The 144,179-nt window shown below is 45.0% G+C and overlaps 1 gene segment (V, D, J or C); it reads right to left on the reverse strand.

Moving 5' to 3' along the window:
* Positions 1-32,685: 32,685 nt before the first annotated feature.
* Positions 32,686-87,522, reverse strand: LOC138657283 (Ig kappa chain V-III region VH-like). The segment is given in 4 exon segments: positions 32,686-32,990; positions 42,762-43,097; positions 67,651-67,737; positions 87,327-87,522. Coding segments are annotated over 4 exon segments (636 nt in total).
* Positions 87,523-144,179: the final 56,657 nt, after the last annotated feature.

Genomic DNA, 144,179 nt, shown 5'->3' on the forward strand with positions numbered 1-144,179 from the left:
TGCTCTAGTAGTCAGTATGTAGAGCGAGGGTGGGGTGATGCAGAGTAGGCAGAGATGACGCCTCAAGCAGGGGACAGCATTTCTTGGCCAACTGGCATTCTGCAGCACATGGTTGATTTCATGCTGCAGTGCCTGACCGCGCATCGCCCACATTCTCAACATGGCTGATTATTGGGTGTACACCCTCCTTGATCCTCACTACCGGGACAACTTACAAAGCCTCATAACACTGTTGAACCGGGAGCATAAAATGCGGGAGTACCAAGACACAGTGGTGCATTCCATCATGTTCTCCATTCCAACCGAGAGCAGTGCTGCTAGTGCTTTACAAAGCAGCTCAGTGCGTCGAGGCAGTGGAGGAAGCTCTGCACAAAGAGGGAGCAGAAGCAGCACCTCAGCACAAGGCAAGACCAGTATGGCCCAAATGTGGCAAAGTTTTGTGTCGCCGCCACAAATGTCTAAACCATCACATACAGCTCCAATCAGCAGGAGGCAACGTTTCCGTCAGATGGTGACAGACTACATGTCTTGCCCTCTCAGTGTTCTCCCACATAACTCTTCCCCCTTCAAGTTTTGGGTCTCTAAGCTGGATACATGGCCAGAGCTTAGCAAGTATGCATTGGAGGTGCTGGCTTGCCCTGCTGCTAGTGTATTATCGGAACGCGTCTTTAGTGCCGCAGGTGGTGTACTAACAGACCGTCGCATGCGACTATCCTCTGATAACTTTGACCGGCTTACTTTTCTGAAAATGAACAAGGCCTGAATCTCACAGGAATTTGCCACTCCTCTTACTGATTAAGTTATTGGTTGGCAACAGTATCCAGGTCTCCTGTTGTGTTCATGTTTCAACCACCTAAACTTAAATCCCTGGGCTCCAAAATCGCCAGTTGCTGCTCAGAAGTGCCGGCTGCACAGTCAACACACATGACCCAGTGTTCTTGGGTTTCAGTAAAGTCAGCTGATTCCCAGCTGTTTATCCGGCAACGTGTCATGCGACCGCCACTCTGGCACAACAACAGCAATTAAAGGGAACCTTTCCCCCCCTCTCAGGCTTTTGTAACTCAAAGAGCCACCTTGTGCAGCACTAATGCTGCACAAGGAACAGGTGGCTCTTTTAGTTATGCTCCTTGCAGAAGCTGCACTTAACACTTATAAAATATGTGTTCTCTCATACCATGAAATGGTCCCGGAGGTGGGACTTTCCTTTGTTATGAGACACAGCACAGCCGGTATTCATACCCCCATGGCGCAGAGCGCCGTCTCCTCAGCGTTGTTTGAATCTGTCCCGGAGACTGCGCTGTTATGTTTAACCTTAGGCATGCACAGTTAGCGCTGCCCATCTTCTGACATCATTTGTTGTCAAGCTGACAGCGCCTGTGTGGCCGCACTGCCCGAGATCCCGCCCCGCAGTGTCTTCTAATTTAGTCACACTGTGGGGCTGGGATTCATGGGCATGCACAATGCATATCTTTGCCTGTCACTCTTCTCCCTCCACCTTGTACAGACTGTGTGGCGTCAGCTGATCCCAAATCACATGCCACGGCTGTGACGCCGCACACTCTGAAGAAGGCGGATGGAGAGGAGTGAGAGGCGAAGATATACACTGCGCATGCCCATGAATCCCAGCCTCGCAGTGCGACTAAATCAGAAGACACTGCGAGGCTGGTTCTCGAGCGGCGCGGCCGCACAGGCGCAGTCAGACTGTCACCAAATGATGTTAGAAGATGGGCAGCGCTAACTGCGCATGGCCAAGGTTTAACATAACAGCGTGGGCTCCGTGACAGATTCAAACAACGCTGAGGAGGCGGCGCCCGGCGCCAAGGGGGTATGAATGCCGGCTGTGCTGCGTTTCATGATGATGGAAAGTCCCACCTTTGGGACAGGTTGCCGGATTCAGGGGACACATTTTATAAGTGTTTAGTTCAGAGTGTGCAAGGAGCATAATTAAAAGAGCTACCTTTTCCTTGTGCAGCATTAGTGCTGCCCAAGATGGCTCTTTCAGTTGCTAATGCCTGGAGGAGTGAAAGGTTCTCTTTCAACTTGCTCCAATTAGGACTCAGCCTACACTCTGCTTCTCCTTTATTGCCTGGGCTCTAACACCGCCAGTTGGTGCCCGGAAGTGCTTTCTGCACAGTCAACAGTCGCTCCTCTGTTATTGGGGTTCAGTAACGTCAGCTGTTCCCCAGCTGCGTGTGCAGCAATAACAAAAGTCTGCTGCTCCTGCTGTCCCTGGGCTCTAACACTGCCAGGTGGTGGCCTGAAGTGCTGTCTGCACAGTTAACAGTCGCTCCCCTGTTATTGGGGTTCAGTAACGTCAGCTGTTCCCCAGCTGTGTGTGCGGTAATAACAAAAGTCTGCTCCTCCTGCTGTCCCTGGGCTCTAACACTGCCAGTTGGTGCCCGGAAGTGCTGTCTGCACAGTCAACAGTCGCTCCTCTGTTATTGGGGTTCAGTAACTTCAGCTGTTCCCCAGCTGTGTGTGTGGCAATAACAAAAGTCTGCTCCACCTGCTGTCCCTGGGCTCTCACACTGCCAGTTGGTGCCCGGAAGTGCTGTCTGCACAGTCAACAGTCGCTCCTCACTTATTGGGGTTCAGTAACGTCAGCTGTTCCCCAGCTGTGTGTGCAGCAATAACAAAAGTCTGCTCCTCCTGCTGTCCTTGGGCTCTAACATCACCAGTTGGTGCCTGGAAGTGCTGTCTGCACAGTCAACAGCGCTCCTCTGTTATTGGGGTGCAGTAACGTCAGCTGTTCCCCAGCTGTATGTGCGGCAATAACAAAAGTCTGCTCCTCCTGCTGTCCCTGGGCTCTAACACCGCCAGTTGGTGGCTGGAAGTGCTGTCTGCACAGTCAACAGTCCCTCCTCTGTTATTGGGATTCAGTAACGTCAGCTGTTCCCCAGCTGTGTGTGCGGCAATAACAAAAGTCTGCTCCTCCTGCAGTCCCTGGGCTCTAACACCACCAGTTGGTGCCCGGAAGTGCTGTCTGCACAGTTAACATTCGCTCCTCTGTTATTGGGGTTCAGTAACGTCAGCTGTTCCCCAGCTGTGTGTGCAGCAATAAAAAAAGTCTGCTCCTCCTGCTGTCCCTGGGCTCTAACACCGCCAGTTGGTGCCTGGAAGTGCTGTCTGCACAGTCAACAGTCGCTCCTCTGTTATTGGGGTTCAGTAACGTTAGCTATTCCCCTGCTGTGTAGCCGGCAAAGTGTCCTGCAAAAGCCACGCAGACACAACAGACATTAAACTGCCTTCAGTGCTGGCCTCGGCCTACACTCTGCTCCTCCTTGATTCCCTGGGCTCCAATACCGCCAGTTGGTGCTCGGAAGTGCTAACTGCACAGAGAAAAACACTCGCCACTGTGTCAGTGGGGTTCAGTAACACCAGCTGTTCCCCTGCTGTGTAGCCGTCAACGTGTCCTGCAAAAGCCACGCAGACACAACAGACATTAAACTGCCTCCAGTGCTGGCCTCGACCTACACTGTGCTCCTCCTTGATTCCCTGGGCTTCAATACCGTCAGTTGGTGTTTGGAAATGCTGGATGCACAGTCAACACTTGCTGTCGTGTTCTTGGGTTTCAGTAACATCTGCTGATTCTCAGCTGTGTATCTGGAACGTGTCATGCGACCACCACGCTGGCACAAAAAAAATATTAAACTGCCTCCAGTGCAGGCTTCGGCCTACACACTGCTCCTCCTGCTGTCCCTGGGCTCCAATACCACCAGTTGGTGCCCGGAAGTGCTGGCTGCACAGTCAACACTTGCTGCCATGTTCTTGGGTTTCAGTAACGTCTGCTGATTCTCTGCTGCGTAACTGGCAATGTGTCATGCGACCGCCACGCTGGCACAAAAAAAATATTAAACTGCCTCGAGTGCAGGTTTCGGCCTACACTCTGCTCCTCCTACTGAACCTGGGCTCCAACTCTGCTGGTTGCTGCCCAGAAGTGCTGTTTGCACATAGCAAAACACCTCGCCACTGTGTTAGTGGGGTTCAGTAATGCCAGCTGCTCCCCTGCTGCGTATCCGGCAATGTGTCCTGCGACCGCCACGCTGACACTCCAACACATGTTAAACTACCTTGAGTGCAGGCTTCAGCCTACACTCTGCTCCTCCTGCTGACCCTGGGCTCCAACACCACTGGTTGCTGCCCGGAAGTGCTGTTTGCACAGAGCAAAACACCTCGCCACTGTGTTAGTGGGGTTCAGTAACTCCAGCTGCTCCCCTCCTGTGTATTTGGCAATTTGTCCTGCGACCATCACACTGAAACTCCATTACATGTTTAACTGCCTCGAGTGCAGGCTTCGGCCTAGACTCTGCTCCTTCTGCTGACCCTGGGCTCCAACACTGCTGGTTGCTGCCCGGAAGTGCTGTTTGCACAGAGAAAAACACCTCACCACTGTGTTAGTGGGTTTCAGTAACACCAGCTGCTCCCCTGCTGTGTATCCGGCAACGTGTCATGCGACCGCCACACTGGTGCAAAAAAAATTATTAAACTGCCTCCAGTGCAGGCTTTGGCCTACACACTGCTCCTCCTGCTTTCCCTGGGCTCCAATACCGCCAGTTGGTGCCCGGAAGTGCTGGCTGCACAGTCAACACTTGCTGCCGTGTTCTTGGGTTTCAGTAATGTCTGCTGATTCTCTGCTGTGTATCCGGCAACATGTCATGCGACCGCCACGCTGGCACAAAAAAAATATTAAACTGCCTCCAGTGCAGGCTTCGGCCTACACACTGCTCCACCTGCTGTCCCTGGGCTCCAACACTGCTGGTTGCTGCCCGGAAGTGCTGTTTGCACAGAGCAAAACACCTCGCCACTGTGTTAGTGGGGTTCAGTAATGGCAGCTGCTCCCCTGCTGTGTAACCGGCAATATGTCCTGCGACCGCCACGCTGACACTCCAACACACGTTAAATTGCCTCGAGTGCAGGCTTTGGCCTACACTCTGCTCCTCCTGCTGACCCTGGGCTCCAACACTGCTGGTTGCTGCCCGGAAGTGCTGTTTGCACAGAGCAAAACACCTGGCCACTGTGTTAGTGGGGTTCAGTAATGGCAGCTGCTCCCCTGCTGTGTAACCGGCAATATGTCCTGCGACCGCCACGCTGACACTCCAACACACGTTAAATTGCCTCGAGTGCAGGCTTTGGCCTACACTCTGCTCCTCCTGCTGACCCTGGGCTCCAACACTGCTGGTTGCTGCCCGGAAGTGCTGTTTGCACAGAGAAAAACACCTCGCCACTGTGTTAGTGGGGTTCAGTAATGCCAGCTGCTCCCCTGCTGTGTATTCAGCAACGTGTCATGCGACAGCCATGCTGGCACAATAACAGACATTTTCCTGCCTCCAGTGCAGGCTTCGGCCTACACTCTGCTCCTTTTTAAACTGCCTCCAGTGAAACCATCCCAGAGGTGGGACTTTCCTTCGGAATGAGATGCAGCCCAGCCGGCATTCGTGCCCTTATGGCGCCGAGCTCCGCCTCCTCAGCATTGTTTGAATCTGTCCCGGATACAGCGCTGTTATGTTTAACCTTGGGCAAGCGCAGTTAGCAGTGCCCATCTTCTGACATCATTTGATGTCAGGCTGACTGCGCCTCTGCGGCCGTGTTGCCTGAGATCCCGCCCTGCAGTGTCTTCTGATTTATTCACACTGCGGTGCTGGGATTAATGGGCATGTGCAGTGCATATCTTCGCCTCTCACTCATCTCCTTCTGCCTTCCTCAGACTATGCGGCGGTACGGCCGTGGCATGTGATTAGGGATCAGCTGACGCTGCACACTCTGAAGAAGGCGGATGGAGAGGATTGAGAGGCGAAGATATGCACTGCGCATGGCCATGAATCCCAGCCCCACAGTGTGACTAAATCAGAAGACACTGCGGGCCGGGATCTCAGGCAGCACGGCCGCACAGGCGCAGTCAGCCTGACACCAAATGATGTCAGAAGATGGGCAGCGCTAACTGCACATCGTCAAGGTTTAACATAACAGCGTGTGCTCCGTGACAGATTCACACAACGCTGAGGAGGCGGCGCCGGGCGCCAAGGGGGTATGAATGCCGGCAGTGCTGCGTCTCATGACGATGAAAAGTCCCACCTCTGGGATGGTTTCATGGTATCAGAGGACACATTTTATAAGTGTTTAGTTCAGCATGTGCAAGGAGCCTAATTAAAAGAGCCCCCTTTTCCTTGTGCAGCATTAGTGCTGCACAAGTTGGCTCTTTCAGTTGCTAACGCCTGGGGGGTTAAAGGTTCCCTTTAAACTTGCTCCAATTAGGCCTCAGCCTACACTCTGTTTGCCATGTAATTCCTGGTCTCCACCACAGACAATTGCTGCTCAGAAGTGTCTTTGGCACGGGTACTCCCTCCTGCCCAGCCTGGTTCCAGCACGCCAGCTGTTTCTGGGTAGTGCCATTGTCACTTACACTCCCAAACGTAGTCCTGTAGTGTTGAGGTCGGGTTAGCCGACTCCATGGTGCCTGCAGTTTAGGAGCTTCCTATGTGGGCTGCGGGAAGTTTCAATCACGGCTGGTTCAGTAGTGCCAATAGGACAAGCTCCCCCTGTAGGACTGTTGGTTTTTAGTAACTGCGGCCGCCTCGCAGCCTAGCTATTTTTTCTATTCCTGTGGACCTTCTGCTCCATATCCTGGTTCCAGCACCGCCAGCTGGTTCCATGCAGAGCCTTTGGCTTAGATGCCTCCTTCTGGGTATCTGAGTTCCGCCAACATCAGGTGGTCCTTGGTAGTGCTTTGTGGCACGGGTACCTCCTGCTTAGTAACTGGGTTCCCATACCGTCAGCTGGTCCTTGGTCCTGCCATTGGCTCTTCTACCTTTGGGTAGCCATCCAGGTTCCAGTACCGTCAGCTGGTTCTCGGCAGTGTCTTTTGCTCTTTTACCTTCTGCTCTCCATCCTGGTTCCAGCAACATCAGCTGTTTCCGGGCAGAGCCTTTGGCTTAGGTGCCTCCTTCTGGGTATCCGAGTTCAGCCAATGTCAGGTGGTCCTTGGTAGTGCTTTGTGGCACGGGTACCTCCTGCTTAGTAACCAGGTTCCAGTACCGTCAGCTGGTCCTCGGTCCAGCCATTGGCTCTTCTACCTTCGGGTAGCCATCCAGGTTCCAGTACCGTCAACTGGTTCTCTGCAGTGTCTTTTGCTCTTGTACCTTCGGCTCCCCATCCTGGTTCCAGCAACGTCAGCTGGTTCCGGGCAGAGACTTTGGCTTAGGTGCCTCCTTCTGGGTATCCGAGTTCCGCCAACGTCCGGTGGTCCTTGGTAGTGCTTTGTGGCATGGGTACCTCCTGCTTAGTAACCGGGTTCCAGTACCGTCAGCTGGTCCTCGGTCCTGCCATTGGCTCTTCTACCTTCGGGTAGCCATCCGGGTTCCAATACCATCAGCTGGTTCTCGGCAGTGTCTTTTGCTCTTGTACTTTCTGCTCCCCATCCTGGTTCCAGCAACGTCAGCTGGTTCTGGGCAGAGCCTTTGGCTTAGGTGCCTCCTTCTGGGTATCTGAGTTCCGCCAACGTCAGGTGGTCCTTGGTAGTGCTTTGTGGCACGGGAACCTCCTGCTTAGTAACCGGGTTCCAGTACCGTCAGCTGGTCCTCGGTCCTGCCATTGGCTCTTCTACCTTGGGGTAGCCTTCCAGTTTCCAGTATCGTCAGCTGTTTCTTGGCAGTTCCTCAGCCTTCTTGTACTCCTGCTGCAGTTCCAAGTTCAAGACCCTAAAGATGACGACCCTGAAGACCGAGAAGCAAAAGAACAAGAAGCTGCAGAACAAAAAGCATAAGAACATTAAGCATAAGACTAAAAATCAGAGCAAAATATATTATCTAAATTATAAGCAGAACAAGACTAAGCAGTGCGTTCCTCCTCGTGGTGCCCCTGGAAAATACCTGCTGCTGCAGGCAAAACTGAATGTGGACAAATACTGTTGTAAATCTTTTGTGACAGGCAGAACGGAAGGTGTAATCTTCAAACTTTTATAGATAACAACTACAGGAATGCCTGTCACAAATAAGATTATGATGAAGAAGAGGAATATGAAGAAGATGAAGAAATTGAATATGAAGAATAATAACAGTTGAATAAGAAGACTATGAAGAATATTTAAAAAAAGAATAATAGGAATTAGGTGTAGAAGAAGATGAATATAAGGTGAAGAAGAAGTTGATGAAAAAGATGCTGCTGCTGAGGATGATGAAGTAGAAAGTGTGGGAGAAGTAAAAAAAAAGGTGAAGAGCATGGAAGTAGAGAAATATAAATATCTGACAAAATATAAAAAATCTAAACATAGTCAATATCTTTGTAACTCCGAACGTCTTAAAAAAAGTTTAATTCCTGCTATTCCATTTGATTGGGCTAAACCTCTATGCCTTTAATGTCTCCTCCACCTCCTCTGATACATCCTACATTATTCTTAGTTGTTTTCCTTCATGTAGAATGAACCTACAAAGAAAGAAAGGGTTTATTTGAATTCCGATATTTTTGTCCCATTGACTTGCATTGGTATCGGGTATCGGTATCGGCGATATCCGATATTTTTTCGATAACAGCCGATCCAATCCGATACCGATATTTCCGAATATCGGAAGGTATCGCTCAACACTACTGGTGGTCCTTGGTAACGCTTTCTGGCACGGGTACCTCCTGCTTAGTAACCGGTTTCCAGTACCATCAGCTGGTCCTCGGTAGTTCCATTGACTCTTGTACCTTCTGCTACCCATCCTGGTTCCATTACCGTCAGCTGATTCCAGGCAGATATATATACAGAGAGAATAGCGGGCACCGGAAAAATAAGTCAAGGATCAACCATATGCATATAAAAAGACAATTAAAATCAAACAAGAGAATGATATGCATACCAATGGGATCCACCTTCAAAAAATAACTTTATTTATACAAAGAACACAGCAAGGCAAGACACACATTTAAAAACATTTAAAAAGCCCCAAACAGGCACATGGCTGATAAGCTACATGCATCCCCCCAGACAGATGGAAAGAATACCAACAAACACCCAATGATATGTAGTTTATCCAAACAAAACATACATGCATATACAGCAATAAATATCTATCTGCTACCAGCTCGATGAAGCCATTCAAAATATTGTCCATCAATGAAAAACTCCATTAATTAATTATTTGCATTTTTTTTGTAACTGGTCTTTGATGGGATTCAAGCTTAAGACGTGTAGCGTGAAAGGCAGAACCTCTAACAGTGAGCTGCACAAAGATTTAAAAAATCTGTACTTAAAATTTCAGAATGGTTCTTTCTGAGCCCTGTGTCCCTCTCCTGACAATAATAAGGTCATGCGCTAATCATTCGCAGTTTTCGCTATTTCATCTAAGCAGCAGAAACTTTGTTCTTGAGTTCATATGGAATAGTGAACACGGCGGCCGTTGATTGGCTGCAGCAGTAACCTGACATTGTTTATGTTGGGGACAAAGATTGGCAATGATGAGCCGGCTGTCAGTCAGCATGATGTTGGCACTAACTTCCTGTCGACACAACAGAGAGGAAGAGAAGAAACTGCTTTGTTGACATGATGCTACCAGAAGCTGGGAAATTGCCGGCAGTAGTGGTCCATGACCGCTCTGAGCGGGCAAAAAGTATCGCCAGGACAGAACAGGTAGGTAGTTTGCAACTACCTGACTAAGTTTTTAGCCCCATAAGAAAACATAACCAAAGTCCCAGATAACCCTTTAAACAAAATGGTTGTTCACGGTGAGAAGATCTTGACTACTTTCTTTTCACAAACAGCACTACACTTGCCTACAGGTTGTATAGTATTGCTTAAAGTCACCTTAACGGAGCTAAATTACATTGACTAACTCATGGCTATGGACAGAAGTGCTGATCTTGGAGGAGCAGCCCTGTTTTTCAATCTTGAAGAATCCCGGTAAAAGTGTTGTCCTCTACTGGGTAACCCATTGCTCACAGATCTAGGTTGGCGTAAAAGAAATAAAAATACCTACCTCCGATCCAGAGATCTCACCGTTGCATCACATCACTGCTGCATCCAATCAGTGGCCAATGATTGCCTGCAGCATTTCAGTATTCCATCAGAATGGATGTTCTAGGTTCAATTTTCAGTAAAGATTAGATCCAGTAAGAATGTGAGGCTGATGAAATTGTTTATTGTAAGCACTTTTCTCAGAAGTAATAGACAGGGCTTATAAGAAAATTTCAGGAAAGCCGAGACACCAAAACAGCAATTTTTGTTATAAAAAAAAACTTGTTCTTTATTCCATGTCAATTAAAAACATCACAGGAAGACACAGCTGGCAACATTTTGGCCTAAATAGCGTTTTTCAAGTCCCCATAAATTTTTTGGAGGGGCTTGAAAAATGCCGATTCTGTCCGAAACATCTGCTGTGTCTTCCTGTGATATATTTTTATTGACATGGAATAAAGAACAAGTTTTTTATCAAGAATTTGTTGTTTTGGTGCTTCGACTTTCCTGAAATTTCTTTATTGCTTTTGCACTTGGTGGGAGGCCCTGCAGAGTTCGGTACAAATTGGTCAATGGTGCAGATGAATTTACCGTTGGCGTGAGACTGTAGGGCATACTGTATGTTTGTCTTCTTTTTACTTGTGGAATAATCGTTAACAGGGCACTTTTAGCAATTATCCAAATGTACTAAAAAATACCAAGCAAAAATAAACCTTTTAAATGATGCTTTAATGTCTCACCCTATTTTATTATTAAGGTTGTATATGAGATTATATTCAGAGTGATACTTGAGACACCTGTGTTTGGTCAATGTCGGATCATCAGTTTTTATAAACGCTAAATTAATAGTCACAAAAATAATAAAAAAGGTCAAAAATAAAACATTAAAATATATTAAAGATGTTCAGAAAGAAAACATGTTATATTAAGAATACTTTGCATAGCAATCTGTAGGACTGGGCATGCTAGCACAGGAAATAATATAAAAATGCAATAATCGGAACATGTAGAAGAATGCATAAAAAAATGCTAAAAGTAAAATTGCATATAATGATAAATGTATATTATTGTTGCAAAACTGAGAATAAAGAACTTAAATTAGCTAAAGGTTTTCTATTTAGAACTTATCTATGAAGACGCCATCACGCAATGTTAATTCCTATTAGAGACCAAGAGAAAGACACCACAGTAATGGTCTCAGCCACAAACTCTAATTAATCTTAGTGTTGTTAAGGAAATATATCACAATAGCTGAAACTTGTGAATAGAATTGAGCAAAACATTTGAAATTTGAATTTACCATTTTTGCAGAATTTTTCCCCAAAATTTGATTTGTGGCAAATTGATTGTTCTAGAATCAAAAGTAACGTCTCCTCTTGACCTTAAAGACAAATATGGCACTCGGAGGTCTCATAGTCTTCAACTTTACATCAGAAAAGAAAATCAGTTGAGTAGAAATGATGTCCAGAGCCAGAATTGCAGCACGGAAATACGGGGAAAGATTAACAGTAGTGATGAGTGAGCAATAAAATGCTGGGGGAATTCATTACTCGAGTCGAGCAAATCGTAATGCTCGGGTGCTCAACCTGAAGAATGAGTATAAGGGAAGTCAATGGGAAACTCGAGCATTTTTCTGCTTCCTACCCTCTAGATGTCTGGAGGGGGTCTAGAAATTGCTGAAAATGATGGAAACAGTGCTGAAATGGCATGGGAACAGGGGAAGACCCCTGGAAACATCTCTGAATCCCAGCTCGTTGCTGGAAACAATGTTGTCAGAGTTATACGCCACTTTTACTGACTGACAATAAAACATACAAGTGGATTTTACTAGAAAAAATGTTAAGAAACACTCTTTCCAAGATATTGAGTTGTATATAAGGCAAAATAAATAAGAGAAAAAATGCTCCTCCCCACCTTAGGCTACGTTCACACTCAGTGTTTTTGCTCGTTTGCATTGCTTTCAATGGTGAAAAAAACATTCCACAGGAAATGTAAATTTATCATTTTAATATGTTATCTGGCCATGTGATGTGATGTGTGAGACATGATCAGACACAATTAAATTCTTTTTTTTTTTTTTTGCATGGCCATCAGCCGCCCGTCACTATTTGTAGAGGACCATCAGGCGGCCCATTGTATTGTTAGAGGACCAGCAGTTGTCTTGTAGACATAGACCAAGATAGAGTTTTTGGTAAAGCACATAATTCTACTGTTTACAGTAAATGGAATGAGGCCTACAAATAAAAGAACATAGTCAAATATGGAAGCGGTTCAAATAAATTTTGGGGTTGTTTTGCTGCCAGTGGCCCTGGGTGCCTTGAAATGTGAAGATTTCAAAAGGATTTTGAGTCACAATGTAGTGCCCAGGGTCAGAAAGCTGGGTTTGCATCGTAGTAGGTCATGTGTCTTGCAGCAGGTCAATGACTCAAACATACTTCAAGAACCACCCAGAAATGGATGGAAACAAAGCACTGGAGAGTTTAGAAGTGGTAATTCCAGCTCCAGTAGTGTAAAGTCTCCCACCACTGCTAAAGAGAACTGCGAATGGATACATTAAATCATTTAATTTTGCCAGCTTTGATGAATTTCTGAATACTGAACAAACAGTGTAACATAAATCGGTCAATGAGTGCATGGAAAAAAACCAGCAACAGGTTTCAAATTTATAAGTTAATAATCCCTAAGAGTTGTATTATTGTAAAATATAGAAGGGATTTGAATCGTCCCCGGAAATTTTTATCTTCTTGTACATGGCAGCAAGAAACTGTGAAGTAATGCAAGTTACACTGCCAGCCTTACATAGTAACATAACATAGTAACATAGTTAGTAAGGCCGAAAAAAGACATTTGTCCATCCAGTTCAGCCTATATTCCATCATAATAAATCCCCAGATCTACGTCCTTCTACAGAACCTAATAATTGTATGATACAATATTGTTCTGCTCCAGGAAGACATCCAGGCCTCTCTTGAACCCCTCGACTGAGTTCGCCATCACCACCTCCTCAGGCAAGCAATTCCAGATTCTCACTGCCCTAACAGTAAAGAATCCTCTTCTATGTTGGTGGAAAAACCTTCTCTCCTCCAGACGCAAAGAATGCCCCCTTGTGCCCGTCACCTTCCTTGGTATAAACAGATCCTCAGCGAGATATTTGTATTGTCCCCTTATATACTTATACATGGTTATTAGATCGCCCCTCAGTCGTCTTTTTTCTAGACTAAATAATCCTAATTTCGCTAATCTATCTGGGTATTGTAGTTCTCCCATCCCCTTTATTAATTTTGTTGCCCTCCTTTGTACTCTCTCTAGTTCCATTATATCCTTCCTGAGCACCGGTGCCCAAAACTGGACACAGTACTCCATGTGCGGTCTAACTAGGGATTTGTACAGAGGCAGTATAATGCTCTCATCATGTGTATCCAGACCTCTTTTAATGCACCCCATGATCCTGTTTGCCTTGGCAGCTGCTGCCTGGCACTGGCTGCTCCAGGTAAGTTTATCATTAACTAGGATCCCCAAGTCCTTCTCCCTGTCAGATTTACCCAGTGGTTTCCCGTTCAGTGTGTAATGGTGATATTGATTCCCTCTTCCCATGTGTATAACCTTACATTTATCATTGTTAAACCTCATCTGCCACCTTTCAGCCCAAGTTTCCAACTTATCCAGATCCATCTGTAGCAGAATACTATCTTCTCTTGTATTAACTGCTTTACATAGTTTTGTATCATCTGCAAATATCGATATTTTACTGTGTAAACCTTCTACCAGATCATTAATGAATATGTTGAAGAGAACAGGTCCCAATACTGACCCCTGCGGTACCCCACTGGTCACAGCGACCCAGTTAGAGACTATACCATTTATAACCACCCTCTGCTTTCTATCACTAAGCCAGTTACTAACCCATTTACACACATTTTCCCCCAGACCAAGCATTCTCATTTTGTGTACCAACCTCTTGTGCGGCACGGTATCAAACGCTTTGGAAAAATCGAGATATACCACGTCCAATGACTCACCGTGGTCCAGTCTATAGCTTACCTCTTCATAAAAACTGATTAGATTGGTTTGACAGGAGCGATTTCTCATAAACCCATGCTGATATGGAGTTAAACAGTTATTCTCATTGAGATAATCCAGAATAACATCCCTCAGAAACCCTTCAAATATTTTACCAACAATAGAGGTTAGACTTACTGGCCTATAATTTCCAGGTTCACTTTTAGAGCCCTTTTTGAATATTGGCACCACATTTGCTATGCGCCAGTCCTGCGGAACAGACCCTGTCGCTATAGAGTCACTAAAAATAAGAAATAATGGTTTATCTATTACATTACTTAGTTCTCTTAGTACTCGTGGGTGTATGCCATCCGGACCTGGAGATTTATCTATTTTAATCTTATTTAGCCGGTTTCGCACCTCTTCTTGGGTTAGATTGGTGACTCTTAATATAGGGTTTTCATTGTTTCTTGGGATTTCACCTAGCATTTCATTTTCCACCGTGAATACCGTGGAGAAGAAGGTGTTTAATATGTTAGCTTTTTCCTCGTCATCTACAACCATTCTTTCCTCACTATTTTTTAAGGGGCCTACATTTTCAGTTTTTATTCTTTTACTATTGATATAGTTGAAGAACAGTTTGGGATTAGTTTTACTCTCCTTAGCAATGTGCTTCTCTGTTTCCTTTTTGGCAGCTTTAATTAGTTTTTTAGATAAAGTATTTTTCTCCCTATAGTTTTTTAGAGCTTCAGTGGTGCCATCCTGCTTTAGTAGTGCAAATGCTTTCTTTTTACTGTTAATTGCCTGCCTTACTTCTTTGTTTAGCCACATTGGGTTTTTCCTATTTCTAGTCCTTTTATTCCCACAAGGTATAAACCGCTTACACTGCCTATTTAGGATGTTCTTAAACATTTCCCATTTATTATCTGTATTCTCATTTCTGAGGATATTGTCCCAGTCTACCAGATTAAGGGCATCTCTAAGCTGTTCAAACTTTGCCTTCCTAAAGTTCAATGTTTTTGTGACTCCCTGACAAGCCCCCCTAGTGAAAGACAGGTGAAACTGCACAATATTGTGGTCGCTATTTCCTAAATGCCCAACCACCTGCAGATTTGTTATTCTGTCAGGTCTATTAGATAGTATTAGGTCTAAAAGTGCTGCTCCTCTGGTTGGATTCTGCACCAATTGTGAAAGATAATTTTTCTTGGTTATTAGCAGAAACCTGTTGCCTTTATGGGTTTCACAGGTTTCTGTTTCCCAGTTAATATCCGGGTAGTTAAAGTCCCCCATAACCAGGACCTCATTATGGGTTGCAGCTTCATCTATCTGCTTTAGAAGTAGACTTTCCATGGTTTCTGTTATATTTGGGGGTTTGTAACAGACCCCAATGAGAATTTTGTTACCATTTTTCCCTCCATGAATTTCAACCCATATGGACTCGACATCCTCATTCCCTTCGCTAATATCCTCCCTTAAAGTGGACTTTAGACAAGACTTTACATAGAGACAAACCCCTCCTCCTCTCCGATTTTTACGATCCTTTCTAAACAGACTGTAACCCTGTAAGTTAACTGCCCAGTCATAGCTTTCATCTAACCATGTCTCGGTTATTCCCACTATGTCAAAGTTACCTGTAGATATTTCTGCTTCTAGTTCTTCCATCTTGTTTGTCAGGCTTCTGGCGTTTGCGAGCATGCAGTTTAGAGGATTTTGTTTTGTTCCAATCTCCTCACTGTGGATTGTTTTAGAAATGTTCTTACCTCCCTTCTGAGTATGTTTTCCTGGGTCGTCTTTGTTCGAGTCTAATGTTTTTCTTCCCGTCCCCTCTTCTTCTAGTTTAACGCCCTCCTGATGAGTGTAGCGAGTCTTCTGGCGAATGTGTGTTTCCCAGGTTTGTTGAGGTGTAGTCCGTCTCTGGCGAGGAGTCCATCGTACAAGTAATTCACACCGTGGTCCAGGAATCCGAATCCTTGTTGTCTGCACCATCGTCTTAGCCAGTTGTTTGCATCAAGGATCCTGTTCCATCTCCTGGTGCCATGCCCATCTACTGGAAGGATAGAAGAAAAAACTACCTGTGCATCCAGTTCCTTTACTTTCTTCCCCAACTCTTCAAAGTCCTTGCAGATTGTCGGTAGGTCCTTCCTTGCCGTGTCATTGGTGCCAACATGTATCAGAAGAAATGGGTGGACGTCCTTGGAGCTGAAGAGCTTTGGTATCCTATCGGTCACATCCTTGATCATCGCACCTGGAAGGCAGCATACTTCTCTTGCAGTTATGTCCGGTCTGCAGATGGCTGCTTCTGTGCCTCTCAGTAGTGAGTCTCCCACCACCACCACTCTTCGTTGCTTCTTGGCTGTACTTTTTGCTGTCACTTGTTGCTGTGTGCCCTTTTCTTTTTTGCTTGCTGGTATTGCTTCATTCTTAGGTGTGCCATCTTCATCCTCTACAAAGATTTGATATCGGTTCTTCAGTTGTGTGGTTGGTGATTTCTCCATGGTCTTCTTGCTTCTTTTGGTCACATGCTTCCACTCATCTGCTTTTGGAGGTTCTCTGACACTTTTTGCACCTTCTGTGACCAGTAGAGATGCTTCTGTTCTGTCTAGAAAGTCTTCATTCTCTTTGATGAGTTTCAAAGTTGCTATTCTTTCTTCCAGACCCAGCACCTTTTCTTCTAAAAGGGCCACTAGTCTACACTTCTGACAGGTGAAATTGGATTCTTCTTCTGGTCGATCTGTGAACATGTAGCACATGCTGCAGCTCACCATGTAGGTTGTCACATCTGCCATGTTGCTCCTAGATCCTGCTGACTTGCTGTGTGTTTTCCTTCTTGTGTAATCTACTCAGCCAAGCTCTCTTGCAATAATGTCCTACAGGCAAAAATTCGCGCGCCGTGAGGCGCGCGGTTTGGTGATGCTTTCGAAGCAGCTGGTCCCGGCTGTACCCAACGATCTTCTAGCTTAGGGAGACTTCGCTTCTCCCAGAAGGCACCTGGAATATGCAAATTAGCCTCCTGAAGCTTGAATCCCTGGTTTGGTGATGCTTTCGAAGCAGCTGGTCCCGGCTGTACCCAACGATCTTCTAGCTTAGGGAGACTTCGCTTCTCCCAGAAGGCACCTGGAATATGCAAATTAGCCTCCTGAAGCTTGAATCCCTGGTTTGGTGATGCTTTCGAAGCAGCTGGTCCCGGCTGTACCCAACGATCTTCTAGCTTAGGGAGACTTCGCTTCTCCCAGAAGGCACCTGGAATATGCAAATTAGCCTCCTGAAGCTTGAATCCCTGGTTTTAGCCTTGATGAATTTCTAAGTGTAGACCTTGTCAGAGGGGGTTTTTAGTGTTCCAGGGGGTATTCTAACTGAAAGGCGCAATAGTTAGAATACGAACTACCAGCATCCTCCATGATTCGCATGTGCCTTTCAACCATTGGGTATCCAAGATAGACACATATTAACTGTCTCTCTACACCTTGGAGATCCTGGCAGTTCATGTCATGTGTCTAGTTTGGATATCCAATAGTTGTAAAGGCACATACGAATCACGGTGGATGCTGGTACGGATGGCCAGAAATGTACTCCTTCAGCATCTTCCAAAACTTTTCCCTCCTTGTCAGAGTACTCCGTGCATCAGGACCTGGTTGCTGGGGGGATCTGAGAAAACTGTCCCTGACCTTTGAGAGTACTCCCTGCATCTGCTGCATCTGATGTGTGTCTTTCTAGCCTCCACTCCCTGTTTGTCCAAGAAACTGTGACCTCAGCCACCAGCATTGTCAGATGGTACATTTTTTAATAATTTTTTAACTAGAGTTTTCTAGTACTGCAACATTTTATTAGACCTTTACATCATGGGAAGAAGAGATGTAAAGTGTTTCTTCTAGCGTGGGTCTAGAAGGGTGACCAACCAGTAGTTAGAGTTGTCCATAATGTGTACAATGCGAGGGTCACGGGAAAGGCAGCGAAATGTAAACTTAGCAATTTGAGCCACACTGTCAACAGCCAAGACTTGCCAAGATTGTCCCCACCAAGCGAGTGACTGTCCATGTTGTCCTCTTCATCCTACTTCTTCTCATCCTTCCTCTCCTCCTCATCTTTAGGCCATCCACGCTGAATAGATGGGATGAAGGTGGTGTGGCTACTGCCATCTATAGCACAGGCAACCAGCTCCTGTTCTTCACCCTCATTATCACCCAATCCACGTTGAGAAGATGAGATTCAGCTGGGATGTGTAACATCACTCAGCATAGTTTTTTGCTCCATGTCAACTTCCTCCACCTGCAAAGTCTCCTCTTTAATTGTGAGCAGCGAGCGTTTCAGTAGACAGATAAGTTGGATGGTGATGCTGATTATGGAGTCAGCGCGGCGCACTATCTTGGTCAAGTCCTCAAAGTTTTGGAGTACAGATGTCAGACATCCATGCCCATTCATCAGTTCTTCTGTGCAGAAGCTGGTATTCAACTACTGCCCTCTGCTGCTCACAAAGTCTTGCCAACATGTGTAACATTGCGCTCCAATGCATGGTGGCATCGCACACCAGTCGGTAAGCTGAAAGTTGCAAATGCTGCTGCAACAATGCCAGGCTGACTGTAGCTGTAGCTAACTTGTGGAAATGGACACACACGCTACGTACTTTCACAAGTAGCTCAGGCAGATCTGGGTAGGTTTTAAAAAACCGCTGAACCACTAAGTTGAGCATGTGGGCCAGGCATGGCGCATGTGTGAGGTTGCCAAGCTTCAGAGCTGTCACCTGGTTATGGCCATTGTAAAACACGAAAATGCCTGGTTGTGGGTTCAGGGGCTATAGCCACAGATCAGTCTTGTGTGTTAAACCTTTCAACAACTCTTCAGCGATGTGTGGTTTTTCACCTAAGCAGAATCGCTTCAGCACAGCTTGCTGTTGCTTGGCTGAGACAGTGCTTCCAGCTTGCAACTGTTGTTAATATTTGTGACATGGAGGGTGAGCAGGAGGAGGAGGTGCAGGAACTGCTGTAGAAGGTGGAAGCAACTCTGATTGTACCAGGGCCCGCATTCTTCGGTGTCAATAGCAATTGTTCCTTCCCAGGGTTTAACTGGGTCCTGGCTTCTACAATGTTCACCCAGTGTGCTGTCAGGTAAATGTAGCATCTCTGGCCATAAGCACTTGTTCAGGTGTCCGTGGTTAAGTGGACCTTTCCAGTCACAGCATTGGTCAGGGCATGGCTGATGTTATGTGACACGTGCTTGCGTAAGACGGGTATGGCACGCTGGGAGAAATATTGGTGGTTGGGGACTGAGTACCCTGGGATGGTTGCTGACATGAGGTTGAGGGTGGGTGGCTGTGTATTTATGCCTGTGTTCCAAGGACTGAGGTAGGGACAATTGAACATTGCGCAGGGACAAGGTCTTGCGCTGTGGCAAGGTGGTTGCTGATGGTGGTTGTCATGATCCAAATGGCAGGGGATCACAAAAGAACAAGCACAAAAACAAAACAAGCTCTAGGGTGATGGAACCTGAGCTGATCGCGATCCTGAACCTAAACACACAACTAGCAATAGCCGGGGAACGTGCCTACGATGATTCCTAGACGTCTCGCGCCAGCCGAAGGACTAACTTCCCCTATTAGAAGAAACACAGACCTCTCTTGCCTCCAGAGAAACACCCCACAGAAATAGCAGCCCCCCACATGTAATAACGGTGAAATGAGAGGAAAGCACATACGTAGTTATGAAAACAGATTCAGCAAAATGAGGCCCGCTAAAGCTAGATAGCAGAGGATACAAAAGTGAACTGCGCGGTCAGCGAAAAACCCTTCAAAAAACCATCCTGAAATTACTTGAACTCATGTGCCAACTCATGGAACATGAGGAGTAATTTCAGCCCACTAGAGCAACCAGCAGCAAGGAATCACATATCTGCAAGCTGGACTAAGACAAAATTTAAGCAAAACGTGGAACAGGAAAATCAAAACTTAGCTAGTCCTGAAGAAAACAGAAGCGGGTAGCAGAGGTAAAAAGACACACTGATTACATTGATAGCCGGCGAGGAAATGACAAGAAAGCCAGGTTAAATAGGAAACTCCCATAGCCTGATGGAACAGGTGGACACCAGAGACCGCAGAAAACACAAGTCACCCAGTACCACCAGTAACCACCAGAGGGAGCCCAAAAACAGAACTCACAACAGTACCCTCCCCTTGAGGAGGGGTCACCGAACCCTCACGAGAACCCCCAGGGCGACCAGGATGAGCCCTATGAAATGCACGGACCAAATCGGCAGCATGAACATCAGAGGCAACCACCCAAGAATTATCCGTCTGGAAACACGAGAATCCAAGATCTTCTCCACAACATACTCCAATTCTCCCTCCACCAGCACCGGAGCAGGAGGCTCAAGCGAAGGAACAACAGGTACCTCATACTTCCGCAACAACGACCGATGGAACACATTATGAATAGCAAACGATGCCGGGAGATCCAAACGAAACGACACAGGGTTAAGAATTTCCAAGATCCTATAGGGACCGATGAACCGAGGCTTGAACTTAGGAGAAGAGACCTTCATAGGAACAAAACGAGAAGACAACCACACCAAGTCCCCAACACGAAGACGAGGACCCACGCGGCGACGGCGATTAACAAACTGCTGAGCCCTCTCCTGGGACAACTTCAAATTGTCCATCACATGACTCCAAATCTGATGCAACCTATCCACCACCATGTCCACTCCAGGACAATCAGAAGGCTCCACCTGACCAGAGGAAAAACGAGGATGAAACCCCGAATTACAAAAGAAAGGAGAAACCAAGGTAGCAGAACTAGCCCGATTATTAAGGGCAAATTCGGCAAGCGGCAAAAAGGTAACCCAGTCATCTTGATCAGCAGAAACAAAACACCTTAAATAAGTTTCTAAGGTCTGATTAGTTCGTTCCGTCTGGCCATTCGTCTGGGGATGGAATGCAGACGAAAAGGACAAATCAATGCCCATCTTAGCACAGAACGTCCACCAAAATCTAGACACAAACTGGGATCCCCTGTCAGAAACGATGTTCTCCGGAATCCCATGCAAACGAACCACGTTCTGAAAAAACAGAGGGACCAACACAGAGGAGGAAGGTAACTTAGGCAAGGGTACCAGATGAACCATCTTAGAAAAGCGGTCACACACAACCCAGATGACGAACATTTTTTGAGAGACAGGGAGATCCGAAATAAAGTCCATGGAAATGTGCGTCCAAGGCCTCTTTGGGATAGGCAAAGGTGACAACAATCCACTGGCCCGAGAACAGCAAGGCTTAGCCCAAGCGCAAACTTCACAAGACTGCACAAAAGAACGCACATCCCTCGACAAGGAAGGCCACCAAAAAGACCTGGCCACCAAGTCTCTAGTACCAAATATTCCAGGATGACCTGCCAACGCAGAAGAGTGGACCTCGGAGATGACTCTACTGGTCCAATTATCTGGAACAAACAGTCTTTCAGGCGGACAACGATCAGGTTTATCCGCCTGAAACTCCTGCAAAGCACATCGCAAGTCTGGGGAGACAGCCGACAAAATCACCCCATCCCTAAGGATACCAGTAGGCTCAGAATTTCCAGGGGAGTCAGGCACAAAACTCCTAGAAAGAGCATGCTGTTATGCAGGCAATCCAGTGACACAGTGTGCCAGCAATCAGAGCACATACAGTGATCTGACAATAACCCAAAAACAATAGAACGAGCTCTGAGACGTGGAATCTCTGTAGACTGCAAACCTGAACCTATCCTAAACACAACTAAAGGTGGCTGTGGATTGCGCCTGACACTACCTAGGCAACTCGGCACAACCTGAGAAACTGACTAGCCTGAAGATAGAAAATAAAGCCTGGCTTGCCTCAGAGAAATACCCCAAAGGAAAAGGCAGCCCCCCACATATAATGACTGTTAGCAAGATGAAAAGACAAACGTAGAGATGAAATAGATTCAGCAAAGTGAGGCCCGATATTCTAGATAGAGCGAGGATAGCATAGAGAACTTTGCAGTCTACAAAAAACCCTAAAGCAAAAAACCACGCAAAGGGGGCAAAAAGACCCACCGTGCCGAACTAACGGCACGGCAGTACACCCTTTGCGTCTCAGAGCTACCAGCAAAACGAATGGACAAGCTGGACAGAAAAAGTAGCAACAAAAACAAAGCAGCACTTATCTAAGCAGAGCAGCAGGCCACAGGAAAGATCCAGAAGCTCAGATCCAACACTGGAACATTGACAAGGAGCCAGGAAGACAGAATCAGGCGGAGTTAAATAACAAAGAAGCCAACGAGCTCACCAGAACACCTGAGGGAGGAAGCTCAGAAGCTGCAGTACCACTTGTGACCACAGGAGTGAATTCAGCCACAGAATTCACAACAGTACCCCCCCCCCCCCCCTTGAGGAGGGGTCACCGAACCCTCACCAGAGCCCCCAGGCCGACCAGGATGAGCCACATGAAAGGCACGAACAAGATCTGGAGCATGGACATCAGAGGCAAAAACCCAGGAATTATCTTCCTGAGCATAACCCTTCCATTTAACCAGATACTGGAGTTTCCGTCTAGAAACACGAGAATCCAAAATTTTCTCCACAATATACTCCAATTCCCCCTCCACCAAAACCGGAGCAGGAGGCTCAACAGAAGGAACCATGGGTGCCACGTATCTCCGCAAGAACGACCTATGGAATACATTATGTATGGAAAAGGAGTCTGGGAGGGTCAGACGAAAAGACACAGGATTGAGAATCTCAGAAATCCTATACGGACCAATAAAACGAGGTTTAAATTTAGGAGAGGAAACCTTCATAGGAATATGACGAGAAGATAACCAAACCAGATCCCCAACACGAAGTCGGGGACCCACACGGCGCCTGCGATTAGCGAAAAGTTGAGCCTTCTCCTGGGACAAGGTCAAATTGTCCACTACCTGAGTCCAGATCTGCTGCAACCTGTCCACCACAGAATCCACACCAGGACAGTCCGTAGACTCAACCTGTCCTGAAGAGAAACGAGGATGGAACCCAGAATTGCAGAAAAATGGAGAGACCAAGGTAGCCGAGCTGGCCCGATTATTAAGGGCGAACTCAGCCAACGGCAAAAAGGACACCCAATCATCCTGGTCTGCAGAAACAAAACATCTCAGATATGTTTCCAAGGTCTGATTGGTTCGTTCGGTCTGGCCATTAGTCTGAGGATGGAAAGCCGAGGAAAAAGACAGGTCAATGCCCATCCTACCACAAAAGGCTCGCCAAAACCTTGAAACAAACTGGGAACCTCTGTCAGAAACAATATTCTCAGGAATGCCATGCAAACGAACCACATGCTGGAAGAACAAAGGCACCAAATCAGAGGAGGAAGGCAATTTAACCAAGGGCACCAGATGGACCATTTTAGAAAAGCGATCACAGACCACCCAAATGACTGACATCTTTTGAGAAACGGGAAGGTCAGAAATGAAATCCATCGAAATATGTGTCCAAGGCCTCTTTGGGACCGGCAAGGGCAAAAGCAACCCACTGGCACATGAACAGCAGGGCTTAGCCCTAGCACAAATCCCACAGGACTGCACAAAAGTACGTACATCCCGTGACAGAGATGGCCACCAGAAGGATCTAGCCACTAACTCTCTGGTACCAAAGATTCCAGGATGACCAGCCAACACCGAACAATGAAGTTCAGAGATAACTTTACTAGTCCACCTATCAGGGACGAACAGTTTCTCCGCCGGACAACGATCAGGTTTATTCGCCTGAAATTTTTGCAACACTCGCCACAAATCAGGGGAGATGGCAGACACAATGACTCCTTCCTTGAGGATACTCGCCGGCTCAGATGAACCCGGAGAGTCGGGCACAAAACTCCTAGACAGAGCATCCGCCTTCACATTTTTAGAGCCCGGAAGGTACGAAATCACAAAATCGAAGCGGACAAAAAATAACGATCAACGGGCCTGTCTAGGATTCAAGCGCTTGGCAGACTCGAGATAAGTAAGGTTCTTATGATCAGTCAATACCACCACGCGATGCTTAGCTCCTTCAAGCCAATGACGCCACTCCTCGAATACCCACTTCATGGCCAGCAACTCTCGGTTGCCCACATCATAATTACGCTCAGCAGCCGAAAACTTCCTGGAAAAGAAAGCACATGGTTTCAACACTGAGGAACCAGAACCTCTCTGTGACAAAACCGCCCCTGCTCCAATCTCAGAAGCATCAACCTCGACCTGGAACGGAAGAGAAACATCAGGTTGACACAACACAGGGGCAGAACAAAAAAGACGCTTCAACTCCTGAAAAGCTTCCACAGCAGCAGAAGACCAATTAACCAAATCAGCACCCTTCTTGGTCAAATCGGTCAATGGTTTGGCAATGCTAGAAAAATTACAGATGAAGCGACGATAAAAATTAGCAAAGCCCAGGAATTTTTGCAGACTTTTCAGAGATGTCGGCTGAGTCCAATCCTGGATGGCTTGGACCTTAACCGGATCCATCTCGATAGTAGAAGGGGAAAAGATGAACCCCAAAAATGAAACTTTCTGCACACCGATGAGACACTTTGATCCCTTCACAAACAAAGAATTAGCACGCAGGACCTGGAAAACCATTCTGACATGCTTCACATGAGAGTCCCAATCATCCGAGAAGATCAAAATGTCATCCAAGTAAACAATCAGGAATTTATCCAGATACTCACGGAAGATGTCATGCATAAAAGACTGAAACACAGATGGAGCATTGGCAAGTCCGAACGGCATCACTAGATACTCAAAATGACCCTCGGGCGTATTAAATGCAGTTTTCCATTCATCTCCTTGCCTGATTCTCACCAGATTATACGCACCACGAAGATCTATCTTAGTGAACCAACAAGCCCCCTTAATCCGAGCAAACAAGTCAGAAAACAATGGCAAGGGATACTGAAATTTTACAGTGATCTTATTAAGAAGGCGGTAATCAATACACGGTCTCAGCGAACCATCCTTCTTGGCTACAAAAAAGAACCCTGCTCCCAGTGGTGATGACGATGGGCGAATATGTCCCTTCTCCAGGGATTCCTTCACATAACTGTGCATAGCGGCGTGTTCAGGCACGGATAAATTAAATAATCAACATTTAGGGAATTTACTACCAGGAATCAAATTGATAGCACAATCACAATCCCTATGCGGAGGTAGGGCATCGGACTTGGGCTCTTCAAATACATCCTGATAATCAGACAAGAACTCTGGGACCTCAGAAGGAGTGGATGACGAAATAGACAAAAATGGAACATCACCATGTACCCCCTGACAACCCCAGCTGGATACCGACATGGAATTCCAATCCAATACTGGATTATGGGTTTGTAGCCATGGCAACCCCAACACGACCACATCATGCAGATTATGTAGCACCAGAAAGCGAATAACTTCCTGATGTGCAGGAGCCATGCACATGGTCAGCTGGGTCCAGTACTGAGGTTTATTCTTGGCCAAAGGTGTAGCATCAATTCCTCTCAACGGAATAGGACACCGCAAAGGCTCCAAGAAAAACCCACAACGTTTAGCATAATCCAAATCCATCAGATTCAGGGCAGCGCCTGAATCCACAAACGCCATGACAGAATACGATGACAAAGAGCATATCAAGGTAATGGACAGAAGGAATTTGGATTGTACAGTACCAATGACGGCAGACCTATCGAACCGCTTAGTGCGCTTAGGACAATCAGAAATAGCATGAGTGGAATCACCACAGTAGAAACACAGCCCATTCAGACGTCTGTGTTCTTGCCGTTCAACTCTGGTCAAAGTCCTATCGCACTGCATAGGTTCAGGTTCAATCTCAGGCAATACCGCCAAATGGTGCACAGATTTACGCTCACGCAAGCATCGACCGATCTGAATGGCCAAAGACATAGACTCATTCAAACCAGCGGGCATAGGAAAACCCACCATGACATCCTTAAGAGCCTCAGAGAGACCCTTTCTGAACAAAGCTGCCAGCGCAGACTCATTCCACAGAGTGAGTACTGACCACTTCCTAAATTTCTGACAATATACTTCTATATCATCCTGACCCTGGCACAAAGCCAGCAAATTTTTCTCAGCCTGATCCACTGAATTAGGCTCATCATAAAGTAATCCAAACGCCAGGAAAAACGCATTGACATTACTCAATGCAGGGTCTCCTGGCGCAAGAGAAAATGCCCAGTCCTGAGGGTCGCCGCGCAAAAAAGAAATAATAATCAAAACCTGTTGAATAGGATTACCAGAAGAATGAGGTTTCAAGGCCAGAAATAGCTTACAATTATTTTTGAAATTAAGAAACTTAGTTCTATCACCAAAAAACAAATCAGGAATAGGAATTCTTGGTTCTAACATAGATTTCTGATCAATAGTATCTTGAATCCTTTGTACATTTATAACGAGATTATCCATTGAAGAGCACAGACCCTGAATATCCATGTCCACACCTGTGTCCTGAAACACCCAAATGTCTAGGGGAAAAAAAAAACTGAACACAGAGCTGAGAGAGAAAAAAAAAAATGATGTCAGAACTTCTTTTTTCCCTCTATTGAGAATCATTAGTAGGGCTCCTTGTACTGCTATGCAGGCAATCCAGTGACACAGTGTGCCAGCAATCAGAGCACATACAGTGATCTGACAATAACCCAAAAACAATAGAACGAGCTCTGAGACGTGGAATCTCTGTAGACTGCAAACATGAACCTATCCTAAATACAACTAAAGGTGGCTGTGGATTGCGCCTGACACTACCTAGGCAACTCGGCACAACCTGAGAAACTGACTAGCCTGAAGATAGAAAATAAAGCCTGGCTTGCCTCAGAGAAATACCCCAAAGGAAAAGGCAGCTCCCCACATATAATGACTGTTAGCAAGATGAAAAGACAAACGTAGGGATGAAATAGATTCAGCAAAGTGAGGCCCGATATTCTAGATAGAGCGAGGATAGCAAAGAGAACTTTGCAGTCTACAAAAAACCCTAAAGCAAAAAACCACGCAAAGGGGGCAAAAAGACCCACCGTGCCGAACTAACGGCACGGCGGTACACCCTTTGCGTCTCAGAGCTACCAGCAAAACGAATGGACAAGCTGGACAGAAAAAGTAGCAACAAAAACAAAGCAGCACTTATCTAAGCAGAGCAGCAGGCCACAGGAAAGATCCAGAAGCTCAGATCCAACACTGGAACATTGACAAGGAGCCAGGAAGACAGAATCAGGCGGAGTTAAATAACAAAGAAGCCCACGAGCTCACCAGAACACCTGAGGGAGGAAGCTCAGAAGCTGCAGTACCACTTGTGACCACAGGAGTGAATTCAGCCACAGAATTCACAACAGCATCCGCCTTCACATTCTTTGAACCTGGCAGGTATGAAACCACAAAATTGAAATGGGAGAAAAACAGTGACCAACAAGCCTGTCTAGGATTCAGACGCTTGGCAGACTCAAGGTACATCAGATTTTTGTGATCAGTCAAGACCACCACACGATGTCTAGCACCCTCAAGCCAATGACGCCACTCCTCAAATGCCCACTTCATGGCCAAAAGCTCCCGATTACCAACATCATAATTCCGTTCAGCGGGCGAAAATTTTCTAGAAAAGAACGCACATGGCTTCATCACTGAGCCATCGGAACTTCTCTGCGACAAAACCGCCCCCGCTCCAATCTCGGAAGCATCAACCTCAACCTGAAAAGGAAGCGACGCATCTGGCTGACGCAACACAGGAGCAGAAGAAAACCGGCGCTTAAGTTCTTGAAAGGCCTCCACAGCCGCAGGAGACCAATCAGCAACATCAGCACCCTTCTTAGTCAAATCCGTCAAAGGCTTAACAACACTAGAAAAATTAGTTATGAAACGACGATAAAAATTAGCAAAGCCCAAGAACTTCTGCAGACTCTTAAGAGATGTAGGCTGTGTCCAGTCACAAATAGCCTGAACCTTGACGGGATCCATCTCAATAGTAGAAGGGGAAAAAATATACCCCAAAAAAGAAATCTTCTGGACTCCAAAGAGACACTTTGAACCTTTTACAAACAAAGAATTGGCCCGCAGGACCTGAAACACCTTCCTGACCTGCTGAACATGGGACTCCCAGTCATCAGAAAAAAACAAAACATCATCCAAATACACGATCATAAATTTATCCAGATATTCACGGAAAATATCGTGCATAAAGGACTGGAAGACAGAAGGAGCATTAGAAAGTCCAAAAGGCATCACCAAATACTCGAAATGGCCCTCAGGCGTATTAAATGCGGTTTTCCACTCATCACCCTGCTTTATCCGCACAAGATTATACGCACCCCGAAGATCAATCTTAGTGGACCATTTAGCCCCCTTAATGCGAGCGAACAAATCTGTCAACAATGGCAAAGGATACTGATATTTGACTGTAATCTTATTCAAAAGATGATAATCTATACAAGGCCTCAAGGAACCATCTTTTTTGGCCACGAAAAAAAAACCTGCTCCCAAAGGGGACGAAGATGGACGGATATGTCCCTTTTCTAAGGACTCCTTAACATAATTCCGCATAGCAGTATGCTCTGGCACCGACAGATTGAACAAACGACCTTTAGGAAATTTACTGCCAGGAATCAAATCTATAGCACAATCGCAATCCCTGTGAGGAGGAAGCGAACTGAGCTTAGGCTCCTCAAAAACATCCCGATAATCAGACAAAAATACAGGAACCTCAGAAGGAGTAGGTGAAGCGATAGAAATCGGAGGTGCATCATCATGAACCCCCTGACATCCCCAGCTTAACACAGACATTGTTTTCCAGTCCAGGACGGGGTTATGAGTTTGTAACCATGGCAGACCAAGCACTAAGACATCATGTAAATTATACAGTACCAGAAAGCGAATCACCTCCTGATGAACGGGAGTCATACGCATGGTCACTTGTGTCCAGTACTGAGGTTTATTCATAGCCAAAGGTGTAGAGTCAATTCCTTTCAAAGGAATAGGGACTTCCAGAGGCTCCAGACTAAACCCACAGCGATTGGCAAATGACCAATCCATAAGACTCAGGGCAGCGCCTGAATCCACATAGGCATCGACGGAAATGGATGATAATGAACAAATCAGAGTCACAGACAGAATGAACTTAGACTGTAAAGTACCAATGGCAACAGACTTATCAACCTTTTTTGTGCGTTTAGAGCATGCTGATATAACATGAGCTGAATCACCACAATAAAAACACAACCCATTTTTCCGTCTATAGTTTTGCCGTTCACTTCTGGACTGAATTCTATCACATTGCATTGTCTCAGGTGCCTGTTCAGAAGACACCGCCAAATGGTGCACAGGTTTGCGCTCCCGTAAACGCCGATCAATCTGAATAGCCATAGTCATGGACTCATTCAGACCTGTAGGCGCCGGGAACCCCACCATAACATCTTTAATGGCCTCAGAAAGGCCATCTCTGAATTTTGCAGCCAGAGCGCACTCATTCCACTGAGTAAGCACCGACCATTTCTGAAATTTCTGACAATATATTTCTGCTTCATCTTGCCCCTGAGAGAGAGCCAATAAAGCTTTTTCAACCTGAATCTCTAGGTTAGGTTCCTCATAGAGCAAACCCAATGCCAGAAAAAACGCATCCACATTAAGCAACGCAGGATCCCCTGGTGCCAATGCAAATGCCCAATTCTGAGGGTCACCCCGCAGGAAAGATATAACAATCTTGACCTGCTGAGCAGGGTCTCCAGAGGAGCGAGATTTCAAGGAAAGAAACAACTTGCAATTGTTCCTAAAATTCAGAAAACTAGATCTATCTCCAGAAAAAAACTCTGGGATAGGAATTCTAGGTTCAGACATAGGAGCATGTACAACAAAATCTTGTATATTTTGAACCTTAGCAGCAAGATTATTCAGGCTAGAAGCCAAACTCTGGACGTCCATGATAAACAGCTGAGGTCAGAGCCATTCAAGGATTAAGAGGAGGAAAGAAGCAGCCAGGCTGCAATTAAGGCTAGGCAGCAACCTCTGAGGGGAAAAAAAAAAAAACTTCCTCAGACTACTTTTCCTCCTACTTCAGCCAATACGATTACCACTTTTGGGCCGGCTATACTGTCATGATCCCAATGGCAGGGGATCACAAAAGGACAAGCACAAAAACAAAACAAGCTCTAGGGTGATGGAACCTGAGCTGACCGCGATCCTGAACCTAAACACACAACTAGCAATAGCCGGGGAACGTGCCTACGATGATTCCTAGACGTCTCGCGCCAGCCGAAGGACTAACTTCCCCTATTAGAAGAAACACAGACCTCTCTTGCCTCCAGAGAAACACCCCACAGAAATAGCAGCCCCCCACATGTAATAACGGTGAAATGAGAGGAAAGCACATACGTAGTTATGAAAACAGATTCAGCAAAATGAGGCCCGCTAAAGCTAGATAGCAGAGGATACAAAAGTGAACTGCGCGATCAGCGAAAAACCCTTCAAAAAACCATCCTGAAATTACTTGAACTCATGTGCCAACTCATGGAACATGAGGAGTAATTTCAGCCCACTAGAGCAACCAGCCAGGTTAAATAGGAAACTCCCATAGCCTGATGGAACAGGTGGACACCAGAGACCGCAGAAAACACAAGTCACCCAGTACCACCAGTAACCACCAGAGGGAGCCCAAAAACAGAACTCACAACAGGTGGTTGCAAGTGTACAATGGCAGGTGCAGGGTGGGTGACATCTTCACCTTCCTTATGGACAGGGGATTGGTGTGCCTGTAGAACAGGGTCTTCCATGGTGGCAGTGGTCTTACCCACAGACACTGTTCCTGGACCCTGGCATTCAGCCCAAGTAGTCGGGTGCTTTGCTTGCATGTGCCTGAGCGTGCTGGTGGTGGTGAGGCTGGCAGTTGTGCTGCCTTTGCTGACGCTGGCATGGCAGATGTTGCAAATGGCCTATTTTGGGTTAACTTGACTGTGTTTAAAAAAGCGTCACACTCGGGAATAGCTAATCCTTGGCTTGGCAACTTCTCCTGTGTTGGTGCTCTGTAGATCAGTTGCCCAAATTGTGTCTCTGGCCACCCCACTGCCTCTACCTGCCTGCATTAATGCTGCATATCCCTCTTCTTGTATGCTGCTGTCCTCGTTCTGCATGTCACCTTCTCAGGAAGGGTTAGTGACTTCATTGTTCACCATCTCCTCTTCCACTTACGCACCCTGGTCTTCCTCCTAGCTTGCTGATGTAACAACACCACTTGCTGGCAATTGTGTCTCATCATCATCCAGCTCTTTTGACAGTAATTGCATTTTCCCACCATCGCCTTCTTGTGAGCGTGGCTGCTCAAACATTTGAGCATAGTTACATGCGATCTCCTCATGTCCTGGTTGGAACATGCAAGGCAAGAGGCCATAATCTATAAATGGAAGTGTGAACAGCTCTTCGGAGTGTCCAAGTGTGGGATCAGTTGTCTCCAGGCATTCGGCATGGTGGGAGGAAGGAGGATCAGGGTGGGGATTATGTGTTCCAGAAACAATGCTACTGAGACTGAACCATGTGACAGACAGGGTGGTGCTGGCAAAGTGACTGGACGCATTATCTGCTATCCATCCAGCATCCTTCAATTTGTTTTAAGCCAGATAGATTTTTGTTTCCTCTGAAATAGAGAACAGAAAATACTTTAGAAACCTCTGTATCTGAAAGACACATATATTATGGACTCCTTTAAAATACTGAAACCGAATCTTAGCGCAACGGTGTTCAAAATAAAATGAGAGTACACTGTTATGTAATATATGTACGTTTTATGTAACGAGTCAGTAAGAAATGGTATGGGTTTATATGTAGTGTAAAAAGAAAGATTGATGGATAATAGATAGAAAGATATATACTGTAGATAAAAAACCTCTACAAAGGACCTCCTGTATTGATACAATACATTGACCCTCTTCTTTGAATGGACCATTCCACTAGAAGATGAACATCTTCAGGTGATCATCTCAAAGAACTTGGACCTTTCTAATACTCTATTATATGACCACTGAAATAAATATCTGGATCTCAATGGATAGATACACATGGTGCTCATGAGCTCCATATGATCCATCTGGATTTGTTGGGCACCTGAGGAAAGCTGTCACAATTGATTTTGACCACAGAAAGGTCTAAGGGGTAACTATATGAACTTTACGTAGCGTTTCAGGCCCATGTCAAATGTTTGGTCCATGGGGGAGATGAGACTTCTATGTACCTGTGCCCTTAAAGGGTTATTCCAGTCTAAAAAAGTTATCCTCTCTAATCGAGGTAGGGGATAAGCTACGGATTACTACGGATCTGACTTCTGGGACCTCAGAGATCTTAGGTTTGGAGATCTTGGCTTCCTCTGGCAGTACCATAAATAGCAGTGGTCAAGCATGTGAATCTTCACTCCATACAAGATGTGATCTTGCGGTCAGCAAGTTATCTCCTCTTCTATGGATAAGAGAGAACTTGTTTTTTTGGAAGGGACTTCTATTCACCACTTCTGTTGACCATGTTGTGGCTTATAGTTTTGTATAACCTTTCATTCTGAACAATTTTTTTTTTAATTAGAAGGGACCTCAAAAACAAGTTGATCACATTATGTGCAGCTGCTAAGATCTCCAACGATCATCTGTAATCCACAGTGGAAGCTGCCAAGTATTCCCGTTTTCTCAGCAGCACCCCCATGGATTATTGATAAGGGTCCTGAATGAAGAACGTCCATTATTAAATCTAATAAGGATTCTGAAATTTTTTAAATAAATAAATAATAATAAATAACTATAAACCAAACCAGTATGAAGCAGAATATTTTTTTTATTTATTTTTCCGACATATTATGAAAAGAAGCAGAAAACAATTATCATTTGTTTCTATGACGTGATTTACAATACAAAAAGTTGTGTTTTGCCAAATACGATCGCATGGCTTATGTAAGGCGTATATTGTTGTAAATCGACATGCAGCATAGAATGCATTAAATAGAGAAATAGGGAAAAGTCTCCTAACCCTCCACCGTCTTGAAGCTCTTCACCAATGCTGAGGACAGAGTCTTATGTGTCACCTCACAGGCTAGTTCGCCACACTTCTTGTACTCCGACGAGCTTTAAAAAACAACAAAGCTGAATATTAATTATAAAAATATATGTAAGAAAAACATAAATAATATATATATATATATATATTATAATTATAATCTATATTATAATATTATAATATTTATATTATAATATATATAAAGAAAAAACTTTTTGTTTCTCCAGGGATCAGTCCAATGGTAGACCAGGAGGAAGACACATGTCGTGTCGAAATATGTCGTCCATAAGGGATTGAATGTATGCAATACTGTTATTAAAGAAATCTGGAACTTTTTAATGCATAAATAAAAGGTATATTTTACTCTATGATTGGACTGATCAGTGGAGAAACAAAAAGTTTTTTCTTTACATGTGTGAATTTATCCCAATCCATTTTTCGTGCGAACTGTAATCACAGGTTGGATGAATTCCTGTTTCTTCAAAGCGGTGAGCTGGCTTTGCCAAAAACTCTTTTTTATTATAATATATATATATATATATATATATATATATATATATATATATATATATATTATATATATTATATATATATATATATATATAAATAGGTATTATGTTAAGTTTATCTATCTATTATGTATCTACTATCTATCTATTATCTATCTACTATCTTTCTATCGTCTATCTATCTATCTATCTATCTATCTATCTATCTATCTATTATCTATCTAATGAAGACTTGATGATGTGTCAATCTACCTTTACGCTTTTATAATTTTTAGGTTTGCTTAAAAATAAGAATATCAACTTTACTTATATCCTGGTACCGCAGCAATGCCAGCAATTATGGATAGGTAAATGACAGATAGATACATAGATAGCTAGATATATAGATAATAGATAGATAATATGTAGATAATAGCTAAAAGATTGATTTATATTGGACAGCTAGATAATTAGATATATAATAGATAGATAGATAAATAAATAATAGATAGGTAGATGATAGATAATAGATATAGGTAAAGATAGACAGATATAGGATAAATCGATATAAGATAGATGGATATATAGATAGATACAGTAAAACCTCTACAAAACAAAGGCTTCTAATCAAAACTTTACTTTTTGTATTGACCTTTCAACTCCCTTTTGTCCTCTAATATAATTATTGAGTTCACTATTTTCCATCGCTCAATAAGTCCTGCACTTGCTTAACATAACTAATAGAGATAACTTAGGACAGAACTGGCAACCTGTCCAACTCCAGTACGTCGGCTTTTACAGTTCACTGAAAATGATGGAACATGAGGTCTGCAGATGTCTCATGAAAACTGACACTTAACATTTTTGGGGATTATGATGACATTATTCTGAACAGACGGTCTGTATGTGCAGCTATTAGCAACAATCAATGTAACTATTTTCCTTGTTAAAAAAAATTATACTACATAAAATAAAAGATTAAAAGATACTAAATTACTTAAAATAATCTTAAAATAAATAAGAATAATAAATATAAAATATACTATGTTACTTGATAAAAAATCAAGTTAAGTGCAAGCTGCCTAAGAAGCACAGACAAGTGAGTCTCTTACTGATATGTTGTCACAATTATAACATTTCACTATTTTTAAGGAATTTTTTTGCACCTAGTGTTGTAATAGAATCATCTATTTCCTATTCGTGAAATGATTTTATTGTAATTTTTGTTAATTTGAAAATGAGTGTTGAAAATCTTAATTGAAGGAAAATAAATCTACTATATAATTTTCTAAGGGTCACTTCCGTCTGTCTGTCTGTCAGTCACGGATATTCATTGGTCGCGGCCTCTGTCTGTCATGGAAATCCAAGTCGCTGATTGGTCATGGCAAAACGCCCACGACCATTGCCACGACCAATCAGCGATGGGCACAGTCCAGCGGCAAAATGGCCGCTCCTTCCTCCCCACAGTCAGGGCCTGCTCCACACTCCCCTCCAGTCAGCGCTCACACAGGGTCAATGCTTGCGTTAATAGACCGCGGTGTAACACACTCCATTAACGCAGCTATTATCCCTGTGTGACCAACTTTTTACTATTGATGCGGCCTATGCAGCATCAATAGTAAAAAGATCTGTTACAAATAATAATAATAAAAAAAGGTTATTCTCACCCTCCGACGTGGCACAGTGTCCTCGGCAGTGCAAGCGGCAGGTTACGTTGCCAAGGATGCTATGCGAGATTGACCTGCCATGATGTCACGGTCATATGACCGCGACGTCATCACAGGTCCTGCGCGCCTGCGCGAGAAGTGTTGTGAATTCCGCTCTTGTGCTCCCTCCCGTGGTTGTAAGTAGTATTTTTGTGAGTTCTGCTCTTGGGCTCCCTCCTGTGGTTTTGAGTGGTATGGCTGCTTCTTGGATTTAGCTTCTGCAGCTGTTTTCACTGATCGTCTTTTGGGCTCGGCTATATTAGTCTGGCCTTAGCCCTCATTCAATGCCAGTTGTCAATTGTTCCAGCCTGGAGTCATTGCTCTTTGGATTTTCCTGACACTCTGACCAGTTCTGCAAAGCTAAGTCCTTGCTTGTCCTTTGCAGTTTCTTATTGTGGACTTTGTTGTTCAGTTCTGTCTTGTTTTTGCTCATTTGTCCAGTTAATCAGTATGGATCTATTCAGCTAAGCTGGAAGCTCTGGGCAGCAGAGTTTGCCCTCCACACCTTTAGTTAGGTGTGGAGTTTTTTGCATTTCTCTGCGGTGGATTTTTTCTAGGTTTTATTACTGACCGCACAGTGCTCTTTCCTGTACTATTCCTATCTAGCTAGAAGTGGCCTCCTGTGCTAAATCTTGTTTCATACTACGTATGTCATTTCCTTCTCCTCTCACAGTCATTACATGGGGGGGGGCTAATCTATCCTTTGGGGATTTTCTCTGAGGTAAGATAGTTTTCCTGCTTCTATCTTTAGGGGTAGTTAGCTCTTAGGCTGTGACGAGATGCCTAGGCAGAGTTAGGAGCATTCCACGGCTACTTGTAGTGTTGTGTTGAGCTTAGGGACTGCAGTCAGTATAGTTCCCACCTGCTCAGAGCTAGTCTCATGTCGCTCCTTAATCACCAGATCATAACAGAGAAGGACCTGCCATGATGTCATGGTCATGTGACCGCGACGTCATCACAGGTCCTGCGCGCCTGCGCGAGAAGGACCTGCCATGACGTCACGGTCATGTGACTGTGACATCATCACAGGTCCTGTGCTCATACCATCCCTGGGACTGGAAGCTGTCGCGTGCACCATACACATGCACCAGGACTTCAACGGCACTGGGCAAATACTACGTTACTTGTCAATATACTATGTGACTGGGCAATATACTATGTTACTGGGCAATATACTACGTGGCTGGGCAATATACTACGTGACTGGGCAATATACTACGTGGCTGGGCAATATACTACGTGACTGGGCAATATAGTACGTGGCTGGGCAATATACTACGTCACTGGGCAATATACTACGTCGCTGGGAAATATAGTACGTGGCTGGGCAATATACTACGTGGCTGGGCAATATACTACATCACTGGGCAATATACTACGTCGCTGGGCAATGTACTACGTGGCTGGGCAATATACTACGTGGCTGGGCAATATACTATGTGGCTGGGCAATATACTACGTGGCTGGGCAATATACTACGTCACTGGGCAATATACTACGTGGCTGGGCAATATACTACATCACTGGGCAATATACTACATCGCTGCGAAATATACTACGTGGCTGGGCAATATACTATGTGGCTGGGCAATATACTACGTCACTGGGCAATATACTACGTCACTTGACAATATACTACGTCGCTGGGCAATATACTACGTGGCTGGGCAATATACTACGTGGCTGGGCAATATACTACGTGGCTGGGCAATATACTACGTCACTGGGCAATATACTACGTCACTGGGCAATATACTACGTGGCTGGTCAATATACTACGTCACTGGGCAATATACTACGTCGCTGGGAAATATACTACATCGCTGGGAAATATACTATGTGGCTGGGCAATATACTATGTCACTGGGTAATGTACTATGTCGCTGGGCAATATACTATGTGGCTGGGCAATATACTACGTGGCTGGGCAATATACTACGTGGCTGGGCAATATACTACGTCACTGGGCAATATACTACGTGGCTGGGCAATATACTACGTCACTGGGCAATATACTACGTCACTGGCAAATATACTACGTGGCTGGGCAATATACTATGTGGCTGGGCAATATACTATGTCACTGGGCAATATACTACGTCGCTGGGCAATATATTACGTGGCTTGGCAATATACTACGTGGCTGGGCAGTATACTACGTGGCTGGGCAATGTACTACGTGGCTGGGCAATATACTACAAGGCTGGGCAATATACTACGTCACTGGGCAATATACTACGTGGCTGGGCAATATACTATGTGGCTGGGCAGTATACTACGTGACTGGGCAATATGCTACGTGGCTGGGCAATATACTACATCACTGGGCAATATACTACGTGGCTGGGCAATATACTACATCACTGGGCAATATACTATGTGAACATGCATATTTTAAAATACCCGATGCGTTAGAATCGGGCCACCATCTATTAATATATAAACAAGAATCTAATTTATAAAAAAAATAAAAATGCTAATATTACTTGGATACTTGTTACAATATGATACAGGAAAGAAATATATCTTGGTACCGTGTTAGCCAGTAGATAGAAAAATATTTAGAATTGAGAGTCCTCAGTGGTTGATACCTTTTAATGGCTAACGGAAAAGATGGTAACAAATTGCAAGCTTTCGAGACTACACAGGTCTCTTCATCAGGCAAAGACTAAAACAAATTCTGAAGAATCACATATTTATGCACAACATGGCATAGAAAAAAAAGGGAAAACCATGGATAAGACAGGTGACATGAAGCAGAATGACCATGGGTGATAAACAGTTACTTCCATAAATATTGGGCCAATTCTTAGATAAGGATTGTTTTATTGTCCTGTGATTAGGGTCTCCGTTGTTATGACCCCACATGGTCTGAGGGGCAAGTTCCTTAGTTGATATAAAAAGACATAAATCCGTGCGACACATTCATTCCTGCAGTGTGAGTGTCAAAGGTCATCATCAGTTTATATTCCCAGACTCTTCTGTCTCTATGGCTATACTTTTGTACATCAGCTCTGTAGCTTATTAGGCTGCCTTATAAGGCTCCCTGATAGCTGCATTGCTGTTTGTACACCGCTGTGCAAACCAACTGCTTTTTTAAAAGCAAAAATCCTGTTGCTCCTTTCTGCACAGTTATCTTGTTTATTGTTAGGTGTCGAGTTCCCGCTTCTGCACAAGGGGAATCTCGAGCCATCTCCGCTGCGGTCTCCCATTCTTCTCCAGCCACAGTGGAGTCTGCTCAGCGGAGACGTCAGTCCCAGCGTCTTGCTCAGTCTCACTCTGTACAAAGAGTTACTGCTGCTTTTCCTGCTTCTGCCATTGAAGTCAGTGTTGGGCAGCGGCGAGCAGATGCTTTTGGGGCTAAGTCCTGCTTTTCTCTTTCTGAGCATGCCCAGGGCAAGATCTCCCGTTGGAGATCGAGGGTCACATGCTCAAGTACTGCAGCACATACCATTGGTCCTCCAGGAAGGTCCTGAAAGGGCAAAACTTTGGTAGCAGCTTCCCATTGGTCCTTTATTGGAAGGTCCTGAACGTGCTTCAACTATATAAACTGCGCATGACCGCACGGCCATGCGCTAGTATAGACTTGATAATGTGTGTGTGTTGATGGATGTATGTCGATGGATGAAAGCTCCTAAATCATTCCCATTCCTAGTGTTGTTGACTGGTCGCGAATGAAGGATTGCTATCTAGCGCCCGACTTAGCCATCAGCACGTAGACACACAATACAGCGTCTTATTGCTATGACTGCCAGTGCGGCGCCGTGTGCTTTCACAGCGCTTTCCTGACCCAAGTCTGGGTGGTTAGTGGCGTTCGCCAGTGCGGCACTGCATGCACTCTTGTACTTCTAATGCTGTCACTCTGAGACCCCAGTAGCGGTGTCGAGCGCATGAGGTCTATGTACTCAAATCCTGTGTCTTGGGATTGAGTTCTGAGACTTCTTGCTTGCGCTCTTGGTGCGGTACCGCGGCCCTGTGACGCAACAGGGTTCGCTTCCTTCACACCGGGTGAGGTTAACCCGTGTGTGTATTCACTTTGTACCGCCATATAGTCCGACATTACTTGGCAGCAGGTTCCATCTCTGCACAGTGGACCCCGGGCTGCGAACGCACCATACTTTATCTGTCTTATTATTTGGTGCGTTCCGCTAGCCCTAACAGTTTATTTGTCCACACTTTTGTGTGCAGCAGTCCTTTTTATTGCTGCCATACTTGTACTGAGATCATTGTAGGGAGATTGAAATTGTACTACAGTCCTTGTATATTTTCATATATCTTCCAGCCACTTTCTGCCACTTACATTGTGTTGTTTTATGCACAGGGCCTGAGTTTTGGTTCAGTCTCCCAAAAAAATAGGGAGATTTAAATTTTCAACAAGTTTATATACACCTTCTACCTTGTTTTACAATACCGTATAATGGTTGTTATTTTGGTTAGATTTTCCAAAAAATGAGGATAAGTCTGGTGGAAGAGCCCGTGGGCGGTGGTTGCCAGCTGGCACAAGCACCCGTGCGAGTGCCGTTTGCCTGGACAGGTGGGTGTGCCCACTCTTGGGCGACGGCACTGGCACAGGGTCCCTCATAGTACAATGAAGTGTCTCTGACCATAGTGGGGCACAACCAATGTCAGACACACCGTTGTAACATGAGGGGCCCTGTGCCAGTACCACCGCCCACGAGAGAGTGTTCTCCCCAGCTCGAACAGTGCTCTACCACTTGCAATACTTACCTCTCCCTGCTCCACCACTGTGTAGTCTGTGCTGTTAAATCCTTCAATGGCACTGCCAATACAAATTTGTTGAAATGATAGATGATAGTTAAAATATACAGTGGCCCTGGCCTCCATTTAGACCAGTTAATACTTTGCGCCAACTACCACTGTCTGCTACTCAGCAGAGAAGCCCACCCCTGTACGTAGTTATGCCACCTGTTTATTTATGAACAATTTTTTGGCAGACATTTAGCCCACTTTATTATTTGGGCCTACTAACTGTGTCTGCCACTCATAACAGTTGTCCTCCACTGAACAAAGCAATGCCGCCTGTGTACTCCTGTTACCAATTTTGAACTGCATTTAGCCCACTTTATTATTTGGGCCTATATCTGTGTTTCCTCCTCATCCTGCCCATTGCCCAGCCAGTGCTAGATGAGTCTGCTATACATGGACCCAGACCACTACATTCCCCTTGCACTCTACACAGCCAGAATCTGACCCTGCTGAAAGTCAGGTTCCCCTTCCCGCATACTATACCACCTTACACGGGGACAAAGAGGAAGGTGCAGATGAAAGTGCAGGCTCCTTCATCAGGTGGGGGGGCATACTCGTTGGCGACGTCACTGGCACAGGGCCCCTCATAGTACGCAAAAGTGTCTCTGCCAGTGGGAGGTGCCACCCGCCGTCAAACACACTGCTGTACTATGAGGGGCCCTGTGCCAGTGCCAACGAGTGCCCCCCCCCCTGCTTGCTTTGTGATCACAGCACTTGCAAAGTTGAAATACTTACCTCTCCCTGCTCCACCGCCGTGACATATTCAGCGTTTCCTGGGCCCACGAAAATCTTGAGCCAGCCCTACTCCCCCACAACTTTAGCCAAATGACCCCCAGTTTTCAATGTCTAACTATTATTATAAAGTAAATTAAGATTGACAAGCTTCAGTAATAAGAATTGATGTTTTTGGCATTAAAATTGTCACTGTAGGTGTTTCCTGTCCTCCACTCACTGCCGACTTTGATTCCCCATTGACTTGCATTGGGTTTCGTGTTTCAATCGGCCCCCAACTTTTTGCAATATTTGGCCGATTTCACACGACCCGACTTTTGACAAAGTCGGGTTTCGCGAAACCTGACTCGATCCGAAAAGAGTAAAAGTCGCTCAACTGTAATCTAACTTATTAAATTTCTTTTAAAACTTTTTTCAAAAGGTAAAATTGGACCATAGCTAAAATGATCACAACCAGTCCCCAAAATCTTCATCTATGGCTGTTTCCTTCACGCCTTATTATTACTCGCATCAGGTACTATGCCCATTTTTGCGCTCTTCATATTTTAAGTAAAATTACCTACACTCACTTGAGTCTTAACCAGCCAAAATAATGTAATTTTTAACTTTTTTTTAACCAAAAATAGATAATAAAAAAGTTATAAAGATATAACATATTTAAGAAACAAGAATAAATAGAAAAAAGGTTAAAACTAAAAAGCAAAGCAAAATAACAAGAATAGATACTAATCAAGAAAAATAAAAAAAGGTAAAACCTTACATATTAAAGTATACTTACGTTTAATCTCTACCGTGGTTTTACTATCTCTATGCTCAACGTGCAAAAATCTGCCGTATACTCTTGTGCCTCATGTATCAAATCCTCTTAAAAAAATCACATGTAATTTTTTTATTGTTTTCTTTACTTCTTTATTAGTTAAAATTAAACTCTAGAATGATCATTATTTCTCACCACACTAAAATCCCCATGTCCAGTGCCGATATAAAAAAACGTATTTGATAAAAACAATAAAAAATGATGGTAATACTATTATAATATTCTAATCTAATAATTTTTTATATATGTTAAGTAATATATTATAATATATAAATATGATATAAATATATGTATTGTGTATATATCTTACAAAAATATTATATATATATGATAATGTATCATAATATATTAAAGGGAACCTGTCACCTGAAATTGGCGGGCCCTGTTTACGGTCCGATGGGCGGTGTTTTCTTTTCTTTCATGCACCCCTTCCTTTCCCGCTGGCCGAAATATTGTCTTGAATGTGATTCGGTTTCCTCCGTATTACACGCGTGTGCAAAGCAATCTTGCCTTGCGCACGCGCAGTATGATTTGCCCAACTGCGGGCAAAGCCGAAAAGCATTAGTGCGCATGCGCCCGTGCACCTTGTCCCGGAAGTATCTTGCTGTGTTCCGGGACATAGTGCACCACCGCATGCGCACTAATGCTTTTCGGCTTTGCCCGCAGTTGGGCAAAGCATACTGAGCGTGCGCAAGGCAAGATTGCTTTGCGCATGCGTGTAATACGGAGGAAACCGAATCACATTCAAGACAATATTGTATACACATCATACAAAAGCCTTTCCGTCATTATTTCTCACATGCTTTTGTGATTTCCAAAACTCCATTTTTTTGTAGGTAAATGTCTTTGCTCTATTATTATCTATGGCTTGCACATTTTTGGGGTCTTATCCTGTTATATATATTTTTAAATGGAAGTCAAATTACTTAGATTCCCTAAAAGTCATGAAAAACAATCAAGTGTTTATATATTTTTTTTTTATTTTACCAAAAACAGATAAAAAAAAACTGACATAAAACAAAACTTTTAAACAAGAAAAATTAGAAAAATACATTTACAGTTATAGTTGTTGAACAATTGTACAAAAATGTGCCGCATACTTCTCGTCATCTTGAAAGTCATTTACATCACCTAAATTACTTTTTTAAAATTTTGATTATTTACACCACTAGTTAGCCGCACAAAAAAATGATAGGAGAATGAAAGCCTCTCTTTACAATACTTAGATCAAAAATGCTCCACAACAAGAAGAACAAGAACAAACTGCATAAAATAATCATAATAATCAGATACAGAACAAACAATGCTCACATTTAATACTCTACTTACGTTTTATTTCTACTGTGGTTCCTTTACCGAACGTCATGGGAAGGCTCTGACCCTGCATACAGTAATAATCTGCCTCATCGTCCTCTGTCGCTCCGCTGATTTTAAGAGTGAAATCAGGAAATGATCCAGATCCAGTGAACCGGTCTGGGACTCCTGTATATCGGGTACTTGTACCATAGATGAGAAGTGCTGGACGTTGTCCTGATTTCTGTTGGTTCCAGTGTAAGTTGCCATTACTTACAAAACTAATGGTCTTACATGAGATGGTGACTGTTTCTCCCGGGGACACAGTGATGTGATCTGGAGATTGGGTCAGTACAATCTGTGCACAGGAGTCTAAGGAATGATAAAGGAAACATAAGTGTTAGTGTTAATGTCGCCTCATTGTGCTGTTCTCTACCACTGTCCTGTCCATCATCTCATGGACCTCTCACCATGGATGAGAAGAAGAATTACACCCAGCACAACTCCCTGTAAACCCATCGTCATCTCCCTGGACTGATGGCCACTGACTATAGAGATGTCACCTGCACAATGTCTCCTATATACCAGCTGTAATCACTGGAGGAGACGTCCCCTGAGAGCAGAGATGTAAAGCAGGAGACATGTAAATTGTGCCGGGTGTCAGCGATCAGTGATCTGGATCTTACTGCAATCAGGGATCTCCTACAGAAGAGATCTAATCCCCTATCATTATCCTGAGATCATTGACCATCAGTGATGTCCTGATTCTTCTCAGTATCATACTCAGAGCCAGAAACGTATTAGTAACTCATTTTGTTTAAAACACATTGTGAATGTTAACACTCTATATCTGTACTGTATGGAGAAAAGTGTGTTCCCGTATGAGCCGTAATAGTGCCGCCATAAAGGTACATGAGCCTATGTTTCTCATCTGGGGCAAATAGAAGTGTTTTCTATCAGATTATGTACGATTAATACAGATAAAAGCTTGTAGTATATTCAGTTAGATGAGGATTGTTTGAAGATATTCTCCCCCAGAAGCGTCATTTATTAGGCAAATATCCCTGTACATATGACGTCTGACAGTGCCTGTAACAAAGAGCAGGAGACCTACAGTGGCATTAAAATTATTGGGCATCCATGGTAAAAATAACTTTTATTGTTTAAAATACCTAAAGTTAAAACTGACTCATGTACTTTGTATTTTAGGGAGAAAAAAAAAGTATATATATATATATATATATATATATATATATAAATACAGTACAGACCATAAGTTTGGACACACCTCATTTAAAGATTCTTCTGTATTTTCATGACTATGAAAATTGTATGTTCACACTGAGGGCATCAAAACGATGAATTAACACATGTGGAATTATATAGTTAAGAAAAAAGTGTGAAACAATTGAAAATATGTCTTATATTCTGGGTTCTTCAAAGTAGGCACCTTTTCCTTTGATGACTGCTTTGCACACTCTTGGCATTCTCTTGATGAGCTTCAAGAAGTAGTCACCGGGAATGGTCTTCCAACAATCTTGAAGGAGTTCCCAGAGATGCTTAGCACTTGTTGCCCCTTTTGCCTTCACTCTGCGGTCCAGCTCACCCCGAACCATCTCGATTGGGTTCAGGTCTGGTAACTGTGGAGGCCAGGTCATCTGGCGTAGCACCCCATCACTCTCCTTCTTGGTCAAATAGCCCTTACACAGCCTGGAGGTGTGTTCGGGGTCATTGTCCTGTTGAAAAATAAATGATGGTCCAACTAAGCGCAAACCCGATGGAATAGCATGCCGCTGCAAGATGCTGTGGTAGCCATGCTGGTTCAGTATGCCTTCAATTTTGAATAAATCCTCAACAGTGTCACCAGCAAAGCACCCCCCCCCCACACCATCACACCTCCTTCTCCATGCTTCACGGTGGGAACCAGGCATGTAGAGTCCATCCGTTCACCTTTTCTGCATCGCACAAAGACACGGTGGTTGGAACCAAAGATCTCAAATTTGGATTCATCAAACCAAAGCACATATTTGCACTGGTCTAATTTCCATTTATTGTGTTCTTTAGCCCAAACAAGTCTCTTCTCCTTGTTGCCTGTTCTTAGCAGTGGTTTCCTAGCAGCTATTTTACCATGAAGGCCTGCTGCACAAAGTCTCCTCTTAACAGAACTCTGTGTGGCATTGACCTGGTCTCTAATCTGAGCTGCTGTTAACCTGCGATTTCTGAGGCTGGTGACTCGGATAAACTTATCCTCAGAAGCAGAGGTGACTCTTGGTCTTCCTTTCCTGGGGCGGTCCTCATGTGAGCCAGTTTCTTTGTAGCGCTTGATGGTTTTTGCCTCTGCACTTGGGGACACTTTCAAAGTTTTTCCAATTTTTCAGACTGACTGACCTTCATTTCTTAAAGTAATAATGGCCACTCGGTTTTCTTTACTTAGCTGCTTTTTTCTTGCCATAATACAAATTCTAACAGTCCATTCAGTAGGACTATCAGCTGTGTATCCACCAGACTTCTGCATAACACAACTGATGGTCCCAACCCCATTTATGAGACAAGAAATCACACTTATTAAACCTGGCAGGGCACACTGTGAAGTGAAAACCATTCCCGGTGACTACCTCTTGAAGCTCATTAAGAGAATGCCAAGAGAGTGCAGAGCAGTCATCAAAGCAAAAGGTGGCTACTTTGAAGAATCTAGAATATAAGACATATTTTCAGTTGTTTCACACTTTCTTGTTAAGTATATAATTCCACATGTATTAATTCTTAGTTTTGATGCCTTCAGTGTGAATGTACAATTTTCATAGTAATGAAAATACAGAAAAATCTTTAAATGAGAAGGTGTGTCCAATCTTATGCTCTGTACTGTATATATATATATATATATATATATATATATATATATATATATATATATATATATACAGTTAGGTCCATATATATTTGGACAGAGACAACATTTTTCTAATTTTTGTTATAGACATTACCACAATGAATTTTAAACAAAATAATTCAGATGCAGTTGAAGTTCAGACTTTCAGCTTTCATTTGAGGGTATCCACATTAAAATTGGATTAAGGGTTTAGGAGTTGCAGCTCCTTAACATGTGCCACCCTGTTTTTAAAGGGACCAAAAGTAATTGGACAGATTCAATAATTTTAAATAAAACGTTCATTTTTAGTACTTGGTTGAAAACCCTTTGTGGGCAATGACTGCCTGAAGTCTTGAACTCATGGACATCACCAGACGCTGTGTTTCCTCCTTTTTGATGCTTTGCCAGGCCTTCACTGGTGGTTTTCAGTTGCTGTTTGTTTGTGGGCCTTTCTGCCTGAAGTTTAGTCTTTAACAAGTGAAATACATGCTCAATTGGGTTGAGATCAGGTGACCGACTTGGCCATTCAAGAATATTCCACTTCTTTGCTTTAATAGACTCCTGGGTTGCTTTGGCTTTATGTTTTGGGTCATGGTCCATCTGTAGTATGAAACGACGACCAATCAGTTTGGCTGCATTTGGCTGGATCTGAGCACACAGTATGGCGGCTCTGAATACCTCAGAATTCATTCGGCTGCTTCTGTCCTGTGTCACATCATCAATAAACACTAGTGACCCAGTGCCACTGGCAGCCATGCATGCCCAAGTCATCACACTGCCTCCGCCGTGTTTTACAGATGATGTGGTATGCTTTGGATCATGAGCTGTACAACGCCTTCACCATACTTTTCTCTTTCCATCATTGTGGTAGAGGTTGATCTTGGTTTCATCTGTCCAAAGAATGTTCTTCCAGAACTGTGCTGGCTTTTTTAGATGTTTTTTTAGCAAAGTCCAGTCTAGCCTTTTTATTCTTGATGCTTATGAGTGGCTGCACCGTGCAGTGAACCCTCTGTATTTACTTTCATGCAGTCTTCTCTTTATGGTAGATTTGGATATTGATATGCCGACCTCCTGGAGAGTGTTGTTCACTTGGTTGGCTGTTGTGAAGGGGTTTCTCTTCACCATGGAGATTATTCTGCGATCATCCACCACTGTTGTCTTCTGTGGGAGCCCAGGTCTTTTTGCATTGATGAGTTCACCAGTGCTTTCTTTCTTTCTCAGGATGGACCAAACTGTAGATTTTGCCACTCCTAATATTGTAGCAATTTCTCGGATGGGTTTTTTCTATTTTCGCAGCTTTAGGATGGCTTGTTTCACCTGTATGGAGAGCTCCTTTGACCACATGTTTACTTCACAGCAAAACCTTCCAAATACAAGCACCACACCTCAAATCAACTCCAGGCCTTTTATCTGCTTAATTGAGAATGACATAACGAAGGTATTGCCCACACCTGTCCATGAAATAGCCTTGGAGTCAATTGTCCAATTACTTTTGGTCCCTTTAAAAACAGGGTGGCACATGTTAAGGAGCTGAAACTCCTAAACCCTTCATCCAATTTTAATGTGGATACCCACAAATGAAAGCTAAAAGTCTGAACTTCAACTGTATCTGAATTGTTTTGTTTAAAATTCATTGTGGTAATGTCTATGACCAAAATTAGAAAAATGTTGTCTCTGTCCAAATATATATGGACCTAACTGTATATATCAAAAACTGTATAGTTTTTGATATTTCATGGATTATATTTCTGTGGCCGCACCCAAATTCTGCAAGTGGCATATACGCTGGATATCTGACACACACATGTACAGGTGTTTTCACTAGCGGTTGGTGCGGCAATCTGTTTTTCTTTTTGCTAACTGTATATATATATACGCAAGAATTGAAAGAAATAAAATACTCTTGGCTGTCTGCAAAAAGCATTTACAAGATGTGATACTTGCAAAAGGGGAACTAGCTATGAACCTTGCATGGTGCCAAAAGTTTTGAATCTGCCCATTTTCTTTTTTGTATTTTTAAAAATCTAAAAGATGAATATACTGTATACATATATACATATACAGTATGCCGGCCGGCGCTTAGTAACCCGATGTTTACCCTGGTTATCCGGGGACTTCGGCATCGTTGGTCACTGGAGAGCTGTCTGTGTGACAGCTCTCCAGCGACCACACAAGGACTTTCCAACGATCACGGCCAGGTCATATTGCTGGTCGTGATCGTTGGAAAGTTGCTGAGTGTGATAGTACCTTAAGGGTCATTTGACCCTCTTTCAGGACTTCGGGGGGAGCTAGAAATTTCTGGGACTTCTAGTGTTAAGGCCACAGCAGAGCAACTTGCCAGGTCTTATTCAGATGACTTGGACATTACATTTATCGATGAACTGTGTAAGTTTGTAACATTTGCCAATTTATTCACAGACGATGAGCTAAATGATAGCACTGAACTTTTCATGTACAAGCTTATCATGGGAAAGGGTGCGCAGGACACTTTCCCAAATATTGAGATAGCTCTAAGGATATATCTAATTTTGATGGTAACAAACTGCAGTGGTGAGCGTTCATTCTCAAACCTCAAGTTAGTTGAAAACCGGTTAAGGGCATCCATGAAGCAGGAACAACTTGTAAATTTAACTATCATGAGCATCGAGACAGATCTACTGCGTGAATTGGACTTTAGTGACTTCATTAGTGATTTTGCAGCACGAAAATCAAGGAAAGTGCCTGGATTGTAAAAAATGAATGATTTTACCTGAATTACTCTGCGTAAATGATTTTTGTAAATAAACTTGCGTTTGTTTCATTTTGTGTTTTTGCATTACATATTGCAACACCTTGAAAAATGGGCCTCCCTCCAAAATGGGCCCCGGGCCGCCCACCTCTTAGATCGGGCCCTGAAAATGAGAACAATTCACAACTGCAACTGGACATAGAATTTGTGAATCCATCTTCTGTACTAAACGACAAACTCATCTCTGGTAAATCTCCATATTTTATTATGTTGATGCAAAGATATGAATCGATCAAGGGGGACATTTTGTCCATGTAAAGAAGGCATCTAGAAGTTCTTATTCAGATCTGAATTACAGTGAATCAGAAACACTGAATCAACTACAGGAATGAGAGCCTTAATTATTAGTGACATCTCAGCTGCTGGCCCCCAACCGATGTGTCATGGCTTATTAACCCCTTCAAGACACAGCCCTTTTCCATTTTTGCGTTCTCGTTTTCTGCACCCCTCCTTCCCAGAGCCATAACATTTTTATTTTTCAGTCAATATGGCCATGTGAGGGCTTGTTTTTTGCAGGACAAGTTGTACTTTTGAAAGACACCATTGGTTTTAGCATGTCGTGTACTAGAAAACAGGAAAAAAATTCCAAGTGCGGAGGCTAGAAGGTGGCACAACTTGATCGGCTCTGCTACATAGGAGCGAAGCTCAGATCACTCCTATGTAGTAGATTTACTGAATTGATTTGAGCGCCAATGACAGGCTGGCGCTCATAGCAATCTGGCATCAACAACCATAGAGTTCTCAAGGTGACCTTTGGTTGTTATGCCGACACATCGCTGACCCCCGATCACGTCAGCATCGCTGACAGGGTCAGCGATGCTCTCATTTAATGCCCGATGGCCGGAAGCGCCGGTTAAATGCCGCTGTCAGCGTTTGACAGCGACATTTAACTAGTTAATAGCGGCAGGTGAATCGCGATTCCACCCGCCGCTATTGCGGGCACATGTCAGCTGTTCAAAACAGCTGAAATGTCCCAGCTTTGATGCGGGCTCACTGCCAGAGCCCGCATCAAAGGAAGAGATGCGACTTCCGCCATACTAGTACTGTCGGTAAGGGGTTAATAGGCCAAAGGAGTAATTCAGGTGACAACACCTTCACACTGTAATTCGTGACCATCAGTTACTAGACCTAATTACGTGTAATGGATCCTGTGAGGTTTGTGTTTGATTTCCGTACATCCCTGATCCCAATGCTCAGTGACAGAGGTCGTGTGGCGTCACTGCTGCTGTTCTGTAAGCAAGGACGAGCGGGGAGCTGATTTTGGTTATTTGGAAACATTGCCTATTTTGCAAAAAAAGATAGGCAACACCTTTAAGAATTTTTCTTTATGTAATAGTCAATTACAAAATGTAAACTAGATGGGTATTTCCTGAAGGAACTACAGATAGTGCTTTGGAATGGTGCCCGTGCTGCCCCTGCAAGACTTTCACGCTTGGGTGCCCTTCAGGCGCTGATTTGGTAAGTGAGGCCCCTCAGGGTCCGATTTGGTGGTCGGGGCCCCTCAGGGTCCGATTTGGTGGTCGGGGCCCCTCAGGGTGTGATTTGGAGGTCGGGGCCCCTCAGGGTCCGATTTGGTGGTCGGGGCCCCTCAGGGTCCGATTTGGTGGTCGGGGCCCCTCAGGGTCCGATTTGGTGGTCGGGGCCCCTCAGGGTCCGATTTGGTGGTCGGGGCTCCTCAGGGTACGATTTGGTGGTCGGGGCCCCTCAGGGTCCGATTTGGTGGTCGGGGCCCCTCAGGGTCCGATTTGGAGGTCGGGGCCCCTCAGGGTCCGATTTGGTGGTCGGGGCCCCTCAGGGTCCGATTTGGTGGTCGGGGCCCCTCAGGGTCCGATTTGGTGGTCGGGGCCCCTCAGGGTCCGATTTGGTGGTCGGGGCCCCTCAGGGTCCGATTTGGTGGTCGGGGCCCCTCTGGGTCCGATTTGGTGGTCGGGGACCCTCAGGGTCCGATTTGGTGGTCGGGGCCCCTCAGGGTCCGATTTGGTGGTCGGGGCCCCTCAGGGTCCGATTTGGTGGTCGGGGCCCCTCAGGGTCCGATTTGGTGGTCGGGGCCCCTCAGGGTCCGATTTGGTGGTCGGGGCCCCTCAGGGTCCGATTTGGTGGTCGGGGCCCCTCGGCCTCCGATTTGGTGGTCGGGGCCCCTCGGCCTCCGATTTGGTGGTCGGGGCCCCTCGGCCTCCGATTTGGAGGTCGGGGCCCCTCGGCCTCCGATTTGGAGGTCGGGGCCCCTCGGCCTCCGATTTGGTGGTCGGGGCCCCTCGGCCTCCGATTTGGTGGTTGGGGCCCCTCTGCCTCCGATTTGGAGGTCGGGGCCCCTCGGCCTCCGATTTGGTGGTCGGGGCCCCTCGGCCTCCGATTTGGTGGTCGGGGCACCTCGGCCTCCGATTTGGTGGTCGGGGCCCCTCGGCCTCCGATGTGGTGGTCGGGGCCCCTCGGCCTCCTATTTGGTGGGCTGGCACCTCAGGGTCCGATTTGGTGGGCAGGTCACTTTAAGAGCTGATATTATCTGGCAAAACTGTGTCCTGGTGGGGTCATGTAGAGTTCGTAGGCGTTGGCATAGTAACTGGGTCTGACTGCACATAGCAATGAGCTAATCAGCCAGGTGGCAGTTGGGCTGATTTCTGAGGCAATTTCAAAATAACTGCCATTATAAGCTTATGGCAAGATTTCCCTATTGAAATGCATTGAGACCAACTTTTCTAACGCAAATTGCGCCAAAACTACAAATCCGATCGACACGAAAAATACTTAGCACACCTCCCAGGAACGCTGGCTTCGAAATGACACCTCACTGGAGTCTGTGCGTGCAGCGGTTCGGGCCGCATTAATTGCGGACTGAATAATAATAAGAAGAAGAAGAAGAAGAAGAAGTTGACTACTGTGGAATAACAATACAGTGCTTTGTTCCAAAGCACTATAATAAAAGAGGAAGGAGGTTTTTGTGCGGCTCTGTATCACTGTGTGAGTGGAAAACCATAATCACTCTGACAGTAATAATCTGCTGCATCATCCTCCATTACTCCCTGTATTGAAAGAGTGAAATAATTTTCTGATCCCGTCCCACTGAACCTGTCTGGGATCCCGGAATGGATAAATGCAGGTAAGAAATAGAGATGTCTGTGCTGCTGTATTCGTGCAGCCACTCAGTTCTTACTATGATCAGGCAGTCTCTGATATAGAACAAGCGATCGGATGATCTCATCTTCATGTCGACTAAGGAAGGCCCGCCTCCAGGTTTTTGTGGGCCCTGGACGAAAGAGTCTCAGGGGGCCCCTTTAACGCATACCACAATTCATGATGCACCGATACGGCAGGAAAATGTAGGTACAGTGCAATGCCAAAGATTTCACTTCTCACATTACATGAGTGATATCTATTTTAAATTCTACAATAGCTCAGAATTCGGACAGTATAGTCCTCCCTGCTAAACAATGAGAAAAACCCAATTAAAATGCAGTTTGGGTAATTTAACTCATATGATTTACATTTGTGCTCAAAATTTTACATACCCTGACAGAATTTTTGCTTTCTTGGCCTTTTTTCAGAGATTATGAATGATAACACCAAAACTTTTTCTCCACTCATGGTTAGTGGTTGGGTGAAGCCATTTATTGTCAAATTACTGTGTTTTCTCTTTTTAAATCATAATGACGATCCAAAACATCCAAATGACCCAGATGAAAAGTTCACATACCCCATTTCTTAATACCATGCATTGCCCCCTCTAACATCAATGACAGCTTGATATCTTTTGTGGTAGTTGTGACTGAGGTTCTTTATTTTCTCAGATGGTAAAGCTGCCCACTCTTCTAGCAAAAAGTCTCCAGTTCCTGTAAATTCCTGGGCTGTCTGGCTGGAATTGCACGCTTGAGATCTCCCCAGATTGGCTCAATAGTATTGAGGTCAGGAGACTGAGAAGGCCACTTCAGAACCTTCAATTTGTTCTGCTGTAGCCAGTGACAGGTCAACATGGCTATGTGTTTTGGATCGTTATCATGTTGGAATGTCCAAGTACATCCCATTTTCAGCTTCCAGGCTGATGAGTGCAAATTTGCCTCCAGTATTTGCTGATAACGTGCTGCATTCATCTTTCCTTCAACTTTGACCAAGTTTCCTGTGCCTTTGTAGCTCACACATTCCAAAACATCAGCGATCCACCTGCGTGTTTTACAGTAGGAATGGTGTTCCTTTCATTATAGGCTTTGTTGACCTGTCTCCAAATGTAACATTTATGGTTGTGGCCAAAAAGTTCAATTTTGGTCTCATCACTCCAAATTACCTTGTTCTAGAAATTTAGAGGCTTGTCTCTGTGCTGTTTTAATGTATTTTAGGCGAGATACTTTGTGGCATTTGCACAGTAATGGCTTTCTTCTGGCAACTCGATAAAACAGCCCATTTTTCTTCAAGTGCCTCCTTACTGTGCATCTTGAAACAGCCACACCGCTAGTTTTTAGAGAGTCCTGTATTTCAGCTGATGTTAGTGTTAGGAGTCGAGTTTCCTCTGCTGCACAGGGGGAATCTCGATCCGTCTCCGCTGCGGTCTCCCATTCTCCTCCAGCCGCAGTGGAGTCTGCTCAGCAGGGACGTCGATCCCAGCGTCTCGCTCAGTCTGACTCTGTGAGAAGAGTTACTGCTGCTTCTCCAGCTTCTGCCTTTAAAGCCTATTCTGGTCAGCAGCGAGCGGACTTCTCTGGGACTAAGTCCTTATCTGCACACACTGAGCATGCCCAGGGCAAGATCTCCCATTGGAGATCGAGGGTCATGTGCTCAGGCTCTGCGGCACATTCCATTGGTCCTCTTGGCAGGTCCTGGAAGGGCAAAAGTTCTATAGCCATTTCCTGTGCTGCAGCTATATAAACTGCGCATGACCGCACGGCCATGCGCTAGTATCAATGCATGTCATGAGTTTTGCGCCAGTGTGGTCACGCTTGTGTGTATTCAGGGACCCGGCTGAAATAAGCCACTAGAATACCGGCACCTCCGGTGAGGAGATTGTGTGTTTGGTTACAGGGCCCCGGCTGAAATAAGCCACTAGAATACCGGCTCCTCCGGTGAGGAGATTGTATGTTTGCCTCCTGGACTGCGTGACCACAAGCTGCTATTTGCTCAGCAGTTACTGTGTATTCCTGTGGAGTTTAACAGGACACAGTCATTTCCTTATAGCGACTCTGTGAAGCAATAGAGTTTGCTTCTACCGCCATATTGTGCCGCCGTTTGCCAGCAGCAGGTTCATTCCTGCACGGTGGACCCCGGGCTGCGAACGCACCAAATAACATCACTATATTTACTCGGTGCGTTCCGCCAGCCGTAACATAATACTAGCGCCAGGGTCTGGCTAGTAAATGGCGGACGGTCAGCGTCTACAGCAGTACATCCAGCAGCTGGAGGGTAGGTTGGCGGCTCTCGAGCGCACAACCTCAGCTGTGGACGTTACTGCTGTCGCTGTTCAGGCTGCAAGTGCAGCTGCAGCCAGTTTGTCCGCTGCCACCTCTGCTCCGACCTTATCCCGTCTCCCGCTTCCAGACAAGTTTGCTGGTGACAGTAAGCTATGTCGGGGATTCGTGAGCCAGTGCTCCATACATCTCGAGCTGCTGGCTGCACGTTTTCCTACGGAACGGGCGAAAGTGGGATTCATTATATCTCTCTTGTCGGGCAGGGCGTTGGAGTGGGCAACGCCGCTTTGGGAACGTGGTGATCGTGTGGTACAGAGTGCTCCTATCTTCCTGGACGCTCTGAGGCAGGTCTTTCTGGGACCTCGTGTCACCCACGATACCGCGCTCCAATTGTTGGCAATTACTCAGGCTTCATCCATGGTCAGCCAGTTTGCCATCCTATTCCGGACTCTAGCTTCTGAGCTGGAATGGCCGGATAAAGTCCTTATTCCGGTGTTCTGGAAAGGACTGGCAGATCATGTGAAGGACGCCTTGGCCACCAGGGAGATTCCCGCCACACTGGAGGAGCTTATTACTATAGCTACCCGCATCGATCTCCGTTTTAACGAGCGGAGGTTGGAGCGGACCCAGTGTAGGCAGAGGTTTCGGCTGGCTCCCACCTTTGTCAAACCTCTAGAATCTCCTGTTATGGCGTCCGACCCCCATGAGGCCATGGAGGTTTCTCGAGCGGGACCTAGGTCTCAGACCGCTCGAGTACCTGTGCTATGTAAAAATTGCCAGCAACCGGGACATTACGCTAATAAATGTCCACGGCGGTCGGGAAAACGATCGCGTCTAGTGTCCATTGGAGGAGGTTCACTGGACACCGCGGCATTTTCCTCAAAATTGTCCTTTAAAGGGACAATCCTGTTAGGCACATCCACTCTTACAGTAGAGCTTTGTGTGGATTCAGGAGCAGAGGGAAATTTTATGTCTTCTGCTTTTGCTCTGCGCCACGCAATACCTCTGGCTATGCTTGCCAAACCAGTAACCGTGAGAGTGGTGAATGGGTCGACACTTCCTTTACAGATCACACATCAGACTGTCCCTTTCACGTTAGCCATGTCCCCATCCCACCAGGAGATTATTTCCCTTCTTGTCCTTCCCGAGGGAATGGATGAGATTCTGCTGGGAATACCCTGGCTTCGTTTCCACTCCCCACATATTGAGTGGACCTCTGGGAGGATATTGGGTTGGAGTGAATCCTGTAAGGGCAGATGTGTGAAAGAGTGCGTTCAGGTTTCCACCACTGAGATACCCGCAGATCTCTCTACTCTCCCCAAACACTATTGGTCTTATGCAGACGTCTTCTCCAAAAAAGCCGCGGAGACCCTTCCGCCTCACCGTCCCTATGACTGTCCTATAGATCTCTTGCCTGGGGCAGAACCTCCTCGGGGACGTGTCTATCCCCTCTCTCTCCCGGAAACGGAGGCTATGTCCCAATACATCCAGGAGAATTTGGCAAGAGGATTTATTAGGAAGTCAGTGTCACCAGCAGGGGCAGGGTTCTTCTTCGTACAGAAGAAGAATGGAGAGTTGCGTCCTTGCATAGACTACAGGGGTCTTAACGCCATCACCATTAAGAATAAGTACCCGCTGCCCCTGATTTCTGAGCTTTTTGATAGGCTACGGGGAGCTAAGGTATTTACCAAATTAGACCTGCGGGGAGCTTATAACCTGATTCGCATTCGTGAGGGGGACGAATGGAAGACGGCGTTTAACACCAGAGATGGGCACTATGAGTATCTGGTGATGCCCTTCGGGCTCTGTAATGCCCCAGCCGTTTTCCAAGACTTTGTCAATGACATCTTCCGGGATATGCTTTCCACCTCGGTCGTAGTCTATCTGGATGATATTCTCATCTTCTCTCCAGACATTGACTCCCACCGGAGAGATGTTGGCAAAGTCTTCGACCTCTTACGGGCAAACTCTCTTTACGCAAAGTTGGAGAAGTGTGTGTTTGAGCAGGAGTCTTTACCTTTCCTGGGCTATATCATCTCTGCCCAAGGATTGGCTATGGATCCTGCCAAACTACAGGCTGTGATGGACTGGCAAGAACCTCATTCACTTAAAGCGGTGCAGCGCTTTATGGGGTTCATTAATTATTACCGCCAGTTCATTCCCCATTTCTCAACTTTGGTAGCTCCCTTGGTAGCCCTCACCAAGAAGGGAGCAAATCCCAAAGTGTGGTCTGAAGAGGTCTCCAGGGCCTTTTCTTCTACTAAGTCTCATTTTGCTAGCGCTCCCATCCTACATCGTCCCGATGTCGATAAGCCGTTTATAATGGAGGTGGATGCCTCTTCCGTTGGTGCTGGAGCAGTCCTCTTCCAGAAGGATGCTCAAGGTCGGAAGCATCCGTGCTTCTTCTTCTCCAAGACCTTCACACCAGCGGAGAGGAATTATTCCATCGGGGACAGGGAGTTGCTAGCGATGAAATTGGCTTTCTCTGAGTGGAGACATCTCTTGGAGGGGGCTCGTTTTCCTTTTCAAGTATTTACAGACCATAAAAATTTGCTATATTTGCAAACAGCCCAGCGGCTAAATTCTCGCCAGGCCAGATGGTCCTTATTCTTCTCCCGATTCCACTTCACCCTCCATTATGTCGCTGGGGAGAAGAACATTCGAGCTGATGCTCTTTCTCGCTCTGTTGTGTCATCTGAGGAGGAGGAAGGAGAGCCTCGGCTTATTGTTCCTTCTGAGAGCTTGAGAACCGTGGCTCCGGTGTCGCTTGAGTCTGTGCCTCCGGGCAAGACTTTTGTGCCCATAAATTTGCGACCGGAGGTTCTCTCTTGGGCTCATTCCTCCAGGGTGGGTGGACACTTTGGGACAAAAAGGACATCTGAGCTGCTGGCGAGGACGTACTGGTGGCCGCATATGCTGCGAGATGTCAGAGATTACGTTCTGGCATGTGTCTCATGCGCCAAGAATAAGTCTCCTCGACAACGGCCGTCTGGGTTACTCTATCCCTTGCCGGTGGCAGACAGGCCCTGGGAGATGGTCGGGATGGACTTTGTAGTGGGTTTGCCCAAGTCTCGCGGCTGTACCATCATTTGGGTTATTACCGATCATTTCTCGAAAATGGTGCACTTGGTGCCGCTCCCACGGTTACCTTCTGCACGGGCCTTGGCAGCGTTGTTCATAAGGCACATCTTCCGCCTACACGGCATGCCAGACAAAATTGTCAGTGACCGCGGTCCCCAGTTTGCGTCTCGGTTCTGGAGAGAGCTTTGTCGTCTTCTCAGCATTGAGTTGAATCTCTCTTCCGCATATCATCCCGAGACGAATGGGTTGGTAGAGAGGGCCAATCAGACTCTGGTCACATATCTACGACATTTTGTTTCTGCCAGGCAGGATGACTGGGCATCTTTATTACCATGGGCAGAGTTCGCCCTTAATAACGCTGTAGCCGACTCCACCGGTCAGACTCCTTTCCTTCTTAATTACGGCCAGCATCCGCGGGTTCCTGTGCCTATGCCCGTGTCCTCTGCTGACTCCAGGGTGGCAGACTGGGCAGTGGAGGCACGGGACATTTGGGACCGCACTCAGGATGCCATTCGGGCTTCGAAGGAGAGAATGAGGTCCTCCGCCGATGCACATCGGCGCCCTGCCCCGACCTTTGCTCCTGGCGACTTGGTGTGGCTCTCCGCCCGTAACATCAGGCTGCGAGTTGAGTCCACTAAATTTGCTCCTCGCTACTTGGGCCCATTCAAGGTCCTCGAGCAGGTTAATCCTGTGGTCTACCGCCTGGCTCTTCCTCCACGCTTGGGTATCACCGACACCTTTCATGTGTCCCTCTTGAAACCCGTATACATGTCCCGGTTTTCCGAGTCATCTGCCGGGACATCGGGTTCGTCTACGGACGATTACGAGGTGAACGCTATTTTGGGGTGCAAGGTGGTACGCGGCAAAAAGTTTTATTTGGTGGATTGGAAGGGTTATGGTCCAGAGGACAGGTCTTGGGAGCCTGCTGAAAACATTCGGGCCCCACAGCTCATTGCTGCCTTCGAGCGTAGCGAGGCCCAAGAAGGGGGGGGCCCTAGGAGGGGGGGTAATGTTAGGAGTCGAGTTTCCTCTGCTGCACAGGGGGAATCTCGATCCGTCTCCGCTGCGGTCTCCCATTCTCCTCCAGCCGCAGTGGAGTCTGCTCAGCAGGGACGTCGATCCCAGCGTCTCGCTCAGTCTGACTCTGTGAGAAGAGTTACTGCTGCTTCTCCAGCTTCTGCCTTTAAAGCCTATTCTGGTCAGCAGCGAGCGGACTTCTCTGGGACTAAGTCCTTATCTGCACACACTGAGCATGCCCAGGGCAAGATCTCCCATTGGAGATCGAGGGTCATGTGCTCAGGCTCTGCGGCACATTCCATTGGTCCTCTTGGCAGGTCCTGGAAGGGCAAAAGTTCTATAGCCATTTCCTGTGCTGCAGCTATATAAACTGCGCATGACCGCATGGCCATGCGCTAGTATCAATGCATGTCATGAGTTTTGCGCCAGTGTGGTCACGCTTGTGTGTATTCAGGGACCCGGCTGAAATAAGCCACTAGAATACCGGCACCTCTGGTGAGGAGATTGTGTGTTTGGTTACAGGGCCCCGGCTGAAATAAGCCACTAGAATACCGGCTCCTCCGGTGAGGAGATTGTATGTTTGCCTCCTGGACTGCGTGACCACAAGCTGCTATTTGCTCAGCAGTTACTGTGTATTCCTGTGGAGTTTAACAGGACACAGTCATTTCCTTATAGCGACTCTGTGAAGCAACAGAGTTTGCTTCTACCGCCATATTGTGCCGCCGTTTGCCAGCAGCAGGTTCATTCCTGCACGGTGGACCCCGGGCTGCGAACGCACCAAATAACATCACTATATTTACTCGGTGCGTTCCGCCAGCCGTAACAGTTAGTTGTGGGTTTTTCTTTGCATCCTTAACAATTTTCCTGGCAGTTGTGGTTGACAGTTTGGTTGGTCTACTGTTGTGAATTCTGTGGCAGAGCTCCCTCTTGTGGTCACAAGTGGTACTTCGGCTGATTCTCTCTGGGAGCTTCCGTTTGTGGAGGAAAGTGGTACTGCGGCTTCTGAGTTTCCTCCCTCAGGTGATCTTGTGAGCTCGTTAGGTGCTTCTCTATTTAGCTCCACCTAATGCTTTGATCCATGCTTCCTGTCAATGTTCCAGTGTTGGACTTGTTTTTCCCTGGATCATTCCTGTGGCCTGCTGCTCTGCATAGCTAAGTTCTCCTTTGCTATTTGTTTGCTATTTTTTCTGTCCAGCTTGTCTATTTGTTTTGCTGGAAGCTCTGGGACGCAAAGGGTGTACCTCCGTGCCGTTAGTTCGGTACGGAGGGTCTTTTTGCCCCCTTTGCGTGGTTTTCTTTAGGGTTTTGTGTGGACCGCAAAGTTATCTTTCCTATCTTCGCTCTGTTAAGAAAGTCGGGCCTCACTTTGCTGAATCTATTTCATCTCTACGTTTGTCTTTTCATCTTAACTCACAGTCATTATATGTGGGGGGTTGCCTTTTCCTTTGGGGTGTTTCTCTGAGGCAAGGTAGGCTTATTTTTCTATCTTCAGGCTAGTTAGTTTCTCAGGCTGTGTCGAGTTGCATAGGTAGTGTTAGGCGCAATCCACGGCTGCCTCTAGTGTGGTTTGTTAGGATCAGGGATTGCGGTCTACAGAGTTCCCACGTCTCAGAGCTTGTTCTATTATTTTGGGTTATTGTCAGATCACTGTATGTGCTCTGATCGCTATTTCCATTGTGATACTGAATTGCCTATCATAACAGTACAGGAAGCCAAAAGTACTAATGTTTCTCAATAGAGGGAAAAAAGAAGTTCTGAGACCATTTTTTTTCCTTTGCACTGTGTTTTGTCTTTTTTTCCCCTAGACATTTGGGTGGTTCAGGACACAGGTGTGGACATGGATATTCAGGGTCTGTGCTCTTCAATGGATAATCTCGTTATAAATGTACAAAAGATTCAAGACTTGGTGGTTCAGAAGCCTATGTTAGAACCAAGAATTCCTATTCCTGATTTGTTTTTTGGTGATAGAGTCAAGTTTGTGAATTTCAAAAATAATTGCAAACTGTTTTTGGCCTTGAAACCTCACTCCTCTGGTGACCCAGCTCAACAAGTGAGAATTATTATTTCTTTTTTGCGTGGTGACCCTCAAGACTGGGCATTTTCTCTTGCGCCGGGAGATCCTGCATTAAGTAATATTGATGCGTTTTTCCTGGCGCTCGGATTGCTGTACGATGAGCCTAATTCAAAAAATTTGCTGGCTTCGTGTCAGGGTCAGGATGAGATAGAGGTATACTGTCAGAAATTTAGAAAGTGGTCTGTACTCACTCAATGGAATGAAGCTGCGCTCGCAGCGATTTTCAGAAAGGGTCTCTCTGAAGCCCTTAAAGATGTCATGGTGGGATTTCCAATGCTTGATGGTCTGAATGAATCTATGTCTTTGGCCATTCAGATCGGTCGACGCTTGCGTGAGCGTAAAGCTGTGCACCATTTGGCGGTATTACCTGAGATTAAACCTAAGCCTATGCAGTGCGATAGGACTTTGTCCAGAGTTGAACGGCATAAACACAGACGTCTGAATGGTCTGTGTTTCTACTGTGGTGATTCCACTCATGCCATCTCTGATTGTCCTAAGCGCTCTAAGCGGTTCGCTAGGTTTGCCACCATTGGTACGGTACAGTCAAAATTTCTTCTGTCCGTTACCTTGATATGCTCTTTGTCATCATATTCTGTCATTGCGTTTGTGGATTCAGGCGCTGCCCTGAATTTGATGGACTTGGATTATGCTAAGCGTTGTGTGTTTTTCTTGGAGCTCTTGCAGTGTCCTATTCCATTGAGAGGAATTGATGATACACCTTTGGCCAAGAATAAGCCTCAGTACTGGACCCAGCTGACCATGTGCATGGCTCCTGCACATCAGGAGGATATTCGCTTTCTGGTGTTGCATAATCTGCATGATGTGGTCGTGTTGGGGTTGCCATGGCTACAAGTCCATAATCCAGTATTAGATTGGAAATCCATGTCTGTGTCCAGCTGGGGTTGTCAGGGGGTACATGGTGATGTTCCATTTCTGTCAATTTCGTCATCCACCCCTTCTGAGGTCCAAGAGTTCTTGTCTGATTACCGGGATGTATTTGATGAGCCCAAGTCCGATACCCTACCTCCGCATAGGGATTGTGATTGTGCTATCAATTTGATTCCTGGTAGTAAATTCCCAAAAGGTCGATTGTTTAATTTATCCGTACCTGAGCACACCGCTATGCGCAGTTATGTGAAGGAATCCCTGGAGAAGGGGCATATTCGCCCGTCATCGTCGCCATTAGGAGCAGGGTTCTTTTTTGTAGCCAAGAAGGATGGTTCGCTGAGACCTTGTATAGATTACCGCCTTCTTAATAAGATCACGGTTAAATTTCAGTACCCCTTGCCATTGTTTTCTGATCTGTTTGCTCGGATTAAGGGGGCTAGTTGGTTCACAAAGATAGATCTTCGTGGTGCGTATAATCTGGTGCGAATTAAGCAAGGCGATGAATGGAAAACTGCATTTAATACGCCCGAGGGTCATTTTGAGTATCTAGTGATGCCGTTCGGACTTGCCAATGCTCCATCAGTGTTTCAGTCCTTTATGCATGACATCTTCTGAGAGTACCTGGATAAATTCCTGATTGTGTACTTGGATGACATTTTGATCTTCTCGGATGATTGGGAGTCTCATGTGAAGCAGGTCAGAACGGTTTTCCAGGTCCTGCGTGCTAATTCTTTGTTTGTGAAGGGATCAAAGTGTCTCTTTGGTGTGCAGAAGGTTTCATTTTTGGGGTTCATCTTTTCCCCTTCTACTATCGAGATGGATCCTGTTAAGGTCCAGGCCATCCATGATTGGACTCAGCCGACATCTCTGAAAAGTCTGCAAAAGTTCCTGGGCTTTGCTAATTTTTATCGTCGCTTCATCTGCAATTTCTCTAGTATTGCTAAACCATTGACCGATTTGACCAAGAAGGGTGCTGATTTGGTCAATTGGTCTTCTGCTGCTGTGGAAGCTTTTCAAGAGTTGAAGCGTCGTTTTTCTTCTGCCCCTGTGTTGTGTCAACCAGATGTTTCTCTTCCGTTCCAGGTCGAGGTTGATGCTTCTGAGATTGGAGCAGGGGCTGTTTTGTCGCAGAGAGGTTCTGATTGCTCAGTGATGAAACCATGCACTTTCTTTTCCAGGAAGTTTTCGCCTGCTGAGCGAAATTATGATGTGGGCAACCGAGAGTTGCTGGCCATGAAGTGGGCATTCGAGGAGTGGCGTCATTGGCTTGAAGGAGCTAAGCATCGCGTGGTGGTATTGACTGATCATAAGAACTTGACTTATCTCGAGTCTGCCAAGCGGTTGAATCCTAGACAGGCTCGTTGGTCGCTGTTTTTTGCCCGTTTTGACTTTGTGATTTCGTACCTTCCGGGCTGTAAAAATGTGAAGGCGGATGCTCTGTCTAGGAGTTTTGTGCCCGACTCTCCGGGTTTGTCTGAGCCGGTGGGTATCCTCAAGAAAGGAGTAATTGTGTCTGCCATCTCCCCTGATTTGCGGTGGGTGTTGCAAAAATTTCAGGCTAATAAACCTGATCGTTGCCCAGCGGAGAGACTGTTTGTCCCTGATAGGTGGATGAATAAAGTTATCTCTGAGGTTCATTGTTCGGTGTTGGCTGGTCATCCTGGAATCTTTGGTACCAGAGAGTTAGTGGCTAGATCCTTTTGGTGGCCATCTCTGTCGCGGGATGTGCGTTCTTTTGTGCAGTCCTGTGGGATTTGTGCTCGGGCTAAGCTCTGCTGTTCTTGTGCCAGTGGGTTGCTTTTGCCCTTGCCGGTCCCGAAGAGGCCTTGGACACATATCTCTATGGATTTTATTTCAGATCTTCCCGTTTCTCAAAAGATGTCAGTCATTTGGGTGGTCTGTGATCGCTTTTCTAAGATGGTCCATCTGGTACCCTTGTCTAAATTGCCTTCCTCCTCTGATTTGGTGCCATTGTTCTTCCAGCATGTGGTTCGTTTACATGGCATTCCAGAGAATATCGTTTCTGACAGAGGTTCCCAGTTTGTTTCGAGGTTTTGGCGAGCCTTTTGTGGTAGGATGGGCATCGACTTGTCTTTTTCCTCGGCTTTCCATCCTCAGACTAATGGCCAGACCGAACGAACCAATCAGACCTTGGAAACATATCTGAGATGTTTTGTTTCTGCTGATCAGGATGACTGGGTGTCCTTTTTGCCTTTGGCTGAGTTCGCCCTTAATAACCGGGCCAGCTCGGCTACCTTGGTTTCGCCATTTTTCTGCAACTCTGGGTTCCATCCTCGTTTCTCTTCAGGACAGGTTGAGTCTTCGGACTGTCCTGGTGTGGATACTGTGGTGGACAGGTTGCAGCAGATTCGGACTCATGTAGTGGACAATTTGACCTTGTCCCAGGAGAGGGCTCAACGTTTTGCTAATCGCAGACGCTGTGCGGGTCCCAGACTTCGTGTTGGGGATCTGGTTTGGTTATCTTCTCGTCATATTCCTATGAAGGTGTCCTCTCCTAAGTTTAAACCTCGTTTCATTGGTCCGTATAGGATTTCTGAGGTTCTTAATCCTGTGTCTTTTTGTCTGACCCTTCCAGATTCTTTTTCCATACATAACGTATTCCATAGGTCATTGTTGCGGAGATACGTGGCACCCGTGGTTCCATCTGTTGATCCTCCTGCCCCGGTTTTGGTGGAGGGGGAGTTGGAGTATATTGTGGAGAAGATTTTGGATTCTCGTGTTTCAAGACGGAAACTCCAGTATCTGGTTAAATGGAAGGGTTATGCTCAGGAAGATAATTCCTGGGTTTTTTCCTCTGATGTCCATGCTCCCGATCTTGTTCGTGCCTTTCATGTGGCTCATCCTGGTCGGCCTGAGGGCTCTGGTGAGGGTTCGTTGACCCCTCCTCAAGGGGGGGGGTACTGTTGTGAATTCTGTGGCAGAGCTCCCTCTTGTGGTCACAAGTGGTACTTCGGCTGATTCTCTCTGGGAGCTTCCGTTTGTGGAGGAAAGTGGTACTGCGGCTTCTGAGTTTCCTCCCTCAGGTGATCTTGTGAGCTCGTTAGGTGCTTCTCTATTTAGCTCCACCTAATGCTTTGATCCATGCTTCCTGTCAATGTTCCAGTGTTGGACTTGTTTTTCCCTGGATCATTCCTGTGGCCTGCTGCTCTGCATAGCTAAGTTCTCCTTTGCTATTTGTTTGCTATTTTTTCTGTCCAGCTTGTCTATTTGTTTTGCTGGAAGCTCTGGGACGCAAAGGGTGTACCTCCGTGCCGTTAGTTCGGTACGGAGGGTCTTTTTGCCCCCTTTGCGTGGTTTTCTTTAGGGTTTTGTGTGGACCGCAAAGTTATCTTTCCTATCTTCGCTCTGTTAAGAAAGTCGGGCCTCACTTTGCTGAATCTATTTCATCTCTACGTTTGTCTTTTCATCTTACTCACAGTCATTATATGTGGGGGGCTGCCTTTTCCTTTGGGGTATTTCTCTGAGGCAAGGTAGGCTTATTTTTCTATCTTCAGGCTAGTTAGTTTCTCAGGCTGTGTCGAGTTGCATAGGTAGCGTTAGGCGCAATCCACGGCTGCCTCTAGTGTGGTTTGTTAGGGTCAGGGATTGCGGTCTACAGAGTTCCCACGTCTCAGAGCTCGTTCTATTATTTTGGGTTATTGTCAGATCACTGTATGTGCTCTGATCGCTATTTCCATTGTGATACTGAATTGCCTATCATAACAGTCTACCTGACCGTGGTTTTGTTTTTACAGAGCCCCTGATTTTCCATTTGTTAATCATATTTTGAATGCTGCTGACTGGCATTATCAATTCCTTGGATATCTTTTTGTATCCCTTTCTTGTTGTATACAGTTCAACTACCTTTTCCCGTAGATCCATTGACAATTCTTTTGCTTTCCCCACGACTCACAATCCAGAAACGTCAGTGGCTGGATGAAAGATCCAAGAGTCTGTCTGGATCCCAGAATCTCACTCAGCTTTTATGCACACACACTGATTACAAGCAAACAGGTCACAGGATGTTGAATGTTACCTTTAGTAGCCATTCAAACCTATTAGTGTCAACTTTAATGCATGTTGCCAGGCCAAAATCACAAGGACTGAACTTTTAATCAGGGTTATTTGGACATTTTGGGTTGCCATTATGATTTAACTAGATGGTGGCCCGATTCTAATGCATCGGGTATTCTAGAACAGGGGTCCCCAACTCCAGGCCTCGAGGGCCGCCAACAGTGCAGGTTTCCAGGATTTCCTTAGTATTGCACAGGGGTTGGAATCATCACCTGAGCAGATGATCACATTACCACCGATGCAATACTAAAGAAATCCTGAAAACCTGCACTGTTGGTGGCCATCGAGGCCTGGAGTTGGGGACCCCTGTTCTAGAATATGCATGTACACGTAGTATATTGCACAGCCCACGTAGTGAATGGCCCAGCCACGTTGTATATTGTCCAACCACGTAGTATATTGCCCAGCCATGTAGTATATTCCCCAACCACGTAGTATATTGCCCAGCCATGTAGTATATTTCCCAACCACGTAGTATATTGCCCAGCCACGTAGTATATTGCCCAGCCACGTAGTATATTGCCCAGCCACATAGTATATTGCCCAGCCCACGTAGTATATTGCCCAGCCCACGTAGTATATTGCCCAGCCCACGTAGTATATTGCACAGCCCACATATTATATTGCCCAACCGCGTAGTATATTGCCCAGCCATGTAGTATATTTCCCAGCAATGTAGTATATTGCCCAGCCATGTAGTATACAGCACAGAGCCATGCAGTATATTGCCCAGTCACGTAGTATACAGCAAAGAGCCGCGTAGTATATTGCCCAGCCACATAGTATATTGCCCAGTCACATAGTATACAGCACAGAGCCACATAGTATATTGCCCAGTCACGTAGTATACAGCACAGAGCCACGTAGTATATTTCCCAGTCACGTAGTATACAGCACAGAGCCACGTAGTATACAGCACAGACACGTAGTATACTGCGCAGTCACGTAGTATATTGGCCAGTCATGTAGTATGCACCATATCCCTGTTAAAAAAAAGAATTAAAATAAAAAATAGTTTCATACTCACACTCTGTTGGCCCCCTGATCGAAGGGGTTACAGATGCTCCTCGCGCGCTCCGGTCTGAAGAGAGCATTGCGGTCTCGCGAGATGATGACGTAGCGGTCTCGCGAGATCACACATCATCATCTCGCGATACCGCAGTGCATGGAGCGGTCGCGAGGAGAGTCGGTAACGGCTTCGATCCGGGAGCATCGGTAACCGCTTCGATCCGGGGGCCAAAGGAGGGTGAGTATGAAACTATTTTTTATTTTTTTAATTATTTTTAACATTAGATCTTTTTACTATTCATGCTGCATAGGCAGCATGAATAGCAAACGTTGGTCACACAGGGTTAATAGCAGCGTTAACTGAGTGCGTTACACGGCAGTCAACGCTGCCATTAACCCTGTGTGAGCGGTGACTGGAGGTGAGTATGCGGGCGCCGCGCACTTACTGCGGGGAGTAAGGAGCGGCCATTTTCTTCTGGACTGTGGCCGTCGCTGATTGGTCGTGGCTGTTTTGCCGCGACCAATCAGCGACTTGGATTTCTATGACAGACAGAGGCCGCGACCAATGAATATCCATAACAGACAGACAGAAAGACAGACAGACAGAAAGACGGAAGTGACCCATAGACAATTATATAGTAGAAAAGAGAAAACTCACTAACTTGGCAATAAATGGCTTCACTAACCATGAGTGGAGAAAAATGTTTGGTGATATCATTCATATTCTCTGAAAAAAGGCAAGAAAGCAACAAATTATGCCGAGGTGTGTAAACTTTTGTACACAACTGTATGAACAAAAAAAGAAATTTGCAACAGGGGAAAAGCCTGACTGACCATCAGAGGTAGGATAGACTGTGATGATCCACAAGGCATTTGCTATGGAGTGTATCCACCATCGTCCTTGAAGTTAATAATGATAATTATATAGTCAGATGGAAAAAAATCAATCATTTTAATTATATTTGTTCCACATTTTTAGAATCCATAGTTTTCATATTAATAAATTATTTCACTCTTAAAATCAAGGCAGTAATGGAGGATGATGCAGCTTAGTAAAAACTGTAAATGTAGATATTTATTTTCACTTTTTTTAATTCTGCATTAACTCAGACAACTGTCTGTTCCTGCTATTCAGGCCGCATCATCCATGGCGTGACCAAACAGAAACAGTTATTTAATCCAAGAGAAAGTTGCAGCTGAGTAGTCACTGACAAAGACAAAAACTATGAAATTTTTTTTATATAAAAGTCAATGACCAGTTGTAAATAAAAGAGGAAGGAGGTTTTTGTGCGGCTCTGTATCACTGTGTGAGTGGATGCCCATAATCATTCTGACAGTAATAATCTGCTGCATCGTCCTCCGTTACTCCCTTGATTTTAAGAGTGAAATCATTTCCTGATCCCGTCCCACTGAACCTGTCTGGGATCCCGGTCTGGCGAGTGGTGGCGAAATACAGGAGAAGCTTTGGCTGTCCTTCTTTTATCTGGTACCAGTTCACTTCATATTTAGAAATTCCACTATAATAAGTGCTGGAACTGGATCTACATGAGACGGTGACTGTTTCTCCTGGGAAAGCGGAGATATAACCTGGAGTCTGGGTCATCACAATCTCTCCACTTCTGGCTATTGATACAAAAAAAGCTGATTAATACACAGATCATATAGTCCTCGGGACGGAGCCATGTGATCATCATACTGCAGTACAGCAGAGCAGACAGCGCGGAATGTCACATTACCTGGAATATAGAGGAAGAAGATACACAGTGAGTACAGCAGGGCTGGCATCTTTGTAAAATCCTGCAATAACTGGGTAAGGCGATTTGCTGAAATTAGAAGACATTGACAAAGAAATAACCAAAACTTTGTTTATGCAAAACAGATGAGTACAAGAAATGCAAATGATTTCCTTCCTGGTCCTTAATTTACAAATAGAGCACTCATTTCTGTAGCCTATGTGGTGACAATATAGTAACATAGTAACATAGTAACATAGTTAGTAAGGCCGAAAAAAGACATTTGTCCATCCAGTTCAGCCTATATTCCATCATAATAAATCCCCAGATCTACGTCCTTCTACAGAACCTAATAATTGTATGATACAATATTGTTCTGCTCCAGGAAGACATCCAGGCCTCTCTTGAACCCCTCGACTGAGTTCGCCATCACCACCTCCTCAGGCAAGCAATTCCAGATTCTCACTGCCCTAACAGTAAAGAATCCTCTTCTATGTTGGTGGAAAAACCTTCTCTCCTCCAGACGCAAAGAATGCCCCCTTGTGCCCGTCACCTTCCTTGGTTTCAACAGATCCTCAGCGAGATATTTATATTGTCCCCTTATATACTTATACATGGTTATTAGATCGCCCCTCAGTCGTCTTTTTTCTAGACTAAATAATCCTAATTTCGCTAATCTATCTGGGTATTGTAGTTCTCCCATCCCCTTTATTAATTTTGTTGCCCTCCTTTGTACTCTCTCTAGTTCCATTATATCCTTCCTGAGCACCGGTGCCCAAAACTGGACACAGTACTCCATGTGCGGTCTAACTAGGGATTTGTACAGAGGCAGTATATATTCTGCAAAGTTGCACGTATAAATTGTACTTAGTGAGGGTCTCAATCTAATTTCACTCTCTGAGATACCTAAACATTCGAATTAGATGAATTAGGCTTTTACGAAACTATCCAAATGTTATAAAGCGTAGGTGAAATCGCAAGTTAACTTAGGTAGAACATGTAAGAACCATGTAAAGTTAGCCATTGCGACCTGTGTCTGGTGGTTTAAATTTGTGTTTTGTATAAGATTACACAGATAACTGAGTGACCAAGTTATTCAGAATTATAGATCTCTGAAACCATTCTTGAAATGGTTGTCCACAACTGGTCAACCTCTTGTTACTTTCTCTGGTGCCCATCAAAAAAGAAAAACACTTGATGCTTACCTACTAGAGTGGCACCTTTCCTGCAATGTCGATTTCACCCAAATCCTCTTACTGGCTATTGCTGAATTCTATTTACTCAAACTGATGGTGTCACTGTCAGAGGTAATAGATAGTGATGAGCAAGTAGCAAGTATACTCGTTGCTCAGGTTTTACCAAGCACGCTTGGGTGGTCTCCGAGTATCTGTGACTAGGGTTGAGCGAAACGGATCGGTCATTTTCATAAATCGGCGACTTTTAGGTAAAGTCGGGTTTCATGAAACCCGAACCGATCCTACAGTGGGATCGGCCATGCGGTACACGATCAGAGCGCCAAAGTCACATTTTATATGACGCTGTCACCGCCGTTTTTCATCCAATGAAGGAGGACGCAGAGTGTGGGCAGCATGATGACATAGGTCTCGGTCCCCACCATCTTTGAGAAGGGTATGGCAGTGATTGGCTTGCTGTCTGTGGCGTCACAGGGGGTATAAAGGGGCGTGCACGCCGACCGCCATCTTACTTCTGCCGATCTGAGCCTAGGGAGAGGTTGCTGCAGTTGGTCAGAAGCAGGGACAGAGTTAGGGAGGAAATATAAACCCCCAAACCGCTTGTGCTGGAGCGATTTTCACTGTCCCACACCACCTTTTTGTGCAGGGACAGTGGAGGTCGTATTTTAGTGCAGCAGCTGCATAGCTGTGTGCATGGTGCTGTGCAAACCAACTGCTTTTTTTAAAGCAAAATTCCTGTTGCTCCTTTCTGCACAGTTACCTATCTTGCTTATTTGTCCACATTTTTGTGTTAAGCAGTCCTTTTTATTGCTGCCATACTTGTCCTGAGCTCATTGTAGGGAGCTTATTTTTTTTATTTTTTATTTTTTTTCAATAATAATTCCAGCCACTTTCTGGCACATTCATAGTGTTGTGTTATACCACTGGGCCAGAGTTGTGTTTCTGTGTCTCCCCCCCAAAAAAGGGACATTAAAATTCGCACACAGTGTATATTCTGCTGTACTGCTAGTGTGTCGTATATATCAGGCAGCCACTTTCTGGCACGTTCATAGTTTACTGTTATACCACTGGGCCAGAGTTGTGGTTCTGTGTCTCCCCCCCAAAAAAAAGGGAGATTAAAATTCGCACACAGTGTATATTCTGCTGTACTGCTAGTGTGTCGTATATATCAGGCAGCCACTCTCTGGCACGTTCATAGTTTACCGGTATACCACTGGGCCAGAGTTGTGTTTCTGTGTCTCCCCCCCAAAAAAGGGACATTAAAATTCGCACACAGTGTATATTCTGCTGTACTGCTAGTGTGTCGTATATATCAGGCAGCCACTCTCTGGCACGTTCATAGTTTACTGCTATACCACTGGGCCAGAGTTGTGCTTCTGTGTCTCCCCCCCAAAAAAAAGGGAGATTAAAATTCGCACACAGTGTATATTCTGCTGTACTGCTAGTGTGTCATATATATCAGGCAGCCACTTTCTGCCACGTTCATAGTTTACTGTTATACCACTGGGCCAGAGTTGTGCTTCTGTGTCTCCCCCCAAAAAAAAGGGAGATTAAAATTCGCACACAGTGTATATTCTGCTGTACTGCTAGTGTGCCATATATATCAGGCAGCACTTTCTGCCACGTTCATAGTTTACTGTTATGCCACTGGGCCAGAGTTGTGCTTCTGTTTCTCCCCCCCAAAAATGAGGAAGTCTGGTGGAAGAGGCCGTGGGCGGGGGTTGTCAGCTGGTACTGATGGTGGTGCTGCATCTGGTGGTAGTGGCAAAAGCACAGTAGCACCTAAGGCTGGAGGTGTTGAGCCTGCGTCATTGTCTGGCTACTCAAGGCCTCGAAGGCTCCCTTACCTGGGAGTAGGAAAACAGCTTTTAAAGCCGGAGCAGCAGGAAAAAGTTTTGGCTTTCCTTGCTGACTCAGCCTCTAGCTCTTTGGCCTCCTCTTCCCAAAGTTCAAAATGTCACAGCAGCCAGTCGTCAGTGGATGCTCCCGGTCAGGAACAAGACGTTTCCTTGTGTCCTTCTCCCAAACCAAAAGTGAAGGATGCGTCAGGCGACACAACAGGTTACTCCATGGAGCTCTTTACACATACCGTGCCTGGGTTAGAAAGGGAAATTGTACCCTGCCCATTACATGAAGAATCAGACATGGAGTGCACTGATGCACAGCCACAGCTAGATTATGATGCTGTTCCATCGAGTCAAATCACTACATTGCCCTCGTAGTTTGCTGAGCCAGAATCTGACCCCGATGAGACTATGGTGTCCTGTCCCGAATGCTATAGCACCTTACACGGTGACACTGAGGAAGGTGCACATGACATTGAGGAGGAGGAGGTGATAGATGACCCAGTTGTTGACCCAGATTGGCAGCCTTTGAGGGAAGAGGGTGGCGCTGCCACTAGCTCAGAAGCGGAGGAGGGTTATCCACAGCAGCACCAATCTACATCGCAACAGCTGTCATCTGGCAGGCGCGTATCAGGCAAAAAACATTTGACAAAACCAGTTTCAGGACAGCGTGGCCATCCTGTGAAAGTTGCACAGCGTGCAATGCCTGAAAAGGAATTCCATAGTAGGAAGAGTGCAGTGTGGCATTTTTTTGACCAAGATCCCAATGATCAGTCAAAAGTGATCTTGTTGTGAATTCTGTGGCAGAGCTCCCTCCTGTGGTCACAAGTGGTACTTCGGCTGATTCTCTCTATGAGCTTCTGTTGGTGGAGGAGAGTGGTACTGCGGCTTCTGAGTTTCCTTCCTCAGGTGATGTGGTGAAGTCGTTAGGTGCTGCTCTATTTAACTCCACCTAGTGCTTTGATCCTGGCCTCCAGTCAATGTTCTAGTATTGGACTTGCTTCCTCCTGGATCGTTCCTGTGGCCTGCTGCTCTGCATAGCTAAGTTTCTCTTGTGTTATTTTTTGTTTGCTGTTTTTTTCTGTCCAGCTTGCTTATTTGGTTTTTCTTGCTTGCTGGAAGCTCTGGGACGCAGAGGGTGTACCTCCGTGCCGTTAGTCGGTACAGAGGGTCTTTTTGCCCCCTTTGCGTGGTTGTTTGTAGGGTTTTGTGTTGACCGCAAAGTTACCTTTCCTATCCTCGCTCTGTTCAGAAAGTCGGGCCTCACTTTGCTGAATCTATTTCATCTCTACGTTTGTCTTTTCATCTTAACTCACAGTCATTATATGTGGGGGGCTGCCTTTTCCTTTGGGGTATTTCTCTGAGGCAAGGTAGGCTTATTTTCTATCTTCAGGCTAGCTAGTTTCTCAGGCTGTGCCGAGTTGCATAGGGAGCGTTAGGCCCAATCCACGGCTGCCTCTAGTGTGGTTGGAGAGGATTAGGGATTGCGGTCAGCAGAGTTCCCACGTCTCAGAGCTCGTTCTATGTTTTTGGGTTATTGTCAGATCACTGTATGTGCTCTGACTTCTATGTCCATTGTGGTACTGAATTACCTAATCATAACAGTACTGGAGGCCCAAAGTACTAATGATTCTCAATAGAGGGAAAAAAGAAGTTCTGAGACCATTTTTTTTTCTCTGCACTGTGTTTTGCCTTTTTTTTCCCCTAGACATTTGGGTGGTTCAGGACACAGGTGTAGCGATGGACATTAAAGGTCTGTCTTCATGTGTGGATCAGCTCACGGCAAGAGTACAAAAGATTCAAGACACTATTGATCAGAAATCTATGTTAGAACCTAGAATACCTATTCCTGATTTGTTTTTCGGAGACAGAACTAAATTTCTGAGTTTCAAAAATAATTGTAAACTATTTCTGGCTTTGAAACCTCGCTCCTCTGTTGACCCAGTTCAACAAGTTAGGATCATTATTTCTTTTTTACGTGGCGACCCTCAGGACTGGGCATTTTCTCTTGCGCCAGGAGATCCTGCATTATGTAATATTGATGCGTTTTTTCTGGCGCTCGGATTGCTGTACGATGAACCTAATTCGGTGGATCAGGCAGAGAAAAATTTGCTGGCTCTGTGTCAGGGTCAGGATTAGATAGAGGTATATTGTCAGAAATTTAGAAAGTGGTCCGTACTCACTCAATGGAATGAAGGTGCGCTTGCAGCTATTTTCAGAAAGGGTGTCTCTGAAGCCCTTAAGGATGTCATGGTGGGATTTCCTATGCCTGCTGGTCTGAATGAGTCTATGTCTTTGGCCATTCAGATCGGTCGACGCTTGCGTGAGCGTAAATCTGTGCACCATTTGGCGGTATTATCTGAGCATAAACCTGAGTCTATGCAGTGCGATAGGACTTTGAACAGAGTTGAACGGCAAGAACACAGACGTCAGAATGGGCTGTGTTTCTACTGTGGTGATTCCACTCATGCTATCTCTGATTGTCCTAAGCGCACTAAGCGGTTCACTAGGTCTGCCACCATTGGTACGGTACAGTCAAAATTTCTTTTGTCCATTACCTTGATCTGCTCTTTGTCATCTTATTCTGTCATGGCATTTGTGGATTCAGGCGCTGCCCTGAATTTGATGGACTTGGAGTATGCTAGGCATTGTGGGTTTTTCTTGGAGCCCTTGCAGTGTCCTATTCCATTGAGAGGAATTGATGCTACGCCTTTGGCCAAGAATAAACCTCAGTACTGGACCCAGCTGACCATGTGCATGGCTCCTGCACATCAGGAGGTTATTCGCTTTCTGGTGTTGCATAATCTGCATGATGTGGTCGTGTTGGGGTTGCCATGGCTACAAGTCCATAATCCAGTATTAGATTGGAAATCCATGTCTGTGTCCAGCTGGGGTTGTCAGGGGGTACATGGTGGTGTCCCATTTCTGTCTATTTCGTCATCCACCCCTTCTGAGGTTCCAGAGTTCTTGTTTGATTACTGGGATGTATTTGATGAGCCCAAGTCCGATACCCTACCTCCGCATAGGGATTGTGATTGTGCTATCGATTTGATTCCTGGTAGTAAATTTCCAAAAGGTCGACTGTTTAATTTATCTGTGCCTGAGCACGCCGCTATGCGGAGTTACATGAAGGAGTCCTTGGAGAAGGGGCATATTCGCCCGTCATCGTCACCATTGGGAGCGGGGTTCTTTTTTGTGGCCAAGAAGGATGGTTCGCTGAGACCTTGTATAGATTACCGCCTTCTAAATAAGATCACGGTTAAATTTCAGTACCCCTTGCCGCTGTTATCTGATTTGTTTGCTCGGATTAAGGGGGCTAGTTGGTTCACCAAGATAGATCTTCGTGGTGCGTATAATCTTGTGCGTATTAAGCGAGGCGATGAATGGAAAACTGCATTTAATACGCCCGAGGGCCATTTTGAGTACCTTGTAATGCCATTCGGACTTGCCAATGCTCCATCAGTGTTTCAGTCCTTTATGCATGACATCTTCCGAGAGTGCCTGGATAAATTCCTGATTGTTTACTTGGATGATATTTTGGTCTTCTCGGATGATTGGGAGTCTCATGTGAAGCAGGTCAGAACGGTGTTTCAGGTCCTGCGTGCTAATTCTTTGTTTGTGAAGGGATCAAAGTGTCTCTTTGGTGTTCAGAAGGTTTCATTTTTGGGGTTTATTTTTTCCCCTTCTACTATCGAGATGGACCCTGTTAAGGTCCAGGCCATCCATGATTGGACTCAGCCGACATCTCTGAAAAGTCTGCAAAAGTTCCTGGGCTTTGCTAATTTTTATCGTCGCTTCATCTGCAATTTTTCTAGTATTGCTAAACCATTGACGATTTGACCAAGAAGGATGCTGATGTGGTCAATTGGTCTTCTGCTGCTGTGGAAGCTTTTTAAGAGTTGAAGCGTCGTTTTTCTTCTGCCCCTGTGTTGTGTCAACCAGATGTTTCGCTTCCATTCCAGGTCGAGGTTGATGCTTCTGAGATTGGAGCGGGGGCTGTTTTGTCGCAGAGAAGTTCTGATTGCTCGGTGATGAAACCATGCGCCTTCTTTTCCAGGAAGTTTTCGCCTGCTGAGCGAAACTATGATGTTGGCAATCGAGAGTTGCTGGCCATGAAGTGGGCATTCGAGGAGTGGCGTCATTGGCTTGAAGGAGCTAAGCATCGCGTGGTGGTCCTGACTGATCATAAGAACTTGACTTATCTCGAGTCTGCCAAGCGGTTGAATCCTAGACAGGCTCGTTGGTCGCTGTTTTTTGCCCATTTTGACTTTGTGGTTTTGGACCTTCCGGGCTCTAAAAATGTGAAGGCGGATGCCCTGTCTAGGAGTTTTGTGCCCGACTCTCCGGGTTTATCTGAGCCGGCGGGTATTCTCAAAGAGGGAGTAATTGTGTCTGCCATCTCCCCTGATTTGCGGCAAGTGCTGCAAAAATTTCAGGCTAATAAACCTGATCGTTGCCCAGCGGAGAAACTGTTTGTCCCTGATAGGTGGACGAATAAAGTTATCTCTGAGGTTCATTGTTCGGTGTTGGCTGGTCATCCTGGAATCTTTGGTACCAGAGAGTTAGTGGCTAGATCCTTTTGGTGGCCATCTCTGTCACGGGATGTGCGTTCTTTTGTGCAGTCCTGTGGGATTTGTGCTCGGGCTAAGCCCTGCTGTTCTCGTGCCAGTGGGTTGCTTTTGCCCTTGCCGGTCCCGAAGAGGCCTTGGACACATATCTCTATGGATTTTATTTCAGATCTTCCCGTCTCTCAAAAAATGTCAGTCATTTGTGTGGTTTGTGATCGCTTCTCTAAGATAGTCCATTTGGTACCCTTGTCTAAATTACCTTCCTCCTCTGATTTGGTGCCATTGTTCTTCCAGCATGTGGTTCCTTTACATGGCATTCCAGAGAATATCATTTCTGACAGAGGTTCCCAGTTTGTTTCGAGGTTTTGGCGAGCCTTTTGTGCTAGGATGGGCATTGACTTGTCTTTTTCCTCGGCTTTCCATCCTCAGACTAATGGCCAGACCGAACGAACCAATCAGACCTTGGAAACTTATCTGAGATGCTTTTTTTCTGCTGATCAGGATGACTGGGTGTCCTTTTTGCCTTTGGCTGAGTTCGCCCTTAATAATCGGGCCAGCTCGGCTACCTTGGTTTCGCCGTTTTTCTGCAACTCTGGGTTCCATCCTCGTTTCTCTTCAGGGCAGGTTGAGTCTTCGGACTGTCCTGGTGTGGATACTGTGGTGGACAGGTTGCAGCAGATTTGGACTCATGTAGTGGACAATTTGACCTTGTCCCAGGAGAAGGCTCAACGTTTCGCTAATCGCAGACGCTGTGTGGGTCCCCGACTTCGTGTTGGGGATTTGGTTTGGTTGTCTTCTCGTCATATTCCTATGAACGTTTTCTCTCCTAAGTTTAAACCTTGTTTCATTGGTCCGTATAGGATTTCTGAGGTTCTTAATCCTGTGTCTTTTCGTTTGACCCTTCCAGATTCTTTTTCCATCCATAACGTATTCCATAGGTCATTGTTGCGGAGATACCTGGCACCTATGGTTCCATCTGTTGATCCTCCTGCCCCGGTTTTGGTGGAGGGGGAGTTGGAGTATATTGTGGAGAAGATTTTGGATTCTCGTGTTTCAAGACGGAAACTCCAGTATCTGGTTAAGTGGAAGGGTTATGCTCAGGAAGATAATTCCTGGGTCTTTGCCTCTGATGTCCATGCTCCCGATCTTGTTCGTGCCTTTCATATGGCTCATCCTGGTCATCCTGGGGGCTCTGGTGAGGGTTCGGTGACCCCTCCTCAAGGGGGGGGTACTGTTGTGAATTCTGTGGCAGAGCTCCCTCCTGTGGTAACAAGTGGTACTTCGGCTGATTCTCTCTATGAGCTTCCGTTGGTGGAGGAGAGTGGTACTGCGGCTTCTGAGTTTCCTTCCTCAGGTGATGTGGTGAAGTTGTTAGGTGCTGCTCTATTTAACTCCACCTAGTGCTTTGATCCTGGCCTCCAGTCAATGTTCTAGTATTGGACTTGCTTCCTCCTGGATCGTTCCTGTGGCCTGCTGCTCTGCATAGCTAAGTTTCTCTTGTGTTATTTTTTTGTTTGCTGTTTTTTTCTGTCCAGCTTGCTTATTTGGTTTTTCTTGCTTGCTGGAAGCTCTGGGACGCAGAGGGTGTACCTCCGTGCCATTAGTCGGTACGGAGGGTCTTTTTGCCCCCTTTGCGTGGTTGTTTGTAGGGTTTTGTGTTGACCGCAAAGTTACCTTTCCTATCCTCGCTCTGTTCAGAAAGTCGGGTCTCACTTTGCTAAATCTATTTCATCTCTACGTTTGTCTTTTCATCTTAACTCACAGTCATTATATGTGGGGCGCTGCCTTTTCCTTTGGGGTATTTCTCTGAGGCAAGGTAGGCTTATTTTCTATCTTCAGGCTAGCTAGTTTCTCAGGCTGTGCCGAGTTGCATAGGGAGCGTTAGGCGCAATCCACGGCTGCCTCTAGTGTGGTTGGAGAGGATTAGGGATTTCGGTCAGCAGAGTTCCCACGTCTCAGAGCTCGTTCTATGTTTTGGGGTTATTGTCAGATCACTGTATGTGCTCTGACTTCTATGTCCATTGTGGTACTGAATTACCTAATCATAACATGATCTGTAAAAAATGCTCAAAGACCTTTAGCAGAGGGAAGATTCTTAACAATTTAAATACAACGTGCATGCGTAGACATTTAAACAGCATGCACTTGCAAGCCTGGACTAACTACCTAACGTCCCGTACCGTTGGTGCACCAGGTCTGAATGAAGGTAGTCAGCACTGCAACATTGCTTCCCTCACTGTAAGCCCACTGGTTAGGACACCAGCAGCAAATGTCGAGGGATCGTCGCTAGGTCAAAGCAGTCAGGGAGTCAGAAGGTTATTGGTAGGAAGCACTGTATGTAGGCCAACATCACCAACTCACTCTCAATCTGCCATGTCCACAACCACCACCACCGCTAGTTCCACCATTGGCAGCTCTCCAGTCCAGCTCACCCTAGAAGAGACTCTTGTTAGGAAACAAAAGTACTCATCCTGTCATCCGCGTACAAAGGGTTTGAATGCCCACATTGCCAGACTTATCTCGTTAGAGATGATGCCCTACCGGTTGGTTGAAAGCGAAGCTTTCAAAGCCCTGATGGCCTACGCAGTACCATGCTATGACCTACCCAGTCGCCACTTCTTTGCGAGAAAAGCCATCCCAGCCCTCCACCAGCATGTCAAAGACCGCATTGTCCATGCACTGAGGCAGTCTGTCAGTGGGAAGGTGCACCTCACAACAGATGCATGGACCAGTAGGCATGGCCAGGGACGTTACGTGTCCATCATGGCGCAGTGGGTTAATGTCGTGGATGCAGGGTCCACAGGGGACAGCAATAGTGGGACAGTTCTGCTTAGCCCACGATCTAGGAAACAGTTGGCTGTAGACGTTCGCCACCTCACCTCCTCCTCCTCCAGAAGCGAAAGCTCATCCACAGAGCGCTGTCGCACGACCACTCCATCCACAGCTGCCAGTGTTGCACACGAGGTGTCCCATTACGGAACAGCTAGTGAAAAGCGTCAGCAGGCCGTGTTTGAAATGAAGTGTTTGAGCGACAACAGACACACCGCGGAAGTTCTGGCCGAGTTCTTGCAGCAAGAAACTCAGTCATGGCTGGGCAGTGTACATCTTGAGGCAGGCAAGGTAGTCAGTGATAATGGATGGAATTTTATGGCTGCCATAGCCCTTTCACAACTCAAACACATACCTTGCCTGGCTCACACTTTGAACCTGGTGGTGCAGTGCTTTCTTAAAAATTATCCAGAGTTACCAGCCCTGCTCCTGAAGGTGCAAAGACTTTGCTCGCACATCTGCCGGTCGCCCGTACACTCCAGCCGTATGCTGAACCATCAGCGATCGCTCAATCTTCCACAGCACCACCTAATTATCGACGTTGCAGCAAGGTGGAACTCCACATTGCACATGGTTCAGAGGCTGTGTGAACAGAGGCGTGCTGTCATGTATTTGTGGGAGGATACGCATACATGGGCAGGCAGTTGGATTGCAGACATGGAGTTGTCTGGTGTGCAGTGGTCCAAGGTACAAGACCTCTGTCAAGTCCTTCAGTGTTTCGAGGAATGCACACGGCTGGCAAGTGCAGACGACGCCATCATAAGCATGAGCATCCCACTTATGCGTCTGCTAATGTAAAGTTTGACGCACATCAAGGAGCTGGCGTCTGCAGCCGAGGAGGAGGGAATCCTTGATGACAGTCAGCCATTGTCTGGTCAGGGAACTGTCCAGGACAAGGTGGCGGTCGAAGAGAAGGAGGAGGAGGATGATGGGGATGACTATGTATGGGAGGAGGATGCTTCTCAGGGGCCACTTGACACTGGTGGCGTTGCAAGGTTAGGTACAGGTTTCTTGCGGGACACTTGTGATGTGGATTTCCAAGAAAGTGCTCCCAGCAGGACCAGTGGATTGACACCAGGAACATTGGCCCACATGGCTGAGTATTCCTTGCGTATTCTAAAAAGGGACCCCCGCATTGTCAAAATGATGACCAATGACGATTACTGGTTGGCCTGCCTCCTGGATCCATGCTATTAAGGGAAAATGCAAAACATCATGCCACATGAGAACCTTGAGCCAATATTGGCTACCAAACAAGCAACTCTTGTAGACCGTTTGGTTCAGGCATTCCCAGCACACAGAGGTTGTGATGGTCCTCACACTTGCCGTAGGGGGCAACATGGCAGAGGTGCTAGAGGTGCAGAAATCCGAAGTGGCATTGGACAGAGGGGTTTTCTGACAAGGTTGTGGAGTGATTTTTCAATGACCGCTGACACAACAGGGACTGCTGCATCTATTCAAAGTGACAGGAGACAGCATTTGTCCACTATGGTTACAAACTATTTTTCTGCCCTTATCGATGTTCTCCCTCACAGGTCATTCCCCTTTGATTACTGGGCTTCTAAACTAGATATCTGGCCCAAATTGGCAGAATATGCATTACAGGAGCTCGCTTGCCCTGCTGCCAGTGTGCTTTCAGAAAGAGTCTTCAGTGCTGCTGGTTCAATACTGACCGAAAAAAGGACATAGTAACATAGTAACATAGTAACATAGTTAGTAAGGCCGAAAAAAGACATTTGTCCATCCAGTTCAGCCTATATTCCATCATAATAAATACCCAGATCTACGTCCTTCTACAGAACCTAATAATTGTATGATACAATATTGTTCTGCTCCAGGAAGACATCCAGGCCTCTCTTGAACCCCTCGACTGAGTTCGCCATCACCACCTCCTCAGGCAAGCAATTCCAGATTCTCACTGCCCTAACAGTAAAGAATCCTCTTCTATGTTGGTGGAAAAACCTTCTCTCCTCCAGACGCAAAGAATGCCCCCTTGTGCCCGTCACCTTCCTTGGTATAAACAGATCCTCAGCGAGATATTTGTATTGTCCCCTTATATACTTATACATGGTTATTAGATCGCCCCTCAGTCATCTTTTTTCTAGACTAAATAATCCTAATTTCGCTAATCTATCTGGGTATTGTAGTTCTCCCATCCCCTTTATTAATTTTGTTGCCCTCCTTTGTACTCTCTCTAGTTCCATTATATCCTTCCTGAGCACCGGTGCCCAAAACTGGACACAGTACTCCATGTGCGGTCTAACTAGGGATTTGTACAGAGGCAGTATAATGCTCTCATCATGTGTATCCAGACCTCTTTTAATGCACCCCATGATCCTGTTTGCCTTGGCAGCTGCTGCCTGGCACTGGCTGCTTCAGGTAAGTTTATCATTAACTAGGATTCCCAAGTCCTTCTCCCTGTCAGATTTACCCAGTGGTTTCCCGTTCAGTGTGTAATGGTGATATTGATTCCCTCTTCCCATGTGTATAACCTTACATTTATCATTGTTAAACCTCATCTGCCACCTTTCAGCCCAAGTTTCCAACTTATCCAGATCCATCTGTAGCAGAATACTATCTTCTCTTGTATTAACTGCTTTACATAGTTTTGTATCATCTGCAAATATCGATATTTTACTGTGTAAACCTTCTACCAGATCATTAATGAATATGTTGAAGAGAACAGGTCCCAATACTGACCCCTGCGGTACCCCACTGGTCACAGCGACCCAGTTAGAGACTATACCATTTATAACCACCCTCTGCTTTCTATCACTAAGCCAGTTACTAACCCATTTACACACATTTTCCCCCAGACCAAGCATTCTCATTTTGTGTACCAACCTCTTGTGCGGCACGGTATCAAACGCTTTGGAAAAATCGAGATATACCACGTCCAATGACTCACCGTGGTCAAGCCTATAGCTTACCTCTTCATAAAAACTGATTAGATTGGTTTGACAGGAGCGATTTCTCATAAACCCATGCTGATATGGAGTTAAACAGTTATTCTCATTGAGATAATCCAGAATAACATCCCTCAGAAACCCTTCAAATATTTTACCAACAATAGAGGTTAGACTTACTGGCCTATAATTTCCAGGTTCACTTTTCGAGCCCTTTTTGAATATTGGCACCACATTTGCTATGCGCCAGTCCTGCGGAACAGACCCTGTCGCTATAGAGTCCCTAAAAATAAGAAATAATGGTTTATCTATTACATTACTTAGTTCTCTTAGTACTCGTGGGTGTATGCCATCCGGACCCGGAGATTTATCTATTTTAATCTTATTTAGCCGGTTTCGCACCTCTTCTTGGGTTAGATTGGTGACCCTTAATATAGGGTTTTCATTGTTTCTTGGGATTTCACCTAGCATTTCATTTTCCACCGTGAATACCGTGGAGAAGAAGGTGTTTAATATGTTAGCTTTTTCCTCGTCATCTACAACCATTCTTTCCTCACTATTTTTTAAGGGGCCTACATTTTCAGTTTTTATTCTTTTACTATTGATATAGTTGAAGAACAGTTTGGGATTAGTTTTACTCTCCTTAGCAATGTGCTTCTCTGTTTCCTTTTTGGCAGCTTTAATTAGTTTTTTAGATAAAGTATTTTTCTCCCTATAGTTTTTTAGAGCTTCAATGGTGCCATCCTGCTTTAGTAGTGCAAATGCTTTCTTTTTACTGTTAATTGCCTGTCTTACTTCTTTGTTTAGCCACATTGGGTTTTTCCTATTTCTAGTCCTTTTATTCCCACAAGGTATAAACCGCTTACACTGCCTATTTAGGATGTTCTTAAACATTTCCCATTTATTATCTGTATTCTCATTTCTGAGGATATTGTCCCAGTCTACCAGATTAAGGGCATCTCTAAGCTGTTCAAACTTTGCCTTCCTAAAGTTCAATGTTTTTGTGACTCCCTGACAAGTCCCCCTAGTGAAAGACAGGTGAAACTGCACAATATTGTGGTCGCTATTTCCTAAATGCCCAACCACCTGCAGATTTGTTATTCTGTCAGGTCTATTAGATAGTATTAGGTCTAAAAGTGCTGCTCCTCTGGTTGGATTCTGCACCAATTGTGAAAGATAATTTTTCTTGGTTATTAGCAGAAACCTGTTGCCTTTATGCGTTTCACAGGTTTCTGTTTCCCAGTTAATATCCGGGTAGTTAAAGTCCCCCATAACCAGGACCTCATTATGGGTTGCAGCTTCATCTATCTGCTTTAGAAGTAGACTTTCCATGCTTTCTGTTATATTTGGGGGTTTGTAACAGACCCCAATGAGAATTTTGTTACCATTTTTCCCTCCATGAATTTCAACCCATATGGACTCGACATCCTCATTCCCTTCGCTAATATCCTCCCTTAAAGTGGACTTTAGACAAGACTTTACATAGAGACAAACCCCTCCTCCTCTCCGATTTTTATGATCCTTTCTAAACAGACTGTAACCCTGTAAGTTAACTGCCCAGTCATAGCTTTCATCTAACCATGTCTCGGTTATTCCCACTATGTCAAAGTTACCTGTAGATATTTCTGCTTCTAGTTCTTCCATCTTGTTTGTCAGGCTTCTGGCGTTTGCGAGCATGCAGTTTAGAGGATTTTGTTTTGTTCCAATCTCCTCACTGTGGATTGTTTTAGAAATGTTCTTACCTCCCTTCTGAGTATGTTTTCCTGGGTCGTCTTTGTTCGAGTCTAATGTTTTTCTTCCCGTCCCCTCTTCTTCTAGTTTAACGCCCTCCTGATGAGTGTAGCGAGTCTTCTGGCGAATGTGTGTTTCCCAGGTTTGTTGAGGTGTAGTCCGTCTCTGGCGAGGAGTCCATCATACCAGTAATTCACACCGTGGTCCAGGAATCCAAATCCTTGTTGTCTGCACCATCGTCTTAGCCAGTTGTTTGCATCAAGGATCCTGTTCCATCTCCTGGTGCCATGCCCGTCTACTGGAAGGATAGAAGAAAAAACTACCTGTGCATCCAGTTCCTTTACTTTCTTCCCCAACTCTTCAAAGTCCTTGCAGATTGTCGGTAGGTCCTTCCTTGCCGTGTCATTGGTGCCAACATGTATCAGAAGAAATGGGTGGACGTCCTTGGAGCTGAAGAGCTTTGGTATCCTATCGGTCACATCCTTGATCATCGCACCTGGAAGGCAGCATACTTCTCTTGCAGTTATGTCCGGTCTGCAGATGGCTGCTTCGGTGCCTCTCAGTAGTGAGTCTCCCACCACCACCACTCTTCGTTGCTTCTTGGCTGTACTTTTTGCTGTCACTTGTTGCTGTGTGCCCTTTTCTTTTTTGCTTGCTGGTATTGCTTCATTCTTAGGTGTGCCATCTTCATCCTCTACAAAGATTTGATATCGGTTCTTCAGTTGTGTGGTTGGTGATTTCTCCATGGTCTTCTTGCTTCTTTTGGTCACATGCTTCCACTCATCTGCTTTTGGAGGTTCTCTGACACTTTTTGCACCTTCTGTGACCAGTAGAGATGCTTCTGTTCTGTCTAGAAAGTCTTCATTCTCTTTGATGAGTTTCAAAGTTGCTATTCTTTCTTCCAGACCCCGCACCTTTTCTTCTAAAAGGGCCACTAGTCTACACTTCTGACAGGTGAAATTGGATTCTTCTTCTGGTCGATCTGTGAACATGTAGCACATGCTGCAGCTCACCATGTAGGTTGTCACATCTGCCATGTTGCTCCTAGATCCTGCTGACTTGCTGTGTGTTTTCCTTCTTGTGTAATCTACTCAGCCAAGCTCTCTTGCAATAATGTCCTACAGGCAAAAATTTGCGCGCCGTAAGGCGCGCGGTTTGGTGATGCTTTCGAAGCAGCTGGTCCCGGCTGTACCCAACGATCTTCTAGCTTAGGGAGACTTCGCTTCTCCCAGAAGGCACCTGGAATATGCAAATTAGCCTCCTGAAGCTTGAATCCCTGGTTTGGTGATGCTTTCGAAGCAGCTGGTCCCGGCTGTACCCAACAATCTTCTAGCTTAGGGAGACTTCGCTTCTCCCAGAAGGCACCTGGAATATGCAAATTAGCCTCCTGAAGCTTGAATCCCTGGTTCACACGTCTGGCTACCCAAAATGTAGATGATCTAACCTTCATTAAAATGAACCAATCATGGATTGCCAATTCTTTTGCCCCACCTTTCCCTGCTGACACGTAGCTTGGGTGATAAATGACTCGCTTTTGCCCTCCTCTTACTGACTTTGCCAATTCCTCCATTTGCAGCTGCTGAATGTCCACCATAGGCCATTTTTATACCTCCCTAAATGGGCTAACTCCCCCCACAGGACCGTAGTCACCACTTGGCGCAAGCACCAGTGCAAGTGCCGTTTGCCTGGACAGGTGGGTGCGCCCACTCTACCTCTACTAAACAAAGCTGAGTTTCAATCTACAGGCTTTCGGCCTCTATCAACAATATGAAACTGCATTTGGCCTGGTTCTTGGTTTGGGCCTAGTGACGTCTGCTGCTGCCTCTTGGTTTCCTCAAAGAAACAAAGCTGAGTTTCAATCTACAGGCTTTCGGCCTCTATCAACAATATGAAACTGCATTTGGCCTGGTTCTTGGTTTGGGCCTAGTGACGTCTGCTGCTGCCTCTTGGTTTCCTCAAAGAAACAAAGCTGAGTTTCAATCTACAGGCTTTCGGCCTCTATCAACAATATGAAACTGCATTTGGCCTGGTTCTTGGTTTGGGCCTAGTGACGTCTGCTGCTGCCTCTTGGTTTCCTCAAAGAAACAAAGCTGAGTTTCAATCTACAGGCTTTCGGCCTGTATTTAGAATTTGAAACTGTATTTGCCCTACTAGTTTGGTTGGGCCCTACTAACAGTGTCTGCTGCTGCTTGTTGTTGTCCTCCACTGAACAAAGCAATGCTGCCTGTTTACTCCTGTTACCAATTTTTTTCTGTTTTTAGCCTCCTTTTTTATTTTGGGCCTACAGTATATCTGTGTTTCCTCCTCATCCTGCCTATTACCCAACCACTGCTTGATGGGTCTGCTGGTACATTGACCCAGACCACTACATTCCCCTTGTACTCTACACAGCCAGAATCTGACCCTGCTGAAAGTCAGGTCCCCCTTCCCGCATACCATACCACCTTACACGGGGACAAAGAGGAAGGTGCATATGAAAGTGCATGTTCCTTCATCAGGTGGGGGGGCATACTCGTTGGCGACGTCACTGTCACAGGGTCCGTCATAGTACGCAAAAGTGTCACTGCCAGTGGGAGGCGCCCCCGCCGTCAAACACAACGCCGTACTTTGAGGGGCCCTGTGTCAGTGCCAATGCGAACGAGTGGGCCCCCCCTGCTTGCTCAGGATCACAGCACTTGCAAAGTTGAAATACTTACCTCTCCCTGCTCCACTGCCGTGACAGATTCCACATTTCCTGGGCCCAAGAAAAAATTGAGCCAGCCCTCCCCCCCCCCACAACTTTTACCAAAATGACCCCCAGTTTTCAATACCTAACTATTATTATAAGGTTAATTAAGATTGACAAGCTTAAAGGGAACCTGTCACTAGAATTTGGCGGGACCAGTTTTGGGTCATATGGGCGGAGTTTTCAGGTGTTTGATTCACCCTTTCCTTACCCGCTGGCTGCATGCTGGCCGAAATTTTGGATTGAAGTTCATTCTCTGTCCTCCATAGTACACGCCTGCGCAAAGCAAGATTACCTTGCACAGGCGTGTACTACGGAGGACAGAGAATGAACTTCAATCCAATATTGCGGCCAGCATGCAGCCAGCGGGTAAGGAAAGGGTGAATCAAACACCTGAAAACTCCACCCATATGACCCAAAACTGGTCCCGCCAAATTCAGGTGACAGGTTCCCTTTAAGTAACAAGAATTGATGTTTTTGACATTAAAATGGGCTCTGTAGGTGTTTTTCTGTCCTCCACTCACTGCTGACTTTTATTCCCCATTGACTTGCATTGGGTTTCGTGTTTCAGTCAGCCCCCCGACTTTTCGCAATGATCGGCCGATTTCACCCCACCCGACTTTTGACAAAGTCGGGTTTCGCGAAACCCAACTCGATCCTGAAAAAGTAAAAGTCGCTCAACCCTATCTGTGACTGCTCGTAGATTTCGTTTTCCTTGCTGCAGCTGCATGATTTACGGCTGCTAGACAGCTTGAAAACATGTGGAGATTCCCTAGCAACCAGGCAACTTCCACATGTACTCAGGCTGGCTAGCACCCTTAAATCATGCAGCTGCATCAACAAAAACTAAATCTCCGAGCACTTCCAAATACTCGGAGACCACCAGAACGTGCTCAGTAAAATCCGAGCAACGAGTATACTCGCTCATCACTGGTAATGGTCTAATTTAAAAGATGTGAAAAAAATCAATAGTTAGTGACATTGAAATGTAGCAACCATTGATCAAGCAAGCAGCAGCTGCTAGCTCTCCTTTCACGCGCAGGCGTGTACTTCGGAGGACACAGCATGAACTTCAACCCAATATTGCGGCCAGCATGCAGCCAGCGGGTAAGGAAAGGGTGAATCAAACACCCGAAAACCCCGCCCATATGGCCGCAAACCTGTCCCGCCAAATTCAGGTGACAGGTTCCCTTTAAGGTCCCTGAATCTACTCTCAAACTCACCCTCCGGCGTCTTAAAATTTTTTTGTAGATAGCAGAACCTGGCACTCAACTTATTGCTTTGTGAGAGGTTTTATTTTGTAGTACCAACAAAACGTTTCGGTCCCTTAAATTCGGGACCTTCATCAGCTACTACAGTGTAAGAAAACAAATACATACATTTACATTGTGAGCATAAAAAAATGAAATAAAACTAAAAATAAAAAACAAAATGAAGACAAAGTATATACAATGCAATGTGGAACAAAGTCCATCCGAGGTATGACGACCATATGGAAACATTTTTTTAGAAAAGGGTATAAAAATGCAGGAAAGACCACAATAGTATAAAGGCACGTGCGACTGAGGACAGAAAAGAAGGAAGAGGACATACTGTACTTGTGGGCATATTGGATAGAGCCCAAAGGGGATTAGGCTGTGTCTGCGTGCAGGGCTAGGGACGTAAAAAAATGGTCATGAGCCCGTGTAACTAAAGGGTATGTGGCAGGTGATGTGATTAGCATAGGGGATACATACCAGTAACCTGGGTTTTAAAGCCCTAAAAGTCAATGCGCTGTAAAAACAAGGCGGTGAAGACATAATCAATAGCCAAACAGGATATGCGGCTGGCAGTAAGCCGTGATAAGAGTTGGCTGCCGCATTGGTAAGTAATAGGTTAAATACCTTGTAGCTGCGTGCTTAGAGTGCGCTCCTGGCCCAGACGCGAAATCCACCGCTCGTCTGTAGGGGCAGAGAGCCGCACGCCTGAAATAGACCGGGGACGGTACCCTCGAGTGACGTGTCCGGTGAAACCGGAAGTGGAAGCTGTATGGCCGTGCGTGTCGTCTGTTGCTGGAGTGTACATAGTATACGGCTTGTCAGGGATTGCAGACACAGCAGTGACATGCTAGTGGGAGGGGGAGGCACTAAGGTGTTGGTGGAATGTGGAAGAAGAATGTATGAATGGTGAGCACAGGAAAGAAATATATCTTGGTACAGTGTTAGCCAGTAGATAGAAAAATATTTAGAATTGAGAGTCCTCAGTGGTTGATACCTTTTAATGGCCAACTGAAAAGATGGTAACAAATTGCAAGCTTTCGAGACTACATACGCCTCTTCATCAGGCAAAGACTAAAATAAATTCTGAAGAATCACATATTTATGCACAACATAGTATAGAAAAAGAAAAAAAGGGAAAAAAACCATGGATAAGCCAGGTGACATGAAGCAGAATTACCATGGGTGATAAACAGTTACGTCCATAAATATTGGGCCAATTCTTAGAAAAGGATTGTTTTATTGTCCTGTGATTAGGGTCTCTGTTGTGATGACCCCACATGGTCTGTGTGGTCTGGTCTGGTCATGGTCTGAATGGTGAGTGCAACGGAAGAGGGTGAAAGAATCCAGTGATGTGGTTCCAGTGGGAGACGGATGTGCCCATAATCCAGCAGAGTAATTGTTGCATCAATATAAGCGGCTCTGCAGGAGAAAAAGAAGTAAATTAGATGCATGCTGATGTAACAAATATATACGCTGGAGACAATAGATTGAGAGATGGAATATCAGGTATTACAATATCCATAGGAGACAAATAAAGGCAAATAAAATGCAAAATGAGACTGAAATACATTTACAAACGGAGAACGGTATAGATATATCCGAGATGTGAGAGAGGCTGTAATGTGAAAAACAGGGGGGGGGAGGAGAGGAGGGGGCCTCATATAAAGGATGCTAGGTCATAGTCCCTATTTAGACCTTTTGGATGAAGGGTTTCCAACGTGGGAATCCAGAACGCTTCTCGGCGTTTAAGAAGCGTAATCCTGTTACCCCCCCCCCCCCCACTCCGTCATGTTCAATCACCTGAAATTTCAGGTGAGTGATGTTATGTCCCCTGGTGACAAAATGAAATGGGATGGGTAGGAGAAGGTTTTTGCAAACAATCGTGGACTTGTGTTTTGAGATCCGATCGCGTATGGGCTGCGTGGTTTCACCTACATACAACAAGCCACATGGGCATTTAATCAAAAATAAATGACCCAGGAAGTTTCACATGTCAAAAATTCGGGAATTTGGAAACTCTTACCGGAGAGTGGATGGTGGAAGGTCGCACCCTTTTGGACATTATTACATTGGGTACAGTGCAAACAGGGAAATGTCCCTGTTTTAGGGTTCTGGAGAAAACGTTGGCGTGGTGATACTTTTTGGGGGCCTAAATCTGCTCTGACTAGGGAATCTTTTCAGTTGGGGGCCCGTTTGAAACATGGGAAGAACGGTTCTTTGAATTCAGGAATGTCTGGAAGGGCACTGGATAAGAGGTGCCAGTGTCTGCGGATGGAACTGTGCAGAATGCAAGTGAAAGGGTGGAAGGAGTGAACGAACGGAATTCATTTATTGGATTTATTCGGCCTTGGGGGAGGGGGTATTGTGGCCTCCCTCAAGATAGAATGTGGGTAGCCCCTTTGTAGAAATTTATTGGACATTTCGTCCAGGCGTTGAGGACGAAGACTCTCCTCTGTGACAACATTATTGACCCTCTGAAACTGAGACCTAGGGATGGAGCGTTTTGTGGACGGTGGATGCAGAGGTTATCTCCAGTTTACATTTTTTCGGTGGCTGTTTCCTCGGTCTCTGGCAGTTCGTGACTTGGAGGATTATTCAAATGTTTGCTGGAGCAACCTGGAGGTCACTTTTAAATTAAAAGTCTATGAAGACCTCATTCTGGTATCTCCTAGACTTGCATTGAGAATTTGTGATGTGATTTCTGACTTCCAAACAGTCACAAGTTGCAGTCACAAGATCGCGCCATGGAACCAGAGCAAAGCCAAAAAAAGCCAGAGGGTGAATATAAGACATTACATAAGAATTACCACTACAGCGCTGAAAAAAAGAAAACTCTGGAGTGGTGCTTTAAAGTATACAGTGCAGCATGTATTATTTTGTTTTCTTCACACACTAATCATCTTCACTGTTTTCTGTCTCACACACTGTATAAATCGAATTTGTTTTTTAGATTTTCTCTCCCTATATCTATAGTTAAACTGTGAACTGTGACGTCCTCTCACTGTCCAGATTTACCACAAAATGGCTGCTGCATTTTATGCTTTTACTGTTATATAGGCCATGATAATCACTCTTCACTAACTTTTCTATGCCATGTGATGTGAAATCTGCACAGCAGCATCGGGAAGCCTGCCTGCAATCCTTCTGTGGTTGATGTAATTTTCTGTAATGTGTATAATGATAATGTCCATTTTAGGTGATTTAAGCTAAGAGAACGGAAAATTGTTCAGATTCACCTGTTTCTGGAAATTCATGGGATTGATTTAAAAAAAAAAAAAGATTTGCTTGAAATCGATTTTCTGATCTCTATTTATAAAATATGTGAGAATATGACTTTTTACTGCTCAGTATATATAAATCTAAGCTGGTGAAGGAGGTTTTTGTGCAGCTCTATATCACTGTGAGAAGTAATGATAATTCTGCTCGTAGTAATGTTGTGCTCCGTCTTGGTACATTTCACTTATGCGGATAGTAACATCATATGTTCTGTTTCTGAAACTTAAAAATCTATCAACAATCATCCTGTTCCTGCCCAATAGATAGGAAGTCATGGAACTTCTTCTGGTCTACTTGATTACTAGATAGATATCATAATTAGGACAGCTTGAGCCTTCCTTATCTTAACAATTAGGGTATGTGCACACGTCAGGATTTTTAGCGGTTTTTTTGCGGAATTTCGCTATAAAAACGCTCTAAATCCGGTAAAAAAACGCTAACATTATGCATCCTATCTTTTAGAATGCATTCCGCATTTTTTGTGCATATGTTAGCGTTTTTTTCCGCAAAAAAAAAAACGCATTCCGCAAAAAAAACTGACATGCTCATTATTTTTGTGGATTTTTTGCGGATTTCCTAGCAAAAAGGACATTCCGGAAAAAAAAAAAATCCGCAAAAATTCCGCAAAAAACGCGCAAATTCCGCGAGAAATCCGCGTGAAAAAAGAACGCAGATTTCTGGCAGAATTCTCAGGATTTTGTCAGGAATAAATCCTGACGTGTGCACATACTCTTAATTTGCTTTCTCCACAAGAGCTAGTGAAATTTCATGTTCTGACGGAGTGACATAGTTTGTAGTCAGTGTGACAGGATGTAAATGGCTTTTTTTCCTATAAGCAGAGCCTGAAAATTGCATTTTATTGCTCCTCCAGCAACATGAAAATGAAAGTGCAAAGCCCGCTAGGGCCGTGGGGTACTCGGAACCGGGTCGGACAGTTCTTCAGGGAGGTCTTCTTGCAGTCTGTGGCCCTGCGCGCGCAATAAAAATGATGAGGGACAGTTTGTAGGGGATTTAACATGACGCCACCTGTGGTGTTGGGCAGTGAGTGGCCGACTCTGCTTAAGGGAACCGATAGGGCCGATGGTGATGTACAGTACAGACCAAAAGTTTGGACACACATTCTCATTTAAAGATTTTTCTGTATTTTCATTACTATGAAAATTGTACATTCACACTGAAGGCATCAAAACTATGACTTAACACATGTGGAATTATATACTTAACAAAAAAGTGTGAAACAACTGAAATTATGTCTTATATTCTAGGTTCTTCAAAGTAGCCACCTTTTGCTTTGATGACTGCTTTCCACACTCTTGACATTCTCTTGATGAGCTTCAAGTCACCGGGAATGGTTTTCACTTCACAGGTGCACCCTGTCAGGTTTAATAAATGGGATTTCTTGCCTTTATAAATGGGGTTGGGACTATCAGTTGTGTTGTGCAGAAGTCTGGTGGATACACAGCTGATAGTGCTACTGAATAGACTGTTAGAATTTGTATTATGGCAAGAAAAAAGCAGCTAAGTAAAGAAAAACGAGTGGCCATCATTACTTTAAGGCGGGCGTGACACTCAGCGTAGGGAAATACGGTCCATATTTTACAGGCGTAATACGCAGAAATGATCCCAAAGCAGAGTTCAGTATGTCATCTGTAGCCAGGGTGTGTCTGCATATTTTACGCATGTTAACCTCCGTATGTAATCCATATGGCATCCGTACTGTGATTTTTCTCGCAACCTTGCAAAATGGACATATAATGGATTCATGGGCTCAAATATTCGTGAAAACATATATACAGTATATATATATATATATATATATATATATATACAGTTAGGTCCATATATATTTGGACAGAGACAACATTTTTCTAATTTTTGTTATAGACATTACCACAATGAATTTTAAACAAAACAATTCAGATGCAGTTGAAGTTCAGACTTTCAGCTTTCATTTGAGGGTATCCACATTAATATTGGATGAAGGGTTTAGGAGTTGCAGCTCCTTAACATGTGCCACCCTGTTTTTAAAGGGACCAAAAGTAATTGGACAGATTCAATAATTTTAAATAAAATGTTCATTTTTAGTACTTGGTTGAAAACCCTTTGTGGGCAATGACTGCCTGAAGTCTTGAACTCATGGACATCACCAGACGCTGTGTTTCCTCCTTTTTGATGCTCTGCCAGGCCTTTACTGTGGTGGTTTTCAGTTGCTGTATGTTTTGGGCCTCTCTGCCTGAAGTTTAGTCTTTAACAAGTGAAATACATGCTCAATTGGGTTGAGATCAGGTGACTGACTTGGCCATTCAAGAATATTCCACTTCTTTGCTTTAATAAACTCCTGGGTTGCTTTGGCTTTATGTTTTGGGTCATGGTCCATCTGTAGTATGAAACGACGACCAATCAGTTTGGCTGCATTTGGCTGGATCTGAGCACACAGTATGTCTCTGAATACCTCAGAATTCATTCGGCTGCTTCTGTCCTGTGTCACATCATCAATAAACACTAGTGACCCAGTGCCACTGGCAGCCATGCATGCCCAAGCCATCACACTGCCTCCGCCATGTTTTACAGGTGATGTGGTATGCTTTGGATCATGAGCTGTACTTCACCTTCGCCATACTTTTCTCTTTCCATCATTCTGGTAGAGGTTGATCTTGGTTTCATCTGTCCAAAGAATGTTCTTCCAGAACTGTGCTGGCTTTTTTAGATGTTTTTTAGCAAAGTCCAGTCTAGCCTTTTTATTCTTGATGCTTATGAGTGGCTTGCACCGTGCAGTGAACCCTCTGTATTTACTTTCATGCAGTCTTCTCTTTATGGTAGATTTGGATATTGATCCGCCGACCTCCTGGAGAGTGTTGTTCACTTGGTTGGCTGTTGTGAAGGGGTTTCTCTTCACCATGGAGATTATTCTGCGATCATCCACCACTGTTGTCTTCCGTGGGCGCCCAGGTCTTTTTGCATTGATGAGTTCACCAGTGCTTTCTTTCTTTCTCAGGATGTACCAAACTGTAGATTTTGCCACTCCTAATATTGTAGCAATTTCTCGGATGGGTTTTTTCTATTTTCGCAGCTTTAGGATGGCTTGTTTCACCTGCATGGAGAGCTCCTTTGACCACATGTTTACTTCACAGCAAAACCTTCCAAATGCAAGCACCACACCTCAAATCAACTCCAGGCCTTTTATCTGCTTAATTGAGAATGACATAACGAAGGTATTGCCCACACCTGTCCGTGAAATAGCCTTGGAGTCAATTGTCCAATTACTTTTGGTCCCTTTAAAAACAGGGTGGCACATGTTAAGGAGCTGAAACTCCTAAACCCTTCATCCAATTTTAATGTGGATACCCACAAATGAAAGCTAAAAGTCTGAACTTCAACTGTATCTGAATTGTTTTGTTTAAAATTCATTGTGGTAATGTCTATGACCAAAATTAGAAAAATGTTGTCTCTGTCCAAATATATATGGACCTAACTGTATATATATAAATTCAAAGCCATGAGTCTGACCAGACGTGTCTGACCATCTTTGAATTTCCATCTTTTAAATTGCAGTTTTTTAATTACTATGAATTTGACTAGAATTCCATGAAGCATTTACCCATTCATCACTGCTGTACTTTCATCATCCTCATCACCATCTGCATCATCTAATCGAGTTATTTTGTCTACCCACAGGTATGCTGCTGATATACTCAGCTTTTCCTGCAATGTCTGTCTATGTGAAGTGCATGTAATTGCCACCTGGTATGCTGCTCATCTACTCAGCTTCTCCTGCAATGTCTGTCTATGTGAAGTGCATGTAATTGCCACCTGGCATTCTTTGCTTACCCATTATTTTCTATCCATATGTACTTCACTCCTCTTGCGTCTTCCTTGCATGCCTGAGTGACCAATCTACCCCACCCCCTCTTTATGACCTGGCTTAACTGTTAACATGTGCTCTGGACACACACGCCCACATCCCCCCACTCAGCTGTGAGCCCTTAGGTGCACATAAATTCATAGCCATGAGTCTGACCAGACGTGTCTGACCATCTTTGAAATTCCATCTTTTAAATTACAGATTTTTAATTACTATGAATTAGACTAGAATTGGACTGGAAGTGACTGGAAGGTAAAGGAATAGAAAACTACTATAATGTTTCAGTTTCTTTTAACATTCACCCCCATACTACTTTATTTCTTCCTATCTCCTGTAATCCCTCCACCCAGCAAGGAACTAGTAATTTCTTCCTCCATCCTCCCCAGCCACCTCACCTCCTCCACAGAACTATTCCCCCACATACAATTCTTTCTCTCAAGGTCCACACGGCCACATCATGACCTATCCAGCTCACACCTTCTAACGCTCTGCTGCTCCTCATTGCTGGGGACATATCCCCAAATCCTGACCCTCGTCATCACATCCCCACACTCATATCTAATCCCCTGCCATGATCCTCTACACGTCTTTGCAACCACAGTAACCTCATACCCATTCATCCAGCCCCCACTCCCCCGGTCCCCCTACCTAGAGCACTATGGAACGCACGCTCTGTCTGCAATAAACTGTCATTTATCCATGACCTCTTTATCAATAACAAACTCTCCTTCCTCGTCATCACTGAAACCTGGCTCACTTCCTCTGACTCAGCCTCTCCTGCCGCGCTTTCCAATGGTGGATTCCACCTCTCTCACACCCCTCGCCCCAGCAACAAACGTGGTGGAGGGGTTGGCTTGCTCCTGTCCGATACCTGCTCCTTTACCCCAATTCCACTACCACCCTCCGCTACTATTTCCTCGTTTGAGGTGCACTCTGTCCGCATCTACTCCCCCTCCAATCTCCAGCTGGCTGTCATCTACTGCCCCCCCCAGAACTAGCCATCTCCACCTTTCTTGACCACTTCACCACCTGGCTACTTCATTTCCTCTCAGCCGACATCCCCACTATCATCATGGGTGACTTCAATATCCCCATTGACAATTCCACCTCAGGCGCCTCTAAACGTTTATCGCTCACTGTATCCTTTGGTCTCACTCAATGATCATCTGCAACCACCCATAAAGATGGCCACACATTGGACCTCATCTTCACCCACCTCTGTTCCCTTACTAATCTCACTAACTCACCCCTCCCCCTGTCTGACCACAACCTACTGACATTTTCTTCTCTCTCCACTCCTAGTGCGCAACCTCCACTCCACAAACTCACTCACCCTCGCAGAAATCTCAAACACCTCAATTTACAATCACTCTCTGAGTCCCTTCTCCTTCTTACAGACATAGCTTCCTTTCATGACACAGATGCTGCTGCCTCTTTTTATAACACCACAATAACAGCAACACTCAATTTGGCTGCCCCACTCATGCATAGCAAAACTCGTAGAGTCAACAGGCAGTCCTGGCTAACCAGCCTGGCCAAAGAACTGAGATGGGCTTCCAGGATCGCTGAACGGCGATGGAAGAGATCTCGTTCTGCTGAGCACTTCACTGCATACAAGCTGTCCCTCGCCAGCTTCAAGTCCATGCTCACTGCCGCAACACAAACTTACTTCTCATCTCTCATATCCTCCCTGACTCACAACCCTAAACAGCTCTTCAACACCTTCAATTCTCTACTCTGTCCCAAAGCATCTTCTCCCTCTCCTCTCATTTCGGCTGAAGAATTTGCCTCTTTCTTTAAGCAGAAGGTAGATAACATCAGGCAAAGCTTTGGTCCGCAGCCCCCAATGCCCCTCCTCTTGACTTCTAAGCCCTGATCCAAAGCCAGCTTCTCCACCATGACAGATGATCAGCTCTCCATCCTTCTATCAAGATCACATCTCACCACTTGCACTCTTGACCCACAGCCCACGCAATATCTAACACAGCCCACGTAGTATATGGCAATGTGGGCACCATATCACTGTTAAAAAAAGAATTAAAATAAAAAATAGTTATATACTCACCCTCCGGAGCCCCCGGATCCAGCCAAGGCGGTTACCGATGCTCCGGTCCCAAGAGTGCATTGCGGTCTCATGAGATGATGATGTAGCGGTCTCGCGAGACCACTACGTCATCATCTCGCGAGACCGCAATGCATGGACCGGTCATCGTAACGTCGCGAGGAGCGGGAAAGGCCTCGCCTGGATCCGGGGGCCCACGGAAGGTGAGTATAAAATGATTTTTTATTTTTTTATTATTTTTAAAATTAGATCTTTTTACTATTGATGCCGCATAGGCAGAATCAATAGTAAAAAGTAAGTCACACAGGTTTAATAGCAGCGTTAACAGACTGCGTTACACCGCAGCATAACGCAGTCCGTTAATGCTGCCATTAACCCTGTGTGAGCGCTGACTGGGGGGGAGTATGAACTGCGGGCACTGACTGCAGGGAGTAAGGAGCGGCCATTTTGCCGTCGGACTGTGCCCGTCGCTGATTGGTCGTGGCTGTTGTGCCGTGACCAATCAGTGACTTGGGATTTCCGTGACAGAAAGAAAGATAGACAGAAGGACAGACAGAAAGATGGAAGTGGACCTTAGACAATTATATAGTACATTTCATACAGCGCTAGATGGCAGAAAAGCCGGTAATTCAATTGCTGGCTTTTGCTATAATAATAATAATCTTTATTTTTTATATAGCGCTAACATATTCCGCAGCGCTTTACAGTTTGCACATATTATCATCACTGTCCCCGATGGGTTCACAATCTAAATTCCCTATCAGTATGTCTTTGGAATGTGGGAGGAAACCGGAGTGCCCGGAGGAAACCCACGCAAACACGGAGAGAACATACAAACTCTTTGCAGATGTTGTCTTTGGTGGGGTTTGAACCCAGGACTATAGCGCTGCAGTGCTAACCAGTGCGCCACCGTGCCTTATCAAACCCGACAGGATATGAGACATGGTTTACATACAGTAGACCATTTCATATCCCTTTTTTTAACATATTCCTCACTAATAATGTTAGTAAAGTCTGTGTGCAAAATTTTGGGGCTCTAGCTGTTAAAATAAAGGGTTAAATCACAGAAAAAACCGGCGTGGGCTCCCGCGCAATTTTCTCTGCCAGAGTGGGAAAGCCAGTGACTGAGGGCAGATATTAATATCCTAGAGAGGGACCATGGTTATTACCCCCCTGGCTAAAAACATCTGCCACCCTAGAAAAGGCACATCTGTAAGAGGCGCCTATTCTGGCACTTAGCCTCTCTCTTCCCACTCCCAAGTAGTGGTGGGATATGGGGTAATAAAGGGTTAATGTCACTTTGCTATTGTAAGGTGACATGAAGCCTGGTTAATAATGGGGTGGTGTCAATGAGACACCTATCCATTATTAATCCAATAATATTCAAGGGTTAATAATACACACACATTAAGAATAAAGTATTTTAGTGAAATAAAAACACACATGGGGTTGTAAAATCTATATTACTCACTTAATCCACCTGAAGACCCTCGTTCTGTAAAAGAACAAAAATAAAAAAGCAACAATATCCCGTACCTTTCGGGCACTCAGTCATGTCCCACGCTGTAAATCCATCTGAAGGGGTTAAATAATTTTACAGCCAGGAGCTCTGCTAATGCAGCTGTCCTCCTGGCAGTAAATCTGGGGAATGAATGGAAAGCAGGGGAAGTAGCATCATTTTTGGCAGCTCTGGACTTTGATATGCTGCTGTGCTGCTGGGTGTTAGATGGAGCCAGGAGACCCGCAGTCTCCTGCCCCCTGGATTTAGCTGCCGGGACTTCAGTGCCTGCACCACCGCGGACTCTTGAGCCCGATTTCTTGCGCTCAGCTCTTGGTCACAGCTCCACTCCCCAGGTTCTCCTCGACTTCTCTCCTCAGATTCAGACTCAATAACTAACTCCGCCTCCAGGCCAGAACTTATAGGGAAGCTCCCGTGACTGAAACCAGGTGTTGGATCTCCCCCTCCTGGTCTGGAGTCAGGAAAAGTGTTGGATGCTGGTGTTACCTGGTAAGGGGACCCCTCCTTGCTTCCAGGCATGACATCACCCCCTATGAGGGAGGCAATGCCACTGTGGCAACCTGACTCCTGGGGTGCCACAAAAGCACACGCAATGCATTAATACAGGAGTCACCACAACTATGACCACCATCACAGCTTTCAGGCACTATTGAGCCTCAACAGTGCCTGAACTGACTATAAAGCAAGCAGATTTTGCCTCATAGGATTTTTTAGTTTTTTTTAGTTCACACTACCTGAATTGTGTGTCTCTGAGGCCAACACCGTTCTCCTCTTATGACATCTCCTCCAAGGCTCCCCTGTCTTGCTCCTAGGTCCAAATAATATTGAAGATAAACTTGGCACACATGTTGTGAGAAGCAGTGAAAATTTAATTAAGGAGAGTACATACAGTATGTACGCTCCTTAATTAAATTTTCACTGCTTCTCACAACGTGTGTGCCAAGTTTATCTTCAATATTGTCCACTACATAGTCATCATCAACATTGTTTTGCAACGGATTCAATGATTGTGATGAATAAGAAATGTTCACGTGAGAATTGAGTAAACTAAATTGAATTTACTTAATAAAAGATAACAAATAAACAGTCACTCAAATAGCACATAAGCAATGAAGTACAATAAATACAATTGCATCACATTTTTCATACATTACATTCTCAAAGTAGAAATCCATCAGGCTGTGTCCAACTCTGTATGCCTCTCTTTCTACCTTCGAACGTCTCCGTCTCAGTTAAAAACTTTGATCTTCATTAGAATACCAGAAAGAAATGTCATTAAACCGGTGATTTACTAACAAGAAATAACTGGTCAGTTACTAAGGCGGGTTTCACATTTGCGTTTAAATCTGCAGCGTTTTAAACGCATATGCAAGTGGTTAAAAAAATGCATGTAAACGCGTACAAACACTGTGTTTTTTAGACGCATGCGTTGATGCATGCGGCTTAAAAAATGCATCGTTTGTACTCGTTTACATGCGTTTTTTCCTGCGTTTGCGTTTTTGGTGCGCACGAAGAGAAATTTCGCAAGAGAAAAATCAAGATAACCAGACACCGCCAATGGGACTAGAGAGGGCGTATATGATGGGATCTTTATATATAGACCCTAGGGCTACTGAAATTTTAACCATTTGCTACTGTATCCTGTGTCATGATGGATCTTCGCATGGAGAGCTTTTATTTCAACCTGAATTTTAGCTTCAAGCTGTTTCTTGCCTGTGCTTTTGCTTGGGAGCAAGATAGAAATCACGAAAGATGGAGAAGGAGACAACGTAGGCATTTTTGGAGGCACCCCATTATTGAACTACGTGAGAGCCGTGGAGCCTATCACACGCTCTCATCACTATAATGAGCGGTACCATGTGACCGCTCACACAGGACCTGCTGCCGGCGCTGAGAGCATACATCGCAGGAGCTGGGTAGTAGTTCTCGGCAAGCGGGAAGGGGGGCACACAGGGGATGGGAGGCGGGAGGTGACTCACAAACTTTATTTTTAAGGAAAAAAACCCTTGATTTTTCATTCCTTCTCTCCAGCGAATGCTGCTGGGGAGAAGGAATGAATGCCGGCTTCAGCACCAAAAGCAGGGGACAGCGCTTAACTGTAGCACTGTCTTGTGTGGCACATGGCTGCTGCACGTGTGCCACACTGATGTGCTACGTGAGCACACGGACACGGATGACTCCGGTACCGATTTCTCCGGTACGGGAATTATCTGGACGTGTGAAAGTTGGCCTACTACACAATTTACATACAATGTCCCTTATGTGTGAGCCCTTGGAAGGAATCCAGTTGTTGGGATAATTAAGGCTATAATGAGTCACTGGGTTTTTATATTTAAACTTGTCTATTGTTCTGTATGATAAAGCTGATATTTTATATAAGCGATATTTATCATCCTGCCGGGTTATATATGCAGGGTTAGAGACAATTGTTGATATAATATAAAAGTCCCCTGGGAAATAACATAGTAACATAGTAACATAGTAACATAGTTAGTAAGGCCGAAAAAAGACATTTGTCCATCCAGTTCAGCCTATATTCCATCATAATAAATCCCCAGATCTACGTCCTTCAACAGAACCTAATAATTGTATGATACAATATTGTTCTGCTCCAGGAAGACATCCAGGCCTCTCTTGAACCCCTCGACTGAGTTCGCCATCACCACCTCCTCAGGCAAGCAATTCCAGATTCTCACTGTCCTGACAGTAAAGAATCCTCTTCTATGTTGGTGGAAAAACCTTCTCTCCTCCAGACGCAAAGAATGCCCCCTTGTGCCCGTCACCTTCCTTGGTATAAACAGATCCTCAGCAAGATATTTGTATTGTCCCCTTATATACTTATACATGGTTATTAGATCGCCCCTCAGTCGTCTTTTTTCTAGACTAAATAATCCTAATTTCGCTAATCTATCTGGGTATTGTAGTTCTCCCATCCCCTTTATTAATTTTGTTGCCCTCCTTTGTACTCTCTCTAGTTCCATTATATCCTTCCTGAGCACCGGTGCCCAAAACTGGACACAGTACTCCATGTGCGGTCTAACTAGGGATTTGTACAGAGGCAGTATAATGCTCTCATCATGTGTATCCAGACCTCTTTTAATGCACCCCATGATCCTGTTTGCCTTGGCAGCTGCTGCCTGGCACTGGCTGCTCCAGGTAAGTTTATCATTAACTAGTATCCCCAAGTCCTTCTCCCTGTCAGATTTACCCAGTGGTTTACCGTTCAGTGTGTAATGGTGATATTGATTCCTTCTTCCCATGTGTATAACCTTACATTTATCATTGTTAAACCTCATCTGCCACCTTTCAGCCCAAGTTTCCAACTTATCCAGATCCATCTGTAGCAGAATACTATCTTCTCTTGTATTAACTGCTTTACATAGTTTTGTATCATCTGCAAATATCGATATTTTACTGTGTAAACCTTCTACCAGATCATTAATGAATATGTTGAAGAGAACAGGACCCAATACTGACCCCTGCGGTACCCCACTGGTCACAGCGACCCAGTTAGAGACTATACCATTTATAACCACCCTCTGCTTTCTATCACTAAGCCAGTTACTAACCCATTTACACACATTTTCCCCCAGACCAAGCATTCTCATTTTGTGTACCAACCTCTTGTGCGGCACGGTATCAAACGCTTTGGAAAAATCGAGATATACCACGTCCAATGACTCACCGTGGTCCAGCCTATAGCTTACCTCTTCATAAAAACTGATTAGATTGGTTTGACAGGAGCGATTTCTCATAAACCCATGCTGATATGGAGTTAAACAGTTATTCTCATTGAGATAATCCAGAATAACATCCCTCAGAAACCCTTCAAATATTTTACCAACAATAGAGATTAGACTTACTGGCCTATAATTTCCAGGTTCACTTTTAGAGCCCTTTTTGAATATTGGCACCACATTTGCTATGCGCCAGTCCTGCGGAACAGACCCCGTCGCTATAGAGTCCCTAAAAATAAGAAATAATGGTTTATCTATTACATTACTTAGTTCTCTTAGTACTCGTGGGTGTATGCCATCCGGACCCGGAGATTTATCTATTTTAATCTTATTTAGCCGGTTTCGCACCTCTTCTTGGGTTAGATTGGTGACCCTTAATATAGGGTTTTCATTGTTTCTTGGGATTTCACCTAGCATTTCATTTTCCACCGTGAATACCGTGGAGAAGAAGGTGTTTAATATGTTAGCTTTTTCCTCGTCATCTACAACCATTCTTTCCTCACTATTTTTTAAGGGGCCTACATTTTCAGTTTTTATTCTTTTACTATTGATATAGTTGAAGAACAGTTTGGGATTAGTTTTACTCTCCTTAGCAATGTGCTTCTCTGTTTCCTTTTTGGCAGCTTTAATTAGTTTTTTAGATAAAGTATTTTTCTCCCTATAGTTTTTTAGAGCTTCAATGGTGCCATCCTGCTTTAGTAGTGCAAATGCTTTCTTTTTACTGTTAATTGCCTGTCTTACTTCTTTGTTTAGCCACATTGGGTTTTTCCTATTCTAGTCCTTTTATTCCCACAAGGTATAAACCGCTTACACTGCCTATTTAGGATGTTCTTAAACATTTCCCATTTATTATCTGTATTCTTATTTCTGAGGATATTGTCCCAGTCTACCAGATTAAGGGCATCTCTAAGCTGGTCAAACTTTGCCTTCCTAAAGAAGTGTAAGTTTAAGTTTCCTAGAAGAATGCAAATCTCAGTCCAAAAGTGTTCTAGAAGAGGAACCTACCTGCAACTACTCCACCAAGAGATCAAAGAAGGTCTGAACCGCCAATATCATCATTGATTCATATTAGAGGGTGACATCAGGGGGTCACATAAAAGTCTCAGGCTCTACCTAGGCAACTTGTGGGAAATGCCATTTAATAATATTGTGTAACACAGTGTTACATGTGAGATTTTACAGTGTTCAGCATAAATGGGTGCACTGCAATAGATTTGTCAAAAAACCTTTAGTTTCTTTTCAGAATCAACATTTTTAATGGGATAGCATACTACAAAACACTCCCCACAAAATGAGCCATTGATTGCAAACCAGATTGTTATTTTTTTATTTTGCACACCCAAAAAAGTCATTTTCTAACAAATTTATTCAACACTATGTTAAAAAATGAGTACACCCTAAAGGTAAACTTTAAGCTACAAAATTGTAATTAACAAGAATTCAGCCACAAGAAAGTCTAATTAGTCATTAAAAGATGTCCAGCCAACAGGTGACTATAAGGCTATGTTCACACGTTGCGCTTTTTCAGCATTGTTTTTTCATTTTTAGCAAAATTTAAGCTGCTTACAGAAAGCAGGTTTTGTTTAGTATGTTTGTCTCTTGTGCATGTTGATAACATTTAGTGCATTAAAAAAATAATCTGATTCAACTTCATCAAGTTTTGGCACCAAATATGCAGCAAAACCTGATACCTGCATTATTTGCAGCAGTTTTTCTGCTTTTTTTTAACTACCCATTGCTTTCAATAATTGAAAAATGCAGAAAAACACTGAAAGAAGTTGCTGAATTTTGCAAAAATACAGCTCTTTGACAAAACAGTAGGATAAAAAAAAACAAGGTGTGCGCATGAGATTTCTGAAATCTCATAGCTGTTGAAGCTGAAAATTTGCATAAAAACTGCAGAAAAATAGCAACTTGTGAAAATAGCCTAAAAGGGCATTACGAAGAAAATCCCTTCCATTATTATGCTGCCATCAATAGCACTACATGGAAGAGAAATGAAGAAGAAAATTTATTTACACAAAAAATGAGAAGGCTAGGAGAAGATCAGCTAAGTTTTACTTATCAGTCAGAATGCTGTGGCAAAAGTGACAGAAATGTGTTCACTTTTCCACATAGAGTTTCAAAAGACAGTGCATCCAGGCTTGGACTGGCCAACAGGAGAACAGGAGAATCCTCCGGTGGGCCCCAGTGTAATAGTAGACCACCACCCTCTTATATACGCAGTGCTCGGTACAATATACTTGAATCATTATGTAAAGACACTGGCGACATCATATTCATTTAACAATCTACCCAATTAATTGTTATATAAATTTATGATTGAAGATAATGTCATATTTGCATGCAGCTAAAAAGTGCGGCCCTGGGGTAGGTTACTGGTGGGCCCCTGGCACCCCAGTCCGACAGTGAGTGCATCAATGAGATAATCTTCATTGTCCCCATATATGCAGATGACTCCCATTAATCTGCTCTGTAGTTTTCTGTTGTCAACAAAACTGGCTTGGACAAGGCATCAGACTATGTGAGTCCAATAGAGCATTAACAGAAAGTCTTACTACAGCAACTTTACCAGTTTTTCTCACTGTGTTATGAAACAGCAAAGCAGGGTAGGCATAGTCTCATTATTTGCCGAATTTCACACTTCATCAGCTTCTCTACTAGTGCACAATTGGCAGCCACATATCCGAGTCCTTGACAAAGCCAGCAAACAATGTTCATGAAACTGTCAGAAGGATCAACCCTCCTAAGCCGTTTATGTGGGCATGCTAGTTACAGGCAGCTGAATAAAATGATACCTTGATATCTGCGATCTGATGTTTTATTCCAAAGAAATCCACATTTTTCATATATGTAAATGAGTTGTTCCAGTCTAAGGCTTCTTTTACACTTACCGGGTTTCTTGCGACCCGTTATTGTGGGATTTTTTTGTGGGCCGTATCGCCGCAATTTTTAAGGTCTGCCGCAATATCGGATGGCAAAAAAAATGGCGGGTCACCATTTTCCAGTTTCCCAATACTACAGCAAAAGTATTGAGAAAAAAAAATGGCAGTCTGCAAAACTGGAAGTGATGGCGCACTGCAAAAACAACAGAATGTTGTTTTTGCAGCCCCATTGATTTACAATGGGGGCCGTGTCTGTAAGCTATGAAAAAGATCGAGCAAGCTCGATCTTTTTTCATGCCCGTAAATACGGCCCTCACAGCCATATCATGGATGGCTCGCCGTGCAATTGTTGCGGCCCGTGTTTGCGGCCCCATAGAAATCTATTGGGGCCACAAAAATGGGCCGCAAAACAACGGCAAGTTTAAAAGAAGCCTTACAGGTGGAGTTACCAGTGTGATCTGTAATGGCTGCTGTCCTAATCTAACTGCAGAGCTGTGTGTGATTATAACACATCTGCAGGTTCATCTCAGCTTCAGCTTCCATCTCACAGGCAGAAAGGGTTGCAATACAGTAGAGCTGTGAGAGAAGCAAAAAATGTGTTTGTAAGGAGACAATGATCAGTTCTTGTGTGCTGCATTAGTTACATGTCTCACACCGATAAGGCCTCCTTTTATTTGAAATAAACTCTGGAGGTAGAGTCTCAAGGATTTATGTCCAGCCATAAACAAGAACAGCTCATTTACATAAAAGAAAAGCATGGGTATCTCTGGAAAAAGACATTGGTTCGCAGATATCAAGGTATCATTGTATTTAGCTTACTATGACCTACAAATAAACAGTTTAGGAGGGATGATTCTATTGACAGATTCCCTTTGCATGCTAGCTAGTTTTACTGGCCTACAACACTTACATCAGTTCCCACAATACAGACCTCATTGCCACTTTACATTGAGAACAGTTTTACCCAGTTCAGAGGTCTTCTGTTTCCTTGGGGTCAGCTGGTTAGCAGAGATGACCTGTAGACGGTCCACAGTATATAGATACCTTTCTACTATGGCAAGAAGCAGACCCACATCCTTGACGTTCGCTTTGATGTGGAAACCTGTATGTAAGGTAAGTTTTAGGAGAAGCTCAAAATGTTTCAGTTTTGATCAAACAGGGAGTCGATTGAAAGGAAGCAAGGGCACACAACCAGTGTGTTAGTTTACTGGCTTGTTTGAATCTCAGATGCCCAGTCACATGTCTTCATTACAATGGCAATGGCTTAAAACCTTACATTACCTGATAAGGAAGATATTTGAGTTGGGAAAGAGAAAGTCATAAATTATGGAGTCTGCCAAATTCCTTTCAAACTGGCCCTGTCCAGCTTACTATACTTTCACAAACAAAGGAAAGCATAACACAAAGACACCTCTATATAAGATACAATGCATGGTGTTATTGCTTTTATGAATAGCACAAAGCTATTACTAAAATACAGAATTTAAAGGTATATTTAATTGTCTATATAGTAATCAAAGCAAAATATAAAATATTTGCCATATCAGCTTGTTCCAAACAAAGTTAAATTCAAACTGGCAGGGCTCAAACAAATAAGTTCAGAATCACTCTTTCCACCCCTTGTCCAGCACTGCAGTAAAGACCTCAAACTGCAGATCATTTTTGTTAGCACAGGGCCAGTGTCCCTGCAAGTGTCCTCTTCCTCCTTCCTGCAGGGATGCCGGCAAGTTCACATACCCATCCTTGCTCCCTCAGCATCTGTTTCCTTCCAGAACCTGGGCACGGCACAAAGGTCTCCAGGGAGTGTTCCTAGGGGCCAGTGAGCGTGCTGATAAAGATGTCTCCCACCAATAGGTTGGAGTTTTCTGATATTTAAGGCACCTTCCCCTATTGGGAGGTGCATTAGCAACTTCACACATCAGTGTATATCCTGCAGTGTATTTGAAAGGTCCTTCTACCTGTGCTCTCAGTATCTGATCCTCTTAATCCCATTTATACCTGTCCCAATCCACTCTGTCTGCACCTAATCCTGCCCGTCCTGCAGTTCCTAAACCAAACCTATCCTGATTATGCCTAGTCCTGTTTCTGATCTGGCTATACCAGCTTCTGTATTCCTGCACCAGTGTTTCCGCACCTGTGGCCATCCCGTGTTCCTGTAGCTATCCTGGTTGTACCTGATCCTGCATCTATCTACCGGCTGCACACATCCTGCTAACCAGTTCCGGGCCACTCTTGTTTCCCTGCCCTTGGAGTCAGGTCAACTACCGTGGCTTCGGAGTCCATCCTAAGAAGCACCTGGCACCTACCTGGGTTCAAGCCTTGCTCCTGTCCGATACCTGCTCCGTTACCCCAATTCCACTACCACCCTCCGCTACTCTTTCCTCATTTGAGGTGCACTCTGTCCGCATCTACTCCCCCTCCAATCTCCAGCTGGCTGTCATCTACCGCCCCCCAGAACTAGCCATCTCCCACCTTTCTTGACCACTTCACCACCTAGCTACTTAATTTCCTCTCAGCCGACATCCCCACTATCATCATGGGTGACTTCAATATCCCCATTGAGACTTCCACCTCAGGCGCCTCTAAACGTTTATCACTCACTGTCTCCTTTGGTCTCACTCAATGGTCATCTGCAACCACACATAAAGATGGCCACACATTTGATCTCATCTTCACCCACCTCTGTTCCCTTACTAATCTCACTAACTCACCCCTCCCCCTGTTTGACCACAACCTACTGACATTTTCTTCTCTCTCCACTCCTAGTGCGCAACCTCCACTCCACAAACTCACTCACCCTCGCAGAAATCTCAAACACCTCAATTTACAATCACTCTCATTGTAAATTGAGGGATTCAAGCTACAGGAGGCTAATTTGCATATTCCAGGTGCCTTCTGGGAGAAGCGAAGTCTCCCTAAGCTAGAAGATCGTTGGATACAGCCGGGACCAGCTGCTTCGAAAGCATCACCAAACCAGGGATTCAAGCTTCAGGAGGCTAATTTGCATATTCCAGGTGCCTTCTGGGAGAAGCGAAGTCTCCCTAAGCTAGAAGATCGTTGGATACAGCCGGGACCAGCTGCTTCGAAAGCATCACCAAACCAGGGATTCAAGCTTCAGGAGGCTAATTTGCATATTCCAGGTGCCTTCTGGGAGAAGCGAAGTCTCCCTAAGCTAGAAGATCGTTGGATACAGCCGGGACCAGCTGCTTCGAAAGCATCACCAAACCAGGGATTCAAGCTTCAGGAGGCTAATTTGCATATTCCAGGTGCCTTCTGGGAGAAGCGAAGTCTCCCTAAGCTAGAAGATCGTTGGATACAGCCGGGACCAGCTGCTTCGAAAGCATCACCAAACCAGGGATTCAAGCTTCAGGAGGCTAATTTGCATATTCCAGGTGCCTTCTGGGAGAAGCGAAGTCTCCCTAAGCTAGAAGATCGTTGGATACAGCCGGGACCAGCTGCTTCGAAAGCATCACCAAACCAGGGATTCAAGCTTCAGGAGGCTAATTTGCATATTCCAGGTGCCTTCTGGGAGAAGCGAAGTCTCCCTAAGCTAGAAGATCGTTGGATACAGCCGGGACCAGCTGCTTCGAAAGCATCACCAAACCAGGGATTCAAGCTTCAGGAGGCTAATTTGCATATTCCAGGTGCCTTCTGGGAGAAGCGAAGTCTCCCTAAGCTAGAAGATCGTTGGATACAGCCGGGACCAGCTGCTTCGAAAGCATCACCAAACCGCGCGCCTTACGGCGCGCAAATTTTTGCCTGTAGGACATTATTGCAAGAGAGCTTGGCTGAGTAGATTACACAAGAAGGAAAACACACAGCAAGTCAGCAGGATCTAGGAGCAACATGGCAGATGTGACAACCTACATGGTGAGCTGCAGCATGTGCTACATGTTCACAGATCGACCAGAAGAAGAATCCAATTTCACCTGTCAGAAGTGTAGACTAGTGGCCCTTTTAGAAGAAAAGGTGCGGGGTCTGGAAGAAAGAATAGCAACTTTGAAACTCATCAAAGAGAATGAAGACTTTCTAGACAGAACAGAAGCATCTCTACTGGTCACAGAAGGTGCAAAAAGTGTCAGAGAACCTCCAAAAGCAGATGAGTGGAAGCATGTGACCAAAAGAAGCAAGAAGACCATGGAGAAATCACCAACCACACAACTGAAGAACCGATATCAAATCTTTGTAGAGGATGAAGATGGCACACCTAAGAATGAAGCAATACCAGCAAGCAAAAAAGAAAAGGGCACACAGCAACAAGTGACAGCAAAAAGTACAGCCAAGAAGCAACGAAGAGTGGTGGTGGTGGGAGACTCACTACTGAGAGGCACCGAAGCAGCCATCTGCAGACCGGACATAACTGCAAGAGAAGTATGCTGCCTTCCAGGTGCGATGATCAAGGATGTGACCGATAGGATACCAAAGCTCTTCAGCTCCAAGGACGTCCACCCATTTCTTCTGATACATGTTGGCACCAATGACACGGCAAGGAAGGACCTACCGACAATCTGCAAGGACTTTGAAGAGTTGGGGAAGAAAGTAAAGGAACTGGATGCACAGGTAGTTTTTTCTTCTATCCTTCCAGTAGACGGGCATGGCACCAGGAGATGGAACAGGATCCTTGATGCAAACAACTGGCTAAGACGATGGTGCAGACAACAAGGATTTGGATTCCTGGACCACGGTGTGAATTACTGGTATGATGGACTCCTCGCCAGAGACGGACTACACCTCAACAAACCTGGGAAACACACATTCGCCAGAAGACTCGCTACACTCATCAGGAGGGCGTTAAACTAGAAGAAGAGGGGACGGGAAGAAAAACATTAGACTCGAACAAAGACGACCCAGGAAAACATACTCAGAAGGGAGGTAAGAACATTTCTAAAACAATCCACAGTGAGGAGATTGGAACAAAACAAAATCCTCTAAACTGCATGCTCGCAAACGCCAGAAGCCTGACAAACAAGATGGAAGAACTAGAAGCAGAAATATCTACAGGTAACTTTGACATAGTGGGAATAACCGAGACATGGTTAGATGAAAGCTATGACTGGGCAGTTAACTTACAGGGTTACAGTCTGTTTAGAAAGGATCGTAAAAATCGGAGAGGAGGAGGGGTTTGTCTCTATGTAAAGTCTTGTCTAAAGTCCACTTTAAGGGAGGATATTAGCGAAGGGAATGAGGATGTCGAGTCCATATGGGTTGAAATTCATGGAGGGAAAAATGGTAACAAAATTCTCATTGGGGTCTGTTACAAACCCCCAAATATAACAGAAAGCATGGAAAGTCTACTTCTAAAGCAGATAGATGAAGCTGCAACCCATAATGAGGTCCTGGTTATGGGGGACTTTAACTACCCGGATATTAACTGGGAAACAGAAACCTGTGAAACCCATAAAGGCAACAGGTTTCTGCTAATAACCAAGAAAAATTATCTTTCACAATTGGTGCAGAATCCAACCAGAGGAGCAGCACTTTTAGACCTAATACTATCTAATAGACCTGACAGAATAACAAATCTGCAGGTGGTTGGGCATTTAGGAAATAGCGACCACAATATTGTGCAGTTTCACCTGTCTTTCACTAGGGGGACTTGTCAGGGAGTCACAAAAACATTGAACTTTAGGAAGGCAAAGTTTGAACAGCTTAGAGATGCCCTTAATCTGGTAGACTGGGACAATATCCTCAGAAATGAGAATACAGATAATAAATGGGAAATGTTTAAGAACATCCTAAATAGGCAGTGTAAGCGGTTTATACCTTGTGGGAATAAAAGGACTAGAAATAGGAAAAACCCAATGTGGCTAAACAAAGAAGTAAGACAGGCAATTAACAGTAAAAAGAAAGCATTTGCACTACTAAAGCAGGATGGCACCATTGAAGCTCTAAAAAACTATAGGGAGAAAAATACTTTATCTAAAAAACTAATTAAAGCTGCCAAAAAGGAAACAGAGAAGCACATTGCTAAGGAGAGTAAAACTAATCCCAAACTGTTCTTCAACTATATCAATAGTAAAAGAATAAAAACTGAAAATGTAGGCCCCTTAAAAAATAGTGAGGAAAGAATGGTTGTAGATGACGAGGAAAAAGCTAACATATTAAACACCTTCTTCTCCACGGTATTCACAGTGGAAAATGAAATGCTAGGTGAAATCCCAAGAAACAATGAAAACCCTATATTAAGGGTCACCAATCTAACCCAAGAAGAGGTGCGAAACCGGCTAAATAAGATTAAAATAGATAAATCTCCGGGTCCGGATGGCATACACCCACGAGTACTAAGAGAACTAAGTAATGTAATAGATAAACCATTATTTCTTATTTTTAGTGACTCTATAGCGACAGGGTCTGTTCCGCAGGACTGGCGCATAGCAAATGTGGTGCCAATATTCAAAAAGGGCTCTAAAAGTGAACCTGGAAATTATAGGCCAGTAAGTCTAACCTCTATTGTTGGTAAAATATTTGAAGGGTTTCTGAGGGATGTTATTCTGGATTATCTCAATGAGAATAACTGTTTAACTCCATATTAGCATGGGTTTATGAGAAATCGCTCCTGTCAAACCAATCTAATCAGTTTTTATGAAGAGGTAAGCTATAGACTGGACCACGGTGAGTCATTGGACGTGGTATATCTCGATTTTTCCAAAGCGTTTGATACCGTGCCGCACAAGAGGTTGGTACACAAAATGAGAATGCTTGGTCTGGGGGAAAATGTGTGTAAATGGGTTAGTAACTGGCTTAGTGATAGAAAGCAGAGGGTGGTTATAAATGGTATAGTCTCTAACTGGGTCGCTGTGACCAGTGGGGTACCGCAGGGGTCAGTATTGGGACCTGTTCTCTTCAACATATTCATTAATGATCTGGTAGAAGGTTTACACAGTAAAATATCGATATTTGCAGATGATACAAAACTATGTAAAGCAGTTAATACAAGAGAAGATAGTATTCTGCTACAGATGGATCTGGATAAGTTGGAAACTTGGGCTGAAAGGTGGCAGATGAGGTTTAACAATGATAAATGTAAGGTTATACACATGGGAAGAGGGAATCAATATCACCATTACACACTGAACGGGAAACCACTGGGTAAATCTGACAGGGAGAAGGACTTGGGGATCCTAGTTAATGATAAACTTACCTGGAGCAGCCAGTGCCAGGCAGCAGCTGCCAAGGCAAACAGGATCATGGGGTGCATTAAAAGAGGTCTGGATACACATGATGAGAGCATTATACTGCCTCTGTACAAATCCCTAGTTAGACCGCACATGGAGTACTGTGTCCAGTTTTGGGCACCGGTGCTCAGGAAGGATATAATGGAACTAGAGAGAGTACAAAGGAGGGCAACAAAATTAATAAAGGGGATGGGAGAACTACAATACCCAGATAGATTAGCGAAATTAGGATTATTTAGTCTAGAAAAAAGACGACTGAGGGGCGATCTAATAACCATGTATAAGTATATAAGGGGACAATACAAATATCTCGCTGAGGATCTGTTTATACCAAGGAAGGTGACGGGCACAAGGGGGCATTCTTTGCGTCTGGAGGAGAGAAGGTTTTTCCACCAACATAGAAGAGGATTCTTTACTGTTAGGGCAGTGAGAATCTGGAATTGCTTGCCTGAGGAGGTGGTGATGGCGAACTCAGTCGAGGGGTTCAAGAGAGGCCTGGATGTCTTCCTGGAGCAGAACAATATTGTATCATACAATTATTAGGTTCTGTAGAAGGACGTAGATCTGGGTACTTATTATGATGGAATATAGGCTGAACTGGATGGACAAATGTCTTTTTTCGGCCTTACTAACTATGTTACTATGTTACTCTCTGAGTCCCTTCTCCTTCTTACAGACATAGCTTCCTTCCATGACACAGATGCTGCTGCCTCTTTTTATAACACCACAATAACAGCAACACTCAATTTGGCCGCCCCACTCATGCATAGCAAAACTCGTAGAGTCAACAGGCAGCCCTGGCTAACCAGCCTGGCCAAAGAACTAAGACGGGCTTCCAGGATCGCTGAAAAGCGATGGAAGAGATCTCGTTCTGCTGAGCACTTCACTGCATACAAGCAGTCCCTCGCCAGCTTCAAGTCCATGCTCACTGCCGCAACACAAACTTACTTCTCATCTCTCATATCCTCCCTGACTCACAACCCTAAGCAGCTCTTCAACACCTTCAATTCTCTACTCTGTCCCCAAGCATCTCCTCCCTCTCTCATTTCGGCTGAAGAATTTGCCTCTTTCTTTAAGCAGAAGGTAGATAACATCAGACAAAGCTTTGGCCCGCAGCCCTCAATGCCTCTCCTCTTGACTTCTAAGCCCTGCTCCAAAGCCAGCTTCTCCACCATGACAGACGATCAGCTCTCCATCCTTCTATCAAGATCACATCTCACCACTTGCACTCTTGACCCACAGCCCACGCAGTATCTAACACAGCCCACATAGTATATAGCAATGTGGGCACCATATCACTGTTAAAAAAAGAATTAAAATAAAAAATAGTTATATACTCACCCTCCTGAGCCCCCGGATCCAGCCAAGGCGGTTACCGATGCTCCGGTCCCAAGAGTGCATTGCGGTCTCATGAGATGATGATGTAGCGGTCTCGCGAGACCACTACGTCATCATCTCGCGAGACCGCAATGCATGGACCGGTCATCGTAACGTCGCGAGGAGCGGGAAAGGCCTCGGCTGGATCCGGGGGCCCACGGAAAGTGAGTATATAATGATTTTTTATTTTTTTATTATGTTTTACATTAGATCTTTTTACTATTGATGCCGCATAGGCAGAATCAATAGTAAAAAGTAAGTCACACAGGGTTAATAGCAGCGTTAACGGACTGCGTTACACCGCAGCATAACACAGTCCGTTAATGCTGCCATTAACCCTGTGTGAGCGCTGACTGGGGGGAGTATGAACTGCGGGCACTGACTGCAGGGAGTAAGGAGCGGCCATTTTGCCGTCGGACTGTACCCGTCGCTGATTGGTCGTGGCTGTTGTGCCGTGACCAATCAGTGACTTGGGATTTCCGTGACAGAAAGAAAGATAGACAGAAGGACAGACAGAAAGATGGAAGTGGACCTTAGACAATTATATAGTACATTTCATACAGCGCTAGATGGCAGAAAAGCCGGTAATGCAATTGCCGGCTTTTGCTATAATAATAATATTCTTTATTTTTTATATAGCGCTAACATGTTACGCAGCGCTTTACAGTTTGCACATATCATAACTGTCCCCGATGGGTTCACAATCTAAATTCCATATCAGTATGTCTTTGGAATGTGGGAGGAAACCGGAGTGCCCGGAGGAAATCCACGCAAACACGGAGAGAACATACAAACTCTTTGCAGATGTTGTCTTTGGTGGGGTTTGAACCCAGGACTCCAGCGCTGCAGTGCTAACCAGTGCGCCACCGTGCCTTATCAAACCCGACAGGATATGAGACATGGTTTACATACAGTAGACCATTTTATATCCCTTTTTTTAACATATTCCTCACTAATAATGTTAGTAAAGTCTGTGTGCAAAATTTGGGGGCTCTAGCTGTTAAAATAAAGCGTTAAATCACGGAAAAAAACGTTGTGGGCTCCCGCGCAATTTTCTCTGCCAGAGTGGGAAAGCCAGTGATTGAGGGCAGATATTAATATCCTAGAGAGGGACCATGGTTATTACCCCCCTGGCTAAAAACATCTGCCCCCAGCCACCCTAGAAAAGGCACATCTGTAAGAGGCGCCTATTCTGGCACTTAGCCTCTCTCTTCAAACTCCCAAGTAGTGGTGGGATATGGGGTAATAAAGGGTTAATGTCACTTTGCTATTGTAAGGTGACATGAAGCCTGGTTAATAATGGAGTGGTGTCAATGAGGCACCTATCCATTATTAATCCAATAATATTCAAGGGTTAATAATACACACACATTAAGAATAAAGTATTTTATTGAAATAAAAACACACATGGGGTTGTAAAATCTATATTACAAACTTAATCCACCTAAAGACCCTCGTTCTGTAAAAGAACAAAAATAAAAAAGCAACAATATCCCATACCTTTCGGGCACTCAGTCACGTCTGTTGTGAATTCCGCTCTTGGGCTCCCTCCGGTGGTTCTAAGTAGTATTTTTGTGAGTTCTGCTCTTGGGCTCCCTCCTGTGGTTTTGAGTGGTATGACTGCTTCTTGGATTTAGCTTCTGCAGCTGTTTTCACTGATCGTCTTATGGGCTCGGCTATATTAGTCTGGCCTTAGCCCTCATTCAATGCCAGTTGTCAATTGTTCCAGCCTGGAGTCATTGCTCTTTGGATTTTCCTGACACTCTGACCAGTTCTGCAAAGCTAAGTTCTTGCTTGTCCTTTGCAGTTCACTTATTGTGGACTTTGTTGTTTAGTACTGTCTTTGTTTTTGCTCATTTGTCCAGTTTATCAGTATGGATCTATTCAGCTAAGCTGGAAGCTCTGGGTAGCAGAGTTTGCCCTCCACACCTTTAGTTAGGTGTGGATTTTTTTGCATTTCTCTGCGGTGGACTTTTTCTAGGTTTTATTACTGACCGAACAGTGCTCTTTCCTGTACTATTCCTAGCTAGAAGTGGCCTCCTGTGCTAAATCTTGTTTCATACTACGCATGTCATTTCCTTCTCCTCTCACAGTCATTACATGTGGGGGGCTATCTATCCTTTGGGGATTTTCTCTGAGGCAAGATAGTTTTCCTGCTTCTATCTTTAGGGGTAGTTAGCTCTTAGGCTGTGACGAGATGCCTAGGCAGAGTTAGGAGCATCCCACGGCTACTTCTAGTGTTGTGTTGAGCTTAGGGACTACGGTCAGTATAGTTCCCAGCTGCTCAGAGCTAGTCACATGTCGCTCCTTAATCACCAGACCATAACAGTACAACTGGCCAAAAATGAGCTGAATGCATCTCAAAAGAAGGAAATGAAAAGGAGTTCTGAGTAGTGTTGAGCGATACCGTCCGATACTTGAAAGTATCGGTATCGGATAGTATCGGCCGATACCCGAAAAGTATCGGATATCGCCGATACCGATATCCGATACCAATACAAGTCAATGGGACACCAAGTATCGGAAGGTATCCTCTATGGTTCCCAGGGTCTGAAGGAGAGGAAACTCTCCTTCAGGCCCTGGGATCCATATTAATGTGTAAAATAAAGAATTAAAATAAAAAATATTGATATACTTACCTCTCCGGAGGCCCCTGGACATCACCGCTGGTGACCGGCAGCCTTCTTTGCTTAAAATGAGCGCGTTTAGGGCCTTCCATGACATACCAGCTTCTGATTGGTCGTGTGCTGCTCATGTGACCGCCACGCGACCAATCACAAGCCGCGACGTCATTCTCAGGTCCTAAACTCCTCATTCTAGGAATTTAGGACCTGAGAATGACGTCGCGGCTTGTGATTGGTCGCGTGGCGGTCACATGAGCGGCACGCGACCAATCAGAAGCCGGTACGTCATGGAAGGCCCTAAACGCGCTCATTTTAAGCAAAGAAGGCTGCCGGTCACCAGCGGTGATGTCCAGGGGCCTCCGGAGAGGTGAGAATATCAATATTTTTTATTTTAATTCTTTATTTTACACATTAATATTGATCCGATACCGATTCCCGATACCACAAAAGTATCGGAACTCGGTATCGGAATTCCGATGCCGCAAGTATTGGCCGATACCCGATACTTGCGGTATCGGAATGCTCAACACTAGTTCTGAGCCTTTTTTTTTTTTTGGTTTGTTTTGTCTTTTTTCTTCCTCTTAATCTCTGGGTGATTCTGGATTTGGATGCAGGCATGGATGTTCAGGGGTTATTTTCTCGTGTGGATCAGCTTGCGGCAAGAGTACAGAGTATTCAAGATTATGTTGTTCAGACTCCGGCCTTAGAGCCTAGAATTCCTACTCCGGATTTGTTTTACGGGGATAGATCTAAGTTTTTGAACTCTAAAAATAACTGCAAATTGTTTTTTGCTCTGAAACCCCGTTCCTCTGGTGACCCCATTCAGCAAGTAAAGATAGTTATTTCTCTGCTGCGTGGCGATCCTCAGGACTGGGCATTCTCTCTTGAGTCAGGGAATCCGGCATTGCTTAATGTAGATGCATTTTTTCAATCGCTCGGATTATTGTATGACAAACCTAACTCTGTAGAGCATGCTGAGAAAACACTGTTGGCCCTGTGTCAGGGTCAGGAAGCGGCAGAATTATACTGCCAGAAATTTAGAAAATGGTCTGTGCTCACTAGATGGAATGAGGACGCTCTGGCAGCCATTTTCAGAAAGGGTCTTTCTGAAGCCCTTAAAGATGTTATGGTGGGGTTTCCCACGCCTGTTGGTTTGAGCGAATCTATGTCTCTGGCCATTCAGATTGATCGGCGCCTGCGCAAACGCAAAGTGGTGCACCATATGGCAGTGTCCTCTGAGCAGAGTCCTGAGTCCATGCAATGTGATAGGATTTTGACTAGAGCGGAACAGAGGGGATACAGACGTCAGAATGGGCTGTGTTTTTACTGTGGTGATTCTGCTCATGCTATTTCTGATTGCCCTAAGCTTATTAAGAGGGTCACTAGATCTGTTACCATTAGTACTGTGCAGCCTAAGTTTCTCCTGTCTGTGACCCTGATTTGCTCATTGTCATCTTTTTCTGTCATGGCATTTGTGGATTCAGGTGCTGCTCTGAACTTAATGGACTTAGAATTCGCTAGGCACTGTGGTTTTTCTTTGCAGCCTTTGCAGAGTCCCATATCCTTGAGGGGTATTGATGCTACACCATTGGCCAAGAATAAACCTCAGTATTGGACTCAACTGACTATGTGCATGGCTCCTGCACATCAGGAAGATTGCCGTTTTCTGGTGTTGCATGATTTACATGATGTTGTTGTACTGGGTTTTCCATGGTTACAAGTACACAATCCAGTGCTGGATTGGAAATCAATGTCTGTGACTAGTTGGGGGTGTCAAGGGGTACATAGTGACGTTCCTTTAACGTCAATTTGCTCTTCCCCCTCTTCTGATGTTCCCGAATTTTTGTCAGATTTCCAGGATGTATTCCATGAGCCCAAGTCCAGTTCCCTTCCTCCACATAGGGACTGTGATTGTGCTATTGACTTGATTCCTGGCTGTAAGTTCCCTAAGGGCCGACTTTTCAATCTGTCTGTGCCTGAGCATGCCGCCATGCGCAGCTATGTTAAGGAGTCTATAGAGAAGGGGCATATTCGGCCGTCTTCGTCACCATTGGGAGCGGGATTTTTATTTGTTGCCAAGAAGGATGGCTCCTTAAGACCCTGTATTGATTATCGCCTTCTTAATAAGATCACGGTCAAATTCCAATACCCTTTACCTTTGCTCTCTGATTTGTTTGCTAGGATTAAGGGGGCTAGTTGGTTTACCAAGATTGACCTTCGAGGGGCATATAATCTTGTTCGTATTAAACAGGGTGACGAATGGAAAACTGCATTTAATACGCCCGAAGGCCATTTTGAATACCTGGTGATGCCTTTCGGGCTTTCTAATGCTCCTTCTGTATTTCAGTCCTTTATGCATGATATTTTCCGCAATTATCTTGACAAATTCTTGATTGTTTATTTGGATGATATTTTGATTTTTTCCAATGATTGGGAGTCTCATGTGAAGCAGGTCAGGATGGTATTCCAGATCCTTCGTGATAATGCTCTATTTGTGAAGGGGTCTAAGTGCCTATTTGGAGTTCAGAAGGTCTCTTTTTTGTGGTTTATTTTTTCTCCTTCGTCTATAGAAATGGATCCTGTTAAGGTCCAAGCCATTCATGACTGGATTCAACCTACATCTGTGAAGGGCCTTCAGAAATTTTTGGGCTTTGCTAATTTTTATCGCCGTTTCATTGCCAACTTTTCTAGTGTGGTTAAACCCCTGACCGATTTGACGAAGAAAGGCGCTGATGTGACTAATTGGTCCTCTGAGGCTGTTGAGGCCTTTCGGGAACTTAAATGTCGATTTACTTCTGCCCCTGTCTTGCGTCAGCCGGATGTTTCTCTTCCTTTTCAGGTTGAGGTTGACGCTTCTGAGATTGGGGCAGGGGCCGTTTTGTCACAGAGGAATTCTGATGGTTCCTTGATGAAGCCATGTGCCTTCTTTTCCTGAAAGTTTTCGCCTGCGGAACGCAATTATGATGTCGACAATCGGGAGTTGTTGGCTATGAAGTGGGCATTTGAGGAGTGGTGACATTGGCTTGAGGGAGCTAAGCACCGCATTGTGGTCTTGACCGATCATAAGAATCTGATTTACCTTGAGTCGGCCAAGCGGCTGAACCCTAGACAGGCTCGGTGGTCCCTGTTTTTCTCCCGTTTTGATTTTGTGGTCTCATATCTTCCGGGATCTAAGAATGTTAAGGCGGATGCCCTCTCTAGGAGTTTTTTGCCTGATTCCCCTGGAGTCCTTGAGCCGGTTGGCATTCTTAAGGAAGGGGTGATTCTATCTGCCATCTCCCCTGATTTGCGGCGGGCGCTTCAGGAATTTCAGGCTGATAAGCCTGACCTCTGTCCTGTAGGGAAGCTGTTTGTTCCTGATAGATGGACAAGTAAGGTAATTTCTGAGGTCCATTGTTCTGTGTTGGCCGGTCATCCTGGGATTTTTGGTACCAGAGATTTGGTTGCTAGGTCCTTTTGGTGGCCTTCCTTGTCGCGGGATGTGCGTTCTTTTGTGCAGTCCTGTGGGACCTGTGCCTGGGCTAAGCCTTGCTGTTCCCGTGCTAGTGTGTTGCTTTTCCCTTTGCCCATTCCGGAGAGGCATTGGACGCATATTTCCATGGATTTTATTTCGGATCTTCCTGTGTCCCAGAGGATGTCCGTTATCTGGGTGGTTTGTGACCGGTTCTCTAAAATGGTCCATTTGGTACCTTTGCCTAAATTGCCTTCCTCCTCTGATTTGGTTCCATTGTTTTTTCAACATGTGGTTCGTTTGCATGGCATTCCGGAGAATATTGTGTCTGATAGAGGTTCCCAGTTTGTTTCCAGGTTTTGGCGGGCCTTTTGTGCTAGGATGGGTATTGATTTGTCTTTTTCTTCAGCGTTCCATCCTCAGACAAATGGCCAAACTGAGCGAACTAATCAAACCTTGGAAACCTATTTGAGATGCTTTGTGTCTGCTGATCAGGATGATTGGGTGACTTTTTTGCCGTTGGCCGAGTTTGCCCTTAATAATTGGGCCAGTTCGGCTACTTTGGTTTCGCCTTTCTTTTGTAATTTTGGTTTCCATCCTCGTTTTTCTTCAGGGCAGGTTGAGCCTTCTGATTGTCCTCGTGTGGATTCTGTGGTGGACAGGTTGCAGCAGATTTGGGCTCATGTGGTGGACAATTTGACGTTGTCCCAGGAAAGGGCTCAGGGTTTTGCTAACCGCCGTCGGTGTGTTGGTCCTCGGCTTCGTGTGGGGGATTTGGTCTGGTTGTCCTCTCGTCATGTCCCTATGAAGGTTTCTTCCCATAAGTTCAAGCCTCGGTTTATTGGTCCTTATAAGATTTCTGAGATTATCAATCCTGTGTCTTTTCGTTTGGCCGTTCCAGCTTCTTTTGCCATCCACAATGTTTTCCATAGATCTTTGTTGCGGAGATATGTGGTGCCCGTTGTTCCATCTGTTGATCCTCCTGCCCCGGTGTTGGTTGAGGGGGAGTTGGAATATGTGATTGAGAAAATTTTGGATTCTCGTTTTTCAAGGCGGAAGCTTCAGTATCTTGTCAAGTGGAAGGGTTATGGACAGGAGGATAATTCTTGGGTTGTTGCCTCCGATGTTCATGCCGCCGATTTGGTTTATGCTTTTCACTTGGCTCGTCCTGATCGGCCTGGGGGCTCTGGTGAGGGTTCGGTGACCCCTCCTCAAGGGGGGGGGGTAGTGTTGTTAATTCCGCTCTTGGGCTCCCTCCGGTGGTTGTAAGTAGTATTTTTGTGAGCTCTGCTCTTGGGCTCCCTCCTGTGGTTTTGAGTGGTATGGCTGCTTCTTGGATTTAGCTTCTGCAGCTGTTTTCACTGATCGTCTTATGGGCTTGGCTATATTAGTCTGGCCTTAGCCCTCATTCAATGCCAGTTGTCAATTGTTCCAGCCTGGAGTCATTGCTCTTTGGATTTTCCTGACACTGACCAGTTCTGCAAAGCTAAGTGCTAGCTTGTCCTTTGCAGTTCACTTATTGTGGACTTTGTTGTTCAGTACTGTCTTTGTTTTTGCTAATTTGTCCAGTTTATCAGTATGGATCTATTCAGCTAAGCTGGAAGCTCTGGGCAGCAGAGTTTGCCCTCCACACCTTTAGTTAGGTGTGGAGTTTTTTGCATTTCTCTGCGGTGGACTTTTTCTAGGTTTTATTACTGACCGCACAGTGCTCTTTCCTGTATTATTCCTATCTAGCTAGAAGTGGCCTCCTGTGCTAAATCTTGTTTCATACTCCGTATGTCATTTCCTTCTCCTCTCACAGTCATTACATGTGGGGGGCTATCTATCCTTTGGGATTTTCTCTGAGGCAAGATAGTTTTCCTGCTTCTATCTTTAGGGGTAGTTAGCTCTTAGGCTGTGACGAGATGCCTAGGCAGAGTTAGGAGCATCCCACGGCTACTTCTAGTGTTGTGTTGAGCTTAGGGACTGCGGTCAGTATAGTTCCCACCTGCTCAGAGCTAGTCACATGTCGCTCCTTAATCACCAGACCATAACACACGTCCCACGCTGTAAATCCATCTGAAGGGGTTAAATAATTTTACAGCCAGGAGCCTGCTAATGCAGCTGTCCTCCTGGCAGTAAATCTGGGGAATGAAAGCAGGGGAAGTAGCATCATTTTTGGCAGCTCTGGACTTTGATATGCTGCTGTGCTGCTGGGTGTTAGATGGAGCCAGGAGACCCGCAGTCTCCTGCCCCCTGGATTTAGCTGCCGGGACTTCAGTGCCTGCACCACCGCGGACTCTTGAGCCCGATTTCTAGCGCTCAGCTCTTGGTCACAGCTCCACTCCCCAGGTTCTCCTCGACTTCTCTCCTCAGACTCAGACTCACTAACTAACTCCGCCTCCAGGCCAGAACTTATAGGGAAGCTCCAGTGACTGAAACCAGGTGTTGGAGCTCCCCCTCCTGGTCTGGAGTCAGGAAAAGTGTTGGATGCTGGTGTTACCTGGTAAGGGGACCCCTCCTTGCTTCCAGGCATGACATCACCCCCTATGAGGGAGGCAATGCCACTGTGGCAACCTGACTCCTGGGGTGCCACAAAAGCACACGCAATGCATGAATACAGGAGTCACCACAACTATGACCACCATCACAGCTTTCAGGCACTATTGAGCCTCAACAGTGCCTGAACTGACTATAAAGCAAGCAGATTTTGCCTCATAGGATGTTTTAGTTTTTTTAGTTTACACCACCTGAATTGTATGTCTCTGAGGCCAACACCATTCTCCTCTTATGACATCTCCTCCAAAGCTCCCCTGTCTTGCTCTTAGGTCTTGTCCACTACATATTTAAATTATGACCGTAGGCACAACTATGTAGGTGCCCAAACCAAATAATATTGAAGATAAACTTGGCACACATGTTGTGAGAAGCAGTGAAAATTTAATTAAGGAGAGTACATACAGTATGTACTCTCCTTAATTAAATTTTCACTGCTTCTCACAACGTGTGTGCCAAGTTTATCTTCAATATTGTCCACTACATAGTCATCATCAACATTGTTTTGCAACGGATTCAATGATTGTGATGAATAAGAAATGTTCACGTGAGAATTGAGTAAACTAAATTGAATTTACTTAATAAAAGATAACAAATAAACAGTCACTCAAATAGCACATAAGCAATGAAGTAAAATAAATACAATTGCATCACATTTTTCATACATTACATTCTCAAAGTAGAACTCCATCAGGCTGTGTCCAACTCTGTATGCCTCTCTTTCTCCCTTCGAATGTCTCCGTCTCAGTTAAAAAACTTTGATCTTCATTAGAATACCAGGAAGAAATGTCCATAAACCGGTGATTTACTAACAACAAATAACTGGTCAGTTACTAAGGCTGGTTTCACATTTGCGTTTAAATCTGCAGCGTTTTAAACGCATATGCAAGTGGTTAAAAAAATGCATGTAAACGCGTACAAACACGGTTTTTTAGACGCATGCATTGATGCATGCGGCTTAAATAATGCATCGTTTGTACTCGTTTACATGAGTTTTTTTCTGCGTTTGCGGTTTTGGTGCGCAAGAAGAGAAATTTCACAAGAGAAAAATCAAGATAACCAGACACCGCCAATGGGACTAGAGAGGGCGTATATGATGGGATCTTTATATATAGACCCTAGGGCTACTGAAATTTTAACCATTTGCTACTGTATCCTGGATTTCAATCTGGATTTTAGCTTCAAGCTGTTTCTTGCCTGTGCTTTTGCTTGGGAGCAAGATAGAAATCACGAAAGATGGAGAAGGAGACAACGTAGGCGTTTTTGGAGGCACCCCATTATTGAACTACGTGAGAGCCGCGGAGCCTATCACACGCTCTCATCACTGTAATGAGCGGTACCATGTGACCGCTCACACAGGACCTGCTGCCGGCGCTGAGAGCATACATCGCAGGAGCTGGGTGAGCAGTTCTCGGCAAGCGGGGGGGGGAGGGGGGAGATTACACAGGGGATGGGAGGCGGGAGGTGACTCACAAACTTTATTTTTAAGGAAAAAAAAAACCTTGATTTTTCATTCCTTCTCTCCAGCGAACGCTGCTGGGGAGAAGGAATGAATGCCGGCTTCAGCACCAAAAGCAGGGGACAGCGCTTAACTGTAGCACTGTCTTGTGTGGCACATGGCTGCCGCACGTGTGCCACACTGATGTGCTATGTGAGCACACGGACACGGATGACTCCGGTACCGATTTCTCCGGTACGGGAATTATCTGGACGTGTGAAAGTTGGCCTACTACACAATTTACATACAATGTCCCTTATGTGTGAGCCTTTGGAAGGAATCCAGTTGTTGGGATAATTAAGGCTATAATGAGTCACTGGGTTTTTATATTTAAACTTGTCTATTGTTCTGTATGATAAAGCTGATATTTTATATAAGCGATATTTATCATCCTGCCGGGTTATATATGCAGGGTTGGAGACAAATTGTTGATATAATATAAAAGTCCCCTGGGAAATAAGAAGTGTAAGTTTCCTAGAAGAATGCAAATCTCAGTCCAAATGTGTTCTAGAAGAGGAACCTACCTGCAACTACTCCACCAAGAGATCAAAGAAGGTCTGAACCGCCAATATCATCATTGATTCATATTAGAGGGTGACATCAGGGGGTCACATAAAAGTCTCAGGCTCTACCTAGGCAACTTGTGGGAAATGCCATTTAATAATATTGTGTAACACAGTGTTACATGTGAGATTTTACAGTGTTCAGAATAAATGGGTGCACTGCAATAGATTTGTCAAAAAACCTTTAGTTTCTTTTCAGAATCAACATTTTTAATGGGATAGCATACTACAAAACACTCCCCACAAAATGAGCCATTGATTGCAAACCAGATTGTTATTTTTCTATTTTGCACACCCAAAAAAGTCATTTTCTAACAAATTTATTCAACACTATGTTAAAAAATGAGTACACCCTAAAGGGAAACTTTAAGCTACAAAATTGTAATTATCAAGAATTCAGCCACAAGAAAGTCTAATTATTCATTAAAAGATGTCCAGCCAACAGGTGACTATAAGGCTATGTTCACACGTTGCGCTTTTTCAGCATTTTTTTCTTTTTTAGCAAAATTTAAGCTGCTTGCAGAAAGCAGGTTTTGTTTAGTATGTTTGTCTCTTGTGCATGTTGATAACATTTAGTGCATGAAAAAAATATTCTGATTCAACTTCATCAAGTTTTGGCACCAAAAATGCTGCAAAACCTGATACCTGCATTATTTGCAGCAGTTTTTCTGCTTTTTTTTAACTACCCATTGCTTTCAATAATTGAAAAATGCAGAAAAACACTGAAAGAAGTTGCTGAATTTTGCAAAAACACAGCTCTTTGACAAAACAGTAGGATAAAAAAAAAACAAGGTGTGCGCATGAGATTTCTGAAATCTCATAGCTGTTGAAGCTGAAAATTTGCATAAAAACTGCAGAAAAAATAGCAACTTGTGAAAATAGCCTAAAAGGGCATTACGACGAAAATCCCTTCCCATATTATGCTGCCATCAATGGCACTACATGGAAGAGAAATGAAGAAGAAAATGATTTATTTACACAAAAAATTTGAAGGCTAGAAGAAGATCAGCTAAGTTTTACTTATCAGTCAGAATGCTGTGGCAAAAGTGAGAGAAATGTGTTCACTTTTCCACATATAGTTTCGAAAGACAGTGCATCCAGGCTTGGACTGGCCAACAGGAGAACAGGAGAATGCTCCGGTGGGCTCCTGTGTAATAGTAGACCACCACCCTCTTATATGCGCAGTGCTCGGTACAATATACTTGAATCATTATGTAAAGACACTGGCGACATCATATTCATTTAACAATCTACCCAATTAATTGTTATATAAATTTATGATTGAAGATAATGTCATATTTGCATGTAGCTAAAAAGTGCGGCCCTGGGGTAGGTTACTGGTGGGCCCCTGGCACCCCAGTCCGACAGTGAGTGCATCAATGAGATAATCTTCATTGTCCCCATATATGCAGATGACTCCCATTAATCTGCTCTGTAGTTTTCTGTTGTCCACAAAACTGGCATGGACAAGGCACCAGACTATGTGAGTCCAATAGAGCATTAACAGAAAGTCTTACTTCAGCAACTTTACCAGTTTTTCTCACTGTGTTATGAAACAGCAAAGCAGGGTAGGCATAGTCTCATTATTTGCCGAATTTCACACTTCATCAGCTTCTCTACTAGTGCACAATTGGCAGCCACATATCCGAGTCCTTGACAAAGCCAGCAAACAATGTTCTTGAAACTGCCAGAAGGATCAACCCTCCTAAGCCGTTTATGTGGGCATGCTAGTTACAGGCAGCTGAATAAAATGATACCTTGATATCTGCGATCTGATGTTTTATTCCAAAGAAATCCACATTTTTCATATATGTAAATGAGTTGTTCCAGTCTAAGGCTTCTTTTACACTTACCGGGTTTCTTGCGACCCGTTATTGCGGGATTTTTTTGTGGGCCGTATCGCCGCAATTTTTAAGGTCTGCCGCAATATCGGATGGCAAAAAAAATGGCGGGTCACCATTTTCCAGCTTCCCAATACTACAACAAAAGTATTGAGAAAAAAAAATGGCAGTCTGCAAAACTGGAAGTGATGGCGCACTGCAAAAACAACAGAATGTTGTTTTTGCAGCCCCATTGATTTACAATGGGGGCCGTGTCTGTAAGCTATGAAAAAGATCGAGCAAGCTCGATCTTTTTTCATGCCCGTAAATACGGCCCTCACAGCCATATCATGGATGGCTCGCCGTGCAATTGTTGCGGCCCGTGTTTGCGGCCCCATAGAAATCTATTGGGGCCACAAAAATGGGCCGCAAAACAACGGCAAGTTTAAAAGAAGCCTTACAGGTGGAGTTACCAGTGTGATCTGTAATGGCTGCTGTCCTAATCTAACTGCAGAGCTGTGTGTGATTATAACACATCTGCAGGTTCATCTCAGCTTCAGCTTCCATCTCACAGGCAGAAAGGGTTGCAATACAGTAGAGCTGTGAGAGAAGCAAAAAATGTGTTTGTAAGGAGACAATGATCAGTTCTTGTGTGCTGCATTAGTTACATGTCTCACACCGATAAGGCCTCCTTTTATTTGAAATAAACTCTGGAGGTAGAGTCTCAAGGATTTATGTCCAGCCATAAACAAGAACAGCTCATTTACATAAAAGAAAAGCATGGGTATCTCTGGAAAAAGACATTGGTTCGCAGATATCAAGGTATCATTTTATTTAGCTTACTATGACCTACAAATAAACAGTTTAGGAGGGATGATTCTATTGACAGATTCCCTTTGCATGCTAGCTAGTTTTACTGGCCTACAACACTTACATCAGTTCCCACAATACAGACCTCATTGCCACTTTACATTGAGAACAGTTTTACCCAGTTCAGAGGTCTTCTGTTTCCTTGGGGTCAGCTGGTTAGCAGAGATGACCTGTAGACGGTCCACAGTATATAGATACCTTTCTACTATGGCAAGAAGCAGACCCACATCCTTGACGTTCGCTTTGATGTGGAAACCTGTAAGGTAAGTTTTAGGAGAAGCTCAAAATGTTTCAGTTTTGATCAAACAGGGAGTCGATTGAAAGGAAGCAAGGGCACACAACCAGTGTGTTAGTTTACTGGCTTGTTTGAATCTCAGATGCCCAGTCACATGTCTTCATTACAATGGCAATGGCTTAAAACCTTACATTACCTGATAAGGAAGATATTTGAGTTGGGAAAGAGAAAGTCATAAATTATGGAGTCTGCCAAATTCCTTTCAAACTGGCCCTGTCCAGCTTACTATACTTTCACAAACAAAGGAAAGCATAACACAAAGACACCTCTATATAAGATACAATGCATGGTGTTATTGCTTTTATGAATAGCACAAAGCTATTACTAAAATACAGAATTTAAAGGTATATTTAATTGTCTATATAGTAATCAAAGCAAAATATAAAATATTTGCCATATCAGCTTGTTCCAAACAAAGTTAAATTCAAACTGGCAGGGCTCAAACAAATAAGTTCAGAATCACTCTTTCCACCCCTTGTCCAGCACTGCAGTAAAGACCTCAAACTGCAGATCATTTTTGTTAGCACAGGGCCAGTGTCCCTGCAAGTGTCCTCTTCCTCCTTCCTGCAGGGATGCCGGCAAGTTCACATACCCATCCTTGCTCCCTCAGCATCTGTTTCCTTCCAGAACCTGGGCACGGCACAAAGGTCTCCAGGGAGTGTTCCTAGGGGCCAGTGAGCGTGCTGATAAAGATGTCTCCCACCAATAGGTTGGAGTTTTCTGATATTTAAGGCACCTTCCCCTATTGGGAGGTGCATTAGCAACTTCACACATCAGTGTATATCCTGCAGTGTATTTGAAAGGTCCTTCTACCTGTGCTCTCAGTATCTGATCCTCTTAATCCCATTTATACCTGTCCCAATCCACTCTGTCTGCACCTAATCCTGCCCGTCCTGCAGTTCCTAAACCAAACCTATCCTGATTATGCCTAGTCCTGTTTCTGATCTGGCTATACCAGCTTCTGTATTCCTGCACCAGTGTTTCCGCACCTGTGGCCATCCCGTGTTCCTGTAGCTATCCTGGTTGTACCTGATCCTGCATCTATCTACCGGCTGCACACATCCTGCTAACCAGTTCCTGGCCACTCTTGTTTCCCTGCCCTTGGAGTCAGGTCAACTACCGTGGCTTCGGAGTCCATCCTAAGAAGCACCTGGCACCTACCTGGGTTCAAGCCTTGCTCCTGTCCGATACCTGCTCCGTTACCCCAATTCCACTACCACCCTCCGCTACTCTTTCCTCATTTGAGGTGCACTCTGTCCGCATCTACTCCCCCTCCAATCTCCAGCTGGCTGTCATCTACCGCCCCCCAGAACTAGCCATCTCCCACCTTTCTTGACCACTTCACCACCTAGCTACTTAATTTCCTCTCAGCCGACATCCCCACTATCATCATGGGTGACTTCAATATCCCCATTGAGACTTCCACCTCAGGCGCCTCTAAACGTTTATCACTCACTGTCTCCTTTGGTCTCACTCAATGGTCATCTGCAACCACACATAAAGATGGCCACACATTTGATCTCATCTTCACCCACCTCTGTTCCCTTACTAATCTCACTAACTCACCCCTCCCCCTGTTTGACCACAACCTACTGACATTTTCTTCTCTCTCCACTCCTAGTGCGCAACCTCCACTCCACAAACTCACTCACCCTCGCAGAAATCTCAAACACCTCAATTTACAATCACTCTCTGAGTCCCTTCTCCTTCTTACAGACATAGCTTCCTTCCATGACACAGATGCTGCTGCCTCTTTTTATAACACCACAATAACAGCAACACTCAATTTGGCCGCCCCACTCATGCATAGCAAAACTCGTAGAGTCAACAGGCAGCCCTGGCTAACCAGCCTGGCCAAAGAACTAAGACGGGCTTCCAGGATCGCTGAAAAGCGATGGAAGAGATCTCGTTCTGCTGAGCACTTCACTGCATACAAGCAGTCCCTCGCCAGCTTCAAGTCCATGCTCACTGCCGCAACACAAACTTACTTCTCATCTCTCATATCCTCCCTGACTCACAACCCTAAGCAGCTCTTCAACACCTTCAATTCTCTACTCTGTCCCCAAGCATCTCCTCCCTCTCTCATTTCGGCTGAAGAATTTGCCTCTTTCTTTAAGCAGAAGGTAGATAACATCAGACAAAGCTTTGGCCCGCAGCCCTCAATGCCCCTCCTCTTGACTTCTAAGCCCTGCTCCAAAGCCAGCTTCTCCACCATGACAGACGATCAGCTCTCCATCCTTCTATCAAGATCACATCTCACCACTTGCACTCTTGACCCACAGCCCACGCAGTATCTAACACAGCCCACATAGTATATAGCAATGTGGGCACCATATCACTGTTAAAAAAAGAATTAAAATAAAAAATAGTTATATACTCACCCTCCTGAGCCCCCGGATCCAGCCAAGGCGGTTACCGATGCTCCGGTCCCAAGAGTGCATTGCGGTCTCATGAGATGATGATGTAGCGGTCTCGCGAGACCACTACGTCATCATCTCGCGAGACCGCAATGCATGGACCGGTCATCGTAACGTCGCGAGGAGCGGGAAAGGCCTCGGCTGGATCCGGGGGCCCACGGAAAGTGAGTATATAATGATTTTTTTTTTTTTTATTATGTTTTACATTAGATCTTTTTACTATTGATGCCGCATAGGCAGAATCAATAGTAAAAAGTAAGTCACACAGGGTTAATAGCAGCGTTAACGGACTGCGTTACACCGCAGCATAACACAGTCCGTTAATGCTGCCATTAACCCTGTGTGAGCGCTGACTGGGGGGAGTATGAACTGCGGGCACTGACTGCAGGGAGTAAGGAGCGGCCATTTTGCCGTCGGACTGTACCCGTCGCTGATTGGTCGTGGCTGTTGTGCCGTGACCAATCAGTGACTTGGGATTTCCGTGACAGAAAGAAAGATAGACAGAAGGACAGACAGAAAGATGGAAGTGGACCTTAGACAATTATATAGTACATTTCATACAGCGCTAGATGGCAGAAAAGCCGGTAATGCAATTGCCGGCTTTTGCTATAATAATAATATTCTTTATTTTTTATATAGCGCTAACATGTTACGCAGCGCTTTACAGTTTGCACATATCATAACTGTCCCCGATGGGTTCACAATCTAAATTCCATATCAGTATGTCTTTGGAATGTGGGAGGAAACCGGAGTGCCCGGAGGAAATCCACGCAAACACGGAGAGAACATACAAACTCTTTGCAGATGTTGTCTTTGGTGGGGTTTGAACCCAGGACTCCAGCGCTGCAGTGCTAACCAGTGCGCCACCGTGCCTTATCAAACCCGACAGGATATGAGACATGGTTTACATACAGTAGACCATTTTATATCCCTTTTTTTAACATATTCCTCACTAATAATGTTAGTAAAGTCTGTGTGCAAAATTTGGGGGCTCTAGCTGTTAAAATAAAGCGTTAAATCACGGAAAAAAACGTTGTGGGCTCCCGCGCAATTTTCTCTGCCAGAGTGGGAAAGCCAGTGATTGAGGGCAGATATTAATATCCTAGAGAGGGACCATGGTTATTACCCCCCTGGCTAAAAACATCTGCCCCCAGCCACCCTAGAAAAGGCACATCTGTAAGAGGCGCCTATTCTGGCACTTAGCCTCTCTCTTCAAACTCCCAAGTAGTGGTGGGATATGGGGTAATAAAGGGTTAATGTCACTTTGCTATTGTAAGGTGACATGAAGCCTGGTTAATAATGGAGTGGTGTCAATGAGGCACCTATCCATTATTAATCCAATAATATTCAAGGGTTAATAATACACACACATTAAGAATAAAGTATTTTATTGAAATAAAAACACACATGGGGTTGTAAAATCTATATTACAAACTTAATCCACCTAAAGACCCTCGTTCTGTAAAAGAACAAAAATAAAAAAGCAACAATATCCCATACCTTTCGGGCACTCAGTCACGTCTGTTGTGAATTCCGCTCTTGGGCTCCCTCCGGTGGTTCTAAGTAGTATTTTTGTGAGTTCTGCTCTTGGGCTCCCTCCTGTGGTTTTGAGTGGTATGACTGCTTCTTGGATTTAGCTTCTGCAGCTGTTTTCACTGATCGTCTTATGGGCTCGGCTATATTAGTCTGGCCTTAGCCCTCATTCAATGCCAGTTGTCAATTGTTCCAGCCTGGAGTCATTGCTCTTTGGATTTTCCTGACACTCTGACCAGTTCTGCAAAGCTAAGTTCTTGCTTGTCCTTTGCAGTTCACTTATTGTGGACTTTGTTGTTTAGTACTGTCTTTGTTTTTGCTCATTTGTCCAGTTTATCAGTATGGATCTATTCAGCTAAGCTGGAAGCTCTGGGTAGCAGAGTTTGCCCTCCACACCTTTAGTTAGGTGTGGATTTTTTTGCATTTCTCTGCGGTGGACTTTTTCTAGGTTTTATTACTGACCGAACAGTGCTCTTTCCTGTACTATTCCTAGCTAGAAGTGGCCTCCTGTGCTAAATCTTGTTTCATACTACGCATGTCATTTCCTTCTCCTCTCACAGTCATTACATGTGGGGGGCTATCTATCCTTTGGGGATTTTCTCTGAGGCAAGATAGTTTTCCTGCTTCTATCTTTAGGGGTAGTTAGCTCTTAGGCTGTGACGAGATGCCTAGGCAGAGTTAGGAGCATCCCACGGCTACTTCTAGTGTTGTGTTGAGCTTAGGGACTACGGTCAGTATAGTTCCCAGCTGCTCAGAGCTAGTCACATGTCGCTCCTTAATCACCAGACCATAACAGTACAACTGGCCAAAAATGAGCTGAATGCATCTCAAAAGAAGGAAATGAAAAGGAGTTCTGAGTAGTGTTGAGCGATACCGTCCGATACTTGAAAGTATCGGTATCGGATAGTATCGGCCGATACCCGAAAAGTATCGGATATCGCCGATACCGATATCCGATACCAATACAAGTCAATGGGACACCAAGTATCGGAAGGTATCCTCTATGGTTCCCAGGGTCTGAAGGAGAGGAAACTCTCCTTCAGGCCCTGGGATCCATATTAATGTGTAAAATAAAGAATTAAAATAAAAAATATTGATATACTTACCTCTCCGGAGGCCCCTGGACATCACCGCTGGTGACCGGCAGCCTTCTTTGCTTAAAATGAGCGCGTTTAGGGCCTTCCATGACATACCAGCTTCTGATTGGTCGTGTGCTGCTCATGTGACCGCCACGCGACCAATCACAAGCCGCGACGTCATTCTCAGGTCCTAAACTCCTCATTCTAGGAATTTAGGACCTGAGAATGACGTCGCGGCTTGTGATTGGTCGCGTGGCGGTCACATGAGCGGCACGCGACCAATCAGAAGCCGGTACGTCATGGAAGGCCCTAAACGCGCTCATTTTAAGCAAAGAAGGCTGCCGGTCACCAGCGGTGATGTCCAGGGGCCTCCGGAGAGGTGAGAATATCAATATTTTTTATTTTAATTCTTTATTTTACACATTAATATTGATCCGATACCGATTCCCGATACCACAAAAGTATCGGAACTCGGTATCGGAATTCCGATGCCGCAAGTATTGGCCGATACCCGATACTTGCGGTATCGGAATGCTCAACACTAGTTCTGAGCCTTTTTTTTTTTTTGGTTTGTTTTGTCTTTTTTCTTCCTCTTAATCTCTGGGTGATTCTGGATTTGGATGCAGGCATGGATGTTCAGGGGTTATTTTCTCGTGTGGATCAGCTTGCGGCAAGAGTACAGAGTATTCAAGATTATGTTGTTCAGACTTTAACGTCAATTTGCTCTTCCCCCTCTTCTGATGTTCCCGAATTTTTGTCAGATTTCCAGGATGTATTCCATGAGCCCAAGTCCAGTTCCCTTCCTCCACATAGGGACTGTGATTGTGCTATTGACTTGATTCCTGGCTGTAAGTTCCCTAAGGGCCGACTTTTCAATCTGTCTGTGCCTGAGCATGCCGCCATGCGCAGCTATGTTAAGGAGTCTATAGAGAAGGGGCATATTCGGCCGTCTTCGTCACCATTGGGAGCGGGATTTTTTTTTGTTGCCAAGAAGGATGGCTCCTTAAGACCCTGTATTGATTATCGCCTTCTTAATAAGATCACGGTCAAATTCCAATACCCTTTACCTTTGCTCTCTGATTTGTTTGCTAGGATTAAGGGGGCTAGTTGGTTTACCAAGATTGACCTTCGAGGGGCATATAATCTTGTTCGTATTAAACAGGGTGACGAATGGAAAACTGCATTTAATACGCCCGAAGGCCATTTTGAATACCTGGTGATGCCTTTCGGGCTTTCTAATGCTCCTTCTGTATTTCAGTCCTTTATGCATGATATTTTCCGCAATTATCTTGACAAATTCTTGATTGTTTATTTGGATGATATTTTGATTTTTTCCAATGATTGGGAGTCTCATGTGAAGCAGGTCAGGATGGTATTCCAGATCCTTCGTGATAATGCTCTATTTGTGAAGGGGTCTAAGTGCCTATTTGGAGTTCAGAAGGTCTCTTTTTTGTGGTTTATTTTTTCTCCTTCGTCTATAGAAATGGATCCTGTTAAGGTCCAAGCCATTCATGACTGGATTCAACCCACATCTGTGAAGGGCCTTCAGAAATTTTTGGGCTTTGCTAATTTTTATCGCCGTTTCATTGCCAACTTTTCTAGTGTGGTTAAACCCCTGACCGATTTGACGAAGAAAGGCGCTGATGTGACTAATTGGTCCTCTGAGGCTGTTGAGGCCTTTCGGGAACTTAAATGTCGATTTACTTCTGCCCCTGTCTTGCGTCAGCCGGATGTTTCTCTTCCTTTTCAGGTTGAGGTTGACGCTTCTGAGATTGGGGCAGGGGCCGTTTTGTCACAGAGGAATTCTGATGGTTCCTTGATGAAGCCATGTGCCTTCTTTTCCTGAAAGTTTTCGCCTGCGGAACGCAATTATGATGTCGACAATCGGGAGTTGTTGGCTATGAAGTGGGCATTTGAGGAGTGGTGACATTGGCTTGAGGGAGCTAAGCACCGCATTGTGGTCTTGACCGATCATAAGAATCGGATTTACCTTGAGTCGGCCAAGCGGCTGAACCCTAGACAGGCTCGGTGGTCCCTGTTTTTCTCCCGTTTTGATTTTGTGGTCTCATATCTTCCGGGATCTAAGAATGTTAAGGCGGATGCCCTCTCTAGGAGTTTTTTGCCTGATTCCCCTGGAGTCCTTGAGCCGGTTGGCATTCTTAAGGAAGGGGTGATTCTATCTGCCATCTCCCCTGATTTGCGGCGGGCGCTTCAGGAATTTCAGGCTGATAAGCCTGACCTCTGTCCTGTAGGGAAGCTGTTTGTTCCTGATAGATGGACAAGTAAGGTAATTTCTGAGGTCCATTGTTCTGTGTTGGCCGGTCATCCTGGGATTTTTGGTACCAGAGATTTGGTTGCTAGGTCCTTTTGGTGGCCTTCCTTGTCGCGGGATGTGCGTTCTTTTGTGCAGTCCTGTGGGACCTGTGCCTGGGCTAAGCCTTGCTGTTCCCGTGCTAGTGTGTTGCTTTTCCCTTTGCCCATTCCGGAGAGGCATTGGACGCATATTTCCATGGATTTTATTTCGGATCTTCCTGTGTCCCAGAGGATGTCCGTTATCTGGGTGGTTTGTGACCGGTTCTCTAAAATGGTCCATTTGGTACCTTTGCCTAAATTGCCTTCCTCCTCTGATTTGGTTCCATTGTTTTTTCAACATGTGGTTCGTTTGCATGGCATTCCGGAGAATATTGTGTCTGATAGAGGTTCCCAGTTTGTTTCCAGGTTTTGGCGGGCCTTTTGTGCTAGGATGGGTATTGATTTGTCTTTTTCTTCAGCGTTCCATCCTCAGACAAATGGCCAAACTGAGCGAACTAATCAAACCTTGGAAACCTATTTGAGATGCTTTGTGTCTGCTGATCAGGATGATTGGGTGACTTTTTTGCCGTTGGCCGAGTTTGCCCTTAATAATTGGGCCAGTTCGGCTACTTTGGTTTCGCCTTTCTTTTGTAATTTTGGTTTCCATCCTCGTTTTTCTTCAGGGCAGGTTGAGCCTTCTGATTGTCCTCGTGTGGATTCTGTGGTGGACAGGTTGCAGCAGATTTGGGCTCATGTGGTGGACAATTTGACGTTGTCCCAGGAAAGGGCTCAGGGTTTTGCTAACCGCCGTCGGTGTGTTGGTCCTCGGCTTCGTGTGGGGGATTTGGTCTGGTTGTCCTCTCGTCATGTCCCTATGAAGGTTTCTTCCCATAAGTTCAAGCCTCAGTTTATTGGTCCTTATAAGATTTCTGAGATTATCAATCCTGTGTCTTTTCGTTTGGCCGTTCCAGCTTCTTTTGCCATCCACAATGTTTTCCATAGATCTTTGTTGCGGAGATATGTGGTGCCCGTTGTTCCATCTGTTGATCCTCCTGCCCCGGTGTTGGTTGAGGGGGAGTTGGAATATGTGATTGAGAAAATTTTGGATTCTCGTTTTTCAAGGCGGAAGCTTCAGTATCTTGTCAAGTGGAAGGGTTATGGACAGGAGGATAATTCTTGGGTTGTTGCCTCCGATGTTCATGCCGCCGATTTGGTTTATGCTTTTCACTTGGCTCGTCCTGATCGGCCTGGGGGCTCTGGTGAGGGTTCGGTGACCCCTCCTCAAGGGGGGGGGGGTAGTGTTGTTAATTCCGCTCTTGGGCTCCCTCCGGTGGTTGTAAGTAGTATTTTTGTGAGCTCTGCTCTTGGGCTCCCTCCTGTGGTTTTGAGTGGTATGGCTGCTTCTTGGATTTAGCTTCTGCAGCTGTTTTCACTGATCGTCTTATGGGCTTGGCTATATTAGTCTGGCCTTAGCCCTCATTCAATGCCAGTTGTCAATTGTTCCAGCCTGGAGTCATTGCTCTTTGGATTTTCCTGACACTGACCAGTTCTGCAAAGCTAAGTGCTAGCTTGTCCTTTGCAGTTCACTTATTGTGGACTTTGTTGTTCAGTACTGTCTTTGTTTTTGCTAATTTGTCCAGTTTATCAGTATGGATCTATTCAGCTAAGCTGGAAGCTCTGGGCAGCAGAGTTTGCCCTCCACACCTTTAGTTAGGTGTGGAGTTTTTTGCATTTCTCTGCGGTGGACTTTTTCTAGGTTTTATTACTGACCGCACAGTGCTCTTTCCTGTATTATTCCTATCTAGCTAGAAGTGGCCTCCTGTGCTAAATCTTGTTTCATACTCCGTATGTCATTTCCTTCTCCTCTCACAGTCATTACATGTGGGGGGCTATCTATCCTTTGGGATTTTCTCTGAGGCAAGATAGTTTTCCTGCTTCTATCTTTAGGGGTAGTTAGCTCTTAGGCTGTGACGAGATGCCTAGGCAGAGTTAGGAGCATCCCACGGCTACTTCTAGTGTTGTGTTGAGCTTAGGGACTGCGGTCAGTATAGTTCCCACCTGCTCAGAGCTAGTCACATGTCGCTCCTTAATCACCAGACCATAACACACGTCCCACGCTGTAAATCCATCTGAAGGGGTTAAATAATTTTACAGCCAGGAGCCTGCTAATGCAGCTGTCCTCCTGGCAGTAAATCTGGGGAATGAAAGCAGGGGAAGTAGCATCATTTTTGGCAGCTCTGGACTTTGATATGCTGCAGTGCTGCTGGGTGTTAGATGGAGCCAGGAGACCCGCAGTCTCCTGCCCCCTGGATTTAGCTGCCGGGACTTCAGTGCCTGCACCACCGCGGACTCTTGAGCCCGATTTCTAGCGCTCAGCTCTTGGTCACAGCTCCACTCCCCAGGTTCTCCTCGACTTCTCTCCTCAGACTCAGACTCACTAACTAACTCCGCCTCCAGGCCAGAACTTATAGGGAAGCTCCAGTGACTGAAACCAGGTGTTGGAGCTCCCCCTCCTGGTCTGGAGTCAGGAAAAGTGTTGGATGCTGGTGTTACCTGGTAAGGGGACCCCTCCTTGCTTCCAGGCATGACATCACCCCCTATGAGGGAGGCAATGCCACTGTGGCAACCTGACTCCTGGGGTGCCACAAAAGCACACGCAATGCATGAATACAGGAGTCACCACAACTATGACCACCATCACAGCTTTCAGGCACTATTGAGCCTCAACAGTGCCTGAACTGACTATAAAGCAAGCAGATTTTGCCTCATAGGATGTTTTAGTTTTTTTAGTTTACACCACCTGAATTGTATGTCTCTGAGGCCAACACCGTTCTCCTCTTATGACATCTCCTCCAAAGCTCCCCTGTCTTGCTCTTAGGTCTTGTCCACTACATATTTAAATTATGACCGTAGGCACAACTATGTAGGTGCCCAAACCAAATAATATTGAAGATAAACTTGGCACACATGTTGTGAGAAGCAGTGAAAATTTAATTAAGGAGAGTACATACAGTATGTACTCTCCTTAATTAAATTTTCACTGCTTCTCACAACGTGTGTGCCAAGTTTATCTTCAATATTGTCCACTACATAGTCATCATCAACATTGTTTTGCAACGGATTCAATGATTGTGATGAATAAGAAATGTTCACGTGAGAATTGAGTAAACTAAATTGAATTTACTTAATAAAAGATAACAAATAAACAGTCACTCAAATAGCACATAAGCAATGAAGTAAAATAAATACAATTGCATCACATTTTTCATACATTACATTCTCAAAGTAGAACTCCATCAGGCTGTGTCCAACTCTGTATGCCTCTCTTTCTCCCTTCGAATGTCTCCGTCTCAGTTAAAAAACTTTGATCTTCATTAGAATACCAGGAAGAAATGTCCATAAACCGGTGATTTACTAACAACAAATAACTGGTCAGTTACTAAGGCTGGTTTCACATTTGCGTTTAAATCTGCAGCGTTTTAAACGCATATGCAAGTGGTTAAAAAAATGCATGTAAACGCGTACAAACACGGTTTTTTAGACGCATGCATTGATGCATGCGGCTTAAATAATGCATCGTTTGTACTCGTTTACATGAGTTTTTTTCTGCGTTTGCGGTTTTGGTGCGCAAGAAGAGAAATTTCACAAGAGAAAAATCAAGATAACCAGACACCGCCAATGGGACTAGAGAGGGCGTATATGATGGGATCTTTATATATAGACCCTAGGGCTACTGAAATTTTAACCATTTGCTACTGTATCCTGGATTTCAACCTGGATTTTAGCTTCAAGCTGTTTCTTGCCTGTGCTTTTGCTTGGGAGCAAGATAGAAATCACGAAAGATGGAGAAGGAGACAACGTAGGCGTTTTTGGAGGCACCCCATTATTGAACTACGTGAGAGCCGCGGAGCCTATCACACGCTCTCATCACTGTAATGAGCGGTACCATGTGACCGCTCACACAGGACCTGCTGCCGGCGCTGAGAGCATACATCGCAGGAGCTGGGTGAGCAGTTCTCGGCAAGCGGGGGGGGGGGGAGGGGGGAGATTACACAGGGGATGGGAGGCGGGAGGTGACTCACAAACTTTATTTTTAAGGAAAAAAAAAACCTTGATTTTTCATTCCTTCTCTCCAGCGAACGCTGCTGGGGAGAAGGAATGAATGCCGGCTTCAGCACCAAAAGCAGGGGACAGCGCTTAACTGTAGCACTGTCTTGTGTGGCACATGGCTGCCGCACGTGTGCCACACTGATGTGCTATGTGAGCACACGGACACGGATGACTCCGGTACCGATTTCTCCGGTACGGGAATTATCTGGACGTGTGAAAGTTGGCCTACTACACAATTTACATACAATGTCCCTTATGTGTGAGCCTTTGGAAGGAATCCAGTTGTTGGGATAATTAAGGCTATAATGAGTCACTGGGTTTTTATATTTAAACTTGTCTATTGTTCTGTATGATAAAGCTGATATTTTATATAAGCGATATTTATCATCCTGCCGGGTTATATATGCAGGGTTGGAGACAAATTGTTGATATAATATAAAAGTCCCCTGGGAAATAAGAAGTGTAAGTTTCCTAGAAGAATGCAAATCTCAGTCCAAATGTGTTCTAGAAGAGGAACCTACCTGCAACTACTCCACCAAGAGATCAAAGAAGGTCTGAACCGCCAATACCATCATTGATTCATATTAGAGGGTGACATCAGGGGTCACATAAAAGTCTCAGGCTCTACCTAGGCAACTTGTGGGAAATGCCATTTAATAATATTGTGTAACACAGTGTTACATGTGAGATTTTACAGTGTTCAGAATAAATGGGTGCACTGCAATAGATTTGTCAAAAAACCTTTAGTTTCTTTTCAGAATCAACATTTTTAATGGGATAGCATACTACAAAACACTCCCCACAAAATGAGCCATTGATTGCAAACCAGATTGTTATTTTTCTATTTTGCACACCCAAAAAAGTCATTTTCTAACAAATTTATTCAACACTATGTTAAAAAATGAGTACACCCTAAAGGGAAACTTTAAGCTACAAAATTGTAATTATCAAGAATTCAGCCACAAGAAAGTCTAATTATTCATTAAAAGATGTCCAGCCAACAGGTGACTATAAGGCTATGTTCACACGTTGCGCTTTTTCAGCATTTTTTTCTTTTTTAGCAAAATTTAAGCTGCTTGCAGAAAGCAGGTTTTGTTTAGTATGTTTGTCTCTTGTGCATGTTGATAACATTTAGTGCATGAAAAAAATATTCTGATTCAACTTCATCAAGTTTTGGCACCAAAAATGCTGCAAAACCTGATACCTGCATTATTTGCAGCAGTTTTTCTGCTTTTTTTTAACTACCCATTGCTTTCAATAATTGAAAAATGCAGAAAAACACTGAAAGAAGTTGCTGAATTTTGCAAAAACACAGCTCTTTGACAAAACAGTAGGATAAAAAAAAAACAAGGTGTGCGCATGAGATTTCTGAAATCTCATAGCTGTTGAAGCTGAAAATTTGCATAAAAACTGCAGAAAAAATAGCAACTTGTGAAAATAGCCTAAAAGGGCATTACGACGAAAATCCCTTCCCATATTATGCTGCCATCAATGGCACTACATGGAAGAGAAATGAAGAAGAAAATGATTTATTTACACAAAAAATTTGAAGGCTAGAAGAAGATCAGCTAAGTTTTACTTATCAGTCAGAATGCTGTGGCAAAAGTGAGAGAAATGTGTTCACTTTTCCACATATAGTTTCGAAAGACAGTGCATCCAGGCTTGGACTGGCCAACAGGAGAACAGGAGAATGCTCCGGTGGGCTCCTGTGTAATAGTAGACCACCACCCTCTTATATGCGCAGTGCTCGGTACAATATACTTGAATCATTATGTAAAGACACTGGCGACATCATATTCATTTAACAATCTACCCAATTAATTGTTATATAAATTTATGATTGAAGATAATGTCATATTTGCATGTAGCTAAAAAGTGCGGCCCTGGGGTAGGTTACTGGTGGGCCCCTGGCACCCCAGTCCGACAGTGAGTGCATCAATGAGATAATCTTCATTGTCCCCATATATGCAGATGACTCCCATTAATCTGCTCTGTAGTTTTCTGTTGTCCACAAAACTGGCTTGGACAAGGCATCAGACTATGTGAGTCCAATAGAGCATTAACAGAAAGTCTTACTTCAGCAACTTTACCAGTTTTTCTCACTGTGTTATGAAACAGCAAAGCAGGGTAGGCATAGTCTCATTATTTGCCGAATTTCACACTTCATCAGCTTCTCTACTAGTGCACAATTGGCAGCCACATATCCGAGTCCTTGACAAAGCCAGCAAACAATGTTCTTGAAACTGCCAGAAGGATCAACCCTCCTAAGCCGTTTATGTGGGCATGCTAGTTACAGGCAGCTGAATAAAATGATACCTTGATATCTGCGATCTGATGTTTTATTCCAAAGAAATCCACATTTTTCATATATGTAAATGAGTTGTTCCAGTCTAAGGCTTCTTTTACACTTACCGGGTTTCTTGCGACCCGTTATTGCGGGATTTTTTTGTGGGCCGTATCGCCGCAATTTTTAAGGTCTGCCGCAATATCGGATGGCAAAAAAAATGGCGGGTCACCATTTTCCAGCTTCCCAATACTACAACAAAAGTATTGAGAAAAAAAAATGGCAGTCTGCAAAACTGGAAGTGATGGCGCACTGCAAAAACAACAGAATGTTGTTTTTGCAGCCCCATTGATTTACAATGGGGGCCGTGTCTGTAAGCTATGAAAAAGATCGAGCAAGCTCGATCTTTTTTCATGCCCGTAAATACGGCCCTCACAGCCATATCATGGATGGCTCGCCGTGCAATTGTTGCGGCCCGTGTTTGCGGCCCCATAGAAATCTATTGGGGCCACAAAAATGGGCCGCAAAACAACGGCAAGTTTAAAAGAAGCCTTACAGGTGGAGTTACCAGTGTGATCTGTAATGGCTGCTGTCCTAATCTAACTGCAGAGCTGTGTGTGATTATAACACATCTGCAGGTTCATCTCAGCTTCAGCTTCCATCTCACAGGCAGAAAGGGTTGCAATACAGTAGAGCTGTGAGAGAAGCAAAAAATGTGTTTGTAAGGAGACAATGATCAGTTCTTGTGTGCTGCATTCAGGGCCGTATTTGCCACTAGGCACTTGAGGGCACGTGCCTAGGGCGGCGGGATGCGGGGGGGCGCCCTTGAGCTAGGTTTTTTCTTTTTTTTTTTTTTTTTTTTTTTTTATAAAACTCCGGGGTCAAGTTTCCGCCCCCCCTCCTCCCGCCCCCCTTCCCGCCCCCCCCTCCTCCCTCCTTCCCGCCCCCCCTCCCTCCCTCCCTGAAGACGTAATACTCACCTTCCTCCAGCGGTGGCTGCAACTGCGTCTCAGCGCCGTCCTGTCTTCAGCGGTCACATGGTACCGATCATTAAGGGTGATGAATATGCGCATATTCATCACCCTTAATTAGTGCTACCATGTGACCGCTGAAGACAGGAAGGAAGACGCTGAGATGCCAGGAAGTTCTGTGCTGCGCGCCGGTGAGAGGTAAGTATGACAGGGAAAAAAAGTGGGGTGCCGTGCACACAGGGGAGAAGGATGGGGAGCCGTGCATACAGGGGAGAAGGATGGGGAGCCGTGCATACAGGGGAGAAGGATGGGGAGCCGTGCATACAGGGGAGAAGAATGGGGAGCCGTGCACACAGCGGAGAAGGATGGGGAGCCGTGCACACAGGGGAGAAGGATGGGGAGCCGTGCATACAGGGGACAAGGATGGGGAGCCGTGCATACAGGGGAGAAGGATGGGGAGCCGTGCACACAGGGGAGAAGGATGGGGAGCCGTGCACACAGGGGAGAAGGATGGGGAGCCGTGCATAGAGGGGAGAAGGATGGGGAGCCGTGCATACAGGGGAGAAGGATGGGGAGCCGTGCATACAGGGGAGAAGGATGGGAAGCCGTGCATACAGGGGAGAAGGATGGGGAGCCGTGCATACAGGGGAGAAGGATGGGGAGCCGTGCACACAGGGGAGAAGGATGGGGAGCCGTGCATACAGGGGAGAAGGATGGGGGAGCCATGAACGCAGGGGAGAAGGATGGGGGAGCCATGAACGCAGGGGAGAAGGATGGGGGGCCATGAACGCAGGGGAGAAGGATGGGGGAGCCATGAACGCAGGGGAGAAGGATGGGGGAGCCATGAACGCAGGGGAGAAGGATGGGGGAGACATGAACGCAGGGTGGGAGGATGGGGGAGCCATGAACGCAGGGGAGAAGGATGGGGGAGTCATGAACGCAGGGGAGAAGGATGGGGAGCCATGAACGCAGAGTGGGAGGATGGGGGAGCCATGAACGCAGAGTGGGAGGATGGGGGAGCCATGAACGCAGGGGAGAAGGATGGGGGAGCCATGAACGCAGGGGAGAAGGATGGGGAGCCATGAACGCAGAGTGGGAGGATGGGGGAGCCATGCTTGCAGGGGAGAAGGATGGGGGAGCCATGAACGCAGGGTGGGAGGATGGGGGAGGCATGAACGCAGTGTGGGAGGATGGAGTATAAATATGGAGTATAAATACTGGGCCCTATAAGGGGGACACAGTGTGAGAGGACAGTGAAGAGGGGACCGGTATAGAAAGGAGAGGACAGTGTGAAGAGCATGTACCATAAGAGGGACAGTGTGTGGGTCATACTTTGTGCAGACAATATAGTGAGGGGCAATTTTTTATTTGGGAGCATTATAATGACACTTGTATCTTTAAGGGCGTCATGTGGAGACTTTCTGCAAAAGAGCGGCGAAGATGGAAGTCTGCAGAGACGGCTGTGGATGAGAAAAAACTCATCATGGGATCTGGACAAGATGAAGAAAAGGAGAACGGCTCCAGAGGCGACGTCATCTATCAGGTGCCTGGATGTAAATGTTATTTGTGATGCTAACTCTCATGTTTTTATATATGTTAGGAGATTTAAAGGGACACTGTCACCTGAATTTGGAGGGAACAATTTTCAGCCATAGGGGTGGGGTTTTCGGGTGTTTGATTCACCCTTTCCTTACCCGCTGGCTGCATGCTGGCTGCAATATTGGATTGAAGCTCATTCTCTGTCCTCCGTAGTACATACTGTACCTGCACAATCTGCAATCTTGCCTTGCGCAGGCGTGTACTATGGAGGACAGAGAATGAGCTTCAATCCAATATTGCAGCCAGCATGCAGCCAGCGGGTAAGGAAAGGGTGAATCAAACACCCGAAAACCCCGCCCCTATGGCTGAAAATTGTTCCCTCCAAATTCAGGTGACAGAGTCCCTTTTAAAGGGGATGTCCAGGCTTGTGATGAGTCTGCAGTCATTCTTTGTGACTGCAGACTTCTGAATTCTCACAGTGCACACTGCACGCTGTCAGGATTCTCTCATGCTGGGGATTTACATTAATGCGATCACGTGCTGACTAGACATGCGTGACCTCCGTCAATGAAAATGAACTGAGCGAGGCCGGGCACATCTAGTCGGAATGTGGTCAGAAGTATACAAATCACATACTTGTGCTGACATGACCGTCCACCGGCAAGGGAGAATCCTAAAAGTGTGCAGTACATGCGTTGTGAGAATTCAGAAGCTGTGATGTCAGGATTCAGCTCTGCAAGTTCCAGTAGTCGTCACATGGACACGTCACTCATATGCGATTTTTCAGACTTAGGGTATGTGTCCACGTTCAGGATTGCATCAGGATTTGGTCAGTATTTTACATCAGTATTTGTAGCCAAAACCAGGAGTAGGTGATAAATACAGAAGTGGTGCATATGTTTCTATTATAGTTTTCCTCTAATTGTTCCACTCCTGGTTTTGGCTTACAAATACTGATGAAAAATCCTGACCAAATCCTGATGCAATCCTGAACGTGGACACATACTCTTATGGTCCTGTGACATCGAGCTTCTCTTCTGCTTCTCTTAGTTTTTCACTGAACATTGAGAGCATTAGGGAGAGGAGCTCGTGGGCACATGACTGAGTGTGTAAATCACATATGTCCTTGGCGGAGGGGGGGCACCAAAATGAATTCTTTCCCCGGGTGCCAGAAACCCTAGATACACCTCTGCTGGTATGCTACTGTGAACGGCGATTACCGGGTCCGGTGGAGGGAGGTCTGTGCACGGGCAGTGAGGCAGGGACTGAGGGTGTGCACAGAGAGGATGGAGACCCGGACACTGCCCGTCCCAGTCTACGCCGTAGCCTAGAGCCCTCATTATCATAGGAATATGTCAGTTAATAAATTGCTTTTCTGAAGCTTTATAGTGTAGTTATAGGTCAGGGAGGGTTGGATAGGGATGAGCTAGCAAGGTGCAGGGACAGGTAGTGATGGCTACTTGCTTACATGTGCGGCAATTGCGGTTTTGCACTTACGATGATACATAAAACACTGCTAGTAGTGTTTTTTCTCATTGCTGCAAGTACCGCATTTGCCGAATGGCGGCAAAACCGCAAGTGCCGCACATGTCTGTAAGTCCCATAGGGAATGAATGAGGCCGAACGCAGTGTTGCCCTAAGTGATCCATTACGCGGCAGATGCGGAAAAACTGTCGGATCTGCTGCAAAAGGCGACTTTCATA

Source organism: Ranitomeya imitator, chromosome 1, assembly GCF_032444005.1.
Source record: "Ranitomeya imitator isolate aRanImi1 chromosome 1, aRanImi1.pri, whole genome shotgun sequence".
Lineage (NCBI taxonomy): Eukaryota > Metazoa > Chordata > Amphibia > Anura > Dendrobatidae > Ranitomeya > Ranitomeya imitator.